Source organism: Apodemus sylvaticus, chromosome X (assembly GCF_947179515.1).
Source record: "Apodemus sylvaticus chromosome X, mApoSyl1.1, whole genome shotgun sequence".
NCBI lineage: Eukaryota > Metazoa > Chordata > Mammalia > Rodentia > Muridae > Apodemus > Apodemus sylvaticus.
In genome coordinates this window covers 110,710,310-110,854,488 of record NC_067495.1, presented here as the reverse complement: position 1 = coordinate 110,854,488, position 144,179 = coordinate 110,710,310, and positions in this window count along the sequence as shown.

Genomic DNA, 144,179 nt, shown 5'->3' with positions numbered 1-144,179 from the left:
AGGAAAAATCTAACAGGAAGAACTCTTAATTTTGAACATCTATGCCCCAAATACAAGGACACCTGAATTCGTTAAGGAAACCTTACTAAAGCTTAAAGCACACATTGCACTCCACACAATAATTGTGAAGGCTTAAGCACCCCACTCTTGTGAATGGACAGAACAGGGAAACACAAACTAAATGGAGTCACAGTGAAACTAACCGAAGTTTTGGACCAAATGGACTTAATAGATATCTATAGAACATTTTATCCTAAATCAAAAGGATATACCTTGTTCTCAGCACCTCATGGTACCTTATCCAAAACTGACCATATAATTGGTCACAAAACAGACTTCAACAGATATAAGACAATTGAACTAATTCCATGCCTTCTGTCAGATCACTATAGACTAAAGGTGGCCTTCAATAGCAACAAAAACAAAAAAAAAGCCCACATACATATCGAAGCTGAAAAATTCTCTACTCAAAGATACCTTGGTCAAGGAAGAAAGAAGGAAAGAAATCAAAGAATTTTTAGAATTTAATATTTATTAATTTTATTTATTTAATATTAATTATTTAATATTTATTATTTTTAGAACTTAGAATTTAATGAAAATGAAGGCACAACATACCCAATTTATGGGACACAATGAAAGCAGTGCTAAGAGGAAAACTCATAGCTCTGAATACCTACAGAAAGAAGCTGGAGAAAGCATGTACTAGCAGTTTAACAGCACACTTGAAAGCTTTAGAACAAAAATAAGCTAATACACCTAAGAGGAGTATAAGGCAGGAAATCATGAAACTCAGGGCTGAAATCAACCAAGTTGAAAGAAAAAGAACTAAACAAAGAATCAAGAAAAGCAGGAGCTGGTTCTTTGAGAAAATCAATAAGATCAATAAACCTTTAACCAATCTAACCAGAGGGCACAGAGTCAGTACGCAAAAATCAGAAATGAAAAGGGTGAGATAACAACAGAAACTGATGAAATCCAAAAAATTATCACATCCTACTACAAAAACCTATACTCAACAAAACTGGAAAATCTGGATGAAATGGACAATTTCCTAGACAGATACTAACTACCAAAATTTAATCAGGATCAGATAGGCTATCTAAATGATCCCATAACTCCTAAAGAAATAGAAGTGGTCATTGACAGTCTCCCAACCAAAAAAAGCACAGGAGCTTATGGTTTTAGAGAAGAATTCTATCAGTTCTTCAAAGGAGACCTAATACCAATACTCCTCAAACTATTCCACAAAATAAAAACAAAAGGAACATTACACTACTCATTCTATGAAGCTACAGTTTTGCTGATACCCAAACCACACAAAGATCCAACAAAAAAGAGAACCTTAGACCAATTTCCTTTATGAATATTGATTCAAAAATACTCAATGAAATTCTTGCCAACAGAATCCAAGAACACATCAAAATGATCATTCACCATGATCAAGTAGGCTTCATCCCAGGAATGCAGGGATGGTTCAATATAAGGAAATCCATCAATGTAATCTACTACATAAACAAACTCAGAGAAAATAACCACATGTTCAATTCATCAGATGCTGAAAAAGCATTTGACAAAATTTAGCATCCTTTCATGTTAAAGGTCTTGGAAAGTACAGGGATTCAAGACCCATACCTAAACATAATAAAAGCAATATACAACAAACCAGTAGTCAACATCAAATTATTGAAGAGAAATTGAAGCAGTCCCACTAAAATCAGGGACTAGACAAGGCTGCCCTCTCTCTCCATATTTATTCAATATAGTTCTTGAAGTCCTAGCTAGACCAATTAGACAACATAAGGAGGTCAAAGGGATACAAATTGGAAAGGAAGAAGTCAAACTATCACTATTTGCAGATGATATGATAGTATAATTAAGTGACCCAAAAAACTCCACCAGAGAACTCCTACAGCTGATAAACAACTTCAGCACAGTGGCTGGTTATAAAATCAACTCAAGCATATCAGTAGCCTTCCTATACTCCAAGGTTAAACAGGTTGAGAAAGAAATTAGGGAAATGATACCCTTCACAATGGTCACAAATAATATAAAGTATCTTGGTGTGGCTCTAACCAAACAAGTGAATGATATGTATGACAGGAAATTCAAGTCGTTGAAGAAAGAAATCCAAGAAGACCTCAGCAGATGGAAAAATAGTCCATGCTCTTGGATTGGCAGGATTAATATAGTAAAACTGGCCATCTTGCCAAAAGCAATCTACAGATTCAATCCAATCCCCATCAAAAATCCCAACTCAATTCTTCATAGAGTTAGAAAGAGCAATTCTCAAATTCATCTGGAATAACAAAAAACCCAGGATAGCTAAAACTATTCTCTATAGGAAAAGAACTTCTGGGGGAATCAGTATCCCAGACCTCAAGCAATACTACAGAATAATAGTGTTAAAAACTGCATGGTATTGGCACAGTGAAAGGCAAGTAGATCAGTGGAATAGAATTGACGATCCAGAAATGAACCCACCGAATTATGGTCACTTGATCTTTGACAAAGGAGCTACAACCATCCGGTGGAAAAAAAGATAGCCTTTTCAACAAATGGAGGTCAGCATGCAAAAGAATGCAAATTTTTGATCCATTTTAATCTCCTTGTACTAAGTTCAAGTCCAAGTGGTTCAAGAACCTCCACTAAAACAAGACACACTAAAACTAATAGAAAAGAAACTGAGGAAGACCCTTGAGGACATGGGTACAGGGGAAAATTTTCTCAACAGAACACCAATAGCTTATGCTCTAAGATCAGGAATTGACAAATGGGATCTCATTAAACTACAAAGATTCTGTAAGGCAGAGGACATTGTCAAAAGGATAAAACGGCAACCAACAAATTGGGAAAAATCTTTACCAACACTACATCCAACAGAGGGCTTATTTCCAAGATATACAAAGAACTCAAGAAGGAAGACTCCAGAGAACCAAATATCCCCCTTAAAAATGGGGTACAGAGCTAAACAGAGAATTCTCACCTGAGGAATATCAAATGGCTGAGAAGCACCTAAAGAAATGTTCACCATCCTTAGTCATCAGGGAAATGCAAATCAAAACAACCCTGAGATTTCACCTCACACTAGTCAGAATGGCTAAGATCAAAATGTCAGGAGAAAACAGGTGGTGGTGAGGATGTGGAGAAAGAGGAACACTCCACTGCTGGTGGGAATGCAAGCTGGTACAACCACTCTGGAAATCTGTCTGGTTGTTCCTCAGAAAACTGGGAATGATACTTCCAGAGGACCGGGCTATACCACTCCTGGGCACCCCAACAGGTAATAAGGATACATGCTCCACTATGTTCATAGCAGCCCTATTTATAATAGCCAGAAGTTGGAAAGAACCCAGATGTCCCTCAACAGAGGAATGGTTACAGAAAATATGGTATATTTACACAATGGAGTACTATTCAGCCATTAGAAACAATGAATTCATGAAATTCTTACACAAATGAATGGAACTGGAGAACATCATCCTAAGTGAGGTAACCCAGTCTCAAAAGAACACTCAAGGTATGCACTCACTGATAAACGGATATTACCCTAGAAACTTGGAATACCGAAGACACAATTCCCATATCAAATGATGGCTAAGAAGGAGGAAGGGGAGGCCCCTGGTCCTGGAAAGGCTCAGTGCAGCAGTGTAGGGGAATACCAGGACAGGGAAGTGGGAAGGGGTGGATTGGGGAACAGGGGGAGGGAAGAGGGCTTATGGGACTTTCCGGGAGTGGGGATCCAGGAAAGGGAAAATCACTTGAAATATAAATAAAGAATATATCTAGTAAAAAAAAAAAAAGGAATCTGTCAGGACCCTCCCCATCTATTCCCCAACCCACAGGCCCCTCACATACCACGTAAAATCTTTTTTACCCAGCTATTTCTACCCCTACACTCCAGGCTTAGACCAGGAAGCACATCCTCTACAGGAGCACACTTTTCTGTTAATGTGACTTTATTCCACTAATGTCCTTTGCAGGGTAAAAAGTTGGAGCATAATTCCTGGTTTGAAATTCCACCAAACCCCACCAATCACAGAGCCTGAAAACACACCAGTCCCTGTACTTGAAATCCCACCAACCCCCAGACCTTGAAACTCAGAGCTTAAAATCCTACCAATCTTCAACATGAAAAATTTACCCTGATAACCTCCTCCCTCAAGAATCCTCACCCCTCAGAACTGTAGCATTTCCATTGCAGAAACCTTTCCCACTAGAGCTGTTAACACATTACTTTCAAATACCAGGTCAAATCTGCCCATTTATCTTCCCTTCTGTTTCAACTTGCTCTGTCAGTATCAGAGTCGACATGCCAAGATCTTTTTGCAAAAATAGCAGCAATATGAAAGGACAAAGCAGTATCTTCCCTCCCACACCTACCAATCCTGTAGAAATGTTTACCAATGAAAATTTCTTACATAAATCCCAGGACATAGAATTTAAAAGAACAATCATTAACTTCATCAAAGAATTTATAGAGTATAATAAAGACATAATATACTTACTTTTGGTTCTTCAACTGGACAACTAAGAGAAAAAGTGTTGTTTCTTCCCAACATTTAGCTTTCCTATCTGTCTGTATAAGATTCTACTTGTGAGCCTCCAGAGAACTTACTTATAACTAGTTCAGTCTCATCTTTTTCTAAAGGTATATTATTTCATGGTGTAGGGTACAAAATGTTTCCTATGTAGCATACTGGCTGCTATTTCTATTGAATTAAAACCCAACACCCCCAGCATTTGAACACACACATGTATGGTCTGCATGCATGAACTTTTGTTTTGGATAATTGCTTCCAGGGCCTCTCAAGCTAGTCAATTACTCTACCAGAGGAGTTTTAAAAGTTATTTTAACCTTTATTTTTATTTTATGTGTATGGGTGTTTTTTCTGCTTGTATATCAATCTAAGGTGATGTCAAATTCCATGGAACTGGAGTAATAGATGATTGTGATTTGCCATGTGCCTGCTGAAAATCAAACTCAAGACCTTTAGAAGAACTCTTACCACTGAGCCATCACTCCCGCTCCCCAGTGGAGTTTTATTCAGCCACATAGAATGAAACTATGTCATTTGCTGGGGAATGGGTAGTGGAGATCATCTACTGAAAGAAATTAAGCAAGCTTCAGATAAATATCATGGGTTTTCTACTATTTGTGGATCATAGAATTTCGAGAAACATACAACTTTAGAGTGTGTGTGTGTGTGTGTGTGTGTGTGTGTGTGTGTGATATGAAAAAAACCAAGGGAATATAAAGAAACTGAGGGCACCAGAAAAAGAGAAGTATACCAGAGGGAATAGGGATTAATACCCTCAAAGTACATGATATGTATTTGTTGATGAAATTCTAAATACTATGAGTATATCCCAAAACAGTACACCAAAAAGTGATTAAGTCAGAAACCACAATAATACTGGCTTATGCCACTTATTTGTATTGGCTTACAGGAATTACCAGAATCCAATTCGGTGATGCATGGGTAACAAAAACTCAAAGCTCTTTGGATTAACACAGAATTAGCAGCTAAGCCATAGCTTTCCTGGATTTACAGCTATTGCAAACAAGAATGATACTTATTTTTCTGAATGCTTACTATACCAGAACCTTTTCCATAATATTTGCTTTCTGACTTTTAGTAAGTAGACTCTGGTATTATCTATCCTTCTAGAGATGAACAAAATATTTTAAAGTTTTATTTTTTTGTTTTATTTTTTATTTTATTTTATTTTTTTAGGATAAAAAGTTAAGAATTGGAGGAATGCAACCCTACTGGCCTGGTTTGTGAGATTTTGAAGCTTGGATTTTTCATTACAAATGATAAAAGCCATAGAAAGTCATAAGAGTTTGAAGAATTTACAATGAGCCATGTTTGTGTCTTTCAAAGTATAACATTCAGTTCGAAAACTAAAAGGAATTTTTACAAAGGTTACTGAATAAACAGTGGAGCCCGTGCTAATCCAAGATAACTTTATACTTTATGGCACTTTCTCTCCTTTTGAACTTTTAAGAACTAAGTATCTGTCAGCCTCATCTGCAATGGCTGCAGTATTGTAGCAGTGGGTGTAAGTGGGTATAGGTGCATAAGCCTGTCATAACTAATGAAGAACTAATAAGGGGGGAACAAGATGGCTCAGCTTGTCAAGTGCAGGTTGGATCTCTGGGGCCCACATGATGGAAAGACAAAACTAATTTCTGCAACTTGTCCTTAGATTTTAATATGCCATTTCTGATGGGTACATACACAGGTATGCTAAATATACCAATGAACATTTAGCATTTAAAAATATTTACTAATGAATTTTCTCACACAGAAAAAATTAGGTGTCTTATTTAACATCTTTTTAATTTTTTTATTTGTCCTGTGTATTGAACTCATGGCTTTATGCATACTAGGCAAATCATTTAACATATTATAACAAATTTTTGATGTGCAATTTTAGAACTCAAAATAATAAAAAGTAATGATGTGACTACTTTATGTCCCTATTACACAAGTAGGTTTATCTTGTTGACAGGTCACTAATATAGCTTGCAGGGTTCTTTTTTAGGTGAGAATGATTACACTTATTTGTTTGTTTTCCTTAGCTTTCATGGTACCCCCTAGAGTAGGGGTGGAGCTTGTAGTTGAGCACAAGCTTGATTTCTCTTTGTTCGATCATATCAGTGTGTTGTGTCTTTGGCAATTGTCATTGACAGGTTGTGGATGGTAACCAATAGCATTGACAACAGTCTAATGTTTGGGGGATATCCATCGAACCTTTAGTCAAATGTTCAAAAAAATGTAATCTATTCTCCACTCTAGAAGTTTTATTTGGTAGCATGTGTTGTCTATTCCTCGTATCCTGTGTCTAATGTCTTCTGTAGGAGTTGTACTGTTGGACAGAAATTACTTAGATTTATTTCATTTTATTCATTTTTTATTTTTATGTTTTGTTTACTTAAATTTGTTTTTATTACATAATATATTTCTTTCTTCCTTGTTAGTGATTGGTAGTTTTACTGGGTTGGCCTATGGATTTCCAGAGCTTGTAGACCAACTTTCCAAGCCATTCTGGTTTTCAGACTCCCCATTAAAAAATCAGGTGTTACTATAATTGGTCTAAATTTATATGTGATTTGGACTTTTTCCCTTGCATCTTTTATATGCTATCTCTGTTCTTCACTTAGTGTTTTGGTTGTTTTGTGTCACAAGTAGTTTCTTTTCTAGTCCAATCTATTTAGTGTTCTGTATCCTGATAGACATTTCTTTCTTTAGATTTGGAAAAGTTTTTTTTAATGATTTTTGTTTTGTTTTGTTTTGTTTTAATTTTATTCGACATATTTTTTTATTTACATTTCAAATGATTTCCCCTTTTCTGGTTCCTCACTCCCCGAAAGTCACATAAGCCCCCTTCCCTCCCTCTGTTCTCCCACCCATCCCTTCCCACTTCCCTGTTCTGGTTTTGTCATTTACTGCTATACTGGGTCTTTCCAGAACTAGGGGTCACTCCTCCCTTCTTCTTGTAACTCATTTGAAGTGTGTATTATGTTTTGCATATTCCAGTTTTCCAAGCTAATATCCACTTATTAGTGAGTGCATACCATGATTGATCTTTTGAGACTGGGTTACCTCACTTAGTATGATGTTCTCCAGCTAAATCCATTTGCCTAAGAATTTCATGAATTCATTGTTTCTAATGGCTGAATAGTACTCCATTGTGTAGATATACCACATTTTTTGCATCCATTCTTCTGTTGAGGGATACCTGTGTTCTCTCAAGCTTCTGGCTATTATTAATAGGGCTGCTATGAACATAGTGGAACATATATCCTTATTCCATGCTGGGGAATCCTCTGGGTATATGCCCAGGAGTAGTATAGCAGGATCTTTCAGAAGTGACATGCCCAGTTTTCTGAGGGACTGCCAGACTGATTTCCAGAGTGGTTGTACTAATTTGCAACCCCACCAGCAGTGGAGGAGTGTTCATCTTTCTCCACATCCTCACCAACATCTGCTGTCTACTGAGTTTTTAATCTTAGCCATTCTGACTGGTATAAGGTGAAATCTCAGGGTTGTTTTGATTTGCATTTCCCTGATGACTAGTGAAGTTGAGCATTTTTTAAGATGTTTCTCCGCCATCTGAAGTTCTTCAGGTGAGAATTCTTTGTTTAACTCTGTACCCCATTTTTAATAGGGTTATTTGGTTTTCTGGGGTCTAACTTCTTGAGTTCTTTGTATATATTGGATATTAGCCCTCTATCTGATGTAGGGTTGGTGAAGATCTTTTTCCAATTTGTTGATTGCCGATTTGTCCTTTTGATGGTGTCCTTTGCTTTACAGAAACTTTGTAATTTTATGAGGTCCCATTTGTCAATACTTGATCTTAGAGCATAAGCTATTGGTGTTTTGTTCAGGAACTTTCCCCCTGTACCGATATCCTCAAGGGTCTTCCCCAATTTTTCTATTAGCTTCAAAGTGTCTGGCTTTATATGGAGGTCCTTGATCCATTTGGAGTTGAGCTTAGTATGAGGAGACAAGGATGGATCAATTCGCATTCTTCTGCATGCTGACCTCCAGTTGAACCAGCACCATTTGTTGAAAAGGCTATCTTTTTTTCCATTGGATGTTTTCAGCCCCTTTGTCCAGGATCAAGTGGCCATAGGTGTGTGGGTTCATTTCTGGATCTTTAATCCTGTTCCATTGATCTGCCTGCCTGTCACTGTACCAATACCATGCAGTTTTTAACACTATTGCTCGGTAATATTGCTTGAGGTCGGGGATACTGATTCCCCCAGAATTTCTTTTGTTGTTCAGAATAGTTTTAGCTATCCTGGGTTTTTTGTTATTCCAGATGAATTTGAGAATTGCTCATTCTAACTCTATGAGGAATTGAGTTGGGATTTTGATGGGTATTGCATTGAATCTCTATATTGCTTTTGGCAAAATGGCCATTTTAACTATATTAATCCTGCCGATCCATGAGCATGGGAGGTTTTTCCATTTTTTGAGGTCTTCCTCTATTTCCTTCTTCAGAGTCTTGAAGTTCTTGTCATATAGATCTTTCACATGTTTGGTAAGAGTCACCCCAAGGTACTTTATACTGTTTGTGGCTATTGTGAAGGGTGTCATTTCCCTAATTTCTTTATCAGCCTGCTTATCCTTTGAGTATAGGACACTTAGCCAGACTGACCAAAGAGCAAAGAGAAAGTATCCAAATTAACAAAATTAGAAATGAAAAGGGGGATATAACAACAGAAACTGAGGAAATTAAAAAAATCATCAGATCCTACTACAAAAGCCTATACTCAACACAACTGGAGAATCTGGAGGAAATGGACAATTTCCTAGTCAGATACCAAATACCAAAATTAAATTAGGACCAAATAGATCATCGAAACAGTCCCATAACCCCTAAAGAAATAGAAGGGGTCAAAGAAAGTCTTCCACCCAAAAAAAGCCCAGGACCAGATGGCTTCAGTGCAGAATTCTATCAGACCTTTAAAGAGGACCTAACACCAATACTCTTCAAACTATTCCACAAAATAGAAACAGAAGGAACACTACCCAATTCCTTCTATGAAGCCACAATTATGCTGATACCAAAACCACACAAAGATCCAACAAAGAAAGAGAACTTCAGAGCAATTTCCCTTATGAACATCGATGTAAAAATACTCAATAATATTCTTGCCAACTGAATCCAAGAACACATAAAAATGATCATCCACCATGATCAAATAGGCTTTATTCCAGGGATGCAGGGTTGGTTCAATATATGGAAATCCATCAATGTAATCCACTACATAAACAAACTCAAAGAAAAAAACCACATAGTCATTTCATTGGATGCTGAAAAAGCATTTGACAAATTTCAGCATGCTTTCATGCTTAAAGTCTTGGAAAGAACAGGAATTCAAGGCTCATACCTAAACATAATAAAAGCAATATACAGCAAACTGGTAGCCAACATCAAACTAAATGGAGAGAAACTTGAAGCAATCAGGGACTAGACAGGGCTACCCCTTTTCTCCTTATCTTTTCAATATTGTACTTGAGGTACTAGCTAGAGCAATTAGACAACATAAGGAGGTCAAAGGGATACAAATTGGAAAGGAAGAAATCAAGCTATCATTATTTGCAGATGATATGATAGTCTACCTAAGTGACCCAAAAAACTCCACTAGAGAACTCCTACAGCTGATAAACAACTTCAGCAAAGTGGCAGGTTATAAAATCAACTCAAGCAAATTAGTAGCCTTCCTATACTCAAAGGATAAGCAGGCTGATTTTTGTTTTTTTTTTTTTTTTTTTTTTTAAAAAAAGTTCTGTACTCTTACCTAGGTCTTCTCTCCTTCCTCTGAACCTAGTATCCATAATTTTGGTCTTTTTGTTGTGTCTCAGATTTCCTCGATATTTTATGCCAGGGTGCTTAATGATTTAACATTTTCATTCAACTTAGACATCTATTTCTTCAATCTTGTCTTCAAGACCTTAATTCTCTCTTACATTCTATTCACAAGGTAGTGAGGCATTCCTCTGCACTTTTTGTTTGACTTCTTGAATTTTTCATTTTGGGTTTTGTAAGTTTTGCTCTTCTTTACTGATTCTATTTCTTTGTTAAAAAATCTATTTTCCTATCTGGAATAATTTAATTGTCTGTTTTAACTGTCCTTTTTTATTTATTCATTCATTCATTCAGTTATTCCTTTATTTATTTATTTATTTAAAATAGGCAAGGTCTCTTTGTTATGTAGCTTTATAGACCAGACTGACCTTGAATTCCCAGAGATTTACCTGGCTCTACTCCTCCACCCCCAAAGCTGGGATTAAAGGCATGTGCTCCCACATCCAGCTGTGTTCATGGTTTTCACTGAAGCATTTACTAAGGTCTTTTTTACATTTATAATAGCTATTTTTAAACCACTTACCTCTGTCTCTCAAGTGCTGGGATTAAAGGCATGCACCACCACTGCCCTGATGATAGGAACCATTTTATGATGTACCTATTGCCTAATTATAATAGTTCTATTGAAAACTGGCTATACAGATTATTTGTCTGATTTTTAATTTAGCCGTTTGTCTAAATTTTTGAAAAGTTAAATTGTTCTAATAAGTGCATAAAGAATTAGAGATCACGGCATTTTCAAAGTATATTCCAGCATGTTGTCCTCTCCTCCACATCTCTATACTCTTGCTTCCCATCCTTATTGCAATCTGTCAATGCAGTCTCTTTTCTTCTTTCCTATCATATATATCATATTGTTTATTCCAGTTGTTGATCTGCATGTATTTTGTTATACTTTCTTGGTCTCCTTTCTATCTTTTTTAGTATTTATACAGCACACACACACACACACACACACACACACACACACACACACACACACTACTGGCTAGGATCTGTATATAAGAGAAGAATCTGAGTCTGGCCTACCTTACATAATGTACTTTCCAGAACCAACTATTTTTGTACAAGTTTCCTTTGTTTTATTCTTTTCTATACATGAATAAAATCATGATTTGTACATATACATTTCATTAGTCATTTACCTATTGATGGACATCTAGGCTGATTCCATGGCCATAGCATGATGAACTGAACAGCAATAATCATGGATGTGAAAGTACATTTGTATTAAATATACCCAGGATTGGAATTTCTACATCAGATGGTAGGTCTGTTTTTAAATTTATTTTTTGAGAAATTTCCATACTGATTTTTATACTGGTGATACTTCCAGCAGAAGTGAATGAAGATTTCTTTTCCTTACACCTTTTTCAACATTCATTGTCTGTCTGATGTTTTCTTTTTCTTTTTCTTTTTTTTCTTTTTCTTTTTCTATATTTCTTCTTTTTTTTCTTTTTTACCCTCCTCCTCCACCCTCCCCCCCCCCCCCCCCCCCGCCCGAGACAGGGTTTCTCTGTGTAGCTCTTGCTGTCCTGGAAGTTTGTCTGTAGGCCAGGCTGGACTCACACAGAGATCCACTTGCTATTGCTTCCCAAGTTCGTGGATTAAAGGTGTGTGCATTATTATCATCTGGCTCTATCAAATATTTCAAGTATGAAATCTCTCAATTAAGGATCATTTAACTTTTTTTTCTATTTTTATCTCTTTTATGATGTTCTCTCTCTCTCTAGATGTTCTCTTATCTTATTGTTCTATGAAGGCAGAGTGCTATTCTGAACCAGGGAGCTAGTGGCCATTCTTGTCACATTCCCCAAATTAGAGGAAATGGTATCAGTTCTCCCTGCCTGCATTGTTCATTTCATTTAATTTTTAAGCTCTAAAATTTGTTTCATTTTAAAATTTTAATTAAGAGATGATTCAGTAAACAAAAGCTCTTACCACCATACCTGAAGATATATATTTTATGCACACATAAGAGAGAACCAGTTCATGAAACTTGGTCTCTGACCTACATGAAACATGTAACATGTCACCATCCACAGGTAGACACAAAAAACATGAATAAAAATCAGTGTAATCTGTTAAATTTCTTTGAAAGTGTCCAGAGTTATTTGTTGTTTCTTGAATAATTTGAATTTAATTATAAGTCATTTTATATTTTCTATACAAACATTTGTATATATTAACTTATTTATGAATAATTGTTTGTACCCTCTTTTGTCCATTAATTCCCAAAAGTCTTGATGTTTGTAGACTTAGATTTTTTTTAAAAACCTACTTTTAATAAAGGTTCTTAAATGCTTTAACCTCCCTTCTAGCCTTCCACTCACTAGAGTTAATGGAAAGGAAAGATTAGTAGAACAAAAAAGAACATGGACCTGTTTAGGATTAGTTCTTTGGAGGGAATCTAATCTGCATTGTCAGGATATCAGCAGTTCAGTTCATATGAATCAGTAGCAGTGGCTCAATCCATTTGCAAACAAAACACCATTCCTTTTCACCACTGGCAGGTTGATCCAGAAGAAACCATGAGGCTCTGCCAATCAGCCAGAGTCAGTGAAAGAGGCAAGAAGCCATCAGCACAACACCAGAAGTTCTTTGGTGGGGTTCTCACTATGAAGTGACTATAAATGATGACCAGCAAAGAATGGTAATGTAAACCAATACCATAAAGTATTGTCAGTGAAGACCAGAGTCATCAAAGCCCAACACGGATGAGCAAAGAATGGTAAAGCATACTGATATCACACAGCATCACCCATGGTCTGTTGAATCCAAAGTATTTATATACTTCAGAAAGTATTTATATACTTTTCAAACATCACATGTTCTCTGAAGCACTCAGTCTAGCAAAATATCACATGTCCTTTTCCAGCCTGCTTCCAGAGAAACATCAAGTATTTCTTCTCAGCCAAATATCCCCCCACATTTCTTTTTCAGCAAAAAACATCTGCTCATAAGACAGTTTCCAGAAAATATCCCATGACACAACTCAGTCTCTAAAGAAACCAGAATTTCCATTTCAGATGTTTCTTGGAAGATGATGTCTATGTGTTGAACAATTGGCAACTTATTCTAGTTTTCAAAATCTAGTCTTATTTTTGTCATTCTAAAAAGTGTACTGATACTCTCCAGGCCCATCATCATAGATATACTCTAATCCATTTTTTTCAGTAGGTGTTTTGCCATTTCTTTACCAGTATATTGTCCCATGTCTGAAATAAGGATGCTGTTTAGGATAGTCTAGGGGAAACATCTAAAATGGTTAGTCCATCTCTGTAAGCTTCTACCTGGGACTAGTACAGGTTAAGAAAACTTATCTACTTCCACTCCCACAGAATTCTACCTGCACAAGGCTACCCAATGGAAGGATTTGGTCTTAGGCTTTTGTGCAGCAATTTATATCATTTCTCTCTTCTTTGTAAAGTTAATGATGACTAGAAGACTGTGGTACAGAGGTTTTTTTTTTTATTCGATATAATTATTTATTTACATTTCAAATGATTTCCCCTTTTCTAGCCCCCCACTCCCTGAAAGTCCCATAAGCCCCTTTCTCTTCCCCTATCCTCCCACCTACCCCTTCCCACTTCCCCGTTCTGGTTTTGCCAAATACTGCTTCACTGAGTCTTTCCAGAACAAGGGGCCACTCCTCCTTTCTTCTTGTACCTCATTTGATGTGTGGGTTATGTTTTGGATATTCCAGTTTTCTAGGTTAATATCCACTTATTAGTGAGTGCATACCATGATTCACCTTTTGAGTCTGGGATACCTCACTTAGTATGATATTCTCTAGCTCCATCAATTTGCCTAAGAATTTCATGAATTCATTGTTTCTAATGGATGAATAGTACTCCATTGTGTAGATATACCATATTTTTTGCATCCACTCTTCTGTTGAGGGATACCTGGGTTCTTTCCAGCATCTGGCAATTATAAATAGGGCTGCTATGAACATAGTACAGCATGTATCCTTATTACATGGTGGGGAATCCTCTGGGTATATGACCAGGAGTGATATAGCAGGATCTTCTGGAAGTGAGGTGCCCAGTTTTCGGAAGAAGCGCCAAACTGATTTCCAGAGTGGTTGTACCAATTTGCAACCCACAAGACAGACCTCAACAAATATAAGAAGATCGAACTAATCCCATGCCTCCTATAAGATCACTATGGAGTAAAAGTGGTCTTCAATAGCAACAAAAACAACAGAAAACCCACATACACGTGGAAAATGAACAATATTCTACTCAATGATACCTTGGTCAAGGAAGAAATAAGGAAAGAAATTAAAGACTTTTTAGAACACAATGAAAATGAAGACACAACATACCCAAATCTATGGGACACAATGAAAGCAGTGCTAAGAAGAAAACTCATAGCCCTGAGTGCCGCCAAAAAGAAAATGGAGAGAGCATACATTACCAGCTTAATGACACACCTGAAAGCCCTGGAATAAAAAGAAGCTATTTCACCCAGGAGGAGTAGAAGGCAGGAAATCATCAAACTCAGGGCCGAAATCAATCAAGTAGAAACAAATAGAACCATACAAAGAACCAGGAGCTGGTTCTTTGAGAAAATCAACAAGATAGATAAACCCTTAGCCAGACTGACCAAAGGGCATAGAGAAAGTATCCAAATTAACAAACTTAGAAATGAAAAGGGAGATATAACAACGGAAACTGAGGAAATCCAAAAAATCATCAGATCCTACTACAAGAGCCTGTACTCAACACAACTGGAGAATCTGGAGGAAATGGACAATTTCCTTGACAGATACCAAATACCAAAATTAAATCAGGACCAACTAGACCATCTAAACAGTCCCATAACGCCTAAAGAATAGAAGGAGTCATAGAAAGTCTTCCAACCAAAAAAAGCACAGGACCAGATGGTTTCAATGCAGAATTCTATCAGACCTTCAAAGAAGAGTTAACACCAATACTCTTTGAACTATTCCACAAAATTTCCCTTATGAACATCGATGCAAAAATATTCAATAAAATTCTTGCCAACCGAATCCAAGAACACATCAAAACGATCATCCACCATGATCAAGTAGGCTTTATCCTGGGAATGCAGGGTTGGTTCAATATACAGAAATCCATCAATGCAATTCACGACATAAGCAAACTCAAAGAAAAAAACCACATGGTCATTTCATTGGATGCTGAAAAGGCATTTGACAAAATTCAGCATTCTTTCATGCTTAAAGTCTTGTAGAGAACAGGAATTCAAGGCCCATACCTAAACATAGTAAAAGCAATATACAGCAAACCGGTAGCCAGCATCAAACTAAATGGAGAGAAACTTGAAGCAATCCCACTAAAATCAGGGACTAGACAGGGCTGCCCCCTTTCTCATCTTTTCAATATTGTACTTGAGGTACTAGCTTGGGCAATTCGACAACATAAGGAGGTCAAAGGGATACAAATTGGAAAGGAAGAAGTCAAACTATCATTATTTGCCGATGACATGATAGTCTACCTAAGTGACCCAAAAAACTCCACTAGAGAACTCCTACAGCTTATAAACAACTTCAGCAAAGTAGCAGCTTATAAAATCAACTCAAGCAAATCAGTGGCCTTCCTATACTCAAAGGATAAGCAGGCTGAGAAAGAAATTAGGGAAATGACCCCCTTCACAATAGCCACAAACAGTATAAAGTACCTTGGGGTGACTCTTACCAAACATGTGAAAGATCTGTATGACAAGAACTTCAAGACTCTGAAGAAGGAAATGGAAGAAGACCTCAAAAAATGGGAAAACCTCCCATGCTCATGGATCAGTAGAATCAATATAGTTAAAATGGCCATTTTGCCAAAAGCAATATACAGATTCAATGCAATACCCATCAAAATCCCAACTCAATTCTTCACAGAGTTAGAAAGAGCAATTATCAAATTCAGCTGGAACAACAAAAAACCCAGGATAGCTAAAACTATTCTCAGCAACAAAAGAAAGTCTGGGGGAATCAGTATCCCTGACCTCAAGCAATACTACAGAGCAATAGTGTTAAAAACTGCATGGTATTGGTACAGTGACAGGCAGGAGGATCAATGGAACAGGATTGAAGATCCAGAAATGAACCCACACACCTATGGCCACTTGATCCTCGACAAAGAGACTGAAAACATCCAATGGAAAAAAGATAGCCTTTTCAACAAATGGTGCTGGTTCAACTGGAGGTCAGCATGCAGAAGAATGCGAATTGATCCAACCTTGTCTCCTTGTACTAAGCTCAAATCCAAATGGATCAAGGACCTCCACATAAAGCCAGACACTCTGAAGCTAATAGAAAAGAAACTGGGGAAGACCCTTGAGGACATCGGTACAGGGAGAAAGTTTCTGAACAGAACACCAATAGCGTATGCTCTAAGAGCAAGAATTGACAAATGGGACCTGATAAAATTACAAAGTTTCTCTAAGGCAAAGGACACCATCAAGAAGACAAATCGGCAACCAACAAATTGGGAAAAGATCTTCACCAATCCTACATCAGATAGAGGGCTAATATCCAATATATATAAAGAACTCAAGAAGTTAGACTCCAGAAAACCAAACAACCCTATTAAAAATGGGGTACAGAGTTAAACAAAGAATTCTCACCTGAAGAACTTCGGATGGCAGAGAAGCATCTTAAAAAATGCTCAACTCCATTAGTCATTAGGGAAATGCAAATCAAAACAACTCTGAGATTTCACCTTACACCAATCAGAATGGCTAAGATTAAAAATTCAGGAGACAGAAGGTGTTGGAGAGGGTGTGGAGAAAGAGTTTTTTTTCCATATTTTTATTTTCTATATTCTTTGTTTACATTTCAAATGATTTCCCCTTTCCTGGATCCCCCCTCCCCATATGTCCCATAAACCTTCTTCTCTCCATCCATTCTCCAATCACATCCCTTCTTTTTTCCCCCTCTCTTTATATTCCCCTCCAATGCTAGATCAATCCTTTCCAGGATCAGGACCTTCTCCATACTTCTTCATGGGACTCATTTGTTATGCGATTTGTGCCTTGGGTATTCAGGGTTTCTGTGCTAATTAATATCCACTTATCAGAGATTTCATTCCATGTGTATTCTTTTGTGACTGCGTTACCTCACTTAGGATGATATTTTCCAGATCAAACCATTTGCCTAAAAATTTTGTGAATTCATTGTTTCTAATTGCTGAGTAGTGTTCCATTGTGTAAATATACCACATTTTCTGTATCCATTCCTCCTTTGAGGGGCATCTGGGTTCTTTACAGCTTCTGGCTATTATAAATAAGGCTGCTATGAACATAATGGAGCATGTGTTTTTATTGCATGCCTGGGAATCCTTTGGGTATATGCCCAGGAGAGGTATAGCAGGGTCCTCCGGAAGTGTCATGTCCAGTTTTCTGAGGAATCGCCAGACTGATTTCCAAAGTGGTTGTATCATCTTACAGCCCCGCCAGCAGTGGAGGAGTGTTCCTCTTTCTCCACATCCTTTCCAACCCCTGGTACAGAGTTTTATGACTACTGATTACACAGTTATAGCTGTACTTGGAGATCCATTACTCAATGAGACTAGCAGAGCCCTGTGATAACACCAAAATCAACATTACTATAGCTTGATTATTGTTCTCTTCTACTTATAGGCCATGGCTACTGCAGCCAGTAAGAAATGTTGGTTTAAAAATTCAGCCCATTGAGTTGGTTTGTCTTGACCTAGCATTAGGATGGGTTTAAGACTTTTTCTCAGGTACTAATTAAGGGAACAAAGGTTGTTGGATTCTGTCCTTACACACGATCTATCTGCATTAGGCTTTCAAATAGTGTGAAAACACCATAGCCAAAAGCAACTAGGGGAGGAAAGTGATTGTTTCTGCTTCTCTGTCCTGATCATAGTTCATTATTATGGGACGTTTGGGCAAGAACTGTTGCAGAAGTCATGGAAGAATGTTGGTTACTAGCTTTCTCCTCATGGCTTTCTTAGCCTGATTTCTTAGAGTTCCGAGGAGTGTCACTGCACATACTGTTCCAGATCCTCCCACATAAAGTGTCAATCATGAAAATGCATCACATACTTGGCTACAGGCAAATCTGGTGGAACATATTTTCAATTGAGGTTTTGTCTTCCAAAATGACTCTAGCTTCTATCAAATACTCACAAAACTAGCAAGCACATGACCCCACTGTGAAATATTTGGCTCTATATTTCAAAGCCCTAAACTGTACCTCATTCCCACTTCTGTTTAGAGTAACTCCAAGTTGTGTAGGCTGAGGTTTGAGGGTAAGATGGGCCATGCAGTCACGTGGCCACCAATATAGCAATCATACCTAGAGACTACAGATTGCCAAGACTAGCACAGTACAGGTAGAAGAGAATGGCACCTGTTGCTATAGCCTTCTTGCTGTTTATAATATTCTTATTTATGGCTTGAGTCATCTGTAACCAGTCAAATATAATACTGGATGGAACATCAATCAATCCGCAAGGGCCTTCAGAACGCCAGCTAGTACACTGTGAAATGCAGGCTGTGTTTTGAGGTACTAGCATAGAAAGGGCATATATCATGATTTCCCAATGCTGGGATTTCTTTTTCAGGTGAAATCCTGGATATATTCCCCCAGGGTATACATTCTTTCTTCAGTTCCATGTGTGATGTTCCATGAAAGGCAAATTCCTCACCTGCAATGCAAATGCAGCATCAAAGATTCTGTTTATAGTGATTTGAAGGAAGGGGCCATGTAGTTCTACACAGTAATGGATTTCACTGGCGCATGAATAGTACAAGTCTAAGGTCTAGCCTAATCCTCTCTTCCTTCCACTTTACATGATGTTTTCTCTACCTTGTGCTGCTTAGAATTAGTGATGGTTTAGCATAGGCCTAAATTCCTAATTACTTTAATCTCTGACTGTTTTTCATTCTCTGTCTCTGTCTTTCTTTCTCGCTGTATCTCTCTGTCCCTGTCTCTCTGCCTCTCTGCCTCTCTGCGTCTCTGCCTCTCTGAATTTCTGTCTATCTCTGTCTGTCTGTCTCTGTCTGTGACTCTCTCTCTCTCTCTCTCTCTCTCTCTCTCTCTCTCTCTCTCTCATTTAGGCCAAAGTTTTTCCTGACTACTTTTAATCCCTTCTCTCATATATATTTTAAAAGTAGACATTTCCTGCCTGACTTCTTTAGCTCCTATGAAGATCCTTGTGTGGAATTATAGCTAACCAAACTGATGATGTTTTTGAGAAGAGTCAATGAAGAATTAGAATGTTTTGCTTCTCTGCCATTTTGCTCTTTTTGTTCCATAAATAAATAAAGAAAGAAAGAAAATGTGAAATATGTCCAGTTAACTATTTTTTCATTTGAAAGGAGATATAGAAACTTTCTATGGTCATATCGAAGTTATTATCAATATCCTTTCTGTTACATTCTTGAAATTTCTAAAATACAGTTTGAATATGTTTAGTGATGGGTCTCAAGGTTAAGTAGTGTTTTCAGTTTATGTATTTGATTTTAGTATTAGAAATGTCTTTTTTGATGGAATGGAATTCTTTAGCATTTCAATTCATTAATTTAGATCTCACATTCAGAGGAAATGAGCTGTTATTACAACAATTTTCACCATTTGATCCATGGACTCCTAATTTTGGAGATCTTTAAGATTGGATAGTCATTTCTAATTGGCTAGATGTCCCTGATTTGTGTATGTTTCTTTTAATATTATGTTAAAAGTAACTGCTAGATAAATACATTGGTAGTGGTGTAAAGTAAGGTGAACAGTATAATCAAATGAGAACTTTCTATTACATTAGTACTTATCAAACTTAGCTACATGTCAGAATCCTGAATATATTATCACAATATATTTTACTGTATACAATCTCAAATATAATAGATCAGAATCATGGCAGGAAAGGGGTTGAGAATTTGTTTTGAGATGAAGAAACAGAAAATGGGAGTGCATTCAAGTGGAAAGTTAATCTCAGGCCTCGGGAGCAAAACACTTCCAAAGCATGTCTGTTGGCCCATATCTACATGATATTCCTTACGCTGTTCTCAAAATATTTTCTCTACAGGGATCCACAAATATCATCTTAAATAATGTAGGAAGAAGTTCATATGCAGTAATGGTCATGGCTTTTTTGGGGGGAGAGGGTAGAAATCACTTTGATACTATTAGGAGGGGTTTTTAACTTGTAGAACTGTGAATCTAAGGAGTCCAAGTCAGCCTAGACCCCAGAGAGAGATAAATTGGGTTTGTTTTAAATTAAGAAGCATTTGCTTAGTGATAATTGCAGCTGATGTGATTTTCAAAGTATTAGATGATGGGGTTTCCCCCACAAAGCTCTCTCATGTCTCTCACTTGTTCCTTGGAATTCTGTTTTAAAACCCAATGTATTTGAAGCCCATAATTGTTGTTAAATTATTTTGCAAATATCTAGTATAGGTTGATAGATAGTATGTAAATCATAGTATATTTTCTTTGAGAGAATGTCTCTTATTATGCACTCTGTGTTTCATAAAGTTGTTCAGGGAAATTGCAAGACATAAGGGATCAGTTCTGCTTACTAGTCAATGTTGTGGAAAGACCAATGTTTCTTACTCACATTAAGGTTAAAACAAATTAGCATCCAGCCCACAGTTATTTGAGAGATGACTGAGTGAACAAGTAAGGATGAGGGTTGAAAAATTCTATGTGGGGCAGGGGACAAAATTATGAGGCAGCAACTGATCATCATCCTACCAAGTTCTCTTCCCATGGCCAGGCAAACAGGCTTATGAACTGAGTGTATGGGACTAAAATAAAGTGCTTCATACAAGCAATGATATAGAATCAGCATTATGTTTCATGAATTCTAGCAGAGGATGACAAATGAAGTGAAATGAGAAAGACTATATAATACAAGGTATAATGGGGATTTGAAGGAGTTGTTTTTGCTGAGAAGGCCAAAGGTCTCATAAGAACTAGACTTGACGAGCAAGAAGAAAATAAACATACAGAGGGCAGAGGGTAAATGAAGGGCGTGCTGGATTACTGTGTAAAAGATTAGATGGAAAACAGAGGAGAGCCCATTTCAAAAGATGTATTTTTTTCCAATGGAGTTTGATGTTGTAAATAAAAGAAATAGAAGTAGGACATAATTACTACAATCACATTTTTGTAGTGGGTTTGGGGTTGGTGGTGATTTATAGAGTGTGTTTTATTCCTGAGATCATTAGAACATTAATAAGTATATTTGAGCATTAAAATGACCCTGGCCCATTAACAGAAAGTAGGGTGAAATGAGTTGTAGGGAGATATTGTAGAATCAGAAAGATTAGAACTACAATGTCAGAAATGTCTGGAGAAGAGACAGGCAGAAAATATGCTGTTCTGACCTTAGTGCTCTGAATAGAAAATTCTTTACCTTGGCTTACGAACTGTCATCTTCTGGTCAATTTTTTTCTGGTATAACTTTTGCTCACTCATTAATTTCTCTGGTGTGACCTTTATATCAGTACATTAAGTAGGGGCATAGAACTTATAGTCTGCCACACAAAATGCCATGTATTATAACCAGAGGATTTCAAAGCTATCTTCTCTTCCCACATTTTCACTCTTGCATGTTATGAGGTTGACAATCACTAAGGTGGTTGGTCCAAGAGTAGTGGTGTTTACAATGACAATCACTAAGGTAGCTCAATGTCTGACAGGGAACTTTAAAGTAGAAGTTAAAAACTTGTTAAAGAAAGTTTTATACCTTCCTTATCCCCCTAGAGTATGGAACTAGCTCCATCACAATTGTATTTCTGCTCTATCAAACTGAAAAAAAAATGTGTCACAATTTGCTGAAAACTAAAGCTTGTTAGTAGTTTATGTTTAAAGACCATAGAGACTTCTAGCCTTATAAATTGATTTGTGTACCACTTATAGGTTTGAAAAATTATTTATTTATTTGTCTTATAAATTTAAAAAAAATTTCAAACTTTTTTGAGAAAATGATTTTTCCTAGGCAAAGCATCCTTTATGTTGTTTTTGAAGTAATGGAGCTAAAATAAACTTTGGGAAGCTTGTGGTACAAAACAACTGTATTTTAAATATAATCAAAACCCTGTTTGTTTCCAAAGCATAAAAACTTCCCATCCTTTGGATTGATCCACGTGTGTCACTGCTGTTTATTTTTCTTTTATAAATAACTATTTTAACATTTTATGAAACATACCTATGAGCATATTTCTTAATTAGTTTTTCATTTTGATGCAGTGAAACTAACTTATCTCAAGGCAGAATATGGGTTTAACTTTCTAGCTTGTGCCTATTGTAGAATAAAATAGTTGGAAAGTATTAAGGGTCTCCCCACTCACCTGAAGGGACAGTTCAAAGCAAAATCACCAGTCATTGGCCACAAATAAGAGTACCTTTCTTGTGGGAAGGCAGAACACTATAGACACACGGGAAGATGGCTTGTTCTGTTAGCCAAGAGATTCTAAATTAAGTACATAAAAAAAAGTCTTTTTTCCCAAATACTACCCTACAGTTAAATAAATCCTCTAGCTTTTGAGAAATGATTAAATACAAGATCATGACAGGAAATATTCATTTACTATGTTAAAATGACTTCTTGCTCTAGAGAGGGAGGCAGTTCTTAAATAAAATAAAAAATACAATGATAAGTTGTAAGTACACCCAATGATTCATCTGACAGAGATTTAAAGTGTCTCTCTACATTCATCAGAGATAAAGCTTCCTACAACTGGTCAAGGTACAAAGAGTAAGAGATGTCATAAAGGTCAACTGTAAATGGCTCAGGGACGATTACAGAAGAGAGGGAAGAAACAGCCTGAGAACAAGAGGTGGTTGTAGACTATGAGAACACAGTGAATTTCATGCACAACATGGCAGCTGCCCAAACCACAATCATTGTAAAAACACACCCAAGACCTGAAAAAGCTCAAGCAAGACCAAATCCCAACAGAGAGGGAAGGTGGGTACAAGATCCCACTCCTAACCAAAGAGCTGTTTGAAAGTGATAGCTCCTGGAAGAGTTTAAGTCAGTATAAGTCAACTATACTTTAGTGGAAGGCCACACATCCAATAATATATAAGAAACACAAAATGGACTCAACTGATGTAAAGCATAAACATAAAATAGGATGGAAAGCATCCTGTGAACATTAGGCTCACCCAATTTTCAAGGTTTTATAAAGAGATGATACTAAAAAGTGCAAGATTCTACAAGGATGGAAGTCTCAGCCATCCATAGGTGCCATGGGACATAGGGTGATGCTGACATTTGGGGGAAGAATTTATCTCCTAGCTAGAACATAGATCAAATTCCATGATCACTTACACATCAATTAAACCAACAACTGGGGTGGCATTTCAGGACTAGCTGAACCAATATTTAAGTAGATGGCAGAGGAACAAATTTAGTTTTGGATGAAGAAGTGAATATTCAGGAACATGTACACATCTCCCTTTGATTCATGAGGAAAAAGGACAAATGGCATTTAGTCAAGGCCAAATGGCATTTAGTAAATGCCAAGCTCCATCTTTGAGATGGCTAACAGTATGTTGCCAAGTGGAACTTTGATAATAAAATATAAGAACTCTAAAACTGTCTAAAATTCAGAAATCAATGCTATACATAGTATATTTTCCTGAAAATTCTTGTTTTTTTTTTCACTACAATTTTTTAAAAATTTCTAACCTCACTTTTTTCCTTTCATTCGTTACCTATTTATTTGTCTTATAAAATTCTTCTTTATGAATTTTTATCTTAGTAGTTTCTTGTCTGTTTTCTCAGTTCCCAAATTTATTGTTTGTTCTAGCTTATGTTAATATTTATTAATATGCCCATAACATCTATAGAATAGAGTAAAAAAAATCCCATCTATCTCATTCTATAAACTTGGGAATTAGTTAATATTAGTGGTACATTTTTCCTTATGGAAATAATAACTGTGATTTTTTAAAATTTTTTCTTCTTCTAGGAATTCCAAAGATTTATTGACTTTGAAGTTTAAACACTGTAGTTTTAAAATATTAGTAGTCTGAGATGAGATGAGCATGTTTTCTTTAAGTATGCAATTTCAAAGCATTATATCATGTGGTTCTTTATTCTTTGATCTATGGTTTTATTTGATTTCATTTTGTCTTTTAGAATATATCATAATTAAGGTCAAATCTAAGCGTGATTTATAACACATATACCCAATTATTAACTATGAGGGACATTTCTTGTCTACTGACAAGAATTAGCTCTGTGTTGACAATGATAGATAATTTTCTAAGTTGATTATACCAAGATATTTACTGTTTGTTCCTAAAGTAATATTGTTCAACTATAATATCTAGAACTACACAGAAGGAACATTAAGACAATTCATATGATAGAAATACAGGATTTTGTTGAGTACTTTGGAAAAATAGTTCTTTTATGAACATGTATCACCACTGTATTAAAAACAATAATGTCAAAAGAATGCCACTCTAAGCAACCCTAGTCTTTGTGAAATATACAGAATGTAATGTAGAAGAGAGGAATAATTTATTACAGAATAAAGTGGACATCTTTAAGTGATGACAGCTGGCAATGGTTCATTGTTCTGATCTACATGTTTAGATAGGCTTTGTATTATTTTCTAAAATCTTTGTTCCACTGAGTGGGAGAGCCATTTAGATAAACTGGTTAAAGGGAAAACAACAATATGTATTCGTTCTTTACCTTGTCTAGCCTCTTGTGAAATAGTAATCATTTGATCCTGGTACTACAAAAAGCCTTGTCTTACTCAGGCCAGAGATCCAGTTTTTTGTCCATAAAGTCATATAACTGGTACAGGAAGCATGGGCCAGCAGTTAAGATCACTGGATACTCTTGCAGAAGAGTAAGGTTTAGTTCCCAGCACCTACATGGCAGCTCACAATCATCTGTTAACTCTAGTTATAGGGGATCCAATGCCTTCTTCCAGACTCCTCAGAAACTAGGCATGTACATGATATACAGACATCCAGGCAACACAACCATACCTGAAAAATTAAAAACATAACTAAAAAGTAATATAATGGAGAGAAATGAATTTAGGAAAAATGAATATAATGCTTTACCTTCAGGAAATGATGTATCTTAAGGAGATTCAACGAAACCCTACTACCTCCAATTTTGTTTCTTTTGTGTAAGCCATAACTATAATTTTTGCGTGGTATTTCAAATGTGTGGAGGGGCATTTGCAACAGTTCTCTTTTCCTTTATCTATTGATGATTTTCACTTATTAAATGAATGCTATCAGGCACGTAGAAAACAGACTGTGATTGAAGGTCCATCCAGGAGCTAAGTTGTTACTGTTAGAGAGTCAAGAGTCCTATGGTAGCATCCATGGATGGGTGAGAGAGCTGAGTTGGACTTCAGGTGGATTGTAGATTCTTTACGCGGTGTTCAATTGTTCACTACTGCCGAGTCCCCAGGCTCCTGGAGCTAGTGAACCAGCTGTAAAGTGTGTGCTTTGGAGTCCCAGGGAACAAAGCAATGCACTAACTTTTACAGTATTTCCCCAGGGGGTAGGTGCAGTAGAATGTTTGATGTACCTAAGGAATACATGGCTCCAAAGCACCGAGAATCTTGGGAGAAACTTTTGTTGACATTTCTCTACAATATTGCTTCAGTGTATTAGGGACCACTGCTTCAGGGAAGGGATTATGTTTTGTAATCTTACAAAAAATAAGCATTGTACAAAGCCTGTTAGCTTTAGAAAGGGGTACAACCTTATTTCTTTATGCTGTGGAATCTGTCCTCTAGCCTTTTAAAGGGACAGTTGGATAATCTAACATTAACTAGGTACCTAAGAACAACGTCAATGTTGCTTTGGTTGGCTTGGTTAATAATAAACATGAAGACATGCCTTTCAATTATAGTAGGTATAGTTAGTGAGAAAAGATGCTCTAAACATTTTGTCACATGTTTCAATATCTGATTCTGGAAAGACCATTTTTTCTCTCTTTTATCCCTTCTAATTTTGTAAAAATATAAATGCACAGACAAACCATATCCTTTCATTAGGAGATAAACATGAATGAATGTTTTGGTTTCAGTTATCTATTAGCAAGATCGATAGCTTTTTCCATTTGAAATACTGGGCTTGACATTTAATATATGCCATTTAACCTTTTACTCTGCCAAGACTTGTTTCATAAATCAAGGACATTGGGTAAATAATTTTAAATATTTACTGCTCCTAACAAATATAAACATAAATATTTTTATGCATGCCTATATAAAATATATCATACACTTCCTTTGGGATATAGATGTGTATCTTTACATAAATATAGATGCATAATATCCACATTCACACATAGAAATAAAATGTATTCATATTCAGTTAGATACAGATATAGCTAAACTAGAAGTATGATATAGGTTAGGGGAATGGGAAAAAGGGAGGCAGAGAGAAAAAGACGAAAGGAAGATTAAAATTCATTTTAGGTCATTTGCAAGTGAAAGAACAATTGATAAGCTTTTCTTGGTCAAAGCCTTAATCCATTTTATAGATTTACATTTATAGTTATAACTGAATTGAAGGCATTTCATTTGCATTTTCATAGCCCTTTCTAGGATAAGAAGTAATATGCATAGGAACTTAGTCCTGGCTACCAGTTATGTAGAAATGATTGCTACAAGAATACAACTAGGTCAGTTTCTCATTTAGCTCATGGCACCTTTTATATACTAAACTCACAAATTTACCTAAATGTTATATACCATGTTCATTCATGTTTTAAGCTTCTGGCTAGAAATTAGAGTGGTTAAATTCTTGTTTTCTTTTTAAAGGTGTCTAATATAGTGAGTGGAACAAACAGGTACCCAGCAAATATTTCCTTAAAAATAGCAAAGAAACCATAGGCAATGGAGAGCTGTAAGATAACATTTTAATTTTGAACAAACCAGTTGTCCTTGAGATATAGCACCTGAATTCCATATACATTTCAATATACTGCAAAAAGGTGAAAACATACCCTCATTAATTATAAAGTTTTATGTTGCTAACCACTTAGTTCCTATGGTTACATCTCTGTGAAATTATAAAATAGGCACTTCAAGGGTTTGGGAACAAGAACAAATTGGCTGTTAGAGAATTCATGAATGCTAATAACTCATTTACTTATAATGCTTATAATTAATTGGTTTAAAATCATCTACTGCAATCTTAAAATGAATAGGATATTTAAAGGTCACCATTGCTCTCAGCTCTCATTTAAATCTCTAATCAAACAAAAAAATACATTGCAGATATCAATTAAAGCTTTTAAAATTATTCTCTAGCAAAACTTGGCCCCAAAATAGTAAGCGATCTACCCATTTGTTTCTTGTTAAATGTTGTGATCTATAATCTGTGATTAAGTTATCATAAAACCCTAATTTCTAAGGTTTTGGATCAGCAACACTATGCTTATCATTTATGAAATGCAACAAAGTAGAATGAATCATGTGCCCACCAAGATAATTTCTTGTTATATGTTCAACAATGAATCTTCACATTTCTACCTTAACTGGAAGTGCCAACTGATATCATGTGCTAAATCATGTTTAACACTAAAGATATGAAATACAATTATAAAGATCATTTATTAATGGCAAAATGGCTTCAAACAATACATCTCAACAAAACAATACAGTGCATCTATACAGAATGAAAACAGAAATAAATGGCTTTTCTTGAAATATTTTATTGAAAGATGATATGAGCTTTCATCATGGTATATATGATTTAAATGTAAATATTTTTAAAAGTTAAATATATGACTTATTAATTTTTGGAATTTAACATGTAATATTTTTTAGATTCTTGTTAGCTGCAGGAAACCTTAGAACGTAAAACCTCTTGTAATTTTTCATTAGAAGTGTGTTGACAGGTGCATTCCAGGTATCGAAAGGAAGCATTTGTGATTTTATAATTGTAAATATTTAAATAATTGTTGATTCATTACAGAAATTTTCAATATGTATTAATTCCAGTGTTATTATATAAATAGGACTCCTTGACTGAGTAACTGGAAAATTTTATCTATTTCTGCTTAGCTGTGGAAACTATATTAAAAGATCCTCTATGAATACCTCACATGCATATAAACACACACACACAGAGGAATGCACACACACAAACACACATGCATATACATGCACAGAAACTCACAAGAATTTAAAGATGCAACTTTAAGGTTACTCAGAGGTCTGAGGAGATAGGCCTGAGTTTCATCCATGGAACTCAACTAAAATAGCTACATGTAGTAATATCAGCATTCTATTATTATTATTGTTATTATTATTATTAATAATTTTATTCATTTACATTTCAAATGATAGCCCCCTTCCCGGTTAACCATCCAGAACCCCCTATATCCCATCCTCCCTTTACCCCCTCCCTTTTGCCTCTTTGAGAGTGTTCCTCCACCCATTCACCCACTTCTGCCTCACACCCTCTAGCATTGCTTGATGCTGGGTCATCAAGCCTCGCTCCCCTCCCATTGATGCCAGATAAGGCCATCCTCTGCTACATATGTAGCTGGAGTCCTGACTCCCTTCATGTGTATCCTTTGGTTGGTGGTTTAGTGCCTGGGAGCCGGTCCAGTTAGTCGATATGGTTCTTCCTATGGGGTTGCAATACCCTCAGTTCCTTCAGTGCTTCCGTTAGCTCTTCCATTGAAGTCCCAGGCCTCATTATCATGGTTGGCTGTGAGTATCCACATCTGTGTTGGTTGGGTGCTGGTAGAACCTCTCATGGAATAACCATATCAGCCTCCTGTCAGCAAGTGCTTCTCAGTGTGTGGGGTTAATCCTAGCAGCCTTACAGAGAGATCAGATGTGGAGGCAAACTCTAAGTCAGGTGTCCTAGAGTATACAGTACAGAAGAAGCAACAAAAGTGATTCTACCTTAAGTTGGAAGGCAAGAATCAACTCCCTAAAGTTATCCTCACACTGTACACACAGAAAATATAGCACAAGTGCACTCATGCACACTAATCAACAAATTAGTACTACCTTATAAATTAGACTTAGTTAGAGATTAATAACTAATAAAATCATCATAAAACATGTAAAATGTAGGTTATATAAATGTGATCATTTCAAAACTATCACATTGCACTATACCTACATATGGGATGTTGTAGATGATGTTGTGCCTAAACGATGGAATGGAAGTAAAGTGAATGATGTAGGCATTATGATGCAGCCTTAGACAGTTTCAGTGAGGGTTACTTCAACATAGATTATACTGTTGATAGTACAAGAACAACCTTTAAGTGAATGAAATTCAGGTACTTCACACAGTAGAAATCCACTTGGGCTGGAGAGATGGCTCAGTGGTTAAGAGCACTGACTGCTCTTCTGAAGGTCCTGAGTTCAAATCCCAGCAACCACATGGTGGTTCCCTACCATCTGTAATGAGATCTGACCCTCTTCTGGTGTGTCTGAAGACAGCTACAGTAAACTTAGATATAATAATAAATAAATACGTAGGCCAGAGCCAGCGGGCCTACTGGAGTGAGCAGAGGCCCAAATTCAAATTCCCAGAAACCACATGATGTCTCACAACCATCAGTACAAGTACAGTGTACTTATATACATAAAATAAATAAATAAATCTTTAAAAAATGAAATCCACTGGATAATTCATAACACAGGTGTTATGGAAAAGGATGGCATAAAATTTTATTATGCTTCTCAGAACAAAGTAAATTTAAAATATAAAATTTATGAATTATTCATTTCTTGAATTTTCCACTTAACATTTTTGAATTATAATTTATCACAGGCAATGGAAACTGTGGAAATTAATTCCAAAAATAAAAGGAGAGTTTCATAGTGTTTTTTAAAAGTTATATATCTTTCTATTTTTTTCTGTAATTCTGTACAAATGCAGAAAAAAATATATCTACATATTCAACTATGGCCTTAATACGAAAAGAAACTGCTTACCAAAACATCATAAGCCTATTTAAATGTAATATGCATATCAAAAATTTGTAAATAGCCTAAGTCAAAGTGACTGTGTCTTTTCCAAAATTGATTGCTATGTTTCCTATCTCACATGTTTCTTATAGAACACAATTTTGACCTTTCTGTCTTAGTGCACTGGAGTCAGAGTTGTCTCAAATTGGGGTGGGCTGTGAGTATTGTAAAATTTATGTGATTTAATTTATAAGAAGTGACACATTGGACATAAAGTATTTGGGGATATCTGTTTAGAATTCTAAGCTAGAATGCAAGCATAAAACTGTCAACTGTCTTAAAACTAAACCAAAAATTCCATGTGAAGGAACCAGCTGGAACGTCCATGAGAGTATTCGTAGTGAATGCATAGCTGTGTTAATGCTCCTGGAATTCTGGTTCCAGTCACTTTCCAAACATAATCACATAGGAGACTCTGAACAAAACCTACTCTGGTGATCCCTTCTTGACATTTACAATCCACAGACTCTATGGTAAATAGAGATATGAGAGTCGTTGTTCTAAACCATTAGGTTTTCGTGTGATTTCTTTTAATGCAAGAGCTGGTACATTGGGTTCCCATCCATAATCTTTAATAATGCTACCAGTACTTTCTGGATCACAGGAAACTAAACACAGCTTTTTGGTATTTTGATTTTAAATTAGAGGAAAAATAAGGAGAAGCAGAGAACCAAATATGTCAGAACTTTAGGATTTGTAATAGGCAAGTTGTGTACTTGTTCCAGGAACATAATTACTAAGCCATTTGGAGCATATGGCTTTACTTTATTTCTTGAGTTGTTTAAAATTAGTACCAGACATTTTGGCACGTGTTAATTTACCATTTACTGCTTAGTAATGTAAAGTGTTGTGGCTTCTCAGGGCAAGTCCTATTTCTATAATTAAAAAGCACCCTTAATATTTGCGAACAATCAGGTTTCCTTAAAATTCATTTTCCAGGGGCCGGAGACATGAATCCATACTTAAGAGAACTTGTTATTCTTCCAGAGGATTGAGGTTCATTTCCCAGAACCCAGGTTTAGCTCCCAGCATGGACATCAGGCAGCTTATGACTTCTTGTAACTCCAGTTCCAGGGGTTCTGAAGCCCTCTTCTGTCTTCTTCATAAATTCACATACATGATGTATACTGTACATATATATATTCAGGCACATACATGTGCACATAAAATATAATAAATAAATGTTTCTATGGTGTATTGAATGAGAATGACTCTCATAGACAAGTTCATTATATTTGTGTTTACAGTGTGTTCAGGAAAGATTAGGAGGTGTGGCCTTGTCGGAGGAGGTGTGTCACTGGTGATGGACTTTGATGTTTTAAAAGCCCCACACCATTTAAAAGCCCCAGCCCAGTCTAATTTTCTCTTTGTCCAGGGATCATGATGTGGACTGTTAGCTACTGATCTTGAGTCATGCCTGATGGCCTGCTGCCATACTCCCTGTCATGTTGATTGTAGACTATCCTTCAGAAACTGTATGTCCCCAGTTAGAAGCTTTCTCTGTACATTGCCTTGTTCATAGTGTTTTATTGTGGTTATGGAACAGTAACTAAGATTGAACAAAGTTTGTACTGCAAACAACAGCAGGACAGTGTTGTTGCTTTGAGTGATATGGAAGACTTTGGAATTTTGGACTAGAAAAGTAGTTGAAGTAATGACCGATCCTAATAAGAGCACAAAAAACAGTAGTTATCCTCATGTTTCAGAGTGGAAGAATTTTAGCAAGTGGCCTACATACCATCCATTTTTAAATTAGATATTCTCTTCATTTACATATCACTATATACATTTCTTGGGATATTTTGGCATAAAAAAGTGGCTGCTTTCTGTCCTTGTGCAAAAACTCTACTTGAGTCTAAATTGAAGAATTTGAACTAATGTCTTTAGCAGAATTGAACTAATGCCTTTAGCAGAGTTGATTTCAAGGCAGTCTAGCACTGACTATGTCATGTGGTTACTAGTGATCACTAATAATGAAATAAAAGGTAGTGTAAGATCTCACTCAGCTAATCCTGCAAACTATAAAAGGAATAAAGTATGGGATCTCCTCTGCCTAAAAACCTTCAAAAAGTCAAGCTTACACAAATATAAGTCACTCAGAGGGTCAGGTTTTAGACCAACCAAGCAACAGAAGGTGTCAGCTTCAGCCATGTGGCTATGCCTTTAGAGTCAAAAGGGATTTGGGAAAGTGCTTATGGAATCTTCCCCCATGGTTAATCAGAGCTGTTGAGCCCAAGCTAGTGCCAGAGATGTCTGTTCATGGAGGCTAAGAAAGGCCATTCTGTGAAGCTGAAGGTGAAGCCTGGACTGAATTGAAGGCACTAAGTCTTTTGAGATGCAGAGCCATGGTATACTTGCCAAGGAGAGCTGAAGACAGTGTAAGGAACCAGCTCAGGAGAGAAAAGTATGTTTCAGTCTACAAGGCTGACATAAAGAGTCATCTAATATGCCTTTGCCATCATGCATAGAGACACCGAATTTGAAAATTGCCCTGCTGAGTTTTAGTCTTGTTCAGGTCCAGAATTTCCTCACTATGTTCCCTTTTGATGCTAATAAATATTCTGTACTATTGGCTGTTTGAAGCAGGTAATTTCCTTTTTTATTTTACAGGGGCTTATCAGTAAGAAATTGTTTTGAGTCTCAGAACAGATTTTGAACTTTAGGCTTTTAAACAATGTTGAGACTGAAAGAATCTGGGGACTTTTGAAGATGGACTAATTCATTTTGCATTATATGGATGAAAACCTAAGGGGATGAAGAGCGTGGAATGTGGTGGTTTTAATGAGAATGAGTCTCATAGACTCATGTGTTTTGTATGTTGGGTTCCTAGTTAATGGGACTGTTTGGGAAGGACTATGATGAGTTATGGCTGTGTTGTTTTACATGGTGCCTTATCCTAGGAAGTGTGTCAGAATGTTGGGCTTTTAGGTTCCCTGCTGCAATTTGTACATTATATATGATTCCTCAGTTACTTCTCCAGTACCATGCCTGCCTACCTGCCACTACACTCCCTGGCATGATGGACTCTTCTTCTGAAACAAGCCCCTAATTAAATTCTTTCTTTATAAGTTTCTTTGGTCATGATGTTTCATCATGGCAACGGAACAAAAACTAAGAGTCTGCGGTAAAATTCTGCCCTCCAATTGCAAAGGTCATTGGCTCTGATCTTAGATAAATTATTTAATTGTTCTGTCCCTTTGTTTCCACAACTGTGTGATGACAATTCTTAATTGTCAGCTTGACTATGTCTGGAATTAAATGAAAAACCAAAACGATAGAGCACACCTGTGAGGGACATTTGCTTAATTTGAAATAGGTAGATTTACTTCTAATCTGGATCCTTGCGGTTCAAAGACAGGCAGATCTTCAGGCAGGAAGAAACACTATAATCTGGGTCAGACCTCCTACTGGAAGCCTATGTGAAAACAAGGAAGAAGGATACTTTTGCTCTTTTCCTGCTTGCCCTTGCCTTGCTATCAAGGCAATTCTTTTACTGGCATTAGAGCCTACTTCTTCAGGATTCCAGTATAGACTGAGAACCAGCTGAGACCTCCAGCCTTGTAGACACAGCAGTGACTGGATTCTTGGATTTTCTGTTCATAGCCAGCCACAGTTGGATTAGCTGAACTACAGCTATAAATCACTCTTAATCTGAATTAAGAATTATTTGTAATTAAATTATAAATAAGCATAAATTATACATTTATAACTAAGTTCCCTTTATAAACTGGATGGATAATAATATAGCTCTTATGCAGATAATGTGGTTGTGAGAATTGTGGGTATTAAATACCTAGCATAGCATGTAGGGAAGGTAGTTGCTGAGAGGATGATTGTACTATCTCTCCAAGAAACCCACCTTAGTGACAAAGACAGGCACGATTTAAGAGTCAAAGGATGGAAAACAAATTTCCAAGCAAATGGTCCCAAGAAACAAGCTACAGTGGCCATTCTTATATCAGATAAAATTGATTTTCAACCAAAAGTTGTCAAAAAAGATAAGGAAGGAAGGACACTTCTTACTGGTCAAAGGAAAAGGCTACCAAGATGAACTCTCAATTCTGAACATCTATGCTCTAAATGCAAGGACACCCACATTCACAAAAGAGACTTTACTAAAACTCGAAGCACACATTGCACCCCACACAATAATAGTGGGAGACTTCAACACCCCAGTGTCAAAAATGGACAAGTCATGGAACCAGAAACTTAACAGAAATATAGTGAAACTAACTGAAGTTATGGACCAACTGGAGATAACAGATATTTATAGAACATTCCACCCTAAAGCAAAAGGATATACCTTCTTCTCAGCACCTCATGGTACCTCCTCCAAAATTGACCATATAATTGGTCACAAAACAGGCCTCAACAGATATAGAAATATTGAAATTATTCCATGTATCTTATCTGATCACCACAGCCCAAGGCTGGTCTTAAACTCAAACAAAAGCAATGGAAAACACATATAAACATCTTCTCAATGATAGCTTGGTCAAGGAAGAAATAAAGAAAGAAATTAAAGACTTTTTAGAATTCAATGAAAATGAAGAAACATCATACCAACATTTATGGGACACAGTGAAAGCAGTGCTAAGAGGAAAACTCATAGCTCTGAGTGCCTCCAAAAAGAGAATGGAGAGAGCTTACACTAACAGCTTGACAGTGCACTTGAAGGCTCTAGAACAAAAGGAAACAAATACCCCCAAGAGGAGTAGACAGCAGGAAATAATCAAACTTAGAGCCAAAATCAAGCAAACAGAAACAAAAAGACCTATACAAAGAATCAACAAAACAAGGAGCTGGTTCTTTGAAAAATCAACAAGATAGATAAACCCTTAGCCAGACTAACCAGGGGGCATGGAGACAGTATCCAAATTAATAAAATCAGAAATGAAAAGGGAGACATAACAACAGAAACTGTGGAAATTCAAAAAAATTATCAGATCCTACTATAATAGTTTATACTCAACAAAGTTTGGAAACCTGGATGAAATGGATAACTTTCTAGATACATACCAGGTGCCAATGTTAAAACAGGATCAGATAAACCATCTAAATAGTCCCATAAGCCCTGCGGAAATAGAGGCAGCCATTAATAGTCTCCCTTCAAAAAAAAAAAAAAGCCCAGGACCAGATGGGTTTAGCAGGGAATTCTATCAGATCTTCAAAGAAAAGTTAATACCGATACTCTTCAAACTTTTTCATGAAATAGAAACTCAAGGAACACTACCCAACTCATTCTATGAAGCCACAATCACGTTTATACCTAAACCAAAGACCAAATAAGGAAGGAGAACTTCAGACCAATCTCCCTCATGAACATTGATGCAAAAATACTGAACAAAATCCTGGCCAACCGAATCCAAGAATGCATCAGAACTATAATTCACCACGATCAGGTAGGCTTCATCCCAGGAATGCAGGGATGGTTTAATATATGGAAATCCGTCAATATAATTCAATACATAAACAAACTAAAGGAAAAAACAACCCACATGGTCATTTCGTTAGATGCTGAAAAGGCTTTTGACAAAATTCAGCATCCCTTCATGATAAAAGTCTTGGAGAGATTAGGAATCCAAGGCCCATACCTAAACATAGTAAAAGCAATATACTGCAAACCAGTAGCCAACATTAAACTAAATGGAGAGAAACTTTAGGCAGTCTCACTAAAATCGGGGACCAGACAAGGCTGCCCACTCTCTCACTATCTATTCAATATAGTACTTGAAGTCCTAGCCAGAGCAATCAGGTAGCAAAAAGAGGTAAAAGGTATACAAATTGGAAAGGAAGAAGTCAAACTATCACTATTTGCAGATGATATGATAGTATTCTTAAGTGACCCCAAGACTTCCACCAGAGAACTCGTAAAGCTGATAAACAACTTCAGCAAAGTGGCTGGATATAAAATTAGAATCTCATTATCAAGGCGCGATGAGATCACAAACCTTTGACAAGATGTACATGGGTATATCAAAACTTAGAGTTAAAAGCAGGCTTGAGACAAAGATGGTTCTCCTGAGTTTTTTTTTTTTTTTTAATTTGTTTCATGGCCTCAAAAAAGGACCCAGCATTTTTGCTAGAGTAATAAAGAAATTGGCTGTGGGTTTATTTCTTGAATATATGAAATTACAACTTCATGATTATATACCTTCTTGTGAAAACTCATAGGCCAACTTCACTGAAACTCTTTCTGCCTAGGTGTTTCTAGATTGTGTCATCTTTGACAAAACTAAACACAACACCATCACTTGTCAAATCAGCATACAAAGACATTACTTTAAAGCCATAACTTTCTACCCTTTTTCCCAACAAAGACTCTTGTTTAGCTCAAAAATACAGTCCACGTTTAAAAGTCACCATTTTTAATTCCAATGCTTTTTCTTAAAAAAGACAGACTTTAAGCTGTGAACTCCTAAAATGAGAAACAAGTCACCAGCTCCCATCATATAATAACACAGGGTAAGCATTCTTATTCCAAAAGGGATATATTGAGGCATTAAAATGATTAATTAAACCAAAGCAAACCCTCCATCCAGTAGGGTGAATACCCAGTCCTACAGGTCCCTGTACAACATCTGTTGCTCTTGAGAAAATTGGTTCCAAAATGCTTCAGTTGCCCCAGTCCTCCAGCTCCAGCAAGCCCATATTCCCTAATAAGCTAATTTCATTCCACGTGCACAGCTGTCCTTGGTGTATGTGCTGCAGTCCATGAATCTCCAACAGCAAATTAAGTTGAACTTTCACAGCTACAAGCAATTGCCTTTCAGGGACTCCATGTAGGGATTCTGATCCTACCACAGTGCCAGCTTCCTCTGCTCTCCATGACCCCTTCAATCTTGGATCTTTATTTTCAAAATCAATGCCAATGGAAAGTACTGCCAAGTTCTGTTGCGTGATGAAGATTGAGCTTGCTCCCCTTGAACCACACATGAATCAACTTCATTGTGCTGAGCCTACGGGAAAAGTTTCCTATTGTCTCTGTGGAGAGTGCCAAATTTCTCATTAAGAGCACTTGTTTCTGTGATCTCAACTTCATAACTTTATTTATTTATTTATTTATTTATTTATTTATCTATTTTACTTACTCACTTTACATCCTGCTCACTGTCCCCTTCTGGTCAGCCCCTCCCACAGTCCTTCCCCTAATTCCCCTTCCTTTTCTCCTCTGAGTGGGTGGAGTGTCCCCTGTGTATCCCCCTACCCTAGCACATCATGTTTCTGTGAGGCTATGCACATTCTCTCCCACTGAGGCAAAAGAAAGCAGCCCAGCTAGAAGAACATTTGCCACGTAGAGGAAACAGCTTTTGCGACAGCCACTGCTCCAGTTATTTGGAACCCACATGAAGACCAAGCTGCACATCTGCTACATATGTGTGGGGAGGCCTAGGTCCAGTCTGTCTATGAACTTTGATTGGTGATTCAGACTCTGAGAACCCCAAGGGTCCTGGCTCGTTGACACTGTTTGTCTTTCTGTGGAGTTTTTATCCCCTTCAGAGCCTTGCAATCCTTCCTCATATTCTTCCATAAAAGTCCCTAAGCTCTATCCACTGGGTGTTTGTATCTGTCTGAGTCAGTTCTTAGTGGAGCCTCTCAGAGGACAGCCATGCTAGATTCCTGTCTGCAAGCATAACAGAGTATCATTAATAGTGTCAGGGATTTCTCATGACATGAGCAAAATCAAGCCTCATACATGCCCAAAGTATCAGACCACCAGCCCCTAGCCCATTTCCCAATACAGGAAGTCTTCTTTCCCTACTGCTATGCTATGCACCAGGTCACCACTACCTACTTTACTCTTAGCATTCATACATTTCAAGCTACCACAAATATGGCCCAATAAGATATGCCCATACCACATGATGATCTTGCCAGCCCAAAGTTCCCAACTCTTCCATATCTTTACAAAAGAGTTCCAAAGACCTGAATGGGACATGATTGTATTTATCATAGCAAAGGCCTACTTCTTGCTTATGTCTTGGCATCCTTTCTTTATACTTTGATAAAAATACACTTAAAAAAGCAACTTAAGGAAGAAAGGGTTTGTCTTTGAAGTCTATTATTTCGTGGAAATAAAGGAACCGTGAACTAGTCACATTATATCCACAGTCAAGTGCAGAGAACAATACATTTATTCTTGTGTGTTAGTACTCAGCTTTCTGTTTTCACTCACATATAATCCAGGTTCCATTGCAGGGTACGGAGGACACACAGGGTCCAGGTCTTCGAATTTTAATGAACAATTTTGATAATCCTCAATATATATGTCGATAACCAAACATAATCTTTACAATTCCTCATTGATTCTTCTTCCCTAAGTGATTTTTGATTTTGTCAAATAGAATTAAACCCTAAGAAGCGATGACAAAAAGAAGTTGAGAACAATTTTGCCCTTATAATGATATCCTAGAAAACATTTTTTAAAGATGAGAATTCTTGAATCCAAGTCCAAGAATTGTAAATATTAATAGATTTTCTATAAAATCCAGAAAACACTAAGCATGGTTGTATATGCCTTTAGCCGCAGCACTCCAGACTCAGAGACAGGCAGATCTACATGAATTCAAGGCGAGCCTGGTCTATAAAGTGAATTTCAGTATACCCAGGGCTACATGGAGAAACCCTGTCTCAATGTGCACCCACCTCTGGAAAAGAAAAAAAAAACCTATAAAACTTCATTTGCAATAAATGTCTCAAAATAATTTTGGTGCTTGTGATTCTTGGATCAATGACCTCTATAGATAAGTATATTAATGTAAGTGATTTTCTACATAGTACATTGAAATCCTCTGGGCAATTGATTCAGATCTTCCATTGAATATCTTGTTCATTACGTATTGCACTCACTCTCAGTGCTAGCTTAGATAAAAATCTTGGCATGATAATATCAATTTCATAATTTCAGTTTTCTTTGGCATTGAATAAATTTTTATTGTGAAATGTCATTTTCAGAAAAATGGACGGAACAGGAACTTATCATGGTAAACAAAATAACCCATACCCAGAAAAAGGAACATTATTTTTTTCTCCCACATGGATCATATATTCTTTAAAAAATTATTTAGTGTTTTGAAGGTTTTGCCTGCACATATATAAGTGCGCCCCCATGTATGCCTGGTGCTGGAGGAGTGCAAAAGAGGATGTCAGTTCACCTGGAGTTTGAGTCACAGATAGTTATGAACTGCCATGTGGGTATTGGAAATCAAACCCAGGTTTGTTAGAAAAACAACTAATGCTATTAACTACGGAGCCATTTCTCCCTATTGGTGTGTGTGTGTGTGTGTGTGTGTGTGTGTGTACACATGTGTTTGGGAGAAGGAGGGTCATGAAACTAGGAGAGGGACTATAAGAGCAGTACATAAGATCTTAAAGGAAAATAAAAGAGGGTGACAGAGTACATGTGACAGAAGTGAGGTGTTTGAGGTGTGTAATGAGATGTTGGGAGTGGGAGAAGGGAAATTGAGAAGGAGCATATGGAATGTGATAAAGCAACCTATTATCTTGTACACTAATTTTAAATAACAAACTATACACATTTATTTATTTTAAATAAGTGTGTTTTGTGTGCTCATGCATGTGTTTGTGCATGTGTCTGAGGGTGGACAAGTATGTGTTATAGCATATATATGAAGTTGAGAAAAGAATGTACAGGAGTCTCCTCTTATACAGTTTGAGTCCAGAGACTTACACTTAGCTTTTAGGCTTACATGCCAAGAATCATCACCTGCGGAACTATCTCACTGTATGAGAACAATTCAATTCCTTTTAATGCAAAGCACATGCATGTAACCTCTTTATCAATTTTTTTTTCTCAAAGTGTCTCCTGTATCAGAAATCCCCACTTAGGGGTTACTTAAAACATGCACATCCTCAGTCTCTGTGTACGGAGATGCTGATTAAGTATCTTTGCTGTAGAGCTCAATTTTCACAGGTAAAATGTCCCTTTGATGATTATGATCCATGTGGGCTACTGTCTATATTTAGAATTGTTTACTCTATCCCCTGGTATATCTCCAGTAATGCCACACTCCAAATTCTTCAGTTATTCATTTTACACTTATATTTAAAAATCTTATTCCTGAAGACTTGATCCCCCACCCTCTAATTCTCTAGTATTACCCCTTCTGTTCTAACTACACATTATCTATTCTGTACCCTAAACATGTCTTCTCTTCCTGGGTAAACAAATGAAACATCAAATCAGGGTATATTCATCATCTTGCATCACAGCTATTTAGGAGATCTTTCTCTTTAAAATATAGAATTGAAGGCCTTTGTCAAAAAACAGGACCTTAAAATCTGCTGTAGAGACCTAGGGATCTGCTGTTCCAAATTTATGCTCTGAAACCATGACCAAGGACTAACACTTGAAAATAAATATTATAGAGAATAGGTATGTGGTAGTGAGATGGAATTAGATTCAAATCCCAGTTAATCACTTATTAGCCACCCTGGGGCTTTAAACAAAGCTCATATCAATGCCTTCATTGAATCTAACACCTTGATTTTGTTCTTTGTTGTCAAAGATAGTGCTATGTTTTCTGCATTCACTCTTCTAATTTGATCAGAGAAAGCATCCTGGATCAGTTCTGTATTAGTTACTTTACTATCACTGGAATAAAACACCAATATCAATGCTTCTTATAGAAGAGAAAATTTATTTAGATTGGAATGGTTCCAGAGGGATAAGAGTCTGTCAGGTCAGGGAGACATGGTGGCAAGTGGCAGGCATGCAGGGAGGAGCTAGAATCCGAGAGCTCATATTTTTATACTCTCCATATTTTATTCCGCACCCCACCAATCCCTGTCCACCCTCTGACTGTTCCACATCCGATACCTCTTCCCCTCCCCCTGTCTCCACATGGATGTCCCTACCCCACACCCCACCTGACCTCTAAACACCCTGGGGCCTCCAGTCTCTTGAGGGTTGAGAGCTCATATCCTGAAGCACAATTACACAGCAGAGTAACCTCTCGAAACCTCAAATTGTATAAGAGAAGTTTGTATAAGAGGAGTAAACTCTCAAAAGCTGCTCCAATATGAATACTGGTTTTGAAGTATGGTTGCATTACCACCACCTGAAATTTATCCGCAATGCAGAGTTTAAGGTTCTACTCCAGACTTACTTAGCCACTAGCTTTAGGGATGGGCCATAGGAATTTGTGTTTTAGTAAGCTTTTCAAATGATTCTTCTATATCCTGACCTTTGAAGATCATTGTTCAAGGGGTCAAGATCATGAGATCCAGGACTGATTATAACTGGATTCAAATGATAGATAGCAAATGATGCTCTTGTTGTTCAAATCCAGTTCTCTGTTCTTACTTCCTTTATACAGTTTTCATCCTATTAAGCATGCATAACAATGGATGAGAAGAATATGGATCATGGAACTGATACAATTTAGTAATTAAATTCTAGAATGAGCTAGAGGATACCACCAACTGAAACAAGGACAATAATAAGCAACATGGAATGTTCAAATGTCAGGAGTGTGCGTGTATGTGTGTGTGTGTGTGTGAGTATGTGTGTGTGTGTGTGTGTGTGTGTGTGTCAGGGGGTTGTAGAGTCAAGCAAAAAGTCAGTCATTCCAAAAATGTCCAATAATGCATTACTTCTCTTTTAGAAATAATGGTGTGAATTTTAAGAAACTAATGAAGCAATTTATTTAGTTTGGCCCATCTATGGAATGGCAGAGATGGATTCATACTCAGATTTAGGGAGGATACTGTTATTTTTTTATTCTCTATTCCACATCATGATAAACCATAAGTAGAAATAGATTTGACTAGAATGTGCAAGGCAAGAAGTGGTATTTTTATACAGTGAAAAGAAAACCAAACAAACAAACAAACAAACAAGCAAAGCCATAAAACCCAATGAACTGGATTGGTCTTCTGAGGGCTTGAGGAACATTGTAGAGGTAGGTATGTGAGAAGAAGCAAGTTCTAGGGAAGAGGGGCCATAGCAAAGACCTGAATGAAAAGGTTAATCACACCAGGAATCTCAAGTCATATATTATGAACATTGGTTTAACTTATACAAGGTTTCTCATGGTCACAAAGATTGTTTGGATTGGGCAGCTGCATAAATGATACACTGCAAGTTTAAGATTATGGAAATTATGCATTCTGAATATTATACAAAGAAGAGTCTTTCTTGTTATCCAGAAAAGGTTAAAGGGAGAGTATACAATGTCATATAATTGTTTGCAATTTGGGATTTGAAACATAGGGAGGAAGGGGCACATATGAGATGCCTACATTTTGACAGATCTTGGTATTATTGAGGATTAGTGTTGATGATTAAATATGAAACTTATTTTGGAAGATAATGTATAGAAGACTTAGTACTCCTGCAACAAGATATCCAGCTCTGTGTTCTGGAATGAGACTGGATCATGAAGACTCTGATCTTATCAGTGTAGTGTTCCCTTGATGTAATCTTAATTTTGATGTATTTGTAGATGATGGAAATCTTAGAAGGTGGAGCTTCCCTCTAGAAAGGACAGTTTCCAGGACATATGTCACTGGAAGGATCCTGTAAGGATCCTAGAAAGCTTCCAGGACATATGTCACTGGAAGGATCCTGTAAGGATCCTAGAAAGCTTCCAGGACATATGTCGCTGGAAGGATCCTGTAAGGATATATTTTGCTCAGAGCCAACCTCTTCCCCCACTGTTTTCACGGAATGAGCCTTAAAGCAGTGTAGACAGCCATCAATAGAGTAATGCCTCAAACTGTGAGGCAAATAAATCTTTTCTCCTAAGTTGTTTTCCACATATACTTTATAACCCAGACTGTCCTTGAACTTGTGAACATCTTACATTAATATCCTGAATGTAAGCCCTAGAATTATCGGCTTATAACACCACACCTGGTACAATTATTTCCTGAGATACTTGCTAACTCACAATTTCATGTGTGCTATTACATCATGTGATTTTTTTTTCAAACATGCGTGCCGTGTCACTGAACATTTCAAGATTAACTCTGCATCTTTGGCAATCTGACACATACAGATGTAATCATAAATTAGGAAAATAAAGTATATAATTAACATGAGCCTCTGCACCTGTACACATCATCACCTTCAGCACCCATACTTGCAAACTGGCATTCCTTGTACAGACTTTCTGCAAGAAAGTTACCTCCTTTCTTATGAGTTCCTAAAAATTGTGATGTCACTTATCTGCAGTGATGAACTGGAATTCAGTGGTAGGCAATAGACAAAGGAACAGTGATGTCTGTGGTGATGGGTGAGACACAAGCATCGCTCCCTAGGTAAGAAACTCACATCTGTGTACTAGCCACAAAGAATGCATGGTACAATTTCATGCTTCAGTGCACTGACAGAATAACAACATGTCACAAACCTTCAAAATCACTTGGGAGTAATTGGAACTGAATTTCAAACCTGTGAATACTTAGTAAAGGTTGGGTATCCATTAGCCCTTATGTCACTTGGTTTAAATCTATTGGTCTAAGCCCCTACCTACACAAGGACTCATAATTGAATATTAATTGAAGCCACTCTGTTTGCATGATCAAAGGTGTTTATAAACGGGTGCCTGTCCTGTGATCATGGCAATTTTGCCCAGCTTTTTATTTATTTACTTTTTTAGATTTGTTGTATTGTATCTATGAAAGTCCTCTGTTGGTGATTTTGCTTCCCAGTCTATATTTGTAAAATTCAAAAACATTTTTGGTTGCCAGAACTTGGGGATTTATGTTAGGGGTACCAAGTGGTTTCCTGTTGGGGATATTGTTACTTATCCTACATTGTATAAGACAGTTTCCTACAAGAAATTCCCTAGCCTTGAGTGTCAGTAATGTCAAGGTTGAGTAGTTTTGTCCTATGTAAGAGGAATTATTTAACTATCGAAAGGCTCCTTTAATTTTTCACACTGTTACTGGTTTTCTGATTCAGCTACACTAGGACTTACGATGCTCAGATAGCTGGTTAAATTCTCATGAGTGTATGTGTGTGTTTCCACAAGGGTATGTCTGGACTACACTGACATTTGAGTTGGCCAGCTAAATAATGTACAGTATTTACCATATACAGTGTGGATGGGAGTCATCAAATCTGTTCAGGCCTTCAATTGAGAAGCTGGAGTGGGGGGTTAAATAAACTCTGCCTAATAGCTCTCAATGGGACATTGACCTTCTGCTCACTCTGCTTCTCATGCTTTCACATCCTGACTGTAATCTGTCTACTTGGTGGTCTCTTAATTCTTTGTAATGTGTCATTAGTTGTACTCTGTTTAGGAAGGGGACATCACTGACTCTAAGCATGCGTTAATGTCTTTATTTTATTTTTTATTTATTTTCTATATTCTTTGTTTACATTCTAAAAGCTTTCCCCTTTCCCAGTCCCCCCCCCATATGTCCCATAAGTCCTCTTCTCTCCATCTATTCTCCTATCTTTCCCCCTCCCTTTTCTCTGTCCTGGTACTCCCCTACAAAGCTGGATCAAGCCTTTCCAGGATTAGGGCCCTCTTCTTCCTTCTTCATGGGAAACATTTGATATGCTAAATGTATCTTCAGTGTTCAGAGCTTCAGGGCTAATTAATATCCACTTATCAATGATTGCATTCCATGTGTATTCTTTTGTGATTGCATTATCTCACTTAGGATGATATTTTCCATGCTCTACTATGTTCGTAGCAGCCTTATTTATAATAGCCATAAGCTGGAAAGAACCCAGATATCCCTCAATGGAGGAATGGATACAGAAAATGTGGTATATATACACAATGGAATACTACTCAGTAATTAAAAACAATGAATTCGTTAATGTCTTACAATAAATCTCTTCACATATAGGTTATGTATGCTTTTTCTGTGCATACTTCATGTTGTTTTACACACACACACATTTACTTTTCTGTTTTGCAATAATATCTAGTAATCTTTTTAGAATCAGTACATATTGATCTACCTTATGCTTTAAATATTAGCTTAGGTTTCCATTATGCATGTGGCTTTTACTTCACTACACTTCCCATAGTTATATGTGTCTCATCTGCTCCTGACTGCTGCTGGCCAGTGGACTTTCCCATGGAGAAAGCAGTGGGCACTGGGATCATGGGGAAAATAACAACTGTTTAGCTAAGGGTTATACACAGATCATCAGCACTTGAATCTTTTCCTCCTAAACTCACCCCACGACAACCCCACACCCAAAGCATTTTCCCTTTGTTTTTCCACAAAAGACTCCAGGCTATAAGGTTTTTTTCTTTGTTCCTGAAGAATGTCTTTGATATTCACCTCAATATGATTTCATTTGGATTAATGCATTTGAGGGGGAGAAAGGGAGGGAGGAACTCAGTGGGATTTGCCACACACACACACACACACACACACACTCACCTGACTATTCACCTTTTCTATCTATGCTACATAGGAAACACTGATGGTTCCTTTTAGATGTAATTTAAATGATAATCAGGCTTTTAGAAATATAAACATAAAGGAACTTAGAAAATTCAAAACAACAAGCAAAATAACAGGAAGCTGAGTAGAGGTACCTGGCTGTGCCAGCAGACAGTAAAATAACATGTGTTTGAAGGACCCCAGGCTCAGAGGGACTTATTTGAATTGCTAACTGTATTATTCCTTATTCCCATCTTTTCCACTGTTATTGGTATGTGTTTATTGCATCAAGAAAAAGGCAGCATGAGTTACTGGTTAACAGTACCTACCTACCCTACACAGCATCTTTTACATTTGCATGTATGCGGAAGATCAGAAAACACGATTGCCTCTCAGTTATTTTAAGCAAAAATATTGTGGAGTATGACTTACTTATGTGATCATTTGAGAAAGAAATGGCTTGATACAGCTTTGATAGCCTGGGTTTGGCAAAGAGGGAGAGGGAAGCAGCGAGGGAGGGAGGGGGGGAGAGAGAGAGAGAGAGAGAGAGAGAGAGAGAGAGAGAGAGAGAGAGAGAGAGAGAGAGAACTTGGCTAATCATTCTTTGTGGATAAAGAAAAAGGACTGAGGAGTGCAGGGTCAGAAAATAAAATCTGGGTCCAGTCTAATAGGGAGCTGAGTCAAGCCAGTAAAGAGCTGGAATAATGAGGCCTGAAGATGATTCAAATAAACTATCCATTTCCAGTGTGAGTATCCAGGAAACAAGAGTAACAAGAAAGTGCCACTGGTAAGAAGTAAAATTACAGAAATGAATAGTAGCCAAACTGCCTAATATGAGGCTGGAAGAAATTTATGCTAGGGTCTGATTAAAGGACATTGAGTTATTGGTCAATGCTCATGTGTATAGAACTATTTTGAGATTCTTGTACAGAGAGATGGGATACCACCTCTTTCAGCAAGGAAGCACCATTTATTAGTACCAGTACCAGCTCAGATGATTAAGGCCCAAAGACTGAATGAGCCCCAAGCATAATAGGTATAATAGGTATAATATCCCTATGTATCATCTGTTAATTTTCCTATTGTTCTGAGAGGATCCTTACCACTATACTGTGCCCAGTCTTCTAGGTCGCAGGCCACCAAAAAGCAGAATTAGGATGGTCCCCTACCCAAGGTTATCAGCATGTACTTTTATAGTGATACAATGGTATGGAAGTCATATGTATTCTCTAGAAGCCAAACTTATTTTGTATTTCAATCTTTTCCTGGGCTATTGATATGCAGTATAAGCCTGTCTTTTGATGTTGGACATTTGTAGCAAGCTGAAATTCCTAGTCAGAACTCTGATTAGGCAGAGAAGCAACCAACACTTTACAGTAGACTGTGTTGCTAAGCCTTGAAGTTTGAAGAGTTAGATGCTTTAATGTACTTTTGACTTAATATTTTCAGGATATAAGGGATTTTCAGAAGGCAACCATGTAATTGGTGCATGATCACTTGTACTTTATATTCTTCAAAGGTGTGCACTAACTACTTCAAAGGGTGGGCAGCCAACATGGTAGGAAAATGGAGTCAATTATATTTGTAACAGGCTGAGAGGAGTGTTGTGGTCCTTGATTATGAGCGGTGCCTGTCTTGGGTGAGAAGGTGGGTACATGTAGTTAGTGTAACAATAGTTACACTTTTTATTATTATGCTGTGAGGAATCACACAGGGTTCACATTCTAAATTCATAACAATGGCCCTAATCCTATCCACCACAATACTGCTCATCTGTGTAATGAATCTTAGCTTAAAGTCAGGTTCAGTCTCTAACTGTAATCTCTGATTTGAGGGTCAGGATCTTGGGGAGACTCTCCAACCACAGGGTCAATCAAAGTGATGTCTCTCCAGATGTGTAGAACAGAGCATTGCTCTTATTCTCTGCTTATATACTTTCTAGTGGGTGTCAGGGCGTTCTAGTACTGTCTGGTTATCTTGAGGTGTGTCACCGAGTTCTGATTATCAGGCACAGCCTTGGGTGTAGTGAGGTTCCTGACTAAGCTATTTTTGCATGTCTAAAATGTTTCTCTTTACTAATGTTTCTCATTGCAGCCAATAACTAGATGATGTGAAGTGTAAGAACCTTAACAGAACTGGGAGTACATTGAAAAGGCCCTTCTGTAACAGGGCCTTGAGAAATGACAATAGTCTAACGATATACTGTATCCAGAAATCAGACTGTTGAAACAATAGAAACTCCCAAATGGGCACTTCCTCAAGAATCTCATGCTGAGAAAGGATAAGACCCCCAAGCAGTGGGGAAACTTGCCTGCAGCAAAGAGATTTCTTGTAGTTCTAACACCTTATCAGGCCACCTTACAGGATGTTACTAAGCCCAGACATTGATAGGTCAAGGGAGGTTGGGGCAACCCCTTAATTGGGACTGGCTAAATGCATATCCTTGGCTTTCTACTTAAACTTTAATCTTACTCCATCTACCCAGAAAAACTGACTTGGGGACAAGGGAGCTGTCCCTGGATATCTTTATCCCTCTCTTCAATACGGCCACTAAAGGAGATTTTGTAAATCTCCTTTCTCTGCTTTCCACTATTAATTTGAGCCTTTTGATTGCCATATAGAAGAAGATGGAGGACTGAATGTGGGTTGAAGCACAGGTTTCTCATGTAAGGGAACACTTCCGTTTCCTAAAGATATGGATTAACATGGAAATACCAGGATACTTCTTTTCCAGGAATCTCTTCATTACAATGCCATGTATATTTGTTTAATTTTGGAAATTGATTTTATTCCACTGTGGGTAATTCAGAGTGTACTTACAATAGTGGTTTCTAAGTTTCAGTTTTTTATAGTTTTTAATCATGTAGAATCTTGTACAAGGCTATATTCTATAAACTCATGTTAGAATATTTTAAATTCAAATTCCAAGTATTTACCTACTTAGGATCTAATAAATGCGTGAATGGAGTTATAATGAATAGAAATCTTAGAAATAGGGTGTTCTGGAAGATGATTTTATTATTATATTCGGCTTCAGTATCTAATTTATTTTTCCATAAGATTTTGTTTTCAAAGTGTTCAGATATTTCCAATTTACAAAGATAAATTGAAAACAGAAGTAGTGTTTTGGACCAATAAACTTGCAATCTCAGAGAACACTTCAATTAAATACAGATGGTAGGAGTAGAGGAGTAGCTTTCAATCAAGGTCTGTACCAGAAGCTAATTGACCTGACAGATTAACACTCTAGTAGCTTCCAATGTATTGCTACATTATTACAACTTGAAAGAATCTTAAAAAAAATGATTATTTTGTAATTCAAGTTGAAAGACTTCAGAGTTACTCTATCCCTTTTCGAATATTAGAGGTCTTTGAAATCCAGCTGTAAAGACCATGACCTAGTGCAAGATATGCTCTGGGAAAAGTATTATGAAGATATTAGTCAAGACAAATTGGATTTGATAAGTTCCAAAAAGAAAACAAAAAAGGACATAAAATCAGATGGGTAGGGAAGTGGGGTGGGTCTTGGAGGAGCTGAGAGGGGTGATTGCTTAACATTTTCAAAAAGCTAATTAAATGAGAAAAATATAGCTGGAGTCCTACAAAAACTATGTAAGAGAATGTTATTCTGGTTCAAGCCTGAGTTCACATAAGAAAATTATGTGACCTGTGAGGTCACAGATGATAAAAACCAGGAAGCACCAGCTGTTTATCAGTATCTGAGTCAGAGTGAAGAGAGGTGGTCCAATATAGTAAGCCTTTGGACAAAGAACAAGAAAAGCAAGAAAAAGACTGCTTTTCAAAAGAAACTTGATATGCCAGGGTAGGGGGTTACCTAGGGATGGTTTCTGCCCTCTCAGAGGAGAAGAAGAGAGGGGAATGGGGAAAGCAACTGTGTGAGGGTGTGTGGCAGCAATTAGGATGGAAAGTGAATAAATAAATAATTGATTAATGGAAAAATCATTAACATGGCACCCTTTCCACATTTAGCTCACCGTACAATATCTAGCATATAGTAAACACTAAATAACTATTGAATGGAAGAAAAGTACTGTGAAAGGTGCTGAAGAGGCTATAGTAACACTGCAGAATCTGGGAATATTGCTGTTTTAAGTGTTAGGATTCTGTCTAAGTTCCACCCCACAATTACCTGGCAACAGCCAGTTATGCCCCCCTCTCCACAGTTGCCTGGCAACAGCCAGGTAGGCCTGGCCTACAAAAGAGAGTGCTAGGCCCCTCCTTTTCTTATCTCTTATTCTTCTTGCCTCTCTTTATCTCTCTTACTCCTCTTGCCCTTCTTGGGCTCTCCTTCCCTCCCCCTCTCTCCATGTGGTCATGTCTGGCCTCCACTTCTCTACTTTCTCCCTCTCTCTGCCTTTCTCTGCCTCCACTACCCCATTAATTCCCTTCCCATGCCCTGAATAAACTCTACTCTATACCATGTCTGTGTGTGTCTGGTCCCTCATGGGGGAAGGGATGCCTGGGCATGGGCCCGCTTGGGCACCCCCTTCCCCTACACCACCATCTACAACATTCTCTAAAACCTCTTTATCTTTTTATGATCACAACATTGGTATTGAAACCATAACATTAAGATGGCATAAGGATATTGTCTCAGTATACTCTGGCTGGTCTAACAAGGTACTATAAACTGGATAGTTTATTTTTTAAAAGGAACACTTTTTCTTAATTATGCTACGAGCTGGAAAGTTCAATATCAGGGATCTAGTAGAATTGGTGTTTAGTGGCTATATACATGCTGCTTCATAAATGGCTCCTTTTCCCTGTCTCCTCGTATGAAAGACTTTTTCTTGGGCCTCTTTTATAAGGACACTGTTCTGAGGGCACTAATCTTGTTTAAAAGGACTAGTACAGGGACTAGAGAGCTGGTTCAGAGGTAAAGTACACTAACTGCTCTTCCAGAGGATCCAGTTTCACTTTCCAACCCCTATAATGGTTAACTCATAACCTGTAATGCTAGTTCCAGGGAGTCCAAGGCCCTTCTCTCCTCTCTGAGGACTCATGAAAACAACATGTTGCATATACATACATGTACACATACACACATGCATACATGTAAAATTAAGATTTATTAAGAGAGTGCTAGTATAGTTTCATGACAATCACTTTCTTCTGAAGACTCTTCCCAACCATTCTCCCTCAAACTCCCACCAAAGGTGTTAGAATTCAGCACATTTTTCAACAAGGCATTGCCCAGAAAGCCCTTTTCTCCAACCTCCTATCCTATGTAGTACTCAAAGCCTTTCCTAGTATATTTCCAGTGGATTGAGATTCCTTCCTTTTCTGTTCATGGAGTCAGTCAGTCTCAGGCTGAAGTAACTTTTCAATTCTATGATGAGCTGAGAATACCCAGGCAAGCAGGCATCAAGGGCCAACTAGGGAAGACAGGGCCCTAGTGGTCCTAGCTTTTTTGTGATTTTTTGAGTTCTGAGCACACCTCATACTAAAAATGGACCACAAGGAGTTTTTTTCTTGAACTGACTGCTAATGTCACAGGCATGGGCCACTATTGCTGACTTAGAATGTCAGTTGTCCCATAACATAAAGGTTAACACCATATCAGATAGCATGTATATAGTAGATGACAACTAACACACATTCAGATAATTAAGCTCTTTATCTTTTTTAATCCATTGCTTATACATGTTTATGTCCAGCCTCCTAACTCGCCTTCATCAGTCTGTCACACTTTATAATAAGCATTCTTAAAGTAAATGTTATTCAGTATGTAGTTCTGGATAATACTGAGTCAATTAGCAAATACCTCCAACTGGTCATTTCTAAGTCTGGATCTCCTTGAAAAAAAAAGAACATGTTTTCTTCTGGTCTCCTTTGCCTGATATCAGCTCTAGCTTAAACCACTTATAATATTGGCTTCTCCCTCTCATGTATACCTTTATTTTAGATAGTTGTGCATGATATCCACATAGAGTCCTTAATGAGATTGAACTGAAACATCTTTTTAAAAACTTATGCTATAATAGCTTTTTTTCCTTTCTTTTCTTCTGCTGTTTCTTATTTTCCTAGACATACTATGATGTAGCTAAACTGTAATAATAGGTCACATTCGCTCTAGTATTTACTCTATGCCAAACACTGAGTTAAGTGAATTATATGTTTTACATATTGACAATAAAATATACCCAATGAAGTAGGTACTAAATTTTCCCCTTTTTATTGTGAAGAAAAATGAAGTCTATTCAAGAATAATTAACTTGCCCAAGGTCATACAGCTTATTAGTGTGAAAACAAATCCAATTCCAAACCTTAGTTTCCTAATTACAAAAGAGCTTGTTGGAGGGAAGTAGAATCTTAACAAGAAGTCATTATTTGAAATTTTGGCTTGAATCCAGTTCACACATGTCCCTGTGCAATTAAGTCTAGAAAAGTCATTCTTTTTTTTTCTACTTCTTATAAAGGTAAGAATTGATGAGAATATTATGATCTTTAATCAACTTAGAGCATCAAATGTGGTTTTCTTGATCCATTTTGGAGATTGTAATAAAATACCTTATATTAGATAATTTATAAATAGTATTTTGTCATTTTATAAATAGTATTTTATTAAATGAGAATGGCTTCATATGTTTGAATATTTGGTCCCCAGTAGTAGTGGAACTGTTTGGGATGGGCCTTGTTGGAGTAAGTGTGGATGTGGAGTAAGTAGGCCTTGTAGTTTCTAAAGCATGTGCCAGGTGAAGTCTCTTTCTTTCTGCCTGCTTCCTGCTGCCAGGAAGTAGGTTCTAGTGTCTTGCCGGCCCGCCTACCACTAAACTTCATCCATCTTGATAGTCATAGACTAACCCTTGGAAACTGTAAGCAAGCCCTCAGTTAAGTGCTTCCTTTCAAAAGATGCCTTGGTCATGGTGTCTCTTGACAGCACTGTAACAGTACCTATGATACATATAGTTATTGCTCATAATCCTAGGGGATAAAATCCAACAGACTCCGTGTTTGGCAACATCTTATTCTGTATTTCTTTCTTTTCTTTTCTTTTTTCTTTTATTTATATTTATATTTATTTATTTATTTTTTGTAGACAGGGTTTCTCTGTATAGCTTTGGCTGTCCTGGAACTCACTCTGTAGACCAGGTTGGCCTCGAACTCAGAAATCCACCTGCCTTTGCCTCCCAAGTGCTGAGATTAAAGGCGTGTGCCACCACTGCTCAGCTTTTATTCTGTATTTTAAACAATGAATTTTCTAATTTGGCTCTCAAACAATAAAAGGGAGAAGATGATCACTTGGTCTTCTTATTTATTTATTTATTTATTTATTAAATAGGGGTTTTACCACATGACTCTGTCTATCTTGATATTTTATAGACCATGATGAACTGGAACTCCAGAGATCTGCCTTCCTCTGCCTCGCAAGTAGTGGGCTTAAAGACATGCAGTATAATACCTGATTACTTGGGCTTCTTTGTTGAGTAAAAAAATCCTATTCATGAGGTATCTGCTCTCTTGCTTAATCAACTTTCAAATCATTCTCTCTATTTTATAGTATTATTTCAACACATGTTTTTTAACCATCCCACACATTAAAAAAAATAACAATGATTTTACATATTATATATATATATATATATATATATATATATATATATATATATGACTTCGAGAAAATAGATGTGGCTGAGAGTTACATACTGTATCTGTCATGGTTCTCTTAAGGAGCAGAATTGATAGTGTGTGTGTGTGTGTGTTAAAAGGTTTATTAATAGGGTTGTTTGGTTTTCTGGAGTCTAACTTCTTAAGTTCTTTATATATATTGGATATTAGCCCTCTATCTGATGTAGGATTGGTGAAGATGTTTTCCCAATTTGTTGGTTTGTCCTTTTGATGGTGTCCTTTGCCGTACAGAAACTTTGTAATTTTATGAGGTCCCATTTGTCAATTCTTGATCTTAGAGCATACGCTATTGGTGTTCTGTTCAGAAATTTTCTCCCTGTACCAATGTCCTCAAGGGTCTTCCCCAGTTTCTTTTCTATTAGCTTCAGAGTGTCTGGCTTTATGTGGAGGTCCTTGATCCATTTGGATTTGAGCTTAGTACAAGGTGATAAAGATGGATCAATTCGCATTCTTCTGCATGCTGACCTCCAGTTGAACCAGCACCATTTGTTGAAAAGGCTATCTTTTTTCCATTGGATGTTTTCAGCCCCTTTGTCGAGGATCAAGTGGCCATAGATGTGTGGGTTCATTTCTGGATCTTCAATCCTGTTCCATTGATCTGCCTGCCTGTCACCGTACCAATACCATTCAGTTTTTTAACACTATTGCTCTGTAGTATTGCTTGAGGTCAGGGATACTGATTCCCCCAGAATTTCTTTTGTTGCTGAGAATAGTTTTAGCTATCCTGGGTTTTTTGTTATTCCAGATGAATTTGTTAATTGCTTTTTCTAACTCTGTGAAGAATTGAGTTGGGATTTTGATGGGTATTGCATTGAATCTGTATATTGCTTTTGGCAAAATGGCCATTTTAACTATATTGATTCTGGCGATCCATGAGCATGGGAGGTTTTCCCATTTTTTGAGGTCTTCTTCCATTTCCTTCTTCAGAGTCTTGAAGTTCTTGTCGTAAAGATCTTTCACATGTTTGGTAAGAGTCACCCCAAGATACTTTATACTGTTTGTGGCTATTGTGAAGGGGGTCATTTCCCTAATTTCTTTCTCAGCCTGCTTATCCTCTGAGTATAGGAAGGCCACTGATTTGCTTGAGTTGATTTTATAACCTGCCACTTTGCTGAAGTTGTTTATCAGCTGTAGGAGTTCTCTAGTGGAGTTTATTGGGTCACTTAGGTAGACTATCATGTCATCTGCAAATAATGATAGTTTGACTTCTTCCTTTCCAATTTGTATCCCTTTGACCTCCTTATGTTGTCGAATTCCCCGTGCTAGTACCTCAAGTACAATATTGAAAAGATAAGGAGAGAGGGGGCAGCCCTGTCTAGTCCCTGATTTTAGTGGGATTGCTTCAAGTTTCTCTCCATTTAGTTTGATGCTGGCTACCGGTTTGCTGTATGTTGCTTTTACTATGTTTAGGTATGGGCCTTGAATTCCCGTTCTTTCCAAGACTTTAAGCATGAAAGGATGCTGAATTTTGTCAAATGCTTTTTCAGCATCCAATGGGGTACAGAGTTAAACAGGGAATTCTCACCTGAAGAACTTCGGATGGCGGAGAAGCATCTTAAAAAATGCTCAACTTCATTAGTCATTAGGGAAATGCAAATCAAAACAACCCTGAGATTTCACCTTATACCAGTCAGAATGGCTAAGATTAAAAATTCAGGAGACAGCAGGTGTTGGAGAGGATGTGGAGAAAGAGGAACACTCCTCCACTGCTGGTGGGGTTGCAAATTGGTACAACCACTCTGGAAATCAGTCTGGCGGTTCCTCTGAAAACTGGGCACCTCACTTCCAGAAGATCCTGCTATACCACTCCTGGGCATATACCCAGAGGATTCCCCACCATGTAATAAGGATACATGCTCTACTATGTTCATGGCAGCTCTGTTTATAATTGCCAGATGCTGGAAAGAACCCAGGTATCCCTCAACAGAAGAGTGGATGCAAAAAATGTGGTATATCTACACAATGGAGTACTATTCAGCCATTAGAAACAATGAATTCATGAAATTCTTAGGCAAATGGATGGAGCTAGAAAACATCATCCTAAGTGAGGTAACCCAGACACAAAAGGTGACTCATGGTATGCACTCACTAATAAGTGGATATTAACCTAGAAAACTGGAATACCCCAAACATAATCCATACATCAAATGAGGTACAAGAAGAAAGGAGAAGTGGCCCCTTGTTCTAGAAAGACTCAGTGAAGAAGTATAGGGCAAAACCAGAACGGGGAAGTGGGAAGGGGTGGGTGGGAAGACAGGGGGAGAAAAGGGGGCTTATGGGACTTTCGGGGAGTGGGGGGCTAGAAAAGGGGAAATCATTTGAAATGTAAATAAAAAGTATATCAAATAAAAAAAAGACAAAAAAAAAGGTTTATTAAGTTAGCTTACAGTATTATTCTAGGTAATCTAACAATAGCTGTCTTATGATGGAACGGCCAAGAATCCAATAGTTGTTCAGTCCAAAAGGCTGTATGTCTCAGCAGTTTCAACCTGGAGCTGAAGTTTTAGAGGATTCTTTTGAATCTTGAAGAAGTTGTTTCTAATTTCAGCGATGGTATGCTGCAGCAACAGAATAGGTAAACATACCAGGAAGTGTGAGAACAATCATTAAAAAAAAGCAAATATTTCTTCCTTCCATGTCCTTTTGGATAGGCTGCCAAGAGATGGTGTCACCCAAATTTTGGGTAGGTCCTCCTGATGTAAATAATCTGATGAAGAAAATGTGCGAAAATACACAGCCTCTTGGATTTTAGGTGGTTCTAGATGCTGAGAACTTGACAATCAAGACTTAACCTATGATGTGTTGGTTGTAGGTCACCCATATTCCTAGTCCATGACTATTAAATGTATATAAGACATTTGTCATGCCATTGTGAGAATTCTGTAGGATTCTGGAACAAAATCCTCAGTGAACCCTGCTCTTTTCCTTCTACTGTTCCTGATTCAACTTATTGGAGCAAAGTTATGTAACCAAGATCTCTTTCTTTCTTCTGTCCAAGGAATTCTCTCATGAGTTACATATGTTGCACAGGTTGGTATCTCTGCTCACCTCCACATCTTCTTTGCATGTATGGAATGCTTCATACTAAGAACTAGCACCTGGGTGTATTCTTCCCTTTTTCAAACACATAAATGAGAGTCACCTGTCTTATTGCTTAGCTCTTTGGAATTTCATATTTCTATGTGAACATGGTGCCTGCTTAGGACATTTGCCAATTATGTCTTGAGTCAACATTGAGAAACTCAGACCTTAGGTGATAGTAATATAATTATGATGACATGCTGGAAGATTATTAGAAGACAATATTTATATATGTATAAATAATTTTATATAAATAATACAAGATATACAATGAATAAAAGTTTAGGTCCAGACCTATGTGGGCAAGTGATTACTGGCACAGATTCTGTCCAAACTGACTGAGGATATGGCATTCAACATACATTCCTTCCTATACATCTCACAAGCTTATGGCAATTACTACTTTACATAAGAGGTTTTTGATAACTTCATAAATGAGTACTATATATTATTTTCATCCTCTCGCTCCCTTTCCCAACTTGCTGTCTCCCTTCCAAATTTATGGTGTCCACTATTTGTCTTTCTTTTCTTTCTTAAGTTAGGGTCTCATTATATAGCCCTGACTGGTCTGGTTGTAAAGTGGGTTGCTTTCCAGTTCATGGAGATCTGCTTGCCTCTGCCTCCTGTGATAAAAGGCATTCCCCATTATACTTGACACAGGTCACTAGTTTTAATAAGGTTAAAATTCCTTTTGTACAGAGGAAGAAATAATAATTAATACCTGTTAAACAGACCTTAAAACTCTGCACTTGGCAGGTAGAAATAAAGTATATTATTCCACACATGTTTTATATAAACTATAATTGCATAGGGACGATTATCAGAACTGTCTCTAATTTTTATTACATTAATGGAGACAAATAGTAGCTTGCTTAGAATTACATGATAAGTAGTAGATGTGGGCTTGAATTAAGATAGGTTCTCTTTCTCTACTCCAGGCCCTCTTTCTCTTCTCTGTGAAACTGCATCTCAGAAACATGGGTAGTGACATATACTCTAAAAGCATCTTTGTTGTACTTGCTATAATAAAATTACCATAGCGGCACGCCTTTAATCCCAGCACTTGGGAGGCAGAGGCAGGCGGATTTCTGAGTTCTAGGCCGGCCTGGTCTACAGAGTGAGTTCCAGGACAGCCAGGGCTATACAGAGAAACCCTGTCTCAGAAAAACAATAACAACAACAAAAAATTACCACAGATGTAGAAGCTTCTAAATGAGAGAGATTCATTTTTAACAGTTCTGGAGACCTCTGTGGTCAAGTTCAGCAAATACGTTGCTTGGTGAGGGCCCACTTCTGATGCATAAAGAGCTAACTTCCTCTGTCCTCACCCCATGGGAGAAAGGGTGAAACTTCCATGTAACCTACTTCATAAGGTCACCAAGTCCTTTCATGTCTATAACACAGGGAGAGGAAAATGATATAGGTTTGGTTTTGATACCATGCCCTCTCACAATAAGCCACTTACATTTCTTTTAGAGGAGTTCAAGGTCCAGATACTAGGGACATAATCCTAAGGACTGGACAGTAGGTAAAATGTCATAATAAACTACCAGGAAATATTCTGAAAGAGCTAAGGTTAAAAGAGCAATGTCACAGACTCCCAAAGAAATGTCACTTTAACTGTCGTGTCAACATTTCCTAGAGAACCGTTGATCCCTTGAAATACTGGTGTTACATGTCTTGCTTTTTATAGACTTCATTTACTATCTACAACAACCCAATTTTGCAGGACTTCCTTTTCTCTTAGACCTTTTAGGAGTTGGAATTAAATTCCTTGGAGAGGGCAACTACTTTGTCTAAGGTCACAAGCACTGAAACCTGGATTTAAATGCAGTCTGATTTTAGAGCCTGGGTATTTAAATGTTACAGGTAATCTAGGAAATCTGGAGTCCAATGGCTGATGCAAATCAAAGGTCAGAGCAGCAAGTCAGCAATTCTGAACAAAGCACCTCCAAGACCAATTTACGCAGACACAGCAGGATCACCTACACAAAAGGCCAAGGTCAGAAAAGCCTCAAAGAATGAAGGGCCAGGAAAAGTCAGGGTGAATTGAAAAGACCTTCGAAAATGAGCACAGGAGACATCTTAAATTTTATATTAATGCTATCCAAACCAGAGCATTGTCACATGTATTCCATGTTAGAAACATGTATAAACATGCTTGTGTCTTTCTGTAATGTCAGACTCTACCAAATGAAAAAGGAAAAAAAAATAACCCCCAAAAGGTACTGCAGTTTTGCTGGTAGCAGTTCACAGTTAGCTGGTAGTCAATCACTCTAGCTGATAGCAAGCACACAGAGTCTAAAATCTTTATCAGGCCACAGAAGAGTCCAATGAGGCCTGAGAGGCAGTGGAGCTGAGAAACAAGGTACTTAAGCCACTGGAAGTGAGACTCAGGGCAGGTTGATCTCAATGCAGATCTCTCTGTATGCCCTCAATTAGCACAAAGTCAGTGTACATGGGATGGTTTTGCTCCTGTTGGGATAGGTTTGAGCTGAGTTTCAGTTTGAAGTTCAATTGCAGAGGCAAGATGAGAGACTAGTAGGGATAGGCTTTAGAGTGAAAGGGTTAACTCAGAAACTATAAAAGGTCAGAGGCTAAATTACATTTCTCAGACTAGAGGGAGGACTCTACAGCTAGGAAAAGCCCAGAGTCCATTGGCCACCTACCTCATCCCCTACAGACCAATTAGTTTAAAGGTAACACTGTTCTGCCAATCACGTTGTGCCTAATGGTGGCTGCCCTGAGAACTCTATAAAAGGCCCACACAGCCAGGTGCACTTGGTCGTTCTGTCTCCATGTGGAGGGTGGTCCCACCATGTTGGATATTAAATAAAAATCCACTTGCTTTTTGCATCAATTCCTGTCTCCACGTGGTACATTCAGGCGGGTCTCTCTGGTAAGTTAAGAGTCCCCTGGGTCTTACATTAGAGAGGTAGATGGATAGAAGGTGCAGAGACATCAAATTGATTAGGCTATATCAACAAAAGAGAACAACTTGATCTGAACCCTTTGAAATAGTTAGGGCTTCTTCTGCCTACCAGTCTTTAAACATACAGAGATACATAGATACAACAGACACAAATAGACAGACAGACAGACAGACAGACACACACACACACACACACACTTACACACACTTACACACACACACTCAGACTGGGCAATCATATGTCAGGACACTGAGGGGGGGGCTAGGTGAAGGAGCTATGCATTTTTCTTTGGGTGTTTTATAATTTTACAGATCTGCTTTACCTGATTGTAATTTTGTCCATGTCTTCCTATAGTCCTGATTTACATTCATAAACTACTTCTAGGAATAAGTCTTTTATCATTCTGTTTCATATATGTCAGATACATGGTGCCCTTCATGTGTCTACCAAGGGGCAGAGTTATCCACCATGTTTAAAATGGAGACAAAAGCCACTTGTAACATGAAGACTCTATGGGTTGGCAAGCAACAAGCCATCTTTAAAAAAAGAAATCAGGGATTTGCACTTAGGCAGGAAGGGCGTATGGATTTCTTCAGTCAGCACAAGGTGACAATAGTGAAGTAGGGATATCTGAATGAAGCAGCACCATTAGAAAAGATTGTTAACAGAATCAGTTACTAGCCAGAGACCATTTAGAAGAAGATAAAGTCAACGACTGCTAGGGATGCATAAAACATACCAGACATTGCTTCTACATTTGTCCTAAGTCCTTTTTTGAACATTTTTGGTAAGAATTTATTCAGCTCCTGTTTAAATGCCAATTCCTTGAGTAACCTGTTAGATTTTTTTAGTCCACTTTTATGCTACAAAGTTTATTCTATTGAAAATTATTGAATTGTATAAATGGGCAAATTATATGAATTATCAACTTTTGATAAATAGATGGGAATTATCCATAAAATTGTATTTAAAAAGTTCACTCCTTTAATTCTGCTAAAATCTCTTTGTACTTTCATTTTGGCCTGAGAGTTTTTCTTTCAGACCACAATTCAGTCTGTTCATTTATCCAAGTGACAGCTCCCTTTGAGGAGTGTTTGGAGAGGGCTCAAGAGATTTGGAAGAGTAGGTCCAGACTGAGTCTTTGCATGGAGAAACTGTTCTGATTCCTTCTACTATGGAAAGTTGCTGTTTTTAAGCTATGGCTTCTCTAAGAGGACACTGTATTTTGTGTTTGTGGTTCTCTGAATTTGTCTTATGAAGCTTCCAAAATAGCCTCAGAATAGTTCATTTCCACCAGTCCATTCCCACAGTATGCTCAATTGTACTTGGACCTTCTTTCTTCTGGCCTTGAGATCCTGGCTCCATTCAGTGAAGAATAAAAGTAAAAAAACGAAGCAGCTAGATCTCTTCTGTTTCTCTCCCTCTCTCTCTGTCTGTCTCTCTGTCTCTCTGTCTCTCTCTCTCTCTCTCTCTCTCTCTCTCTCTCTCTCTCTCTCTCTCTCTTTCTCCCAATTATTATATACGTGCCCAAATGAAGACCTGTACAAAACCTGGCAAGTTACGTTAGACATTTAATATTCACTAGCAAATGAAATTAGATAAGTTTTGTCTTAGTTTGTGACATTAATACCTGAGATAGTAAGATAAAATACAGCTTAATGATAGTGCAAAAAGTTATCTGTTCACCATGTAGCAGTGGGGGAGGGTGAAAGGGAGACAGATGGGGATTGTACCAGACAGAAAGAGGAATGTATTATGTCTGGAAAAATCATCCAAGCTATATAGCTTCTTGGCCTCTGTGTGTTACTAAAGGAAGGAAAATTGGAAACAATAACAATTCTAGATGGAAAGTAGCTTTTGCAAATCAAAATGAAGAAGATTTACAAGATGTAAAATAAATTGCTTATGGAATTTTCCTACCAAAGATTTTAAAAATTATTGAGAAGAGCTATATTAAGTTATTGCCATAGTGTAGATTTAAAAATGCAAGAAAGGGACAGTTAGGCTTTAATTTCAACTTAAAGAAATAGAGAGACAGGATAATATTTAACCTTGGCTTGAAACAATTTCTTCTGGATTCTTTTCTTTTCCTTTTCATGCATGTATGTGGAGGGAGAACTTTGTATGGCAAAGATCCAAATCTCCAATGGTGCTAGTGCATCCTTCACAGAACTGAGGAGAGAAAGAGGGACAGGGTGTATGGTCTAGACAGACTGAATTTGGAAAAATAAAGGAGAACTTAAGAAGACTAAAAAGTAATAGTGAGTTCTTCAAATAGGCTAAAAATGTTATTGTGTCTTATAAGAATGCATTTCAGCTCTGCTCCTGTGCAAGCAAGATTTTTAATGAAGAAAGAAGGGCTATGAGGTAGTATTGGAATGACCCAAAGAGCACTGGGGGAGCACACTAACACACATTAATGCATGCATATACACTAGAAGGCTTATAACTTAATTTCAAGAGTAATTTAGGTCAACTATAGAATCCTATAAGTGTCTCAAACCCCAATGGGGAGTTGGTTACTTGCTGGGTCCTGCGTGGCCTTGTAAGGGGTGGAATGGCATGGTTCCTGCCCTGGGACAGGGCCAACAGGCGTGAACCTCCATGGACATCTATGGCTGCTGTGGACATAAGACTAGTCTGTACAATACTATACATATTTTTACATTCCTCCTTCAAAGATTATCCTCCCAGATAATGTTAATGACTCCATGATAATCAGAGGAAGCAGGAGTTCAAGATGCAAAGGTATGGCTAATGTCTCAGCAAAATGGTAAGCTCTGGGACCTTTAGGAGAGCCCTTGAGGCTGTGGAAAAGAACCGTAAAAACATCAGTTCAAAAATATGCAATTTGTCAACTCTGCAAAATATAAGGATGCAATGTGAATTCTATGAGGGGCTTCATGAATCTAAACGAACTTAAGCAGCGATGCTGTGAGCTAACTTGTCAGAAAGATATTAAGGAAGGAGATAAAAAGATTTAGGGAGTGTTGATCACAAGAGATCCCACCCAGGTAAGTTTTTTGTTTATACTTACTAAGGCAGACAGATTCCTGAGTTCTGATTCAACCTGGGATTGAGCTAGTTTAGGCCTGGGTATGGTAGAAATGGTAATTTTACAGTGGGATTCCACCCTGCTAGCTTATGACCTGTGCTTATGTGTGCGGGCAGGGGGAATCTCTGAATTCTTTTTATTTTATTTGATATATTTTTATTTACATTTCAAATGATTTCCCCTTTCCTGGCTCCCCACTCCCCGAAAGTCCCATAAGCCCCCTTCCCTCCCCCTGTTCCTCCATCCACCCCTTCCCACTTCCCTGTCCTGGTATTGCCCTACACTGCTGCACTGAGCCTTTCCAGAACCAGGGACTACTCCTCCGTTCTTCTTGGACATCATTTGATGTGTGGATTATGTCTTGGGTATTCTAAGTTTCTAGGCTAATATCTACTTATAAGTGAGTGCATACCATGATTGATCTTTTGAGACTGGGTTACCTCACTTAGTATGATGTTCTCCAGTTCTATCCATTTGTCTAAGAATTTCATGAATTCATTGTTTCTAGTGGCTGCTAAGGTTAAAAACTCAGGAGACTGGAGGTGTTGGCGAGGATGTGATGAAAGAGGAACACTCCTCCACTGCTGGTGGGAATGCAAATTGGTACAACCACTCTGGAAATCAGTCTGGTGGCTCCTCAGAACCGGAAGTGGGCACGTCAATTCTGGAGGACCCTGCTATACCACTCCTGGGCATATACCCAGAGGATTCCCCAGCATGCAATAAGGATACATGTTCCACTATGTTCATAGCAGCCCTATTTTTTTTTTAATTTTAACTTTTTTTTCTTTTTTCTTTCTTTTTTTTTATTCGATATAATTTATTTACATTTCAAATGATTTCCCCTTTTCTAGCCCCCCACTCCCCGAAAGTCCCTTAAGTCCCCTTCTCTTTCCCTGTCCTCCCACCCACCCCTTCCCACTTCCCTGTTCTGGTTTTGCCGAATACTGTTTCACTGAGTCTCTCCAGAACCAGGGGCCAGTCCTCCTTTCTCCTTGTACCTCATTTGATGTGTGGATTATGTTTTGGGTATTCCAGTTTTCTAGGTTAATAACCACTTATTAGTGAGTGCATACCATGATTCACCTTTTGAGTCTGGGTTACCTCACTTAGTATGATGTTCTCTAGCTCCATCCATTTGCCTAAGAATTTCATGAATTCATTGTTTCTAATGGCTGAATAGTACTCCATTGTGTAGATATACCACATTTTTTGTATCCACTCTTCTGTTGAGGGATACCTGGGTTCTTTCCAGCATCTGGCAATTATAAATAGGGCTGCTATGAACATAGTAGAGCATGTACTGATGACTCTGGGCAGGTCACTCTTGGGCCAGAAATTTGAACAGAAGCGATGGGCTTACCTTTGCTCACCGGTGTGTCAGCACTCCTGGGAGACCAGGTCTCTCCAGAAGGTATTTGGTATAGAGGGTCATGGCACGGGATCAGCTCCAGGCACATACTCCTACCTAGTTCTTTAGGAATTCCATGGGACCACACAATTAATGAAAGGTAACTCTCTCAATCCTAACAGTTGCCTGTTGCCAACTAGGTATATCTACCTTTCCTCTTCCATGCTGGGAATTTGTTGGATTTGAGCTTGTACTTGTTATGTATATTATCTTCGAATCACTGTGAGTTTATATGTTCAGCTAACTACAACAAATCAGTGTTCCTGGGCTGTACCCATATAACCCTAGAAATGTTTTTGGTGGATGTTTCTGGTTGGGCCCATACAAGATGATATAAAGGTCAGATAAATAACCTCAATTTTTGTACCAATGAAGAGACCACCTAAAGTTGCTTTCTTGCTTAAATTAAGCGTAGTATCTGCTGGGCAGTGATGGTGTATGCCTGTAATCCCAGCACTCTGGTAGGCAGAGGCAGAGGCAGAGGCAGAGGCAGGTGGATTTCTGAGTTTGAGGCCAGCCTGGTCTACAGAGTGAGTTCCAGCAAAGCCAGGGCTAAACAGAAAAACCCTGTCTTGAAAAAAAAAACCAAAATCCAAAACAACAACAACAAAAACAACAAAAAATTAAGGGTAGTATCTTATTAGTAATGCCGTTGCCTCTTTTCTCCAGGGCTTTAGGATATGCATTGTTCTCCATATCACTGTTGAAACTTCCAGGAAGCCCACAGGAGCCTCAGAAAACACTTAGAATGAAACATGACACTCATCTTAATTAGACTCAAATATTAACATAGGGGCCTAAGATGATGACGTGGCAAGCATAAAGCATACATGTTCAAAATCAGGGCCATATTAACAGCATACAATACTGCTGAGCTGCAAATCCCTCAGGTTCATTATGTATCCGATTTTTTTAAGGTTTATTTTTAAATTATTCATTTTGTGTAATATGAGTGTTTTGACTGTGTGTGTGTGTGTGTGTGTGTGTGTGTGTGTGTGTGTGCTCACACACAGTTGCACATGTTTACACTGTGTTTGACTGGTGCCCAAGGAGGAAAGAAGAGGATAACAAATCCCACTGGAACTAAAATTGTGAGCTGTCATGTGGATGCTGAGAATCTAATCCAGGTACTCTAGAAGAGTTCACTTAACCACCTGCAATCTCTCTGGCCCTATGCATCTGATTTGGAATTAACTTTTGGTCATTGTATGTTCAGAAACCTTTTCCTAAACAATGATGAATCATGCTTTTAATCATAGCAAGTGAGAGAAAGAGGCATGAGGATTTCTGGACGATCCAGGACAATGTGGACTATAGAGTGAGACTCTGACTCTCAACACACACACACAAACACACATACACACACACACACACACACACACACATGAGAGACAGAGACAGAGACAGAGAGAGGGTGGGAGAGAGAGAGAGAGAGAGAGAGAGAGAGAGAGAGAGAGAGAGAGAGAGAGAGAAACTACTCTCCACAATCCAAGAAAAAACAGCCACCACCAAAAGCCCTTTTACTGTTGTCTATCTTTTGCAACCCCGACAGTCAATGTAATCTCAAGTGTAGCTACAACCCATAGTTTTGCAAACTGCTGTAAGGTGGTGTAGTAAGAAGTTCCTCACAAGTTAGTATACCATGTTCTTGGATTCCACAGCCTTCAAATATAAAGTAAATTTTGTATCTTCATAGTTTTTAGTTTCTAGCCAATACCCTGTTATGGTGATAGAAAATTAAAAAAAAATCTTCTTTAAGTTCTCTACCATTATCCCTCCAGTGTTACACGTTATATAGCAAGGGAGAGTGAGATAACATAGGCACTCAACCTTAAAGGTCTTTTGTTATAAACATTGGCTGCTTCTGTTTTGTTGTTGTTGTTGTTGTTGTTGCTGCTGCTGTTATTGTTACTATCATCTTGATTGTTCTCTGTTTCATAAGACTATCCCTCACTTATGGTAGAAATGCACAATCAATACTTACAATAAGTTGCTCAAGAGATATTTTCCTTCCATGAGCTCAGCAGCCATACAGAAAGCCCATTTTGCCATGAATATTTGCATATGTGAATTTAATTACTATACATTTATGTTAAAAGCAGGCAATACAAATATATGCATACCCTGAGACTCAGAGACATGTTGCTTTTGATAATTATAAAAATCAACATCTTAAGGTTATTAATATATTCCCTTCAGCAGGGAAATGCAAAAGAACTTCTAATATAACTGGGCTCCAAAGGGTCACAGAGGAGAAATTAATCATGTAAGGAAGAAAATCTTGATTAGGAAAAAAAGAATAATAGCAGAAACTACAAGTGGTGACCTAATCATGTTTTATTTTTTCTGCTTCCCTATTCCTAGCTTCCAACGAAGACTAGATATAGTAGAAGGGGAAAGCCTAAGAGCTAACTATAAATCTCTGGCAAAACTAAATGTGACAATCAAAGTTAGACTGAGTATTAGTTAATAGCTGAGTTTGGTATTGCAGCCATGGTCATTCAATTGTATCAATATCTCTGAAAACGGAGCTTAGGATTGCTTTCCTATGCAGAATTAGGGTGAGACTTTAATTGCTTGAAGACTAAGGGAAATTTTGAATGTATGGAAAGCTATATGACTGATGTAGTCACATGAATGTGGTGATATACCCTTATAAATGAGTTTTTTATTCTAAGCCCAAGCTGAACTCAGGTGGAAAGGCCTTCTCTGTCATTTGCTGTAGTGATGAACTCAGTGAATATCCTGCTGTTAACTGGCCCAGCTCTTTAACTCTTGAATGTAGATTGTACATCTAGAGAGATTAAGAATAGTTTTAACCTAACCTGCCTGGGAAGAAAATGGAGGGCACTGGATGGTTTGAAGACACAGTCTGAGCTCTTTCTTCCAGGACCCATGACGAGAAGATCTGTGTTTATCCTTGTTCTCCAAAACAAACATTGTAAGATTTTTTTTTTTTTTTGGCTAATATGTCTTCTTCCAAGTATGATGCATAGCAGCAAAATGAAAGCATTCAGAAAGCATTATGTGGCTAACTTTTACTGAAAATATTGCTATTAATGTAAACACACTCATCTCAGAATAATAGAACAAAGGCTGCTTCCCAACTTACCATTCTTAAAAGAAGGAATGGGTTTTTGAAAGTGATTGCATGTGCGAAAACAATTTGTACTAAGTTTGCCTCACAATTGGACTTCTGACAGGTTTCAACTCTGTCTGAAACACCAGAGAAATTTCTCTTTTGTCCCTCAAAGGGGAAGTGGCTAAATTGATTTCAGTTATCTGTCTGGAAAACTGTCTCTATGGATACATAAAACAACTTTATAAAGCAATAAAGATGAGGCCCTAGGCCACATCTACAGTCTATAATTACACTGCACACAAATTCATTAGCAATAAAAATGCATAGTTTCTTTTTGGAAATGTTCTGGCTGAATTGCAGGTGTTTACCATTATTTCTAAATAAAAATCTCTGAATAGATTGTGACAACTGTTAGACAGGTGCTATTTAAATAAGTAAATAAATAATAAAACACTGGAGGAATTTTGATTACTTTCTTTTCAGGTAGCTAGAATAATAATTCTGAAAGCCAGTCCTCCCTAGCAGCCTGTGCTTTGGCAAGTTGAGTGACAGCTTTGTAGAGGAGCCAGTGGACCTGCTTAAAGTATCATTGCTCCACGAGTTATATGGAAGACAGAAAAAGCATAAAGATTAGATGTGCCACTCGTAAGTTGCCTATTTCCATCTAGGAGGTAATGAGTACTTTGGAAGAAATTCATAGTTGAGCACTCTATAGGAACAGAGAATAATAAGTTATAAAGTGATATGTAATTTAAAAAGAGGGAGAAGTTATTTATGTAAACTGGAATGTTCTGATTTCACAGCTGGACTCTAGATTTCTTTTAAAGGTATTTTGGTCTGTATGTCATTGTGTGGTGATTTATGGGGTGCTGAGGATTAGGACTGCCTACTTTGTCTTCCTGTTCTTTCATAGAGTTTTATTGTTTTTTTTTCTTTTTTTTTTTCTGTTTTTAATACAGGGTTCTGCTATTAGTGAAGGTTTGCATATAATTCAAAATCTTCCTGCTCCAGACTACAAATGTTGGGATAAGAGGAGAGTGTGCCTCCCTTCCTCCTGACTCCATCAATTCTTTACATGGGTTGAGCTAAATGAGTATATGCGGAAGAGTTAGTACAATGCCTATCTGGTACAGAGTATGAACTGTGTAACATTAAAAGTGATTGACAACACAGACAGAGAACACAAGGGATCTCCAGTTATGTGTTCATTTGGGAGGATATATTCTGAGTTTGCTCCTGCCACCCTGTAAGTGTCTTACACAGACATAGATGAAGAAACATTAAGGGGAAGAATAGTATGTTTCAAGAATTAAATAAATGGCAAAGAGCATGAGGTTTATCAGGGTCTGCACTACTAAGAATTGTCATTAGGTCCTACTTCCTAAATTCCTTGCATTTGCTTTATAGTTGAGTTTATACTGCCAAGTACTGCATTTATTTTATTATTACTTAATATTTTTGTTAAAAATGTTTGTCTACATATGAATATGTATGTGCATACATGTGCAGGGGTGTGGGTGCCTTCAGGAAGTGTTCAATGCCCTAGAACATTTGTGATCTATATCATGTGGGTGCTGGGAAACAAACTGTGGCCTTATGCAAAAGCAGCAAGCATTCCTAACCTTAAAGATGAATATTACAGTTAAAAATGAACTCCAAATTCTAGTTTTCCACATTATTCTCATTTTTCCAATAAATTCTTGCAATACCAACAAATCTCTACATTACTTATAAGAAACTATTCTTTTAATTTGGCATGATATGCAGATGCTATTTCTAGTCTGAGGCTATATACAGTTACATTAATAATTATCCAAGTTGTTGAATGCTTATTTTATATTTGGCTGTTGAAGCATCATTAATTATCTTGGTTTTATTTAATACTTGGTACCATGTGAAGAGTAATCATTATTAAAAGTTTTTTGAAGAGTAGGAAACTGAAATTAATGAGGTTCAATATTTTTGCATGATCATATGGCCAGGAGAATATGACATGGTTTCTTTTTTCTTTTTTTGAAAATATTTAGGATACTAAAATATTTACAAACAGCATTGAAAGGGAGAGAACTTACAAATGCAATTGCGTGGCTGCATTAGATGAGGTCTGAAAGGCAAATTCCTAATCACCTTCAGGGTTTTTAGGGTGGCTATTATAAAGATCCATTATCTAGTTGATTTGCTTAATGATTCTATCAAGAAAAAATAGGCCAATGTTCAAAGTAATAATAGAGCGAAAGTGACATGACCTGTGGTCAAAGCATTATAATAAATGGTACAGATTAATGCTAAGATTAAAAACTCAGGAGATAGCACCTGTTGGTGAGGATGTGGAGAAAGAGGAACACTCCTCCACTGCTGGTGAGGTTGCAAATTGGTACAACCACTCTGGAAATCAGTCTGGTGGTTCCTCAGAAAACTGGGCACCTCACTTCCAGAAGATCCTGCTATAACACTCCTGGGCATATACCCAGAGGATTCCCCAGCATGTAATAAGGATACATGCTCCACTAGCCCTATTTATAATAGCCAGAAGCTTGAAAGAACCCAGGTATCCCTCAACAGAAGAATGGATGCAAAAAATGTGGTATATATATACAATGGAGTACTATTCAGTCATTAGAAACAATGAATTTATGAAATTCTTAGGCAAATGGATGGAGCTGGAGAACATCATACTAAGTGAGGTAACCCATTCTCAAAAGATCAATCATGTTATGCACTCACTAATAAGTGGATAATAACCTAGAAAACTGGAATACCCAAAACATAATCCACACATCAAATGAGGTACAAGAAGAACGGAGGAGTGGCCCCTTGTTCTGGAAAGACCCAGTGTAGCAGTATAGGGCAAAACCAGAACAGAGATGTGGGAAGGGGTGTGTGGGAGAACAGGGGAAGGAAAGGGGGCTTATGGGACTTTCGGGGAGTGGGAGGCCAGAAAAGGGGATATCAGTTGAAATGTAAATCAAAAATGTATCAAATAAAAAAAACATGCCAAAAATCAGACCTATGTCCCCAGCCTCAGTACCAGATTTTTTTACTGTGTGACAGGGAAATTACTATTTTCAATTTGTTATTTTAAACAGCGTGTTCTCTTTCCAAACGGTATGTTTTTCAAAAATGGAAACAGAGTAAATATTTTTTTATATTGAACAGTTACCTTTCTCTGCTGACTTGCTTCTGCATTTGTTTGCCAGTGGCACAGTTCTCTTTTATGATGGTGAACTCTATCATTTATTTAATGACAAGTAGAAACTCATTGTTGGAGGAGATAAAGAAGTTGATTCACTTATTGCTAATATGATGGCTAATATGATGTTCCCCCTGTGAGAGCTAGCATTCACTACTTAAATTAATAATGCATCTGAAGAATGGTATCCATCTGGACTGGAGAGAAGGCTCAGCAGTTAAGAAAAGAGTTAAGAAGAACTTACTGTTCTTCCAAAGGTCCTGAGTTCAATTCCTAGCAACTACATGGTGGCTCACAACCATCTGTAATGGGATCCAATGCTCTCTTCTGGTGTGTCTACAGTATACTCATATACATAAAATAAATATTGAAAATACTGTATCCATTGATTTTCATACAATAGGCCTTCTAATTCAACAACTTGCACAAATATTTAATGAAGATTTCAGAGTGCTTCTGAATAACAATTTAGGAACTCTTCAAATGCTTGGATTCCACATGTCCATCTTTTCACGTTTATTACACTTTAATGTTTCTTTCAAAGTGTGAAAGATCTTATCTTTATAGTTTAGAAAGGATTAACATCTACTGAACACACTATAATGAACACTGAACTTAAACATTAATCAATCTGAATTCCCAGATAGTTACCATTGTGTTATCTGCTTAAATACAAAACACTTTGGGAATTTGTTCCACAGATGCATTGCTCCACTGATATGGGCATGGTTGTTATCCTTGATTTTCAGATTTGCATTACTTATAAAATGTTTTAAAAGTGTATTGATAATTAGAATAAATAATAGTCTTTCAAAAATATTCAGATTTGAGCCTAAGATCATGAAACTTTGAATTGAAGTTTTTTTTAAATAGATGCATTCTTTATTTACATTTCAAATGTTGTCCCCTTTCCTAATCTCCCTCCCCCCAGGAAATTCCCCTAACCCATCCCCTCTCCATTTGCTCACCAATCCACCCACTCCCGCCTCACTGTCCTGGCATTCCCCTATACTGAAGCATCTAGCCTTCTCAAAACCAAGGGGCCTCTCCTCCCTTTGATGTCCAACAAGGCCACCATCTGCAGGATATGCATCTGGAACCATGGGTCCCTCCATGTGTACTCTTTGGTTTATGTCTTAGTCCTTGGGAGCTCTGGGTGTATAAGGTGGTTCATATTGTTGTTCCTCCTATGGTGCTGCAAAACCCTTCAGCTCCTTGGGTCCTTTCTCTAGCTCCTCCATTGGGGACCCTGTGCTCCATTCAATAGTTGGCTAAGAGTGTCCCCTCTGTATTTGTCATCCACTGGTAGAGTCTTCCAGGTGACAGCTATATCAGGTTCCTGTCAGTAAGCACTTGTTGGCATCCATAATAGTGTCTGGGTTTTGTAAATGTACATGGGATAGATCCCTAGGTGGGGCAGTCTCTGGATGGTCTTTTCCTCAGGCTCTGCTCCACACTTTGTCTCTGTATCTCCTTCTGTGGGAATTTTGTTCCCTTTCTAAGAAGGATCAGAATATCCATACTTTGTTCTTCCTTCTTGAGCTTTATTTCATCTGTGAAGTTTATCTTGTGTATTCCAAGCTTCTGGGTTGATATCTACTTCTCAGTGAGTGTATACCATGTGTGTTCTTTTGTGTTTGGGTTACCTCCCTCTGGATGGTATTTTCCAGTGCCACACATTTGCCCAAGAATTTCATGAATTCATTGTTTTTAATAACTCAGTAGATTCCATTGTGTAAATGTACCACATATTCACGATGAGAGACATCTTTTTTTCCAGCTTCTGGCTATTATAAATAAGGCTGCTATGAACATAGTGGAGCATGTGTCCTTATTACATGCTGGAGAATCCTCTGAATATAAGCCCAGGAGTTGTATAGCAGGCTTCTCCTTAGTATTATGCCCAATTTTCTGAGGAACTCCCAAACTAATTTCCAGAGTGGAAACAAGTACGAGCTTACAATCCCACCAGCAGTGGAGGAGTGTTCCTCCTTCTCCACATCTTCACCAGCACCTGCTGTCTCCTGAGTTTTTGATCTTAGCCATTCTGATTGGTGTGAGGAAAAATCTCAGGGTTGTTTTGATTTGCATTTTCCTGATGACTAAAGATGTTGAACATTTCTTTAGGTGCTTCTCAGCCATTCAATATTCCTCAGTTGAAAATTCTCTGTTTAATTCTGTACCCCATTTTTAAATAGGGTTATTTGGTTCTCTGGAGTCTAACTTCTTGAGTTCTTTGTATATATTGGATATTAGCCTTCTGTCGGATATAGGGTTGGTAAAGATCTTTATCCAGAGTTTTGGTTGCCATTTTGTCCTATTGTTAGTGTCCTTTACCTTACAGAAACTTTGTAATTTTATGAGGTCCCATCTGTCAATTCTTGATCTTAGAGCATAAGCTATTTGTGTTCTGTACAAGAAATTTTCCCCTGTGTCCGTGTGTCTTAGTCAGGGTTTCTATTCCTGTACAAACATCATGACCAAGAAGCAAGCTGGGGAGGAAAGGGTTTATCAGCTTATACTTCTGCATTATTGTTCATCACAAAAGGAAGTCAGGACTGGAACTCAACCAGGGTTGGAAGCAGGAGCTGATGCAAAGGCCATGGAGAGATGTTCCTTACTGGCTTGCTTCCCCTGGCTTGCTCAGCCTGCTGTCTTATACAACCCAAGAATACCAGCCCAGAGATGGTACCACCCACAAGGGGCCCTCCCCCCTTGATCACTAATTGAGAAAATTCCCCACAGCTGGATCTCATGGAGGCCTTTCCCTAACTGAAGCTCCTTCCTCTGTGATAACTCCAGCCTGTGTCAAGTTGGCACACAAAACCAGCCAGTGCAATTGACCCCTTTTCAACTTGACACACAAACATATCACTATTAAGCTTCAACCCTTACTTTCTAATTCATCCCCAAGATCAAAATTACTTTAAAAGTCCCACAGTCTTTACATATTAAAAGTTTAATCACTTTAAAATATCCAATATCTTTTAAAATTGAAAGTCTTTTAAAAATTCAAAGTCTCTTAACTGTAGGCTCCACTAAAATACCTTCTTTCAAGAGGGAAACATATCAGGGCACAGTCACAACCAAAAGCAAAACTCAAACTCCAATGGTTCAATGTCTGGCATCCAACTCACAATCTTCCAGGCTCCTCCAAGGGCTTGGGTCATTTCTCCAGCTCTGCCCTTTGTAGTACACAACTTGTCTTCTAGGCTCCAGCTGCCTGTACTCCACTGCTGCTGCTGTTCTTGGTGGTCATCACATGGTACTGGCATCTCCAAATCGCTGCTATCTTCCACTGTAACTAGACATCACCAATAGCCTCTCATAGGCTCTCTTCATGGTGACAAGCCTCTGCTCCTATGCATAACCCCTTCAAGTCCTGGGCCATCAATTTCAACTGAGGCTGCACCTTCACCAATGGCCTTCTGTGGCCTCTCACTGTGCCAAGAGCCTCAGCTGCTCTTCATGACCCCTTCATGCCTTCAAAACCAGAACCATCTGGGTGACTCTTACACAGTACCACGACCAGCCACAGCACAAAATACAACTGTGGCTATCTCTGGAACACAGACTCTGTGCTCTCAGAAAACACTTCCTGGAAGATTTCACCTCAGTGATGCTGGTTTCTTCTTAATCACCACTAATTTCTCAACTCCAGATAACCAGCATCAATATTCCCAGTAACTCAAAGATTCAATTTAGTGGTTCTGGTATCTTTTTAATCACAGCTAATTCTTCAGCCCCAGGTAACCAAAACCACAGAATCATCACAATCCAAACATGGCCCTGATAAGAGTCTTTAATCTTCCCTCTGAAATTTCACAAGTCAGGCCTCTATCTTCTGCAGTGTTCTCAACATTATCTTCCAAGCTCCTAAAGAACATTCCACAGAACTCTTAACACCTGAATGGATCATCTAGCCCAAAGTTCCAAAGTCCTTCCACAGTCCTCCCCAAAACATGGTCAGTTTGGCAGAGGAATACCCCACTCCTGCTACCAATTTGTCTTAGTCAGAGTTTCTGTTCCTGCACAAACATCATGACCAAGAAGCAAGTTGGGGAGGAAAGGGTTTATTCAGCTTACACCTCTGCATTGTTGTTCATCACAAAAGGAAGTCAGGACTGGAACTCAACCAGGGTTGGAAGCAGGAGCTGATAGCAGAGGCCATGGAGGGATGTTCCTTACTGGCTTGCTTCCTCTAGCTTGCTCAGCCTGCTCTCTTATAGAACCCAAGTATACCAGCACAGAGATGGTACCACCCACAAGGACTCCCCACCTTGATCACTAATTGAGAAAATGCTCCACAGCTGGATCTCATGGAGGCACTTCCCCAACTCAAGCTCCTTTCTCTGTGATAACTCCAGGCTGCTGACACACAAAACCAGCCAGTACACCATGTACTCAAGGTTCTTCCCCTCTTTCTTTTCTATTAGTTTTAGAGTATGTGGTTTTATGTGGAGGTACTTGATCCACTTGGACTTGAACTTTGTACAATGAGATAAGAATGGAATAATTTGCATTCTTCTGCATGCTAGCCTCTAGTTGAATGAGCACCATTTGTTGAAAAGGCTATCTATCTTTTTTCCACTGGATGGTTTTAGCACCTTTGTCAAAGATCAAGTTACCATAGGTGTGTGGGTTCATTTCTTCAATTCTATTCCACTGATCTACTTGTCTTTCACTGTACCAACACAATGCAGTTTTTAACACCATGGCTCTTTAGTATTGCTTGAGGTCCAGGATATTGATTCCCCCAGAAGTTCTTTTACTGTGGACAATGGTTTTAGCTATCCTGGGTTTTTTGTTATTCCAGATGAATTTGAGAATTGCTCTTTCTAACTCTATGAAGAACTGAGTTGGAATTTTGATGGGGACTGCATTGAATCTGTAAATTGCTTTCGGCAGGATGGCCATATTTACTATATTAACCCTGCCAGTCCACTAGCATGGCAAATCTTTCTATCTTCTTAAAGCTTTGATTTCTTTCTTCAGAGACTTGAAGTTCTTGTCATATAGAGCTTTCATTTTTTTGTTTAGAGTCATACCAAGACACTTTATATTGGTTGTGACTATTGTAAAAGGTGTGTTTCTCTAATTTTTTTCTCAGCCCATTCATACTTGAGTATAGGAATGCTACTGATTTGTTTGAGTCAATTTTATATCTGGCCACTTTGCTGAAGTTTATCTGCTGTAGGAGTTCTCTGGTGGAATTTCTGCAGTCACTTAAGCATACTATTAAATCATCTGAAAATAGTGACAGTTTGACTTCTTCCTTTCCAATTTGTATCCATTTGACCTCCTTTTGTTGTCTAATTGCTCTAGCTAGAACTTCAAGTACTATATTGAATGCATATGGAGAAAGAGGGCAGCCTTGTCTAGTGCCTGATTTTAGTGTGATTGCTTCAAGTTTCTCTCCATTTAGTTTGATGTTGGCTACTGGTTTGCTGTATACTGCTTTAACTATGTTTAGGTATGGGTCTTGAATTCCTGTTCTTTCCAAGACTTTGAGCATGAAAGGATGCTGAATTTTGTCAAATGCTTTTTCAGCATCTAATGAAATGACAATGTGGTTTTTTTCTTTGAGTTTGTTTATGTAGTGGATTACATTGATGGATTTCCATATATTGAAACATCCCTGCATCCCTAGGATGAAGTCTACTTGATCATAACGGATGATCATTTTGAAGCGTTCTTGGATTTGTTTTGTGAGAATTTTATTGAGTACTTTTGCATCGATATTCATAAGGGAAATTGGTCTAAAGTTCTCTTTCTTTGTTGGATCTTTTTGTGGTTTTGGTGTCAGCGTAATTGTGGCTTCATAGAATAAATTGGGTAGAGTTATGTTTGTTTCTATTTTGTGAAATAGTTTGAAGAGTATTGTTGTTAGCTCTTCTTTGAAGGTCTGATAGAATTCTGCTCTAAAACCATCTGGTCCTGTGCTTTTGTTCATTTGGAGACTTTCAATGACTGCTTCTATTTCTTTAGGCGTAATTGGACAGCTTAGATGGTCTGTCTGATCCTAATTTAACTTTTTTTCTTTTTTTAATTGAATTTATTCTTCATTTACATTTCAAAGATTATGCCCCATCCCAGTTTTCCCCCTCCCCCCAAACCCCCAACCCATCCTCCCATACCCTGCTTCCAAGGATATGCTCATCCATCCAATCCACTCCGAGGACCCCCCTTGATTTCCACACATTGGGGCCTCTATTGTATTTGTATTTGGTATCTGTCTAGAAAATTTTCCATTTCATACAGATTCTCCAGTTGTGTTGAGTATAGGCTTTTGTAGTAGAATATGATGATTTTTTAAATTTCCTCAGTTTCTGTTGTTATATCTCTGTTTTTATTTCTGATTTTGTTAATTTAGATGAAGTCCTCTGTCAACATCATGAGATATGATTTTAAATCCAGATCTTGGTTTTCTGGTGTGTTGGGGTATCCAGGACTTGCTGTTGTGGGAGAACTTGGTTCAGGTGGTGCCATGTTGCCTTGATTTCTGTTGGTAATGTTCTTGTCTTTTGCCATCTGGTTATCCCTGGTGTTAGCTCATCTTGCTGTCTCTTACTGTGACTTATCTGTCCTGTAAGTGTCTGTATCTATGATCCTCAGAAACCTATTCTCTCTGAGAGGAATTTAGCTGTGATACATCCATCATCAGCTCAGGTGTACAGACAGAAACCAGAAGGATCCTGTCCCCAGCTGATCCTTGGTTCCTCTGTCCTGCTGGCTCTGGTCAGGTCCCTCTTGGGTCAGGAATTTGAAGAGAGCTGGTGGTCTTACTTGTAGCCACTCCTGGCAGGTCAGCTCTCTTGTGGTGGTATTTGTGTATGTAGCTCTATGGCCCAGGATCAGCTCTGGATGAGGATGGAAATCCGAAGCCTCCTGTACCAGGCTGCTCCTGGGCTCTTGTGTCCTCAAGGTTTCAGACTTGAAAACCAAATTTTCAGTTTAAACTAGGTAACTGAGCAGTGTGTCAGATAATGTACTACAGCTCTCTTATTTACCATGGTTTATTTGGACAATGGCACATTTATCATTATGCTCTATAAATATGTTACCCCAAAGCTCACTAAAATGAACTAGTAAGGTTACCTTATTAATTTGACTTTGATTTTAACAGGCCAGACTTCATATTTATATTTAGCATTTTATTGAAGAAGATTGCTATTTCATTTAATACTTCTAATTTCATATATGGATATAGTTTTTTCTTATCATATGCATCTTGAACTATCCATTTCAACTTCTCTTAGAACCATCCCAATGTGTCACTTTCCAAACATAATGCTCTTTCTTTAAAGAAAGCCCTAAGCATATAGGTGTGGGAGCAACCTCTGAATCATGGGCAACTTCCCAGGGGCTATATTCACCCCAAAATCTTGTTTTTCCTCTGAAATTCATTGCACAGCCCTGTCACCACTGCTTCCCATGCTGAAATGTTGACTGGCTTGATTTTGGTGTAGATCTTGTGCAGGCAACCATAATTGCTTTGAGTTTGTGAGAGCAATAGACATTTTGTGTATAGAAGACAACATTTTACATTAGTTCCCCTTGGCATCTCGCTTCTACAAACTTTCTGCAATCTGAACATTATATTTTTGTCCTGTTTCATTTTGAAGAATTAAATACTAAGTTAATGTGTTTTCATCATACAACATCAAGAATTTTTTTTGTAAATGCGTTTGCTTTTTTGACATACAGAGAAAAAGCTAAAAATCATAGGTTATCTCATGAGATTAACTTATGCAGATTTAGATTTTTTTCCAGCTTCATGGTACATGCTTTTCCTATAGACAATTTATCTATAATGCCATTTTTATTAAATATGCACTACAACACCAGGTACTGTGTAACATTCCTGAGGTTCCAATTGATTTTACTGAAATGCTTGATATAGTTGAAATATTGTTACCTTTCTCATAGGTTAATGAGATTTTTCTTTTAGTGCATGAATAAACATATTTAATTGATCATTATATTTGATAGAACTAGATCAGGAGCACTTAGTGACTGTAAAATGTAAAATAGAAGTACAAAAGCATAGATAAGGTGGTTGCTGAAAGTGTAGTTATAGATGAAGTCAGAAGACTGTTGGCATTATGGACTGTGCATTTTCCATGGGAAAATACATTTTGAGTAACAGCAATGGCAAAATTATCACCATGGAGAATCTTTATCATACTGCCTGAAAATAAAGTACAGAAACTTCAACTTCCATCCTCCCCACCCCCATCGCCATGGCTCCTGTTGGTGTGACTGACCTTGTCCTTTACTGATGCAAATCAAAACTTTAAGAAAGTGTTAATGAATTTCATCACAGCTGTGAAAATGCTCCTGTGGGGGAAGTGCACAGTACCACTTGATAAGTAAGGTTTGGAACATGAAAAAAATAGTGAAATATAAAGGTATGACATATTTTTCACAAAACCAAGCAAGCCACAAATCTAACATTATTTCAATGTTTATAGGAAAGTTTAGAAATTATGTTTGCATGACATGAGAAAGCATTTATTTTAGACTGGTAAGGGAACTAAAAATGATGTGTTTCAGAGACATTCACAGATAAAATGGATTAAATGACTTTATTTATTTGTTTAAACTTGTGCTATCTACCTTTTATTGAGGAAGATTCCAAATAATTTATTGTGTATAGATAAAGAAATATATTTGTCCATTGTTTACCTATCTAAATAGCATATAGTTTATCGTCAGGCCTAATCTCAACATTCCCTGTGATGGCATTTATGATAGATATTTGAGGAAACATCTGAGGCTCAGAGAATTTATTTAAGCCTCAAGCAAGATAATTGAGGAAGGTCGTCTTAAGAATAAATTTATTGTATACATTTGGGATTTACAATGAGACATAATGGGATACAAAGAGTAAAATTATTTCTAGACTAAAGCAAATTAATATATATATGTATATATACTATCTCACATTGTCAAATTATATTTTGTGTCTGGCAAGATTTGCTAAGTTCTAATTATTCTCTAATATATTTCAGTAGTTTTGTCAACTAGAGTCTTCATGTTTTCATGCTATTTTGTTTCCTTTGGACCTTACTATCTTATTAATACTATAGAACTGGTTCTATTATCACCTTTTCATTCACAATGCATTTTAACATAGTCACCCTTCAGGTACCTTATTCTGTCTCTGCCCTATACCAAGCACTTGCTGATTCCCTTCATTCTCTAATTCCTCTTATTTTCTCTTTCATATATATATATATGTATATATATATACATATATATATATGTTTTTTATTCGATATATTTTTATTTACATTTCAAATGATTTCCCCTTTTCTAGCTCCCCACTCCCCGAAAGTCCCATAAGACCCCTTCTCTCCCCCTGTCCTCCCACCCACCCCTTCCCACTTCCTCGTTCTGGTTTTGCCGAATACTGTTTCACTGGGTCTTTCCAGAACAAGGGGCCACTCCTCCTTTCTTCTTGTTCCTCATTTGATGTGTGGATTATGTTTTGGGTATTCCAGTTTTCTAGGTTAATATCCACTTATTAGTGAGTGCATACCATGATTCACCTTTTGAGTCTGGGTTACCTCACTTAGTATGATGTTATCTAGCTCCATCCATTTGCCTAAGAATTTCATGAATTCATTGTTTCTAATGGCTGAATAGTACTCCATTGTGTAGATATACCACATTTTTTGCATCCACTCTTCTGTTGAGGGATACCTGGGTTCTTTCCAGCATCTGGCAATTATAAATAGGACTGCTATGAACATAGTAGAGCATGTATCCTTATTACATGGTGGGGAATCCTCTGGGTATATGCCCAGGAGTGGTATAGCAGGATCTTCTGGAAGTGAGGTGCCCAGTTTTCGGAGGAACCGCCAGACTGATTTCCAGAGTGGTTGTACCAATTTGCAACCCCACCAGCAGTGGAGGAGTGTTCTTCTTTCTCCACACCCTCTCCAACACCTGCAACATCAACAGGATTGAAGATCCAGAAATGAACCCACACACCTATGGCCACTTGATCCTCGACAAAGAGGCTGAAAACATCCAATGGAAAAAAGATAGCCTCTTCAACAAATTGTGCTAGTTCAACTGGAGGTCAGCATGCAGAAGAATGCGAATTGATCCATCCTTGTCTCCTTGTACTAAGCTCAAATCCAAATGGATCAAGGACCTCCACATAAAGCCAGACACTCTGAAGCTAATAGAAAAGAAACTGGGGAAGACCCTTGAGGACATCGGTACAGGGAGAAAGTTTCTGAACAGAACACCAATAGCGTATGCTCTAAGAGCAAGAATTGACAAATGGGACCTCATAAAATTACAAAGTTTCTGTAAGGCAAAGGACACCATCAAGAGGACAAATCGGCAACCAACAAATTGGGAAAAGATCTTCACCAATCCTACATCAGATAGAGGGCTAATATCGAATATATATAAAGAACTCAAGAAGTTAGACTCCAGAAAACCAAACAACCCTATTAAAAATGGGGTACAGAGTTAAACAAAGAATTCTCACCTGAAGAACTTTGGATGGAAGAGAAGCATCTTAAAAAAATGCTCAACTTCATTAGTCATTAGGGAAATGCAAATCAAAACAACCCTGAGATTTCACCTTACACCAGTCAGAATGGCTAAGATATATATGTTTTTTGAGACAGGGTTCCTTTGTGTAACCCTGGCTGTCCTGGAACTCACTTGGTAGAGCAGGCTGGCCTCAAACTCAGATTAAAGCTGTATGCCACCACTGCCAAGCTCAAATTATATTTTAAGATTTGTTTATTTTGTATGTGTATTGGTGTTTTACTACAAGTATGTGTACCAAATGAGGGCAGAGCTTGTGAAAGTCAGAAGAGGACCTTGTTTTCTCCAGAAAACAAGGAGTTAGTTGAGTTATTACAATTGGATGAAAGCCATCCTATAGGTGTTCGTAATCACTGAACCATCACTCTAGCATGCTCCCTCCATTTTCATGTTTCTTTTTCCCCTGCGACTTTAATAGGGCTGCATAGAAAAGCTTGGATAAATTACTAGGACTTAATCATTGAAGAAAATATGTCTTTATCCTCTAGCAACCTTTACTCCTAAATCCTAAGCAAAGGGCAGTGCTTCATGAGTCCCTCCCACTTATATACCCAATAATTACCTATAAATCTTCAGGAAGGAGAGCGGCACCTCCTGATCCCCTTTCCCCATTAGCAGATCATGCCTAATCTTGCACAGATGTTCTTTAGGTAATCAGATCTGCCCTGCTCTAATGATAGCATTCCACAGCACTTTACTTCATCTGCTTCTTATCTTCTACCCTTCTTCTGCAATGGTCTTAAACCTTGAAAGAATTGATAATGATGCCCCTCTTTAGGACTGTGTATTCAATAGTAATTCTCAGTAATTTGACCAGATATAAGCTTCTGCAATAATGGCCACCCATTTCAAATAGAAGTTTCTCTAACCAAAGCAGACAGCATCAATGTATATTTTTAGAAGTCAGTTTGACAGACACATTATTTTTACTTTATGATATCAGTAGTATCTTACCCACTAGAACCTATGCCTTTACCAGCAGTTCTATTTTGCTTTCTTTTGCTGTGATAAAATGTCATGATCAAAAACAATGTGAGGAGAAAAAGGTTTAGTTGGTTCACATGTCCCAATCACTGTCTGCTATGAAAACAAGTCAGGGCAGGGACTGGAGGAATCTGGAGGCAGGAACTAAAGTAGAAGAAGCCACTGAGAAGTTTTGATGACAGGCTTGCTCTCTCTCTCTCTCTCTCTCTCTCTCTCTCTCTCTCTCTCTTTCTTTCCTTTTCTTTTTTTTTCCCCTTTGGATTTGTTTTTTTTCAAGACAGGGTTTCTCTGTGTAGCCCTGGCTGTCCTGGAACTTACTCTGTAGACCAGGCTGGCCTCGAACTCAGAAATCTGCCTGCCTCTGCCCCCCCACCCCACCCCCAGAGTGCTGGAATTACAGGTGTGAGCCACCACCGCCTGTCTTCTTTATGATTTTCTATGCATGCTTTCTTATACTATCCAGTACTACTTGTACAGGGATGATACCATCCACAGTGGGCTGTGCTACTTACATCAATGATTAATCAAAAAATGCCACATAGTCTTGCCCATAAGCCAATCTGTTGGAGTTCTTTTCTCAGTTGAGGTTCCCTCTTCCCAGAGTACCCTAGCAATTGTCAATCTGACAAAACAAATAAAAATAAATACCCTCAAACCCAAATACAAAAACAAACAGGCAAGCAGGCAAATGAAAACAAAACAGTAAACAAAATAAAAAACACAACCAACTACCAAACCAGCTATAAACTTTTCACTAAAGAAGGAGAGAAGAATGTAAGAAGCAGATGAAGTAAAGTGCTGTGGAATGCTATCATTAGAGCAGGGCAGATCTGATTACCTACAGAACACCTATGCAAGATTAGGCATGATTAGTTTATAGTACCAAGTGTGAATTCCTCTTCTGTGTAACAGGCCTCAAATCCGGTAAAGTATTGGTTACATCATGTAGTGAATTGGTATTAGTAGTAACATGTGGTGTGTCAGTCAGGGTCCAGAAGTGAGTGGAAATAGTGATGTGCAGTGTTCCCTTAGTGGAATACATAGGTGGTACCTTCTGAGTCTGTGAGGGCTGGCCATCAGGGAGGAAGATTCTACCTCAGATCCATGTTGGTTTCTCTATTGTGGTCAAAGCATGTGGGGCAGGGCCTCCAGCTGTAGAATTTTACCATCTACTTCTCAAGGGCAACTAACATCAGAGAAAATATTTTTTCTTTTAGTTTGGGGTTAGCTCTATAGCTGTCCTTAATAAGGAGCTAGCCAACCCTGTCACTTTTTCTTTTCTTAAACCTATTTTTTCTCAAAGCTGCTTTACACATTCAAGCAGGCTACTTTAGTGCAAAGTTGTTAGAATTTTTATTTTTTTATTTAGTTTACAAAGTAGTAGGTTTCCTTAAGAACTTTAATACCTTTCTTAAGATTTCCTTAAGATCTTTTGGTTGACTGGCTCCTCCCTTGAAGCTTCTTTCTCCCTCTCTCCTTGCTGCATTTCTTTTTTTCTTTTCTTTTTCTTTTTTTTTTCAGTTTTCATTTTTTTATTCGATATATTTTTTATTTACATTTCAAATGATTTCCCCTTTTCTAGCCCCCCACTCCCCGAAAGTCCCGTAAGACCCCTTCCTTCCCCCTGTTTTCCCACCCAACCCTTCCCACTTCCCTGTTCTGGTTTTGCCCTATACTGCTTCACTGAGTCTTTCCAGAACAAGGGACCGCTCCTCCTTTCTTCTTGTACCTCATTTGATGTGTGGATTATGTTTTGGGTATTCCAGTTTTCTAGGTTAATATCCACTTATTAGTGAGTGCATACCATGATTCACCTTTTGAGTCTGGGTGATTTCCTAAAGATCTTTTGGTTGACTGGCTCCTCCCTTGAAGTTTCTTTCTCCCTCTCTCCTTGCTGCATTTCTAGTTCCCTAGTTTTATATACACTCATACTGTTATAAATAAATATATTTGAAAATTAGACTCTAAGACTTACATATGAGAGAATATATGGGATTTATCTTTCTGCTCATGGCTTACCTAACTTATATGATATTTTAAAATTCTAACTATTTCCCTAAAAAATCATGATTTTCATCTTTCTTTATGGTTGAATAAATTCTATTGTATGTATGTAGCAATTTTTTATTCAGACATTAGTTTATTTTATTTTCTACCAATTGTAAGTTGAACAACTATAAAGATGGATGAGCAACAGCTCTAAATGAGACTTCCATATCAACACCCCCATAAGGCTCATAAATTACCTAAATTACTTGTTTATCTTCAGGTGTTCTATTTTATTCTCTGTGGCTATTACTCTGAAGGATATACTTATACTGTTCCTATATACAACTGTTGTCACAGATAGTGGATAAAGCATATCCGTAGATTACACATGATCTTAGAATTCTGATTTTTTTATACTGTATGTAATTTTATCTGTTACTCGTGTCATTAATGGAAATATGTCAAATGAAGGAAGTCAGTGAATTTCTGTGCAGGCTATGTAATTTAGGGAAACATAAGAACAATATATGGCAAGGTGGTATTTTGATTAGATTTTAGAGACAGTATCAGAATAGTCCAAAATATGCATGAGCTTTCATAGAAATATGGAATGGAAAGTTTAATAAATAGACTATCTTAGTCAATTCTGAAAACAAAACAAAACAAGATCAATGATTTTAATTTCTTACTTAGCAAAACTACATGGCACCTGTGTTGTCATAAATGAAGTCTTGACAAGGCTGAGGTTTGTTTAGAAGAAAATGGAAATATTGATGTAAAGAGGCAAAGAAGACATTAAGAAAAAAAAACCTACAGGCAGCGCGGTACTTTAAATAGCCATAGCAAAAGAAATTGTGTTTTCTTTGATTATTAGAAATACCACAGGGAGTGTAGAGATAATTAGATGGTGATGTTTAAAATATTCTGCCCTCCCTGCTTCTATGGCTATAGTGATTTGTCTGTGTATCCTGACTTCCAGGAACCACTCAATTCCTTTCATTAACATATTTGGTCCTACAAACCACTTAACCTTGAGGTGCTCATTTGCTTCAGTTGTCACCATGATTGTGTATTTCAATTTCCTTCTTATTTGGCTTGATTATCTTTCCCAGGCAATCAATAAAAATAAAATGAGTGCAGTTGCATGTAAATGGATTGGCCTAAAAGCAACATTCTGGTGTTCAGATGAAAACTAGTCCTCAGTGCTCAGGCTCTTGCTTGTGGCCACTCAACCATTTGGAACTACAGGAGCCATGCAAGTCTTCCCTTCACTTTGCAATACTAATCCTATCCTCAAAGTACTTGCAAAAGTTTGTAATAGCCACAAAACAATCACAGTCTCTCACATTGTTTGTGTTTCTATTAGCTATCTCTTACAAATAAAAGGTTATGACATGTGGTCCTTAGAGCGTTTACTTAGAATTTGCAGATCAAATATAAATTAATGAATTCTAAAACCTAGTAGCACACAATATCAACAGTCAGGGAGTAGGTTTTTTGTTGTTGTTGTTTTGTCTAACATTTCCCATTGTGATTTTTTTTAATTTATTGATATATTTATTTACATTCCAAATGATTTCCCCTTTTCTGTGATTTTTTTTTTATCCCCAAGGTTCTAAATTGGAAACCATTCTAAGTCAAGCTCTGCCACACATAGTTATCAGATATCAAATTAATATTATAAATTTAGAGATTAAGAGCTGAGAAACCAAAACAAGCCATATCTTATTTGGCTTTTTGAAAAAAGTCTTTATCATATCACCCAGGCTGGCCTCAAATTCTTGTGCTTCTTGCCTCAGCTTCCCAAAGGAGTGCTGGGATTATAGACATGCCCAGCATAGGAAGGTTTCTTTATGAACAATTATTCTAAACTATACTATGAAGTACAGTAGTTTCCTGCACTTACCTTGAAACTAATTACATTTTCTGAAAACATTCACAGGCTGGACTACTCCCTCTTGAAATTCTATTTGTTATTCTGATTATTTCAGTATCATATTCAGACCACTAAAAAACAGAGAAACCTAAAGTTATAGCAACTGATTTTGGGTGGGTGGCAACAGACTGGCAATGTGTATTATTAATTGGAGCTAGCCAGATCCCAAATGTTAACATATCCTTTCAGAAAATGTGTGTTTTTGCAGGTTTACTTTTCACTGTCTTTGGAAAATCATAAGCTTTATCTCCTATAACTTCTGCTGGGGCCTTGACCCTGGTAGGGTCACTTGGTGCTCCTAGAGGAATCTCCCTGTGGAAGAAGTTGTGTGAGGTTGTTCCTTTTGGGAAACATAAGTGCCAATTGATATTTCCTTAGTGTTGTTAGGGTTAAGTCCTCCATCTCACGTCCACCAAGACCCCTCAGGGGGCTATTTTAATGCTGTATTAATCAGCCCAATCAATCAGTTTTTCAATATTTTTACTAAAAGACATAACGTTAGGACTCTGAAGTAAAGCTGTCCATTTTCTTTTTTGTTTCTTTATTTTCTTTCTGTGACAACATGAGGGAGAGATAGCTCTTCATTAGCAAAATGGTTTTGACAGCTTGGTCTCTGCCAATAGATGTAAATCAGCAGATCTATTATAAATCTCATCTATTCCTTGATTTATCTGGTTATATTGCTTAACACGAAGGGATCTCACTGGAAAGATTATTTTGCAGTGATATGAGATTGGTTTCTTTTTATTATGTCAGCCTGAGATGCAAGTCACCAATTCCAAAGACCAAACATCTTTTCCTTGGTAAATCTTGTGGTGACCTTGGCATGACTTTTCTCCATTTGGAAGCAATGATACCCTGGCCTATTTATCTTTCCAATGGTGTCATTGCTCCAAGGAAATGAAGCATTATGCAAATCTATGCCCATCCCACTGACATCACACATTTCAGTACCTGCCCAGAGAAAAGGAATGCTGCATTCATGCTCGCCTCTGCTTTGTGGATGGAGCCTCTCAGGAGTTGTGTTGCCATTACCCATTTTGCTCTCTAGCCTGTATAATCCTAAGAGACAGTTTTCTCTTCAGGGTAATTATGATGGCAATGACTAATCCAGCCTTTTACATTAACATCTCACATCATCATGGACCATTAGAGCATTGGCAGTATCAGAAATCTTGGAAGGGGTCGAGATTACCTTGTATTCTTCCCCTGAAATACTTAGGATATTTATCTTTCTTCTCCTTTTTATTTTGGAAAGCAAAGCTTCACTCCAGGAAAATAGAGTAAATCCTTAAATAAATAATATCCCCAATCCTTTCCTATTTCAAATGGTTAAATGCTTGTAAAGTGTTAATGCCTATGTGGAAACTCAATTTCTGGGAGAGTTTTATATAGTTCTGTTGTGCCAAGATGAGAAACATTAATACATTCTAGAATACTACTTTTCAAGCTTTCATAATTAGTTAAATACTCCAAAGCAATGCTAAGCTATAAGAACAGCAGATACTTGACAAGTGAGAGGTCATTATTTGTGTTTCAAAAGTAGTCTTCACTTGACTAAATAATTACACCAAGTTTCTGAACTGCACAGTGTACCTACGCATTTATTTACAGATGAGTAAAACTATTTGACAGACTGGTGGGCAGAAAAATTGAAAAGTGCAAGTGTTAGAAACCATATTTATTGAAGAATAAAATATGTAACATGGAAAGGAGTTATAGCTGATTCCTAGTTCAAAAAGTATACTCACTGAAACACAGGTTCATGTGTAGCATTGATTTTTTAAAAATGTTTTTGTAACTTTTTTGTAGCTTTGATTTTTAAAATTTATTTGTGTATGTCTACCTCTGTGAGTCTATGTCACATGTGTTCAGATGCCCCTGGAGGATAAATAAGAGAGTTGGATTGCCTGGAGCTGGAGTTCCAGGGGCTTATGAGTTGCTTGATATGGGTACTGGGAATTGAACTCAGCTTCTCTGGGAGTTCCTGACCACTGAGTTATTTCTCCACCACATTGTTAGTTTATTTTCTATAGTTGTGATAAAACATCATGGTCAACTCAACCTATAGATGAAATAATTTATTTGGGATTTTGGTTCCCGAAGGTGAGAGTACATGGTCATGGGAGAGTATAGTACGAGCAGCATGCACAGCAGAAGGAGAAGAGAGCTGAAAGATCACATTGTGAACTGCAGACATGAAGCAGAGAGAACAAACTCTAAGGAAATTAAGGGCTTCAGCTCTCAAAGACTGCCACCAGTGAAATAGTTCTTCCACTTAGTTCCTTCTTACCCTCCCACAAAGCAGTGCCATTAACCTGGGAACAAGTGTTCAAATATAGGAATTTATGGGAGGGCATTCCAACCACCACAAGACTCCTAGATATAGATTCTGAGAAACTGTTCTAGGTATTACATGTTCAACTTCCAATTGCTAATATTCAGCGTGCCATTTCTACATCTATAAGTTAGGACACTGATAACAGTATCTTTATGAAATGATTGAATTTTTATAAACTGACTATTTGTATGAACCTATATAATGGTGGCAGTTTAAGAAGTAGCAGACATTATCATCACTATCATCACCTTTAAGTACAGCTAATCTCTTCCTATTCTCAGATTCTTTAACCATAATTTCAGTACTTAATATGTACAGTGTAGACCTTTTACTTCATTATTATTATTATTATTTCCTAAAACACATTCTAATGTCTATTTCCACAGAACTGTCATTGTATTAGGTATTTAAAAGTTAAAGTAATTGGAGAATATGCATAGGGTATATGTAGATATATGTAGATACCATCTAGATAAAGAGCTGAGACATCTGCAGATGGAGGGGATTTTGAGCCAGTTCCCTGAAGATTCTGAAGGAAACACATTGCCTCATCTTCACAATACCAATAAAGTTGGATATCCTCAAACCTGAACCTGCATCAGAATTATCTGCAGGGTTGGCTAAAACACAGCTTATGGAGCCAAACAATGAGTTTATGATTACTGTGTGAGGCAAACCCAAGACTGCATTTCAGTCCATTCTCAGATACAGTTGGGAACTACTAGTCTAGGAAGCAACTTTGAGAATCATTGCTTTAAGATACTTAAGAAAATCTTTCCTGTAGCTCCTATGAATGGAAGAAATCTGTAAGTGGTACATTGGGAGTTATGAAATAAAATGTAAGATTATAAAGCATATTATTTTTTCTCATAACAGTATAAGAAGTTCTTATAGTAAAGCTTTGGCTTTTTGGGACAACTACACACAAGTGGCATATACCATACACACACACACACACACACACACACACACACACACACACACACACACACACACACAAGTAGGCTGGCTGAAATACATTACAAAAAGCACACTTTTAAAATAGGTCCATGAATCTGATCTAGGTAAAAGTTCAAAATAACAGAAACTCTGAATGTTATGTGAAAAAATATATATGGTGGTCAAAGATCCTTTTAACATTAATTTAGAGATAACCACCCTTGGGTGTCTGTCTTTTCCTTTTCTCCTGTTAGGGAAGAAAAAATTGGAATGGAAGAATCTGGCAGAGTCCTTCAGGTACACCATCCACAAAGGCTGTAACAAGAGTGACATTTGAAGTACTTCGGTCTAGTGGCTGAAACTCCGAAGGCTCTCTGTGGTCAAACTATTATGAAATGTTAGATCTACTCTGAAGTGATAGATCGACTCTGGCTGCTATTTTAATATATGATAAGAATCTAGAACAAATTGAAAAGAAATTGCCACCCAAAAGACTGGAGATAACAGCAGGGTTACATAAAGCTGTGATTGATAGTGTTTAAGATGCAAATGAAAGAGAACCTGGTGTGACTTAGAGTTAATAAAATTTCATCTAGTGTTCAGGGAACACATTCATCTCTATATTCCAAAAGATTCCCACATTTTGGATAGTAAAATAATGATCCAATAATAAAAATGTTAATTTATGTATTAAAAGCATAACTCTGTTGTACTAAATGCAAGCAAAATAATTAAAAAAGAAACATCTGTGCATGTGTGTGTATAGGTTTTGTTAAATTGCAGTTACAACACCGTAGCCCTTACTAGTGTTCCTGATACTCTGCTATATATTGTAACAAGTACTTATTAATCAGAATGCAATGACTTATATGTTTAACATGCCCTCAGCCTTGTTGGCAGAATTTACTTTCCTACAACTGAAGTCTATTAAGCTATAGGTGCTTGATGGCCATGGTAGCCCATGCCTGTAATATCAGCAGAGGAGAACACAGCTGGATGATTTGACCCAGGTCAACATAGCACCGATGCAAGCACAGAGGCCTTAGGTTAAATGATAAAACAATTGGGGTGGTACACATAATTTTTTCAGAGGTCAGGATGTGATGATATACATCAGTTTTGTCCGTGTAATATTACAGGGAAGCCAGTCAGATCCAACTTCGTTTCAGTAGATTCTGGGAATCCTCTCTCTCTCTCTCTCTCTCTCTCTCTCTCTCTCTCTCTCTCTCTCATCCTCTCCCATCCCCTTTCATACTGAAGGCATGAGATTGGGCAGTATCTAGGATGCTACCCCAGAAAATAAAATAAATGTTTTATGAAAAAGGAAATTGCATCTTAGTGAACTTCAGGGAAGACATATTTGATTTGAGATTTGAATTATAGTATGTATTATTAGATAACAACAGTATAAAGAAAAGAGAAAATGGTTTTGCAATGTTCTAGGTCCTCCTGAACACAGGGGAAGAGGTTGAATTCAGCATGTGATGTTGTAGGGAGTGACTATTGATTTGGACTTCATATCAGTTTTTTATAGTAACCCTCTTGAATTGTGCAAAGAAAAATCTAAGTTGATGAAGTTTGGGGGGAGATTAGATTCATGGGAGTCTGTCCCCAATATTTATTTCTGCCTGAATGCACCCAGGCAATTGCTGTACCAAGGATAATAACATTTATGAGATGTAAGTTTTGCTGGTTTGTTGAACTTTCTATGTGCCAGCCATTGCTGGATAGAATTTTCTTTTTCTTTTTTTTTTTCTTTTTCTTTTTTTGGTGATTGTTCCTTCACTGGATGGCTCTACAATACTTTAACAAATTCCATATCCTATCCTCCTATACTCTGGAATATATATATATATATATATATATATATATATATATATATATATATATATATATTTGCCATCTGTAACCATACTGTTGCCCAAAGTACCACAAACAGAGATATAACTTATTGACTGCTTCTATATACCATGCCTTATGGTACACTTAAGTACCTCAGTGCATATTTGGTGGGTAGAGGAAATTCTGGTTGTTGGTCTTCTCTTGCAACTCATTGGAGACAGAAACTTTTGTTGTTTTGCCAGTGTATATGTCAAGCTAGCAGGCCTGAGAGCTTATTGCTATTATCTTGTGTCTTCCTCTTCTCCTACTTTAGGACCAATGAGATTATAGGTCTATGCTACAATACCTGGATTTAACAGGGTTCTAGGGATTCAAACTCAGGTTCTCACAGTTGTGCAGCAAGCTCTTTAACTGTTGCATCCTCACCAAGACCTTGTCTCATAAGTGTGAGATTTTTCAGAGCTAAGCTGTTTAGTTTTGTTTTGTTTTCTGGCTGGGCAAGACAAGGAGTTTGTGATTGCCAAGCTATGAGAGCCACCTGATCAATGTATACTTCAGGTAAAACAGAAAGGATGCTGCATTGACCTTCTTCTGGGCCCAGAACTATCCTCAGTGCCAAAGCAATCTTTTTAGTTTCTACTCTCTGTTATACAGCTGCCAGGATGGCTGCTAATTAGTCACTGCTACCTTGATGTAGCTTAGTTTCATGTATACGTCCTGGAAACATTTCCTGTTTCACAAGTGTATAGTCAAGAGGGGCTAGAGAGATGGTTTGTTAGTGAGGAACACTAGCTGCTTTTCAGAGGGTCTGGGTTTAATCACAGGACCCATGTGGTGGCTCATAATAGTCAGTAACTCCAGTTCCAGGGGACTGGAAATCCTTTTCTGCCCTCTGTGGGCTCATGGCACACATGTGGTATACAGAATGCATGCAAGGAAAATGTTCATGTACAATAATACAACCAAACAAATAATATAAATAGATAAATAAATTAATAAAGTTATCAATAGAGGTTGGAAAAGTCTGCCAGGAATTGAGAGTAAGTTTGGTCACAAGCATACACATCAAGTCACACACAACCATTGTGAGTATTCTAGTGATGACGACTGCATTAGTACTGAGTGTTCTGATAGAGGCTTGTAATCCTAGTATTGAAAAGTGGAAGCTAAACAACTATGAGTTTAAGGCCAATGTGAAGTACATACTGACAGAGTTCACAATCAGATGAGTTTGTAGAGTGAGAATCTATTTTTATAATGCTATACTAATATCCAGGTATCTTAGCTTTTGTTAGTAACCCAATCACCTGGGAAGGTGAGGCAGGAGGATTGCAGTGAGTCCACGGTCAGCTTGGCTTACACAAGAGTTTGAGGTACTTAGAACCACAGTTCAAAAACCTCATCTCAAGACAGCAATCATGAAGACAAGAAAAAAAATCCCTAGAAAATAGTGGAAATAGTAGGCAAAAGTTTAAGTAGTACAATATTCAAATGCCTTCAAAATCTCTACCCATAAAAATAAAGGGAAAGTGTCCTGACAGTTTAGAAACCTGGTAGATGTTTGTTTTTCCAGGTAAGCAAGTTAATATGACATATTGTACCTATAATTGCCTGGGATTCAGAAATTCATAATTTTAATCTCATAATGGGAACACAGCAGACAAGAGAGATGAGTTTTTGTCTGGCCATAACTTGAGAAAATACCTATCCTGGACTTTCCAAATGTATTAAAGTCATAAAAGTCAAAGTACCAAGTAACCATCAGAGAATACAAAAGGTCACAAAGACTCAAGGAAATGTGAGACCTTGATTCTGATCTTAATTCAGAAAAAGGAATTAATGGAAAATGTAACTTAAAGAAAGTCTACAGTCAGTAACATAGTATCCACATTGATTTCTTTATTTTCATAGATATGCCTTGATTATGGAAGATGGCAACTCTAGGGAAAGAGAGGTGAAAGAAAGATGTACACAAATTCTCAGTGTGATATTTAATATATTCTCCCTTAAATGTTGACGAGGAACACTTTAGACATGCCCCCCCCCCCCAAAAAAAAAAAACAGGAAAACAGTGTCCAGTGTCCTAAGACCAGGAAATCATATTTACATACTCAATCAAAAAGAAGAAAACCCACATGAAGTCCTAGTTTAGCAATGATTTTCAGCATCTCCTTTGATAATCTCATTTTTGTAAACTGATGGAGTATTTGTGCTTTATTTCCTCAAGAAGTAGCTGCAGAAAATATCATTGCGTATGGGGACTGTGAAATGTACATAAAACACTTTCTTGTTCTAAAGATTACATCAATTATTTTATTGATGCTTCATTGTTTGCTGTATTGAAAAATATTTTCAAACACATATAATCCTAGTATCCAGAGATTATTGATAATCTATTCATTATATATATATATATCCAGACATATTTATATATATACTCAGATTCACATACCACCATTTATCTGTCACATCACAAATACTCGATAAATATTTTATGAGCATTCAAATGAGGCTATCCATATCTTTGAAATTTCTATTTTACATCATAGAAAAGTATATAGCAGTCTCCAGTGTCAGAGAAATATGGATTTAAGGATCTTTCTCTCTCCTTACTTCTATATCTTCTTACTTTTCCTTTGTTCTTTTAATGTTCCTTTCTTATCACTCCTTGCTTCCCTGCACCCTTCTACTCTCCCTCAAATACTTATTTAGCAGAGATGTCATTGAATTAGGTTCTGTGCTAAGTTCTGATGACAAGGTCTCAAGGGGAAAATCAACCTGTGGTTTTAGTCTTCCAATTAAGTCTAAAAGAATAAACGATCATAAGAAACAAAAACACACAAAAGGCAAACTTGTAGCTGTACTAAATTCTATGATGCATAACAGGGATCAGATATAAATTTTGTAAAGCAATGATGCTTGAACTCATACATGACTCATGAATTACACTTAATCAAGTGGAAAGAGAAGCCAAAAGAATTAGCTTTTGTGACACTCATGGCATAGGGACCACATCAGTACAACTAGAGTGTAAGATATGAGATAGAGAGATGTAAAAGTTTAAAATGCTTTTTTTGTCATTATATGGCCTTTGTAGTTCTTCTTTCTTAAACTTACTAAGGATTAATAATCAAATAAAGAACATTTTTGGAGAGCTGAGGACCCTCCAAAAACATTGCTGCCCTTTCTGTAACTCCAATTGTATGTATTCTGTAACTCCAATTGTATGCATTCTGATACCCTCTTCTGGCTTCATCAAGAGCCTACATGCACATATAGACAAGTAGGCACACACCTATACATAAATTAAAAAACAATCAAATAGAGTATTTTGGTAGTGGAATCATATGATCAGTTTTACATGGTTGCAAGGTTACCCCAGTTACATAACTGAACTATTAGAGATAAGCAAATGATAGCTCCTGGAACTGAACTTTCTCTGTTCCCATCCCAGTTCTGTAGCCAACTAGTTTTGTATAATTGACTAAGCTACTTCATGTTGTTGTGCATCCATTGCTCCATTGAAAGCAGGGACAGCCATTTCTGTTCTCTAGAATCATTATGGAAATGAATCAGATCCTATTTGTGAAGCAGGATTGCCTTGCCACCTTCTTTAGTTGCTACACACCACATCTTGTTTTTGTTTGTGAGACAATATTGTCTTTCACTGAACCTTCAGTTCATTAGTTAGGATAAGCTGACCAAAAAGCTCCAGGGGTCCTCTTATCTTGGTGCCTTCAGGGCTAAAATCACAGACTCTCCTTTAATATGAGGACAGTATATCCAAACACAGGTATTCATCTTTGTGCAATATGTCTTCTACTGACTGAGGCATCTCCCAAAGATGAAAATATTTTCCATTAATAGATTTATGTTTATAATATTAGGATACCAGTGCTGGCTAGTTTTAAGTCAGCTTGACACAAGTTATAGTCATCTGAGAGGAGAACATCTCAACTCAAAAACTGCCCCCATAAGATTTGGCTGTCAGTAAGTCTGTGAAGCATTTTCTTATTTAGTAGCAGGGTCTATTCCATTGTGGGTGGTCCCATCCCTAGGCTGGTGGTCCTGGGTTCTATACAAAAGCACTCTCAGTAAACGATGAAGAGCAAGTCAGTAAGCAGTACCCATCTATGCATCAGCTCCTACCTCCAGGTTCCTGCTCTGTATGAGTTCTTGTTCTGACTTCCTTTAGTACTCTGATAAGTTTAAGCCAAATAAACCCTTTCCTCCTCAACTTGCTTTTGGTCTTGGTGTTTCCTCACAGTAATAGAGATAGTAACCAGGACTGTGAGCTATTTAAGGTTTCTATTTCTCGGTATATCAATTTTGGAATATTAATTGCTTATTTAATTATGTATACATTAAAGATTTTGGCACAAAAAATTAAAGAATTATCTTTGGGGTATCATATCTTGAGAAATGAAATCATTTTCATGTGTAGTCATGATCCCTTTTAAACCTAGAATCTTCATATTTCTCTCTTATTTATTATTGGCAGAACTTTGTCTGTTTTGAATTTTGTACACACATATTAAACATAATCAAGTACTAATAATTAGTCTTTTTAATAGACCAATGTTTGCTTGAACTGATGTTTTTAGTTGTCTTTTACATTCCACTCTTCATTTGCTTTTCAAATGTCCTTTTCCTTCAAATTTTATTTGCATTTATCTCACTTTATGCTTTAATTTGTTAAAATATATATATTGGATAAATCTTCAAAGTTCCTGCAGGTATAAAATAAGTATAAATTTATTTTACTACCACTTCACCTGAAGTAAATTGTTTTGAGTATTGCAATAATTTCCATTTCCTTTCCATCCTAAGACATTCTTCAAAATAAGTACTGATATTTAAACAAAAACTGGATTTAGGACTTCATTTTATTTTTAGTATTTTTTTATTCTGAAGAATCTATTTGGTAGGACATCTTTGAATTACCTTTTTCTGACTAATTATTAGTACTTGATTATGTTTAATGTGTGTATACAAAATTCTAAAAGAACAGTGTCCAAAAGAGTTAACATTGTCTATTTGAAAGGATTTAGAATCACGTTGATGAGAAGCCTCTCTACATAGCTATGAGAATTATCTTGATTAAGTTAACTGAGGTAAGAAGGTGCTAGGGATAGCACCATTTCATGGACTGGCAAAAACAAAAGGGAGAAAGGAGAGGAAAGAAGAGGAAGAAAACTCACTCTCAGCTTCTGGACTGTGGTTACAGTGTGACCAGCTGCCTCAAGCCACGGCCAGGATGACTTCTCCATCTTGATAGACTGTACCCTATAACTGTGTGTAACTAATCTTTTTTTTAAAATCCTATTTTTAATGATGGTTCTTAAATGTTTTAACCTCCCTTTATACCGACAATCCACCCGAGGTAGTGGAAAAGAAAGGATATGGGGAAATGGACCTCTTTAGGAAGGTTCTTTGGAGCAATTCCTATCTCTGTTGTCTGGAAATTGGCAGATCAGTTCAAGAGTCAGCTTGATCCACTCGAAAACACTCGGTGGATACCTCAGCAGTGCAGTTTGGTAGAGTAGGGTTAGCAAACATGAATCAGCAGTGGTGGCACTTCCTAGACAGCCAGGCCTTGGTATCAGCACCAGTTAGCAGCAAGGACATGGAAAGATGCCAGGATTAGTTCTTGGCTGTGCTTCTCTCGGCAAAGTCAAGATCAGGGAAGACATGAGACCAACAAGCATTGAACAGCTAGCTCTATAAGCAAGCCTAGCTCAGCCTCCATCACTGTCCATCTAGTCCTTTTTTCTACTCCCTTTAACATACATCAAATGTTCCTCACCACAATAGTTTGTCTCAGCATACACTCTGCCAGTCAGCCGAAGTCCTAAGAATCAGCAACAAACTGCAGCATAGCATCAGAAGATTTTTGGTGCATTTTTCTCTATGGAGTCTCAACCAATGCAGCTCAACTATGCAGTGTAAGCCAGACCACCACACTGGTATTATTAGCAAAACATCCTTCACTACATGTCCTTTCACTTGCTTTAGTGTCTGCCTCAGTCTTCCACCTGTGTCTATTTCAGTTAAATGTTCCTTCAACAGTTTGCCTCAGCAAAACCCTATCCAACTGACTTTAAGTTTGCATTTCAATTATAAGTCAGTATCAACACTTTACTTTTTATTCCTGAAACTGTCTATAAGACAGAAAAAGTAAATAATATACCATGTACCCCTTTAAAATAGATAATGCCCATCTTATTAACATGTTATACATCTATGAAGATTGAAATGTGTGTGGTCTCTCTCCATTCTTTAGATGAAAATAGAAAATTGATCTGATGAATTCTGCCTTAATGATTTTTTTTGTCTAATGATGGATTTCTTGATTGGTTTTATTAATTTTGTTTGTTCTCTTTTGAAAATTTAAAATAATATCTTAAGCTTTTTGCTTAATATAAATTTTTCAAAACAGATTTTACTTTTGATATTTAAAGTGCAATATGTTATGGGGTACACAGATAATAAAATGCTTAATATAGTAGTCACCTGAAGTAAAAAGATTGAATATGTTATTATTAATTAAAATTCCCATATACATTAGATTTCTTATATTTATTAATCTGTAATGATTTTGCATTCTCCTACTATTAACCATTTTGTATCCTTTTAAAATATTTTTATACCTGTAGCTTCATATGTATATTCAGATATATGGTTTCCTGTTGTCAAATGCAAATAGTTACCTAATTTTTAAATTTTATGTGTATGTTTGTTTGTGTACTACATATGTATGGTAGCCAAAAGAAAAAATGTGGATTCCCTGCAACTAGCTTTATAGATGATTGAGCGACACCAGAAGAGTTCTGTGAACTGAACTTGAGTCCAAAAACAGACTGGATCATCTATCTGGTCCCAATATGCCAATATCATTGGTGTGTCTACTTACATCTTTTTCATGTACTTTTATTTGCTGTATTTTTCCTATTTTTACTTTTTTCTTGCTTTGTTGTGAACTTAGGCTAATATTTTTTTAGCTGTTTACTACTGCCAAATTTGTAATTTTTACTTCTAGACTTGAAATTTTGTATTTTCCACCTCATTCAATGAATTCTAGAGTTAATTAGTTTTTATTTATGAAAATTGTCAGGAGCCATAATGGGACAAGCTAATATATTAGCAGGTGATCATCCTGAAAAGGCCTTCTTCAGATTACTATATAATCTGTGACAGGTGAGCACTCATTAAGCACGGCTGTGAGGGACTAATTTTAGGAAAGATTCCTGCTATTAATATGCTTTTCCTGTTATTATTAAACATATATAATAATCAATCAATAATAGCACACCCCTTTGGAGCAGATCTCTGAAGATCCACGAAGATGTATTGTCTTATAGTGATGCTATGCAGACAAATAGATGACTTAAGTTTTAATGATGATCCTATAAGAATTTCTAAAATTATATCTATAATTATTAAACTCTTTTATAACTGGACTGCTATTAGGTTCTTTTCCGATAGTCAAAAGTGCAATGAGAACGCTGCCAGTCTCCCAAGTGTCACTAGTTAATTGCTCTTAGATGGCAACCAGACTTTCTCCTACTCAGAGCCCATTCCAAGACGTTGTAAAACAATTAACCAAAGGTCAGAAAAAGGGAACTAGGATTTATTACAGGGGCTAGGACAGAAGATAAAATATTGACTGGGTTTTTCTATACAAAGCTTCACTTATAATTTAGTTATGGATTGGACATTTTGTGTGAACTTGTGATGAACTTTGTAACATGTGATCATGTATTCTGAAAGATGCTTAAGGGCTGAAGACAAGGAAAAGTGTCAGAACTGAGGAACAGAGATGTGAAAAACTGAACTGAGAGAGGAACAGAGGAACTGAGAAGTTTTCAGTCAGAAGAGAAGATCAGAAGGAGAATGCACAGTGTAATAAATTAGAAACTATAGGTAACATAAGAAAGCTAGTACAAGGAGATACCGATGGATCAATTCGCATTCTTCTGCATGCTGACCTCCAGTTGAACCAGCACCATTTGTTGAAAAGGCTATCTTTTTTCCATTGGATGTTTTCAGCTCCTTTGTCAAAGATCAAGTGGCCATAGGTGTGTGGGTTCACTTCTGGGTCTTCAATCCTATTCCATTGATCCGCCTGCCTGTCACTGTACCAATACCATGCAGTTTTTAACACTATTGCTCTGTAGTATTGCTTGAGGTCAGGGATACCGATTCCCCCAGATTTTCTTTTGTTGTTGAGAATAGTTTTAGCTATCCTGGGTTTTTTGTTGTTCCAGATGAATTTGATAATTGCTCTTTCTAGCTCTATGAAGAACTGAGTTAGGATTTTGATGGGTATTGCATTGAATCTGTACATCGCTTTTGACAAAATGGCCTTTTTAACTATATTAATCCTGCTGACCCATGAGCATGGGAGATTTTTTCATTTTTTGAGGTCTTCCATTTCCTTCTTCACCTACACATAAAGCCAGACACTCTGAAGCTAATAGAAAAGAAACTGGGGAAGACTCTTGAGGACATCAGTACAGGGAGAAAGTTCCTGAACAGAACACCAATAGCATATGCTCTAAGAGCAAGAATTGACAAATGGGACCTCATAAAATTACAAAGTTCTACAAGACAAAGTACACCATCAAAAGGACAAATAGGCAACCAACAAATTGGGAAAAGATCTTCACCAACCCTACATCAGATAGAGGGCTAATATCCAATATATATAAAGAACTCAAGAAGTTAGACACAAGAAAACCAAACAACTCTATTAAAAAATGGGGTACAGAGTTAAACAAAGAATTCTCACCTGAAGAATTTCGGATGGAGGAGAAGCATCTTAAAAAATGCTCAACTTCATTAGTCATTAGGGAAATGCAAATCAAAACAACCCTGAGATTTCACCTTACACCAGTCAGAATGGCTAAGATTAAAAACTCAGGAGACAGCAGGTGTTGGAGAGGGTGTGGAGAAAGAACACTCCTCCACTGCTGGTGGGGTTGCAAATTGGTACAACCACTCTGGAAATCAGTCTGGCGGTTCCTCTGAAAACTGGGCACCTCACTTCCAGAAGATCCTGCTATACCACTCCTGGGCATATACCCAGAGGATTCCCCACCATGTAATAAGGATACATGCTCTACTATGTTCATGGCAGCTCTGTTTATAATTGCCAGATGCTGGAAAGAACCCAGGTATCCCTCAACAGAAGAGTGGATGCAAAAAATGTGGTATATCTACACAATGGAATACTCTTCAGCCATTAGAAACAATGAATTCATGAAATTCTTAGACAAATGGATGGAGCTAGAGAACATCATACTAAGTGAGGTAACCCAGACTCAAAAGGTGAACCATGGTATTCACTCACTAATAAGTGGTTATTAACCTAGAAAACTGGAATACCCAAAACATAATCCACACATCAAATGAGGTACAAGAAGAAAGGAGGAGTGGCCCCTTGTTCTGGAAAGACTCAGTGAAGCAGTATTTGGCAAAACCAGAACAGGGAAGTGGGAAGGGGTGGGTGGGAGGACAGGGGGGAGAGAAGGGGGCTTACGAGACTTTTGGGGAGTGGGGGGCTAGAAAAGGGGAAATCATTTGAAATGTAAATAAAAATATATCGAATAAAAAAATAATTACTGAAAAAAATGTTCAACTTCATTAGTCATTAGGGAACTGCAAATCAAAATAACCCTGAGATTTCACCTTACACCTGGCTAAGATTAAAAACTCAGAAGACAGCAGGTGTTGGCGAGGATGTGGAGAAAGAGGAACACTCCTCCACTGCTGGTGGGGTTGCAAATTGGTGCAATCACTCTGTAAATCAGTCTGATGGTTCCTCAGAAAACTGGGCACGTCACTTCTGAAGGATTCTGCTATACCACTCCTGGGCATATACCCAGAGGATTCCCCAGCATGTAATAAGGACACATGCTCCACTATGTTCATAGCAGCCCTATTTATAATAGCTAGAAGCTGGAATGAACCCAGGTTTCCCTCAACAGAAGAATGGATGCAAAAAATGTGGTATATATACACGATGGAGTATTATTCAGCCATTAGAAACAATGAATTCATGAAATTCTTAGACAAATGGATGGAGCTGGAGAACATCATACTAAGTGAGGTAACCCAGTCTCAAAAGATCAATCATGGTATGCACTCACTAATAAGTGGATATTAACCTAGAAAACTGGAATACCCAAAACATAATCCACACATCAAATGAGGTACAAGAAGAACGGAGGAGTGGCCCCTGGTTCTGGAAAGACTCAGTGTAGCAGTATAGGGCAAAACCAGAACAGGGAAGTGGGAAGGGGTGGATGGGAGAACACGGGGAAGGAAGGAGGCTTATGTGACTTTCAGGGAGTGGGGGGCCAGAAAAGAGGAAATCATTTGAAATGTAAATAAAAAAATATATCGAATAATAAAAAAAAAGAAAGCTAAGAGAGGAATGTGCGGAACGCAGAGGGAAAGAGGAAAAAAGAAAATGCTGCAGAGAACAGAAGGAGCAGGCAGGCTTCGCCTTACCATGGGACAGAACAGATCCCATGGAAAGGAGAAGTCAGGCTTAGTCTTATTCAAATAAACTAAGCTTTTTTCTTATAAACATGAGTTTAACTCATTTAGCATTAAAAGGGTGGAAGCTTTTTCTTTTTCAATGCAATAAAGATTGGAGCTCATTTTTCATCCACAATGAGTGAGTTCTTTCTGCACCAGTGCTGGTGCTTGGTCTTTTGCTCCATATGCATATGTACATATGCATGCGTGTGTAAGCATGAAATTGTGAGAATGCTGGGCCCAACTCAATTTGTGTGGAAATGTGGAAATGAGAACTCTGCATGCATGAATCTGTGTATATACTTATGTGAAATTATGCATATTCACTTATGTAAAAGTTTTTCTTTCTGTGAGTTTTATTCTCATCTCTTGATTCAATAGAAGTTTATTGCTCCAAACTTCCCCCTAGCCTAACAAGCAAGAGGCATCTGGACAATAGGGAAAAGGCTCTTGCAATTAATTCTTTACTTAATCTCCTGCTGTTTTAGGATGAGGTGCTAAGTGCCTGAGACTGCAGTCTCTGGCCTCAGAAGAACACAGAAGGCAGGTCAGCTATAATAGCATAGTAACTTAGACTTAGATGAGTAAACTTTTCTTATACAGCAGCCCTAAATATCTCATAAGACAAAGTCCTACCCCAGAGTTTTCTCAGACCAAGACTTACCCCCCCCCCCCCCCGACCCCGATGCTCTTACCCTCTCCTCTGCCTCAAGAAAAACTGACAAGATAGAAGAAACTCTAAATAGATTGGACCTTCTTTGGTTACTATCTATATTTCTCCCAGCTAGGGCTGGCTCATGCCAGAATATCACAAGGAGTAAATGCCTTCAAAATTTTTATTTTGTCTTCTTATGCTTTATTTTATACATTTTATTTGATCTCATGTTATCCTATCCCCAATAAACAATAAATAAAATATTCAGGCAGAAATATTTCAAGATACATACACATACTGAATAGATTTTTGTTCTCTACTTTGCTTTATATCGTTGCCTATGCCTCTGTATTTAGTTCCCTTATATAATACAACTCTCATGTATTTTAATAGCTAAGGCCTATTAATGCCATTTACATTTAGTTATTAAATAATAATTTCTACACAGACAGTTACATTCTCTCATACCTGTGAATTACTTTTCCTCTGCCATCTGCCATCTGGGCTACTATAAATAATGATTCTTAATTTATTCTCTTGGAAATAATGTATCTTTTCTTTTCCAATACAGCTAATCTCTTTGTTATTATACACTGGCACTTCACTGTTTGTATATACACATTTTTATAGGTCTTAGGTTGTCATCTCTTTAAATTTACTCACCCTTTCCATATCACTATACATACGGAATGCTCTTTAGTTTTCTGAATGTTAGCTCTAAATAGATTGGACCTTCTTTGGTTACTATCTATATTTCTTGATTGCAGCATCATGTCTTGGTGATTGTCTTCTGCCTCCTGTGCCCACCTCTTCAGCTGTCTCCAGTGTGCTGCTTTATAAATTGCATCACATTTATACTTTTCATAAAAGATCTTTACTAGTTCAATAACATATCTGCATTTCAGTGATATCTACCCTCTTCCCCAATCTTCTCCTCCTCTTCCTCCTACTTACCTCCTATACCCTCACTCCTCTATCCAACTTTGAGTTCCTCCCTCCTACCCTGGCTCCTACTGAGTCTCATTTGTGTTGCCCACATACTACTGTTGGCAGTGGAGCTTGCTCTGGATTGCAGTGGACTTACCAGGGTTTATAGTTCTAAAGAAAATTGACTCTTCATCTCCTAGTTACTATAACATTCTAATGACTCCTCAGCTAGGTACAAGATTTTCAGTTCATTTCCCTCCTTCCATTCTGGGATGTTTTGTTTCGCTGGAGCTTGTGCAGATCTTGTTCCTGCTGTTGCAGTTGCTGGGTGTTCATATGTGTATCCACCCTGTTGTATCTGAAAAACAAAATTTCCATGAAGTTATCTACAACCTGTGGTTCTTACCTTCTTCTTGTCCTCTCTTTCTGAAGATCCCTTCATCTTAGAAATAGGGCTGTGCTATCTATTTTGCATTTTGGAGTGAGCTCTCCAATATCTAATATTCTCTTCATGTTGACATTTTTTATTTGTCAGTTGCCTCCAATATGGTGTTGTATAAATTGTCTTGTCATTGATTCTAAAGTTAATTTATTTCTATTAATGGAAAATATAATGTATAAAGGCCTTTAAAATATTTCAACACTGCATTATTTTATGTATGTGTGGGGGTGAGTCTATCTATGTGCTACACAAATTTACAGATGCGAGAAGACCCAGTGTAGGTCACTACTTCCCATGGAACTCAACTTATAGGTAGTTGTAAGCCATCTAATTGGTGCTTGTGACTCTGACCAAGGCCCTTGGGGGCTTGGGTAAGAAGTTGCAGAGTCAATGACACAGACTCTGGTAACCAGGCAAGTGGCAAAAGCAGACTTGTTTATTACAAGATTTAGGCAAACTTTTATACCCCCTCCCAGCATATAATTGGATCTCAAATAGCCAGATGTGGCATTGTCTCTTTCTCATTGGCTGGCTCCAAGGCCCGATCCAGATTCAGCCGTCTCTAGCCATGCTGGCAGATATAAGGTTGGCTCAGGGAGAAAGTATACACAGAGCTTCCTCTAGTATTGTGGCTGGGTCTGATTAGTTAAATTCCTTCTACACTTAAAGAGGGAGCTAGGAACTGAATTTTTGCCCTTTGTAAGAGTCATAAACCCTCATAACCACTGAAATATCTCTGCCACTTACTTTAGTCCTAACAATTTACACTTGTTTATTATATTTCTTATTCTCAATATTCTCTTTGGTCAACTGTTCAAATGGCATTTTTCTTGTGTGACTCTTTTAATTTTGCTTATATTTTTGTCTTTCTGTGTCTTTAAAATGTGAAAATTTTTATATTGTATATTTCATTAAATTTTGCTCATTTTGTTTGGATTTTTTGGTATAATCAATAAAATAGATAAAATGTATCTGTGTATTAATGATTTGTGTGTACTTTTTCTTTAGTATTATAAACCTGGAAATAATTGACACTGCTTTTCTTGTTTTTTTTTCAGCACTAACAATTATAAAAGGAAATGTTTTTATCCTAAATCATATCCTAAGGTGAAGGATAAATATTATATGGTGTCTGTTTGCTAGACTCCACTTAATTGAAAAAAAAAATCCCTTTAAGTATTTCTGGTGGTTTGAATAAAACTAGGCTCTATATGCTCATATTTTTGAGGGCATGGTCCCCACTTAGTAGAACTGTTTAGGAAGGATTTAAACATGTGGCCTTGTTGGAGCTAAATTCGGTGTGTATTCTTTAGAATTATTCAGTGCCACCCTCCTCCACAAAGAAACAATGAAAATATAAATATTAATATTCTTACTAGGAGTCACATATATTCCCTAAATTACACATTCAAAAGGACAGCATGGGGCTGATGATATGGCTCACTAAGAGCCAGATGATCTGAATTCAATCTCTGGGAACCTCATAGTAAAATGTATCTCCACAGAGGAAGTATGGTGCACATGTGTTCCTCCCACTCACAAAGTAAGATAGAGAGATGCCCTGGTGGTACTTAAGACCATTTACCTTGGAGAGTACCTGGGTTTGATTTCGGCACCTACCTGACAACTCTCAACCTATGCCTTCTTCTGACCTTCAACATTAGGTATGGATCTAGTACATATATAATACATGTAAACAAAATATTCATAATAAAAAATAGAATAAATCTATATGAGGATGATCCTTGATAGTTGAAGACGTTGAATGAACACTGCCTCATAGAGTTACATTATTTTATTTATTTTTATTCAATAACTATGGATCTTAAATTTTATGCACTTAAATTTCTATTAATATATTGAAAAGACAAAAAAGTAATCTCCTCATTTAAAATGCCAGAATTAGTAAAGCATAGCATCCCAAATAAGATTGACATGGAATCTTGAATTACTTGAAAATTTTATCCAAAACATTAAAATATTGGAATAATTCCAACTAGAATGAAACAAATGTGTGGGCTATTTTTTTCCTGCACAGTAGCACTCACATTCACGTAACTTAGGAAATCTGAAACTACTATATTATTTTCTATCTGGTACTTTTAGGAAATTTAAGACAACGCTGAGTTTAGCCATTGATGTAGTCCTTTATCTACAGAATAATTTTTGGGTATTTGTTTTAAATTAGAGAGCCACATTGGTGTGGTTTTGAGTATAATAATCCATAAGTGGATTTCTAGTTATCTGATGAACTAAATTTTCTGAGGGACATATAGTAATGATAAACAAATCAAAATGTGATTTAGAGCTGTAACCCATTAGAGGGGAGCAGCTTGAAACATGCCTTTTGATAGTCTTTTTTTTTTATTTTATCTAATCTGATAAAATAAACCTTGCAATAAACCATCCCACACCTGTGTTTTGAGATAGGGTTTCTCTGTGTAGCCCCGACTGTCTTGAACTCACTCTGTAGACTGTCTTGAACTCAGACATCCACCTGCCTTTCCTCCCAAGTGCTGGGTTAAAGGCATATGCTATCACTACCCAGCATGTTAGTACATGTTTAAAGATTTATTTTTATTTAGTTGTATATGTGTACACACACATATATGTATGTATGTATACACACACACACACACACACACACACACACACACACACACACACATATATATACCAAGATGCTGTGGAGACCACAAGAGATTGCTGTATGCCTTGCAGTTACAGGGTGTTTTGAATAAATTGCTTTGGTTGCTGGGAACTGAATGTAGGTCCTCTGCAGAACTAGCAAATATTTTTATTCACTGAGCTACATTTCCGGCTCCATGCATTTTTAAGAGAACAGATTAAATCAATGCAAATAGCTAACTTTAATACACTGTTTAGTATGCTTCTGTGACTTGACATGGGACCAATTAATTCCATACTTACAATTCTAGAATACTATTAGTACCATCCGTATTTTAAGACAGAATGACTGATGTACACGGGTTAAGTGTCTAACTCCAGTTGCCTAGTAAGGTAACAAGCAGATACACATAGGCTCTAAAGCTATCTTAGGACAAGATACCTTTAAATCCATTTGGGCAAAGGCAATATATAGTTATATAAGAGTCCCTTATAGTGTCATACACACCTGAAAGCCAGTGTTGAGAGATAAAAGCAACCACAGAAAATAAGCGTACATCTAGGCACTGGTTTTATGCATGTTAACCTCCTAAAAAGCTTATTAATGCAAATACAAGAATGTCTATAATTTCAGGAGCATTTGCTAAAGTGTTTCTGATACTTTCAAAGATAAGTGATTAGTATGTGTCTGGTTCTTGACATTACTTAAACCTCATAACTATCATATAACATTAATAAGGCACTGACTTGTTTTAAAGACAAGGATATTAAACACCCAACTTTTAAGCCAGCATTTATATATTTATGTACCGTATTGCTGCTTATATTCAATTACTTAAGAGCTACCTCCTTAGGATTTCTGTAATTAAAGTGCTCTGTTCAGGTTTATTTCTTTGTTTTTTGAGATAAGGTCCAGGCGGTTCTCTTACAATATGTCTGAGGTTTGCCTTGAACTCCTAATCTCTATACTCAGTTTCTTAAGTGTTGTGACTAAGACACACACACTTCTATGTATGGCTAATTCTCACTAGTTTTGATTAGCTTTACTTTTGTGGGTACATATGGAAGCAAGAAGACAACCTTTGGTGTCTTTCCTTTGGCCTGGAACTCACCAATGAGGCTAGGTTTGCTCTTTAGCAGGTCCTAGGATTGTCTACCCAGGATTGGTCTGCATTTTATATAGGGGGCAGGGATCCTCCTGCTTGCTTATCAAGGACTTTATATACTGAGCCACCTCCTGGATTCAGCTTTACCTTTATGAGTTACCCATAACAGGCTTCAAGTTTAATAACTGCTAGTGTCTGAAAAAATTAAGGAGCCGAGGCCCATACAATTTTAGCATCTGTTCATTCATTATGACAGCAGAGACAATGTACTCTAGATCATCCTTCATTTCTTGATTGTCTCATTTACTCTATACAAATCCTCACTTCACACCCACATCTCTTCTTAGACTGTGGTACACATGTCTCATGCTCATACACTGTACATGCTCATATTTGTGCATATGTAAGTAGAAGCCAGAAGTTGAAATCAATTGTTGCCCTTGGTCTTTCTTCACTTTTTTTTTGAGACAGGGTTTCTTCATTAAACTTCCTGATTTCTAGACTTGAGTCACAGGCATCTATCTGTCTCAACCTTGAAATACTGGGGTTATAAATGCATGGAGCTGTACCAAGTATTTAGGTGGGCACCATGTCTCTGATTTCCAGTCCTCATGCATTCATGACTCTGTTCTTTTAGCCTGTGTACATTATGTACAAAGAAGCTTTATCACTGTTGTATGATAACTGCATTAAGCCACTGATGTAACCTCAATCTGATAAAAATCTACCTTTTCCTTTGTCTTTCCAGATTGGCCACGCTAGGGTTGAAATTCTTCTTCAATCTCTAAATTTTACAAAACTCTGCTATCTGATTTCCTGAAAATCAAGTAAACATGCACTAAGATTTTTAAAGCAGTTGGTATTTCACCAAGGTCATTACTCTTCATTCTAATCTGATTAATAAATCATTTGATTCTTTAGCAAATGATTTGGTGCTTTTCAACATCTATGCTCCATCTGCTCATGGCCATTGAAATATACTTTTGATGGTTGATTATAGTTCGCTATATAATCTAGCTAAATGCATATGATTTGAATAAAAATTGGCCCCATTAGGAATAGCACTTTTAGGAGGTCTGGCCTTATTAGAGTAGGTGTGATGTTATGCTGTTGGAGAAAGTGTGTATCAGTTTACTTCATGTCTACAGATCAAATGTCAAACTCTCAGCTCCTTGTGCAGCAAGCACCATGTCCGCCTGCAGGTCTCCATGATATCCAATATAATGAAAATGAACTAACCCAAATTAAATATTTTCCTTTATGAGAGTTGCCATTGTCATGGGGTCTCTTCACAGAAATAAAATCCTAAGGCACTAATATAAGCATAATATAATATATTACCAAAGTTTTGAATAAATTCAAACTGTTAATAATTTGCCACAACCAGTATACCTATTAAGAAAAATGAGAAGTTCCATCCAAGCAGCACTTTAAGTTGGAAATAAACATTGGAAGACATTTTTCTATCTCCTATTATTTTCTTTTAAGAGTTCTGCAGTTGGAATATAGGAACAAATGACGTTCTGGTTTGTAAGGGGAAGGATTCCATTGAACAATAGATAGACATTTGATGGAAAAATCAATTGCCCTCCCCTATTCTTTTCTCTCCAGTGAGGGTGAAATATGTTATACCCTTGGATTTGAACATTCTGTGAGCTAGCTGCTTCTATTATCTGCAGGGACAGCAAACGTAACAACATGGATGGGGACAGAATGGTTTTCCTCTTTGTAATTCATCAACGTCTAGTACTAATGGGGCTGAAGCTGGACTGTCCATTGTGAGCTGCTGTCTCTTGATGAATTTGATGAATGTAGGTTTAGCTTTTCATGTTAGAATTTGAATCACAGCTTAATTTAATATCTTTGCTTTCTGTGGCATGTTTTAAATCAATTTTCAAAGCTTTACTTTGTGACCTGTGAAAGAGAAAAATAGATACTTGTATTATGTGATTATTTTAAGGAATAAATTGATAATAATGTACCATAAACTCTTACATCAGGAAAGTTATCAACAAATATTTTGTTTGTTTGTTTGTTTGGTTGGTTGGTTGGTTTTGGGGATTGATTTGTAGCTCCTGATATCCCGGAAAAAAATTAAAAAAAACAAGCCAAACTGTGCCTAGTACTAAAACCTTTTTTTTTTTAAATGTGGCCTTATTCTGTTGACCAGTCCGGCCTTTAACTCACGGACATCTGCTTGCCTCTGTCTCCCAAATGCTGGAATTAATGGCAAAATACCCATATTTTAAACTATATTTTATTAATTCTTTGAAAATTTTATGAAATTAATTTTGAACATATTTACCTGTCTCTCCAACTACTCCCTTAACCATCCTCTATCCTCTCTACATGTCCATCCTTTCCAATACAAGTTGGAGATTAATTTTGTCCTTCATCATAAAACCCATTTTGTGTTGCTCAAGTAGTTTTCAATGTGGAACCTTCCCTGCCATGTAATCAACCTACCAGGGGGCATATCCTTAAAGAGAAGGATTCAAACAGTCTTCTCCCTATCAGATACCAATAGCTCTTCAGCTACTGGTGGGCATTTGTGCCTACTTTCCTTCTTCTACACAGGAACTCTGTGCACTTTGTGCATTTCTTCTGCATGTTGCCACAGTCAATGTTAGTTTATATGTGTTCCCTCCCTATTGTGTCTGTTTTCTTGTTATCTACCACCCTTAGCTCTTACATGCTTTCTGCCTCCTTCTTTGTGAATATGAGCTATAAGGCTTGGTGGCTAGGAGTGTTGTGTATGTACCATTTAGGGCAGAACATTCTAAGAAATATTCATTTAATGCTAAATTTTACTATCCTATTAAATAAAATTTAAACATAATTTTCTTTGTTAGGTATAAAAAATGAGGAAGGAAATATTAAGCCCAGGGTACCGTTTCTCTTTCTTTACAGCATTTTCTCCCATAAAGAGATATGAAAGTAATTCAATCTCACACTTCCATTGCATGTTGAATGTGTACATGCTTGGCAGTGAAGGCATTTCCCATGATTTTTCTAGGACTTAGAATACGTGGGCCTATGTATATTCAAATATGATAACCAGAGTATTCAAATTTTAATGTTTAAATTAGCATAAAAGGAAAAGGCATTTTTGTGGCATTTTCATACTTAGTTTTCTTTGATTCTCCCCCTTATGCTTGTTATATTTACATATCTTCCCACTTCCCATTCTTGGATTCGTCTACTGTTAGTAATTCTTTCGATACTGTCTCATACATGTACCCACCTCTCCTCTGTGCATTGAAGTCTGTTTCTCTCTCTCATGGACCCCATTCCAGTTTCCTTCCTTCTACTTTCATTTATGTGAAAATGACAGGTATATAACAACCAGAAGCTATGGCTCAGAGATAAGAGGGAATGGCATGCACTTGTCTCTGTTAGACCAGGTTACCTGACTTTATATAATATTACTGTTTCATCTATTTTCTTGTAAATTTTACTTTCTTTATAGTTAATGAGAATTCCATTGTGTACATGTACATTATAGTTATTTATTCATTATTTGAAGGACATTTAGTCTGTTTCCATTCCCTAGTTATTGTGAGTAAAGCAAAAATTTATATGGATGAGAAAGTATCTGTGGAGAAGGCTGTTTAGTACTTTGAGTGTATGCCCAAGAGTTATGTACAGTCTAGCTATGTCATATGGATGTCATATTTTTTCTTAGTATCATGAAGTGGCTTTCCATCATCCTTAAGATAGAATTTGGCCCTTTAATGAGAATTCTAATGTGCTCTTTCTTTTTCCTGTCTGCTTGGATTCCCTCTCGGTCATGACTAGTTTGAGATCATTCTATTTCTCTGAGTGTGCCATATTGTTTAGATTTATGTCATCATTTTATGTGTACAAGCATTTTGCCTGCATATATGTATATTTACCACATGTGTGCATGGTGAAGGTCAGAAGAAGGCTTTGGCTCAGCTGGGACTGGACTTGCAAATAGTTATGAGCCACAATGTGATTACCTAGAATCAAAGCTCTGTCCTCTGCAAGATCACCAAGTGCACCTAGAGCTCTTCACTGCTTAATCAACTCTCTAGCCCAGCCATGTTTTGTCAATGTATACATTGTTATTGCTTCTTTAAATACTCGCTTCTGATTCTTGTCCAAATTAAATTATTTAAAATTAAACTTAAATAACTTCTAGAATACTACAGCCCTAGGTATACTCTGTGAAAGCATAATGAACAGCACATTTTCTGTAGTATCCTCTCAAACCTAATACAGAATGATTTCATCTTACAGATTCGTATATGGAAGCCCTGACTCCCAACTAACTGTATTTGAAGGCAAGGCTTTTGTGACATACTTGAGATCATCTAATGAGGCTGTAATCCATAGGGCTTGAATTCCTATGAGAAAAGGAAGAAAAGCCCACCCCTCTATGTTACTCACAGAGATGGAGGGATATCATATAAAAACACTACAAGAAAGCCACCATCTATAAGCTGAGGTAAGGGAGGAGCTTCACAAGCTGACTCTGCTGACATGGTAGAGGTATGGAAATATATATATATATATTGCTTTGTAAGCCAATTGGTCTGAGTTGTTTAAAGCAGACTGCTATAAACTTACAACATAATTTATTTAATGTCTGCATTCCTTGATTTCAACATCTGCCTGTTTTAATATTTAGTTTAGGACTTTACCAGAGCACTTGGCCCACATTAGGCTTTCATTGAGTGTTTATTCAGTAAATGAATGGTAGTAGTCCTTATTTTCCATTAAAAAATTGTGTGGCCATTACAGAAGTTGTCTCTTTTATTCAGAGTCATCATTAAGTACATCTAACAAAGACCAGGTCATTGCTTGATGTGAACATTTTTCTGATGCATGTAAAAGCAGAGTGCAAACCTCTTATAACCAGAAGTAAGCCCCAGTGATTTGAGTCCACCACCTTTTATTTTGCTGACACGGGCTGAACAAATGGAACAAAGACTGAGATTTTCATTATTGCTTGACATGATAATCATATAGGTTCCCAGAGAGTAAACCCTGTAGAAATATATTCTTAAATTTTCAGCTTTTTAGTACAAGGGTGAGTGAGATTGTCCCATAGGCATCCTTAACAAGCCAGGATTTATATTTAAATTTCAATTGTCTAGCTGGAGAATGAGCTTCTTATGACTTGATGCCTTCTCCTCTATTACTCCTGATTTGCATAAATCATATAATATTTTCTCTGAGAATCATTATGTGGGTGCTTGGTAATGATGCTGTTCTGTCCTCGTCTTTCTCATACTAGCTTTTGTCACATCCAGAATATAAATACACTGCCTCATTAAGACTAATGTTGTCTTCAACTTCTTCACAACTCTGTCTTTGAAATAAGGAGATGCAATCTGCAGCAGAGAGTAGAATGAAACAAATAAATCTGTGTGACCCACAGCATTTCATATGATTCAGTTTTAATGAGCATTTTTCTGAAACCTTCCAGACCTTTCTTGATAAAATTTTGAGACTGAAAAACACTTGTACTTTTACATGACTTGTCAGTTCTAGTGTACTCATATATTTTCATATATATCATTTACCAGCAATGCTGAAGCATTTTTACCAGCAATTTTCCTAAATGGTTTGCTTTCCTTTTCACCAATTTCGTGTAATGCATACTTATAAGATTAAAAAAAAAACACCAAAGGCCAATTCTCTATATAAAATATCCAAATCATTTATTTATTTATTTATTTTCTATATTCTCTGTTTACATTCTAAAAGCCTTCCCCTTTCCCAGTCCCCCCCCCCATATGTCCCATAAGTCCTCTTCTCTCCATCCATTCTCCTATCTTTTCCCCTCCCTTTTCTCTGTCCTGGTACTCCTCTACAGTGCTGGATCAAGCCTTTCCAGGATTAGGGCCCTCTTCTTCCTTCTTCATGGGAATCATTTGCTATGCTAATTGTATCTTCAATATTCAGAACTTCAGGGATAATTAATATCCACTTATCAATGATTACATTCCATGTGTATTGTTTTGTGATTGTGTTACCTCACTTAGGATGATATTTTCCAGTTCCATCCATTTGCCTAAAAAATTCACGAATTCATTGTTTTTAATTGCTGAATAGTACTCCATTGTGTATATATATGACATTTTCTGTATCCATTCTTCCATTGAGGGATATTTGGGTTCTTTCCAGCTTCTGGCTATTATAAATAAGGCTGCTATGCACATAGTGGAGCATGTGTCCTTATTGCATGCTGGGGAGTCGTCTGGGTATATGCCCAGGAGAGGTATAGCAGGGTCCTCTGGAAGTGTCATGTCCCGTTTTCTGAGGAACCTCCAGACTGATTTCCAAAGTGGTTATACCATCTTACAGCCCCACCAGAAGTGGAGGAGTGTTCCTCTTTCTCCACATCCTCACTAACACCTGCTGTCTCCTGAGTTTTTGACCTTAGCCATTCTGACTGGTGTAAGGTGAAATCTCAGGGTTGTTTTGATCTGCATTTCCCTAATGACTAATGATGTTGAACATTTCTTAAGGTGCTTCTCGGCCATCCCAATTTCTTCAGGTGAAAATTCTTTGTTTAGGTCTGTACCCCATTTTTAATAGGGTTATTTGGTTCCCTGGGGTCTAACTTCTTGAGGTCTTTGTATATACTGGATATTAGCCCTCAATCAGATGTAGGGTTGGTGAAGATCTTTCCCAATTTGCTGCCATTTTGTCCTTTTGATGGTCTCCTTTGCCTTACAGAAACTTTGTAATTTTATGAGATCCCATTTGGCAATTCTTGATCTTAGAGCATAAGCTATTGGTGTTCTGTTCAGGAACTTTTCCCCTGTGCCTATGTCCTCAAGAGTTATCCCCAGTTTCCTTTCCATTAGTTTCACTGTGTCTGGTTTTATGTAAGGTCCTTGACCCACTTGGAGGTGAGCTTAGTAGAAGGAGATAAGAATGGATCAATTCACATTCTCCTGCATGCTGACCTCCAGTTGAACCAGCACCATTTGTTGAAAAGGCTATCTTTTTTTCCACTGGAGGTTTTTGGCTCCTTTGTCGAAGATCAAGTGACCATAGGTGTGTGGATTCATTTCTGGGTCTTCTATTCAATTCCATTGGCCCACTTGCCTGTCCCTGTGCCAAAACCATGCAGTTTTTAACACTATTGCTCTGTAGTATTGCTTAAGGTCTGGGATACTGATTCCCCCAGTTCTTTTACTGTTGAGAATAGTTTTAGCTATCCTGGGTCTTTTGTTATTCCAGATAAATTTGAGAATTGCTTTTTCTACCTCTGTGAAGAACTGAGTTGGGATTTTGATGGGGATTGCGTTGAATATGTATATTGCTTTTGGCAAGATGGCCATTTTAACTATATTAATCCTGCCAATCCACGAGCATGGCAGATCTTTCCATTTTCTGAGGTCTTCTTCGATTTCCTTCTTCAGAGACCTGAAGTTCTTGTCATATAGGTCTTTCACTTCTTTGGTTAGATCACACCAAGATAGTTTATATTGTTTGTGGCTGTTGTGAAGGGTGTCATTTCCCTAACTTCTTTCTCAGTCTGCTTATCCTTTGAGTATAGGAAGGCAACTCATTTGCTTGAGTTGATTTTATAACCAGCCACGTTGCTGAAGTTGTTTATCAGCTGTAGGAGTTCTCTGGTGGAGGTTTTTGGGTCACTTAAGTATACTGTCATGTCATATGCAAATAGTGATAATTTGACTTCTTCCTTTCCAATTTGTATCCATTTGAATTCCCTATGTTGTCTAATTGCTCTAGCTAGAAGTTCAAGTACTATATTGAAAAGATGGAGAAGCAGCCTAGTCTAGTACCTGATTTTAGTGGGATTGCTTCAAGTTTCTCTCCATTTAGTTTGATGTTGGCTACCAGTTTGCTGTATAATGCTTTAATTATGTTTGGTTATGGGCCTTGAATTCCTGTTCTTTCCAAGACTTTTAGCATGAAAGGATGCTGAATTTTGTCAAATGCATTTTCAGCATCTAATGAAATGATCATATGCTTTTTTCTTTGAGTTTGTTTATGTAGTGGATTGCATTGATGGACTTCCTTATATTGAACCATCCCTGCATCTCTGGGATGAAGCTCACTTGATTATGGTGGATGATCATTTTGATGTGTTCTCAGATTCAGTTGGGAAGAATTTTATTTAGTATTTTGGCATCCATATTCATAAGGGAAATAGGCCTGAAGTTCTCTTTCTTTGTTGAATCTTTGTGTGGTTTTGTTATCAGACTAATTGTGACTTTGTAGAATGAGTTGGGTAGTTAGTGTTCCTTCTGTTTCTATTTTGTGGAATAGTTTGAAGAGTATTGGTGTTAACTCTTCTTGGAAGGTCTGAAAGAATTCTGTACTAAAACCATCTGGTCCTGTGCTTTTTTTTTGTTAGGAGACTTTGTATGACCCCCTTTATTTCTTTAGGGATTATGGGACTATTTAGATTATCTATTTGATCCTGATTTAATTTTGGTGTTTGGTATCTGTCTAGGAAACTGTCCATTTCCTCCAGATTCTTCAGTTGTGTTGAGTGTAGGCTTTTGTAGTAGGATCTGATGATTTTTTGAATTTCCTCAGTTTCTGTTGTTATATCTCCCTTTTCATTTCTAAGTTTGTTAATCTGGATACTGTCTCTGTGCCCATTGGTTAGTCTGGCTAAGGGTTTATCTATCTTGTTGATTTTCTCAAGGAACCAGCTCCTGGTTTTGTTGATTCTTTGTATGGTTCTCTTTTTTTCTACTTGATTGATTTCATCCCTGAGTTTGATGATTTCCTGCCTTCTACTCCTCCATGGTGAATTAGCTTCTTTTTGTTCTAGGGCTTTCAGGTGTGTCATTAAGCTGTCAGTAAATGCTCTCTCCATTTTCTTTTTGGAGGCAATCAGGGCTATGAGTTTTCCTCTTAGCGCTGCTTTCATTGTGTCCCATAGATTTGGGTATGTTGTGTCTTCCTTTTCATTAAATTCTAAAAAGTCTTTGATTTCTTTCTTTATTTCTTCCTTGACCAAAGTATCATTGAGTAGAGTATTATTCAGTTTCCATGTGTATGTGGGCTTTCTGTTGTTTTGGTTGCTCTAGAAGACCACTTTTACTCCATAGTGATCTGATAGGAGGCATGGGATTATTTTGATCTTCTTATATTTGTTGAGGTCTGTCTTGTGCTCAGTTATATGACTGATTTTAGAGAAGGTCTCATGAGGTGCTAAGAAAAAGGTATATTCTTTTGCTTTAGGGTGAAATGTTATATATATATGTTACACACACACACACACACACACACACACACACACATATATATATATATATATATATATATATATATATATATATATATATGTTAAATATAATTGGTCCAAACTTCAATTAGTTTCACTGTGTCCCTGTTTAGTTTCTGATCGGTCCATTGAGAAAAGTACAGTGTTGAAGTCACCCACAATAATTGTGTTAGGTGCAATGTGTGTTTTGAGCTTTAGTAAAGTTTTTTTTTTAATGAAGCTGCCTTTGCATTTGGAGCATAGATGTTCAAGATTGAGAGTTCTTCTTGTTGTGTTTTTCCTTTGACCAGCAAGAAGTGTCCCTCAGTGTCTCTTTTGGTGACTTTAGGTTGAAAGTCAATTTTATCTGATATTAGGATGGCTACTCCAGCTTGTTTTCTGAGACCATTGGCTTGTAAAATTGTCTTCCAGCCTTTTACTCTAAGGTAGTGTTTGTCTTTGACACTGAGGTGTGTTTCCTGTATGCAGAAAGATGTAGGATCCTTTTTACATATCCAGTCTGTTAGTCTATGTCTTTTTATTGGGGAATGGAATCCATTGATGTTATGAGATATTAAGGAATAGTGATTATTACTTCCTGTCATTTTTGATGTTATATTTTATATTTGATTGGTTATCTTGTCTTGGGTTTCATGAAAGAAGGTTAATATCTTGCATTTTTCCAGGGTGAAGTTTCCCTCCTTGTATTGGTGTTTTCCTCCTATTATCCTTTGTAGGGCTGCATTTGTGCTTAAATATTGGGTAAACTTGGTTTTGTCAGGGAATATCTTGGTTTCTCCATCTATGGTGATTGAGAGTTTTTCTGGGTATAGTAGTTTTGGCAGGCATTTGTGTTCTCTTAGAGTCTGCATGAGATCTGCACAGGATCTTCTGGCTTTCATAGTCTCTAGTGAGACTTTCCAAGTAACATATAAAGGTAGACTTATCAGAATCACACCAGACTTCTTACTGGAGGTATGGCTCATTAGTTCAGAATATTTGCTGCTCTTGCAGACAACCTAGGTTCAGTCCTCAGCACTTAAGGTCTCTCACAGTTCTCCAATTTCAGGACCAAATGAGATCCAGATGAGTACAAAGATAATTTACTTACAGTTATTCATATGCCATCAGATAGAATTTACAATGAACATATTTTCACTGTATCTGCTAATAAGGGATGAATCTTAATAATACATCTACTATTGAAAGACTACTAGAAAACTTTAGTTTATTTTACTTACTAGCATACATGTGAAGTACCGATCTAAAAGTATTTATTTTTGAAGTAATGTGTATCACTCATCTGAACATGGGAACACATTGGTGGTACTGATCATTTATATTATATTTATAGGTATTTATAGAGATCTGAATAGCCAGAATATTGACCTACTCTCTCCTATTGCATGTATGTCATCAACAACGAACAACACATGATAAAATGACCATTGTGAGCTTTGATCCTCTCCCAGAATCTTTGCCCATATTTTCTTCTGCCTTTGCTGACTCTAATCTCATGACTTTCAATTGTGTGCATTAAAATCTAAGAAGAAGAAAAAAAAAAGCCCGGGAGGTGGTGGTGTAGGCCTATAATCCCAGCACTCTGGGAGGCAGAGGCAGGCGGATCTCTGAGTTCAAGGCCAGTCTGGTCTACAATGAGTTCCTGGACAGCCAGGGCTATACAGAGAAACCCTTTCTAGGAAAAAAAACAAATCCAAAAAAAAATCTAAGAAAAATCTCCACTTTTCTCAATGAAACTGATAAACATAACAGTGAAAGTGATAAAAAATAAATAAAACAGACATTTCCTGTTCCCTGGGGTTATGAGCAGCCCTGGCCAAATTATACCTGATATCCAGTGTGATGATAATGAAGATGCTGCTCCAATGTGAAATCTAACACTGTTTAAAAGACAAAAGTAAAATGGCAATGAAATGTAAGAAACTTGACATTTCAAAAAATGCTAGTATTTTTAATAAATGTTTCGGTATCTTCTGAATAGACAGAATTACAGACTTATACTTGTCTCCTTAAATATATATTGGAAACAACATACCAGACTTTTATATTTACATTGGAGTTTTCTTTAAAATTGGAGAGGAGAAATATTTTTCCTTTCATATTGATTATTTGTGGTACAAATACATTTATGTCTGTCAACATTAATATTCCCATTCATTACAAATCCCCGGGTCTCTCATAGCTTGAAAAAGAGTATGCTATTAATGTAGTCCATGTTGATTTGGTTAAATATCTGAAATGGTGGACCGTTGAGCTATGAAACTTGGGGTACATCACTGTGTTAGATACAATATCTTTAAATTTTTATTTATCCATTCATTTACTCCATTTTTCCATTCCTTGAAAATAGATTCTTTCTCACATAAAATATCCTGGTGACTGTTTCCCCTCCCTCTACCTCCTCCTTGCAGTTACTTTACACTTGCACTCCCATATGGTTCCATTCCTTTTCTGACTCATTATATAACAAGCAATCTTCTAAGGCATACTAATAAACTAAACTGAATCTAGCTGAAATATAATATAATATGATATGATATAATATAATAAAATATAGTAAAATATATAATACATATTATGACATAGTATAAAAACTAAAACAGTGCAACAGGAGAAAGTAAGCAAACTGTAGAAACATGCACAAGAAACACATCAAAACAATCATCCACCATGATCAAGTAGGCTTTATCCCAGGGATGCAGGGATGGTTCATATAAGGAAATCCATCAATGCTATCCACTACATAAACAAACACAAAGAAAAAAAAACATATGATCATCTCATTAGATGCAGAAGAAGCATTTGACAAAATCCAGCATCCTTTCATGCTAAAAGTATTGGAAAGAACAGGAATTCAAAGCCCTTACCTAAACATCGTTAAAGCAATATACAGCAAACTGGTAGCCAACATCAAACTAAATGGAGAGAAACTTGAAGCAATCCCACTAAAATCAGGGACTAGACAAGGCTGTCCTCTCTCTCCATATCCTTTCAATATAGTACTTGAAGTTCTAGCTAGAGCAATTAGACAACATAAGGAGGTCAAGGGGATACAAATTAGAAAGGAAGAAGTCAAATTATCACTATTTGCAGATGACATGATAGTCTACTTAAATGACCCGAAAACCTCCACCAGCGAACTCCTACAGGTGATAAACAACTTCAGCAACGTGGCTGGTTATAAAATCAACTCAAGCAAATGAGTTGCTTTCCTATACTCAAAGGATAAGTAGGCTGAGAAAGAAGTTAGGGAAATGACACCCTTCAAAATAGCCACAAACAATATAAAGTATCTTGGTGTGACTCTAACCAAACAAGTGAAAGATCTATATGACAAGAACTTTAGGTCTCTGAAGAAGGAAATCGAAGAAGACCTCAGAAAATGGAAAAATCTGCCATGCTCGTGGATTGGCAGGATTAATATAGTTAAAATGGCCATCTTGCCAAAAGTGATCTACAGATTCAATGCAATCCCCATCAAAATCCCAGCTCAGTTCTTCACAGAGTTAGAAAAAGCAATTCTCAAATTCATCTGGAATAACAAGAAACCCAGGATAGCTAAAACTATTCTCAACAACAAAAGAAATTCTGGGGGAATCAGTATCCCTGACTTCAAGCAGTACTACAGAGCAATAGTGTTAAAAACTGCATGGTATTGGCACAGTGACAGACAAGTGGACCAATGGAATAGAATTGAAGATCCAGAAATGAATCCACACACCTATGGTCACTTGATCTTCGACAAAGGAGCCAAAAACATCCAGTGGAAAAAAGATAGCCTTTTCAACAAATGGTGCTGGATCAATTGGAGGTCAGCATGCAGAAGAATGTGAATTGATCCATTCTTATCTCCATGTACTAAACTTCACTCCAAGTGGATCAAAGAGCTCCATGTAAAACCAGACACACAGACACTAATAGAAAAGAAACCGGGGAAGACCCTTGAGGACATGGGCACAGGGGGAAAGTTCCTGAACAGATCACCAATAGCTTATGCTCCTTTCAGGGAGTAGGGGTCCAGAAAAGGGGAAATCATTTGAAATGTAAATAAATATATCAATAATTTAAAAAAAATAAAAAAATAAAAAAAAAAGAATTGACAAATGTGACCTCATAAAATTACAAAGTTTCTGTAAAGCAAAGGACATTGTTAAAAGGACAAAACGGCAACCATCAAATTGGGAAAGGATATTCACCAATCCCACATCTGATAGAGGGCTAATATCCAATATATACAAAGAACTGAAGAAGTTAGACCCCAGGGAACCAAATAACCCTATTAAAAAATGGGGTACATATCTAAACAAAGAATTTTCACCTGAAGAAATTCAAATGGCCCGGAGGCACCTTAAGAAGTGCTCAACATCATTACTCATTAGGGAAATGCAGATCAAAACAACCCTGAGATTTCACCTTACACCAGTCAGAATGGCTAAGGTCAAAAACTCCGGAGACAGCAGGTGTTGGCTAGGATATGGAGAAAGAGGAACACTCCTCCACTGCTGGTGGGGTTGTAAGATGATACAACCACTGTGGAAATCAGTCTGGAGGTTCCTCAGAAAACTGGACATGAGACTTCCAGAGGACCCTGCTATACCTCTCCTGGGCATATACCCAAAGGATTCCCCGGCATGCAATAAAGACACATGCTCCATTATGTTCATAGGAGCCTTATTTATAATAGCCAGAAGCTGGAAAGAACCCAGATGTCCCTCAAAGGAAGAATAAATACAGAAAATGTGGTATATTTACACAGTGGAATACTACTCAGCAATTAGAAACAATGAATTCACAAAATTTTTAGGAAAATGGTTTGATCTGGAAAATATCATCCTAAGTGAGGTAACCCAATCACAAAAGAATATACATGGAATGCAATCTCTGATAAGTGGATATTAATTAGCCCAGAAGCTCTGAATACCCAAGGCACAAATTGCATAACAAATGACTCCCATGAAGAAGTATGGAGAGGGACCTAATCCTGGAAAGGATTGATCTAGAATTGGAAGGGAATATAAGGACAGAGAAAAAGGAGGGAGTGATTGGAGAAGGGATGGAGAGAAGAAGTTTTATGGGACATATGGGGACGGGGGATCTGGGAAAGGGGGAAATCATTTGGAATGTAAACAAAGAATATAGAAAATAAAAATATTAAATAAAAAAATTGAAAAATATATAATGAACAAGCATTTCCTGTAAAAGGGAGAGATTTGTGGACATGATTTGTAAGAAGAATAAAAAAATCTTCAATACTGGATATACTCAAATTGAAAGACACCTGTGAAAGTATAACAGATGGAAAAATATTATATAGTGCAATTAACCTTTAAAAATAGTTCTAAGAATGACCTACAGTCTGGATGTGGGGGTGCATACCTTTAACCCCAGCACTTGGAAATCAGAGGCAGGCACATTTCTGTGAATTAAAGACCAGGCTGTTAACAAAGGCAGTTCCAGGACAGCAAAAGTGTTAAACACTGAGAAACCCTGTCTCAAAAACAAAACAAAACAACAGCAACAACTAAAGGTTTACAAACTCTTATTGGTTAAATGAAAGAAATAGAAAATGACAACTTAAGCAAAGAATATGCTTTATTTTTAATTTAAAAAAGTACTCAATATTTAAATGTGGGTATTTTTGCATGGGTAAATAAAAATATCTGCAGATCTTTGAGATAAGATGATTTCATAGAAGAAATTAATAAAATATAATGAGGATTTAAAAAGAAATCCGGTTCTCTTAATGAAACAATTATAGTACTATATCTCTATTATTTGTAAGGCCTTTGGTTGGTATTGTAAAACATTTTAATATGTTTGTCTACCCACTCCATCACCAATTTAAGGCAATGTACAATGAAGCAGGACTTGACCCATTTTGTTCATTAATATTTGTGTTTTGGATTGAAAATCTTTCTCTGCCTGCAGTGAATATTCATTTATTATTGTAGTTCACTGAATTTGAAAGATCAAGAGAGTAGTTACCCTAGAAACAAAGGTTATATATCTTAACACAACCTCATGTATCATAAATTTTCAAAATGTAGCAAATCTTAATTATTAAACAAACATTTGTTCAGTATCTACTACATAGTAAGGGATATTGGGGCATGGAGTTTATGCACTAGTGGACGAGGCAAAACCTATTTCCTCTCTCCAAACTCATTGTCTATATAAAATTACTACAAACAACACAACAAACCCAATCAAATATGTAAGATTTTATGTGAGACTATATTAGGCATAACTAAAGCTTTCATGGGTGACATGTAAGAGGAACCTGTCACTTTTCATGAGTGATACAGAAAGTTGAACTTGAAATTAGCATCCGCTTCTGGTAGACATTAAAACGTAAGGCAAGATCTTACACTGTCTTAGGGGCCTTTGGATCCTTCCAGAAAAAACATAAGGCAAAAGGAGTTAGGCTACCCATGGCAGAGTTTTGTTTAGGAGCAGTATTATCCATCCATTCAGGATATATTCCTTCCAACTTGTTTTTTTTCTCTTACCACATATTACAAAAGAAGTGATTTTAATTGTGGCTCTTCCATGTTGTCGTTTATTGAGAATTTCATGTAAGTATGCAATGAAATATGATCAGAACTACTTTCTGATCTAATTCAGTTCCCTGCCTATCTTTTACAAAATACCCAGTTAGTGCTGCACATGTGTGACTATCATCTAGAACATAGGAAACCTACAAGTGCTTGCATCGTCCCCAAAACAACCACCCTTTAGCTACTATTAAGTACCAATAGCTCCTTGGTAAAAAGAGAGGTCTGGAAATCCTCTAACAACTCTGTCAAAAATTTTTGCCAGCTTGGTCTTGGACAGGTAACCACAGCTGCTTCAATCCCATTGGTGTTATATTCATGATATGCATGTCTGTCTTCTAACTCTGTGTTAGCAACTGTTCTAGTCCCGTGAAGAGACATGACCAAGGTAACTATTGTAAGAAGAAGCATTTAACTGTGGCTTGCTTATAGTTTCAGAAGTTTAGTTTATTATCATCATGGTGGGGAACATGGCAGGATGCAGACAGGCATTGGAGTAATATCTGAATCTTTTTACTGATCTGCAGTCAGAAAGAAAACCTATGCCTAGCATGGGCTTTCTGAATCTTCAAAGCCCACTCCTCCACCCCCCACCCCCCCAGGACACATTTCCTCCATCAAGTCCACTCTACCTAATCCTTTTAAATCTATCAAAGAGTTCCACTTTCTGGTGACCGAGCCTTCTAATATCTGAACATATGGGGGCCATTCACATTCAAGCCACTACAAGCCCATACATTCTTTTCAGTTTCCAATATTCTCTAAGTTTGTAATATAGGTTTACTATTTAGGGCTGAGTACTCAAAGTCATTAATTTTATCATTTTAACCAATTATACATCTGTGCATTGACTCCTTCCTATTTCAAAAATAAGCTGCTTTAACCAAATAAGAGTAGCAAGATAGTACATGATTTCCCCAACCATGCTTTGGCTTTTAACCAGAGTTACAGTATCAATCATGAGATTTCCTTCTGTGGAGGAAGTCTCCAGTCCAATTAGAATAAGTTTAGTTACCTTGTAACTATCATGCTGAGAAGGCTAGGCTCATTCTTTAACAGCCTTCAAATTGGCAGTTAAGGAGAACAGACCTAAATCTGTTTCTAGGAACTGGGCAATTCCAGGCAAGTTCAGGCCTCAGTAGCTACCAGGCCACCTGGCCTGAGCCAAGGACAATGGGTCACCAGCAGTTTCCAGACTTCCTCAGCTAAGTCATCAGCAACCTTCCAGACCTCCTTAGCAAGCTGCCATCCCCCATACCCTAATAAAGGAATGTCCATAAAGATGGACCCAACAGATTAATGTAGAGGTCACGTACCCTGGAATTCCCTAATGTGCTTTAAATGAGGCCTGCAAGCTCACTTGTGTGTCTATTTTGGAATGGGGAGAGCTTAGCCTGCAGGACTTCTGCAGAATAAAATATTCATTGTGTTTACATACTATTTGAGTCTGGGGTATCATTCTTTGGGGAATTATGGACATTTAACATTTGGACGCTCATCCTGGGATTCACTAGAGACCCCCTCACCCAAATAGTGTAGTGTTTTTTTTTCCTACCCAATCTGTAAGTTAGGACACCTGGTTGTCTTCTGTCTTGTTTGTACCTGTGTTTCTGTTTTGGATTTAATCTGGAGGTTGAAAGGGACAAAGAGGACAAGTATTTTGTCACCAGGCTAAGGGCAATGAAGGACACTCCCAACCCCCCCAACCAGAAACAAGAAAACTTGCTAGTTCTCATCTGATCTCTGCACAGGCTGTGGGGCTGTTAGAGGAAGACTTTCTTAGATAGCTTTTTCATTTTTGTTTTCTTTTGCCCTCAATGTCTTTTTGTGTTTATCTGTGTGTGGTTGCCTATGTGTATTCTATTTGTGCCTTTTGTCCTCTCATACAAATTTTTCTTTGATTCCTAGGGTGGGGCAAATACAAATACTGGGCTTTATCCTGAACCATATTTAAGAACTTTTCACTGAACCACGGAAGACTAGTGTTTGTTGGTTCATCCCTGCAAACTAACCATCTTTTATAGGAATGAAAGAACCACCTATGGCCTAAAGAGGGGACTTTTCATCTCCCTGTCATTTACACAGTGAAGGTTCAGTTTATGAAGCCTTGGGCTACCCAGACCAAATGCTATAGACAGTATTGCTCCCGACCTTTCTTCCTCTAAATGTGGATCAGCTTAATTGACCTGCCTTGCTTCCCATTTCAGCTCTGTCCTGCCACCTTATGTTCCTGCTCCTGCCTCTGCTGCCACTATCCCTGCCAGGCCAGCTCAGGCAGAGGGAGGAGCATCCCCTGACACCCCTGACTCTCTTGACACCAATTGGAATCCACCTCACACTCTGGCCCATCCTGTCTAGAGGTCCAACTGTACTAAGGCTTTGCCTCTTCAGGCTCTGGGCTATGGGGCCCCTAGATGCTCAGGAGAGACACTTCATAACATATGTCATTTGCTAGTCATGATCTTTACAATTGGAGGTTGCAGAACTCCTCATGATGTGTTTATAAAAAGATAAAAGAGGTAAAGAATATGTTCTATGGCAATGTGGTGAGGTGTGGGGGAAGGGGGTGCCTCAGCATGCCCATGCCGAGGTACCCCTTCCCCCTGAGGGACCACACACACGATGGATGGTATAGCATAGAAAAGAGTTTATTTAGGGCATGAGGAGGGGAGTTAAGTGGGTAGTAGAGGCAGAGAAAGGCAGAGAGAAGGAGAGAGTAGAGAAGTAGAGGCCGGCCATGACCACGTAGAGAGAGGTGGGATGGGCCCAAGAAGGCAAGAGGCAAGAGAAAGAGACAAGAGAATAAGAGATAGAGTGGGGGGCAAGAAGTCCCTTTTATAATGGGCCAGGCCTGCCTGTTGCCAGGTAACTGTGGGGCAGAGCTTAGACTGAATTCTAACACCTCATTTTAAAAAGGACCATCAGCTCTCACAGGTTTTCTAGATTCAGTCATGCTCACTTACCTGCCCATCTGGGACAACTGTCAGCAACTGCTGCAGGTCCTCTTCTTAACAGAAGAGAGGATTGTGGGAGCTGCCCAGAAATTGGTTCTGTGAGCAAATGGGCTTCATACTTAGTCCAGGTGGTTATCAACATAGCCTTTCCTTTGACTTGCCCTGACTGGGATTTTAACACTGCTAAAGGTAAGGAGAGGCTCCAGGTCTGCCCCCAAATTCTGTTGGGTGGCTGCCATGAGGCTGCCAGACAGCCCACAAATTTATCTAAGGTAAGGCAAGTGATGAAGGAAAAGAATAAGAGTCCCAGGGAACATCTAGAAAGACATTTTGAAGCCTATAGGACCTGCACTGCTTTTGACCCAGAAGCCAGAGGGCACCAGTGAACTGTGAACAGGGATTTTGATAACCAAGCTGCCCCTGACATCCATTGGAAACTTCAGCCACTGAATGGTTTTACAACCTGCCTCTGGCACCCAAAAGCCTTTGAATGGTAAAACCTAGAGAGAGGCTTCAAGGGACAACTGACTTAGCTATGGCTGCCTCAAGGATTCAGGAACTTACCCACCACCTTTGAGGAGGCACTGCATGAGGACTTGGTGGGCCGACCTGCAAATAACTTCTTCAGTATTTATTGTGGACCCCCAACTTGGAGACTTGCCAGGAGACCATACAAGGCCTGCCACAGGAGCTGAGTCAACTTGGCTACTGAATTTGCTATGGCCCACTTCATCAACTTGAGGGGGGCTATTCAAGGGATTATTCAAGGGGTTATTCAAGGGGGGCTAGCTAATGCATGCAATGCCCTGGAAGCAAACCATCCTTAGCACCCCAGTTCCATCAACCCAAAGGCAAGTACAGGAATTTCTGGGGTCTACAAGGTTTTATAGACTTCGGGCTCAGGATGGCTGCCAAGGCTCAGTGAGATAGCCAAACTATTATATGAAGCTGCCAGGGCACTGATGTCAAAATGGAAATGACTTAAGACTCTAAGAAAAGCCTTATTGTAGGGGCTGGCTTTGGCCTTCCTGGACATTCACAAACCTTTCCAACTGTATGTGGATCAGAGAAATAGCAAAGAGGTTACTCACCCAAACTTATCTATTTACTGGCAAAAGTCTTAATTTCATCTTTCTCTAAGGCTAAATTGAGTTCTCTTATGTATATGTACCACATTTTTCTCATTTATTCACCTCTTGATGGACATCTAGGTTCATTCTATATTATAGTTTTGTGAATGAAGAAGCAATGACCATGGACAAGCAACTATATAGAGACTATAGAGTCCTTTCAGGAGTGCTATCACTGGGTCATTACTAGCTTTTTGAGCAGCTAGCATACTGATTACCTTAGTGGCTGCATCAATCTGTACCCCTACTGAGAATGAATAGAGGCTTTGATAACAGCCATTCTGATTTGGCTGACATAGAATCTCAAAAGAGTTTTAATTTTCACTTCTATGGTGGGTAATTATGTTAAACACATTTTAATGTTTGTTAGACAGTACTATTCCTTATTTTGGAAACTCTATTAGTTCTATATGCCATTTTTATACAGTTTCTTTCATTGGTGTTAAAGTGTTTTTTCAAAAAATATTTGTATAGTGTAGCTAATATTCTTCAATCAGGTTTATATCTGCCACACATTTTTCCCATTTCCTAAGCTATCTTGTCATTTGACTGGTGATTTCCTTTGATATATAGAAAGTTTTTAAGTTCAGGAAGTGCTGTTTGTCGGGTGTTGAAGACACCACAGGCTTTTTTATTACATGATATAGAGACATCAAGCTAGAACTACTCTGTTAGCTTCCTCCTTGCTGGTAATATCTCACAGTGCTTTCTGTTATGCAGGCTGTTGAGGAGACAAGGTATCAAAAGTCTTATGCCAAGCTGTTAACCAAGTTGTGTGCATTGGAACAATGGTGAGGCAGTTTTTTCAATAGCTTCAACAGGAGGGAATCCATACCTGATATTCTTAGTAGATCAAATTTCCATGGCTGAATCAGTCATAGGTTCTAGGTAGCAGGGATCTTAACTACTGTTGTTTACCTAATTTGACATGGTATACCAAACTGGCTCCTTAATGTTTGGAGAAATATTAAAAAAAGAACCAGCAGTTCCCACACTAAACCAGTCCTCAGCAGGTTACATGGCTACAGCAAGGTGTTCACATCTCAGCAGATTCTCTGGCCTGGAGCTCCCAAGATTCCTTGGCTTGCCATGCCAGCCCCATGAAAAGACTGCCCAGCTAGCTGTTAGCTGTCACAATTCCCAGTAACCCAGTAAAATCAAAACTCCAGTTGCTTATAATTAATCAGTCAGATTTATATATTAATAAATTCTCAATACACAAGATACCAACAATGAATTCAGGGCCAATTAATTGATAATGGTACAAGCTGCCCACGTAGAATAGACAAGTTACCCCAATTATTATATCCCTGGTAATATCTACCTGTGACTATTTAAAGCCATGCTGAATCTGAATCATCCTGTTTGCCATCCATCTTGGCTCCTTCCTCCCTTCCTGTGTATTGATTCTTATCTCTGCAATGCTTATCTCCGCCTCCCTTTTACCTGTCCAATCACAGGCTTCCTGCTGCACTAACAATTAAATTAATTGGACAGGGAAAATCCTACCACACCTTTATATATATGTGTGTGTGTGTGTGTGTGTGTGTGTGTGTGTGTGTGTATCCAGAGACTTAAGCATAAAAGTTTCTCTCAGTAGTGAAAGGCAGAAAAGACTTGTGGCTTCTCAAGGTGCTGATAATAACTAATCATTGGGTATTCAACTCTACAGAGGACATTTATACAACCCTTGAAAGTCCCAAGGAACACTGGAGCATAGAGAGTATAAGGGCTGGAAGACAGAGAAAAGTGCTGTGAAATGCCATCTTCAAAGCATGGCACTGCTCTTGCAAACATGATCTCACAGCACTTGCCTTTGCTTCTCTAAGACTAGTTCTGCCTCAAAACTCTCACTGTTTGACTATCACTGGTTGATGCATTCTGAGGAGCAATACCTGTTTTTGTTAGCTTTCTACCAAATGATGAGTACACTAGGTTCCAATTCTGTGGTAGAATTGGTTGAGATCAGTATGTAAAAACAAACAAACAAAAAAAAAACAAGACACAAATGTAGGCAAAGTGTTTGTGTGGAGGACAAGAGGTGTTAGGTTAGGTTTGTTGTTATACATTGTAATGTAAAATACTGGACCCCAAGGTCTGTTTGCCCCCAGGGACAAGGAGATACTCAAGTACAACATACACCAAATGATGTTATGTAAACTTGTTCCTTAATTTAAAAGTGTTCATTGAATAAAGATGCCTATAGCCTGTAGCAGGACAGAAGAGACGTAAACAGGACTTTGGTTTCCAGGCTTGGGGTCTGAGGCAAAATCATGAGGACTGACAGAAGTAGAGAGAGGAGAAGGCACCCTGAGATAGGTGCATCATGAGAACATGGTCATAAGTGCTGGCCAATTGGAGTAAGGGTTGCCTAGACAGAATGTGGCCAGTTATATCTTGGGGTTATTGACAGGGAAGTAGATAAAACAGCTTAAATGACTGATAGCTGCCCAGCTGTAGTGCTTTATTATAAATGCTTATTGTAAATATAAAGGTCTTGCATCTTTTATTTGGGAACTGAATGATCAAAGGTAGAGTAAAAACCCCCAATTAGTATTTACTACAACATACAGAGTCTGGGGTGGGAATATCGGTATTGCAATGGTAGGAGAGAGATAAGACAGGGTGAAGGATGAGAATGATCAGAATACATTATACGTGCATAAAAGTGTTAAATAAAATCATTAAAGTTTATTGAACAAAGTCAATAAAAAGAAAAATCTGAACCTCTGGAACAGCAGTCAGTGCTTTTAACTGCTGAGACATCTGGCCAGTGCCCTGCCCTCCCACACATACACCCAATATCAGAATCAAATTATGTTGTCACATATTACCAAGCAGTGGAAGAGCAGAGGAGATGCAAAAGTTAGATAGCAGGGATACATTTGAAAATACCTAATGTGGAGCTAGGAGCCTATATGTTATTATGATAGTGAGAACTGATAGCTATTTATATAACTCATTCTTTATTAGATAAATGTCCTCAGTTATCAATGCATATGTATTTTAAAATCTCATATTGCCCACAGTCAAATGTATCATTATTCGATTGAAATAAGTTATAAATGAATAAGTATACAAAATATTTCCATCAAGACCTATGCTAAAAAAATTGCTACCCCATAGTGTACTCAATTTGTGGTAAATGGAATAATTCAAGTTTGCAGGCATATTTGATCAGTTTTTGTCCTTATCATTGCTTCCAAGAGTACCACAATCTCTCTTATTCTTCCTATTTTAGACACACCATTCAACATCTTTATAATGTGATGATTCTTAGTCTATGCACATCTAAAAATTGCCATAATTTTGGACTGCTTATGAATGATAATTGAGTATAAATTTCTAAGTTCATAGCAACCATCCAAGATAACAATTTATTGTGGGTTTAAGCAACTGAAAGTTTAAAAAAATATCTCCTTTTTGCTATCTTTTAAGATAATCTTTTTATCTCATTGCTTTGCAGTATTATGCAGTGTGCTCAGGGATAGATCTATTTGTATTAAGCTTGCATGGCATTTGAAATGTACTTTAAGTCTTAAGAATTGATTTTAGTTATGGAAATTTTTTGACCATTATATCCTCAGTTATTACCTGATATTCTACCATACCATTCTCTAGGAATTTTTATTAGATACACATTGAATACTATTGAGCCCTAGTTCATGTTTCTTAATTTATCCTTCAGATATTTTTAAATCACTGTTCTTTAGTACTATGTCCTGGGTTAATTTTCCCAGAATTATCTTCCAATTCATTAATTCTTTAATCAACCCTGTCAAATCTGGAGCATCCTTTAATTTCAATGACTAATGAAAGGGCAAGCTCTATTTAAGTCCCAAGGCTGATGTCTGGATCATACAATACATCTTGCATGAGGCTCTTTTAATTCCTTTGTTCTACAACAGCTGGACTTCCAGCTGCTTTTCCATGACTCTAAATAGATAACCTATAAGTAGCTTCAGGCTCATTTTCCAGTTTAGGCTTTTCTTTTTATCCAGTTTGTCATCATCAGCACTGCCTGTATTATTATTATTATTATTATTATTATTATTATTTATCATGGATGCACCTTGTTGGTTTTTTCTATCTCTCTTTCTTAAATGCAGACAGACAATAACTTTGATCAGTGAAGTATTTGGAGTACCCATACTTAGTAGAGATTATTAACAAATAGCCGTGTTCAAGAATATAAATGGATGAATCCATATCAGTGCCTTGATGGAGCATGATTTTTCTGTTATACATTTAAGGTAAGAGTCTCAATGGTATTCCTTAAAGCACACCAGTTTAAGAACTATATCTTTCAAGGGTGGACAATGCGATGCCATTAGCATTGCTCTTACTCAAACTCAATGCGATACCATTTGAAATTTCAGAGTTCATGAGTTTTTCTGAACATTTTAGTAGACTTGCAGTTCTCCAGTTCCCATTAGTTCAACACCTATATATTTTCATTTATTTCATTCTTTCCTGTCCTAAACTGGAAAATAACATTCCATTTATTTCCATTCCATTTTTATACAAACAATCAAAGTTACAACATTTGTCATAATTTTCTGCAGAAAGTCCAAACGTTTATATTGAAGAAATTAAATTATTTTCCCATTAATTTTAAGGGTTTAAAAGAAGTTTCCAATCCCCATAAATAAACATAAGTAGAATCACTTGACCATGAGCAGATTGACGGTAATAGATTATTTCCTCTTGCATATTGGGACAAAATGGTTATTATTTTTCATAGTTTTGGCTCTATCCAAATTCATGTCCTTATTCCTAAGGACCTACAGATTGTTGTAATACTATCTTCTGGTATTATCAATATTTTATTTCTTTAATGATAATATTTACTATTGTCTAGATGGGCTCACAAATCACTTATGAACAAGATGTTAGCAGAACTGTGGTTGGGTGCATTTGTTGTTCTTGAATGCCACTGAGTAGAATTACTTATGGTACTTTTAGGTCTAGAAAGTCAGGGGAGAGCCTATTTAAAAGATGTAAGCATCTGTTAAATGTCTGATTTCACTGTGGAAATTTCCATGCAGCTGGTATTTGATAGATAAACTGGAACGAGGGCTGGGAATTAATAGAGGTAAAGAAAGATGACTGTTTTCTTAATATATAGACTATGTGAATATGGTAAGTGAAAAATCCTCTGGCTGTAACTGATTGTTTAATCAATACTAGAATGTAAACAAATGAAGCTAATTTCCTGTGGTAGTACTTTGGAAGGTATTGAATCTGAATAGTGATGAGTAACACTTCCATAATCATTGCTATCTGACAGGCAATCTAAGCTTCTTGCATAGAGCAACTAACTTAATGTCTATTGTAATCCTATGGATTCATTATTAGCAGTATCCCAATATCATATGAGCATACAGATTTCTTAGGCAACTTGACTCAGGTCACATAGTTAGTAAATGTTATATAATCTGCCTCTATCTTGTACATTGTTTTTTGTTTTTCTATTTTGTTTTGTTTTGCTGTTTTGAGGCAATGATCTCACTATTTCATCTCAGGGTGGACTTGAACTTGTGGTAAACTTTTTACCTCAGGCTGCCAAATGCTTGTATTATCGATGTGAGCCACTGTCCTCGAATTAGAACATGTATCCAGAATTGTTCCGGTCTAAAGGAAATGCGGGGGGGAGGGGAGAAATTATAACAGAAACCAAAGGAAAATCCATCCATAGACCACCCCACCATGCAATCCCACCAAAATCAGGGACTAGACAGGGCTGCAGGGCTGCCCCCTTTCTCCTTATCTTTTCAATATTGTACTTGAGGTATGAGCTCGGGCAATTAGACAACATAAGGAGGTCAAAGGGATACAAATTGGAAAGGAAGAAGTCAAATTATCATTATTTGCAGATGATATGATAGTCTACCTAAGTGACCCAAAAAACTCCTATCAGCTGTAGAGAACTCCTACAGCTGATAAACAACTTCAGCAAAGTGGCAGGTTATAAAATCAACTCAAGCAAATCAATAGCCTTCATATACTCAAAGGAAAGCAGGCTGAGAAAGAAATTAAGGAAATGACCCACTTCACAATAGCCACCAACAGTATAAAGTACCTTGGGGTGACTCTTACCAAACATGTGAAAGATCTGTATGATAAGAACTTCAAGACTATGAAGAAGGAAATGGAAGAAGACCTCAAAAAATGGAAAAACCTTCCATGCTCATGGATCGGCAGGATTAATATAGTTAAAATGGCCATTTTGCCAAAAGCAATATACCGATTTAATGCAATACCCATCAAAATCCCAACTCAATTCTTCATAGAGTTAGAAAGAGCAATTATCAAATTCATCTGGAACAACAAAAAACCCAGAATAGCTAAAACTATTCTCAACAACAAAAGAAATTCTGGAGGAATCAGTATCCCTGACTTCAAGCAATACTACAGAGCAATAGTATTAAAAACTGCATGGTATTGATACAGTGACAGGCAGGAGGATCAATGGAACAGGATTGAAGATCACACACACGTATGGCCACTTGATCCTCGACAAAGGGGCTGAAAACATCCAATGGAAAAAAGATAGCCTTTTCAACAAATGGTGCTGGTTCAACTGGAGGTCAGCATGTAGAAGAATGCAAATTGACCCATCCTTGTCTCCTTGTACTAAGCTCAACTCCAAATGGATCAAGGACCTCCACATAAAGCCAGACACTCTGAAGCTAATAGAAAAGAAACTGGGGAAGACCCTTGAGGACATCGGTACAGGGAGAAAGTTTATGAACAGAACACCAATAGCTTATGCTCTAAGATCAAAAATTGACAAATGGGGCCTCATAAAATTACAAAGTTTCTGTAAGGCAAAGGACACCATCAAAAGGACAAATCGGCAACCAACAAATTGGGAAAAGATCTTCACCAACCCTACATCAGATAGAGGGCTAATATCCAATATATATAAAGAACTCAAAAAGTTAGACTCCTGAAAACCACATAACCCTATTAAAAAATGGGGTACAGAGTTAAACAAAGAATTTTCACCTGAAGAATTTCGGATAAAGGAGAAGCATCTTAAAGAATGCTCAACTTCATTAGCCATCAGGGAAATGCAAATCAAAACAACCCTGAGATTTCACCTTACACTAGTCAGAATGGCTAAGATTAAAAACTCAGGAGACAGTAGATGTTGGTGAGGATGTGGAGAAAGACGAACATTCCTCCACTGCTGGTGGGGTTGCAAATTAGTACAACCACTCTGGAAATCAGTCTGGCAGTTCCTCTGAAAACTGGGCACCTCACTTCCAGAAGATCCTTCTATACCACTCCGGGGCATATGCCCAGAAGATTCTCCAGCATGTAATAAGGATGCATGCTCCACTATGTTCGTAGCAGCCCTATTTATAATAGCCAGAAGCTGGAAAGAACCCAGGTATCCCTCAACAGAAGAGTGGATGCAAAAAATGTGGTATATCTACACAATGGAGTACTATTCCGCCATTAGAAACAATGAATTCATGAAATTCTTAGACAAATGGATGGAGCTGGAGAACATCATACTAAGTGAGGTAACCCAGTCTCAAAAGATCAATCATGGTATGCACTCACTAATAAGTGGATATTAGCCTGGAAAACTGGAATACCCAAAACATAATCCACACATCAAATGAGGTACAAGAAGAAAGGAGGAGTGGCCCCTGGTTCTGGAAAGACTCAGTGTAGCAGTATAAGGCAAAACCAGAACAGGGAAGTGGGAAGGGGTGGGTAGGAGAACAGGGGGAGGGAAGGGATCTTATGTGACTTTCAGGGAGTGGGTACCAGAAAAGGGGAAATCATTTGAAATGTAAATAAAAATATATAGAATTAAAAAAAGGAAAAAAAGAAAAAAATCTTAAAGAAAGTTTGTCTAAAGATTAAAATGGGTATTTAATTCTATGAATGTTCCAACCAATGAATATTGAGTTATCTTCCCATTTGCTTGTGTCTGTGATTTCTCCCATTGATATTTAGATACTTTGCATCTTTGATTAAGTCTATTTCTCTCCATTTCCAGAGTTTGTAGTTTATAAATAAGATTGCAGTCCCAGTTTCTTTTACATGTTGTTTTTTTGTGAAAATAACAGAAATACTATTGGTTAATGTATTCTGGTATTCTAATCTATAGCTTTAATTAAATCATTTTCTGTTTCTAAAAGTGTTCTAGTAAAGTCATGAGTTGTGTTTAACTTCTGGCTATTTTGAGTTGAAAGGGCTTGTTTTATATTTTTATCTCAATGTTCTGAAGAAGATTTTCACCATTATGTTGAACAGAACTGGTGAGAAACATCATCCTTGTCTTGTCTTAGTGAATTCAACCAATTTTACCTATGTGGTTTGACTCTTTGAAAATTGTTTCTGTGCCTGAACTTTACTGGCATGCAAACATTCTGAATCTCTGCTTTATGTGGGTATTAAGTTGAGGGTAAATGGTTCCAATGCTTGAGCCATCCTTCCTAATGTATCACTTAAAAGAACAGAATGGATGCGATTATATTATGATCACAAGATAGAGAAAAATAATTTTTAAAAAATGAAATAGCAATTCTGAAAACTGAAGACAGACAAATAAAATTTCATGTGCTTATGCCCATTCTAACTTGATAGTCCTTTCAATAGTGTGTTCAATAATCTTATTTAAAACACTATGACTAACATCTACAAGAAGTGAATTACTTTGAAATGACTTGATCAAAACTTCAAATGAGCACTGACAGACAAGTGGGAAATTTATTTCTACTGTAAATATTGTGGCAGAATTAAGAAACATTTTCTTTCATAGGAACAGAAAAATACAATTTCATTTTCCACATTCAATATGAATCACTGCATAAGAGAGTATTCAAAAATACTGAGATAGGAATGTCTAAGTCATCAACTTCTAAGTTAAATGTATTCATTGGCAATGTCTGCAAAGGAAGAGGCTCATAAAGTGCATGTCAATAAAAGGCACACAGTGTGGGCATCTGATACACACACACCAACAAATTCTTCACAGATGATACACTTAATTCCAACAATTGGAAACTTGGTACATTAATTTGCAAGGCTTCTAGTTTGAAGTAATTTAGAATATTTGGTTTTGTTTGATTTAATGGAAATGACATGAATTATAAATCAAAATGTATATGCATTTGGTGATGAAAGACAAGGTTTCATTAGGATTAGACAAAAGGATTGTGAAAACATTTTAATCTGTTTCCTGACATATTTTTCTAAGTATATTGCGAATCACAAAATGCTGAGACCCTATCTTTATGCATGGCAGATACATATATCCTATATTCTTTCACATTCTAGTACTAAACTGAAGAGGTGATGGTATAAGAAAGAGGTGATATTCATTTCTTTTCTCAGTTAAAGGTAGCGATATTCTTATTTTATGCTTGGGTATAAATTCACAAATGATACCTAGGAAAGTCAACAAAACACATGCTTATTTACAAGTGTAGAAACTGAAAGACTGAAAATAAAATCTGCTCCATCCCAGCCCCCCTTTCATTCTTTGGCATCTCTTTTGATATGGTATTTATATCAAGGTTTCAGGGGGAAATGAAGATAACTCATAGTGTCAATTAAGTCACTGAAAAGCTGAAAAGTGGCAATTATTTGACGTAGTCAATGGTCTTCTGAAAAAAATTGTTTTTCACCATAAAACAATGAGACACTAGTATTTGGTAAAACAATGTTTCGTCATGTGCTTTGTTGATTGTTAATCTCTCAAGGATGAATGAACTTTCAACCACAATTGTAAATATCCAGGATAAAGCAAGAGTATGTCTACTCTGAATAGTTATGCCATCATTGGGGAAAATTTGTTAAATACATTAATTGAGCATTTAGAAAAGTACATAAAAACATCCATCTTTATTTAGTCCCTAGAACATCATATGGGACTTTAATTTCAAAGTAACATTCCATCTTTCACTTAGTTATCTTTCTTTTTTTTTTTTTAACTGTTTTTTTTATTCGATATAATTTATTTACATTTCAAATGATTTCCCCTTTTCTAGCCCCCCCCCCACTCCCCGAAAGTCCCGTAAGCCCCCTTCTCTTCCCCTGTCCTCCCTCCCACCCCTTCCCAGTTCCCCGTTCTGGTTTTGCCAAATACTGTTTCACTGAGTCTTTCCAGAACCAGGGACCACTCCTGCTTTCTTCTTGTATCTCATTTGATGTGTGGATTATGTTTTGGGTATTCCAGTTTTCTAGGTTAATAACCACTTATTAGTGAGTGCATACCATGATTCACCTTTTGAGTCTGGGTTACCTCACTTAGTATGATGTTCTCTAGCTCCATCCATTTGCCTAAGAATTTCATGAATTCATTGTTTCTAATGGCTGAATAGTACTCCATTGGTTACAGAGTTTCTGTAAGGCAAAGGACACCATCAAGAGGACAGATCGGCAACCAACAAATTGGGAAAAGATCTTCACCAATCCTACATCAGATAGAGGGCTAATATCCAATATATATAAAGAACTCAAGAAGTTAGACTCCAGAAAACCGAACAACCCTATTAAAAAATGGGGTACAGAGTTAAACAAAGAATTCTCACCTGAAGAACTTCGGATGGCGGAGAAGCATCTTAAAAAATGCTCAACTTCATTAGTCATTAGGGAAATGCAAATCAAAACAACCCTAAGATTTCATCTTACACCAGTCAGAATGGCTAAGATTAAAAATTCAGGAGACAGCAGGTGTTGGAGAGGGTGCTGAGAAAGAGGAACACTCCTCCACTGCTGGTGGGGTTGCAAATTGGTACAACCACTCTGGAAAGCAGTCTGGCGGTTCCTCCGAAAACTGGGCACCTCACTTCCAGAAGATCCTGCTATACCACTCCTGGGCATATACCCAGAGGATTCCCCACCATGTAATAAGGATACATGCTCTACTATGTTCATAGCAGCCCTATTTATAATTGCCAGATGCTGGAAAGAACCCAGGTATCCCTCAACAGAAGAGTGGATACAAAAAATGTGGTATATCTACACAATGGAGTTATCTTTCTTATATATATTGCCTGTGTAGTGTTTGTTATGGTGCCACTTGTAGATATGGACTTCCGCCACTCTAGAGGCAAGGCCTGTAGGTTCTTATTTTTCCTTTTCTTTTAGTACTGCAAAAGTTCCAGGATGACTAAGTCCTCCAGGTATGAGACAAAGGACAGGCAAATTTTGAGAGAAACACAATGTTTCCAAAGGAAAAAAAATCTGTTTGAAAAAGAAAACATGATTTCCCTGACCCCTCAGGGCTGAGAAAATAGTTTCAAATGAGCAACGATTAAGCATTAAAAAGGGTACCTTTCAATCAACTCTTGACATTTATATTCTATCACAATGTTTCTGATAACTCTTTGGAAGCTTATGAAAACAACAATAAAATCACTGAAATTACTCCGTGATTTATTCATAAGACATAGCCCAACTAGTGAATAGAAAACATTTTTTGTTGTTGTTGTTTAGTTACTAAGGAAGAGAAATTTAGCTGTCAGGAGCTCTGCTTTGAACGCAGAGCACATATTCATAGCACTATGGGCTTTATGGACATTTAAGCTATTTCTAGCCTTTTACAAATAGAAAGGATGTAGCAAGCAGCCTTGTATACACACCTTTGTTCTATTTTCTAAGCCGAGATGTAACATACAACGCTAAGGGAGAAATTGCTAGGTTAAAGGAAATGTACAATCAAAATATTAATGATGACAACTAAATTGATTTCCAAAGAGTTTATGTAGTATATACACTATACTACACTGGCCAGAAACTGTGAATATTTTTATCCACTTAAATCTGATAGGGGAAAATTGTACCTAGTTATTGATTAATTTTGTATTTCATGGCAAGTTAGTGAAGTTTATCCTTTATGAATTTCCATCAGTCCTAAAATTGTATCTTTTACAAAATTTTAGAGCTCTTACAAAGCAAAAAATAATTAAAATGAAAAATCTAATATAAAACCCTAAATGCTCATAAATTTATTCCTATCCTAGACTTAATCTAATATGGATCAACTGATTACACTCATGACAAAACTTCTAGTTTAAGGTTGAAATCTTTTCTCCCCATTTTCAGGGAGAGGATTGGACAGTCCTTTAGCTATTTTGCATTTGCACATGGGTTTTTTGATCACTTCTAATAGTCTTCTTTCAGCTGTCAGTGACGAAAAACAAGCAAGTGGAAAACTGTGTTAACAGAAACAATATCACCACTAGTCCTGTTACTGTAGCTGTCACATACTGAATCCTCTCTATATAGATTTTTATGTAATCTCCATAGCAGCATATTCTGTTTCTGAGGAAAGGGATCCATTAAAATTAAGAAACTTGCCTAAAGTCAAATCCTGAAGAAAAGTTCAATTGCTGTGTATATTTTTTATTAATTATTTTATTTATTTACATTTTGAATGTTGTCCCCCCTCCACAAATCCCCCACTCCATCACCTATCCCCTTTGCCTCTAAAAGTGTGCTCCCCCACCCACCCACAAACTCCCAGTTCACCCCTCTAGCATCCCCCTTGTCTGGGACATCAAACCTTAACAGGACCAAGTGCATTCCCTCGCACTGAGGCCAGACAGGGCAGTCCTCTGCTAAGTATGTAGCAGGAGCGACAGACCTCTTTGGTTCTTGGGAGTTCTGAGGGGTCCACTTAGTTGATACTGTTGTTCTTCTATGGGGTTGCAAACCCTTTCAGCTCCTTCTGTCCTTCCCCTAACTCTTCCATTGGGGTCCCTGGGCTAAGTCCGGTGGTTTGCTGTATCTGCTTCTGTCTTAGTCAGGTGCTGAGAGAGCCTGACTCTCAGAGGACTGCCATGCCAGGTTCCTGTCTGCAAGAACATCTGAGCATCAGAAATATTGTCAGGGTTTGGTGTTTGCCTGTGGGAAAGATTGCATGGTAATAGAAAAGAAACCGGGGAAGACCCCTGAGGACATTGGTACAGGGGGAAAGTTCCTGAACAGAACACCAATCGCATATGCTCTAAGATCAAGAATTGACAAATGGGACCTCATAAAATTACAAAGTTTCTGTAAGGCAAAGGACACCATCAAGAGGACAAATCGACAACCAATAAATTGGGAAAAGATCTTCACCAATCCTACATCAGATAGAGGGCTAATATCCAATATATATAAAGAACTCAAGAAGTTAGACTCCAGAAAACCACATAACCCTATTAAAAAATGGAGTACAGAGTTAAACAAAGAATTTTCACCTGAAGAATTTCGGATAAAGGAGAAGCATCTTAAAGAATGCTCAACTTCATTAGCCATCAGGGAAATGCAAATCAAAACAACCCTGAGATTTCACCTTACACTAGTCAGAATGGCTAAGATTAAAAACTCAGGAGACAGCAGATGTTGGTGAGGATGTGGAGAAAGACGAACATTCCTCCACTGCTGGTGGGGTTGCAAATTAGTACAACCACTCTGGAAATCAGTCTGGCGGTTCCTCTGAAAACTGAGCACCTCACTTCCAGAAGATCCTTCTATACCACTCCGGGGCATATACCCAGAAGATTCTCTAGCATGTAATAAGGATGCATGCTCCACTATGTTCATAGCAGCCCTATTTATAATTGCCAGATGCTGGAAAGAACCCAGGTATCCCTCAACAGAAGAGTGGATGCAAAAAATGTGGCATATCTACACAATGGAATACTATTCAGCCATTAGAAACAATGAATTCATGAAATTCTTAGGCAAATGGATGGAGCTAGAGAACATCATACTAAGTGATGTAACCCAGACTCAAAAGATGAATCATGGTATGCACTCACTAATAAGTGGATATTAACCTAGAAAACTGGAATACCCAAAACATAATCCACACATCAAATGAGGTACAAGCAGAACGGAGGAGTGGCCCCTTGTTCTGGAAAGACTCAGTGAAGCAATATCGGGCAAAACCAGAACAGGGAAGTGGGAAGGGTTGGGTGGGAAAACAGGGGAAGGGAAAGGGACTGGTGGGACTTTCGGGGAGTCGGGGTCTAGAAAAGGGGAAATCATTTGAAATGTAAATAAAAAATATATCGAATAAAAAATAAAAAAAAACAAAAACAAAGAAAAAAAGTATCTACCTGCAAGCAGTTTCCATTTGGTGCTTTCTAGATAGAGGCTGTGCATCTTTAGCATCTGTACAACCCATCAGCTGGGACACTGAATGTCTCTTATGTAAAGAAGACTTAAGTAGATGCATTGTGCTGCTTAGACATATTTATTTCATAAAGAGATTCACAGTATTCATAATGGTCTCTTTTATAAGGATAAAATTATATCTATATCCCCAAGATCACAACTTATTTTCATTATTTATTTCTCAATAACCCTTTCCACACCATATTCATCATATCTTTCTCACGTTGTGTTTCCTGGACTTTTGCCTTGGCCAGTGAAAATGCTCAGGAGACTACTGACATTCCCAATGGGTCATCTAAGCACAAAAGCTAGTCTTTACATAGCAAGACAATATCCATACATATCCCAATGAGCAAGGTCAAAGATTCTTATCAAAAAAAAATGGCGACACACACTGGGCTGGGCAAACAACCTCCTGGCCGGGTTGGCAAACCAATGCCCCCCCCCCCAACAGCCCAGGGCCTGGGTGTAGGCCAATGCCCATTGGGCTTAGATCCCCACAATGTTGGCCTCAGGTTATATTTGTGTCCCTCAGTCTGTCTGATTTCTCTTTCGCCTGAGATCCAAGATTGCGGAGAGTCTCTGGTAACTGACCGGTGGGAGGCAGCGTTCTGATGTAGATTCTGTGGGGTGAAAGGTGCTGTAAATCTGCCACCTCTTGCAACTAGCCAGCAAAGGTCAGTGGTAGTGGGTGCAAGGCCCGCCTGGACCCTGTCACTTTGGTTCCACTGCTGATGGCCCTTCCGCTGGACCAGCTGCTACTGCTGCTCCCGCTGCAGCTGCGTCCCCTTCTTTAAGATTTATCATGAGCTAGCCTGTGCGTGCTGGGAAATGCAGTTGGGAAGAAGAATCTCCAGTGTTCTTATCTGCTGATCCATTCCTTCAGCCCTTCTTTATCCCAGTTTCAATGACAGAAAGAAAAAACACTAACCACAAAAGAATCTAAATACTTAAAATAATAATTAACAAATTAAATCATTCTGGACGTTTCACTACCAGATTTTAAAACATATGACAAAGCTATTGTAAGCAAATTGTCATGATTCTGGAATAAAACCAATGGCACAGAACAATGGAACTAAATATCAATCTCAGAAGCAAATCCTTATTTTTATGGCCAATTTATTTTATATAGTGGGGAACAGAGAGCACAGAATGAGGAATGACAGTCTCTGCAGTAAATGGTATTGGAAAAACTGAATGTAAACATGTAGATGAATCAGTTAGGCTCTTACAACATGTAAAAAACAAGAAAGAATAAAAAAGGATTAGGATCACTTGTAATATCTGGAACTTTAAAAATATGCCAAAATGCTCTATGAACTTACATGTAAAATTAAAAAAAAAAATAGCTAAAAAGAAGACTCAAAGAAACGACCTAAGCTCATTAAATAGTACTAGATTGATCAGTTAAGGCCATATATGTATATATTTCATAAATCACATTGTTAGATTGTAGTTATCAAATCGTCAATTTAATATTGTCTCATATTAAAGAATATAGTTTAACTCACTTGAAAGTGTCAATATTGAGTCGTATATTTTAAAATGAATTTTATGAGTTTATTTTTTATTATATCAGCCCTCCCTCACTGAACTCTAAACGAATGTACTTCCACCCATCCAAATTTGTCTCCTTTCCCCACATCAAGGCTGATTTGAGTTCACCAAATATACCTGGATATATGTAGTGCCTTCAACTTGTGTGTATATGTATGTGGGGTATCTACTTATCAGGGCCTAATCTGTTAAAGAAACTACCCTTCTTTCCTATTTAATATAAATTTCAAATAGCTCCTCAATTAGGGGTGGAACTTTATGTCTACCCTACACCCATTTATGGTAGTATTTGTTGTTCTTTGGGATTGTATGGGTTTTTTACATACTGTTACTCCCACTGTGGGTTCATGGATGCTGTAGTCTTTCTGCCTACATTTTCACAATGATCTACAAGGCAGTTGTGGCATTATTGTTGCTGTTGCTTAGAGTTGTTACAGAATTTTTTTGTTCATAGTCCCCTCACTTCTCTTCCCCTCCTGTGTTTTCCCCTCCCCTCCCCTCTCCTGTCCTTCACATACACTTCCTACATCTCTATTCTCTGCACACTCAGCTTCGATGTAGAAAAGTTGTTTGGCCCATGGAGGCCAAGAAAAGCCACAAAGAGCACACCGAACATTAGACCTCACACAAGAGCAAGAGATTTATTGCTGGGAGGTGGGCAAAGGTCATCTCTCATTGGTGACAAGAAGAGGAGGGAATTAGAGAGAGAGAGAGAGAGAGGAGAAAGGCTGTAATGGGGGTGCTTACCCATTATGCTGCATCATGTATATACTATTAAACCAATTACTAATCAGTCAGCATTATACTCATAGAGCAATGTGATTTTCTTTTTTACATTTCCAAATCTATATTTTTCTTTCAAAATACATTTCTTTTATACAATGTATTCTGATTATGGCTGCCTCAACTAATCCCAGATCCTTTTCACCTTCTCACGTACCCCACCACCACACACCACATTGTTTCCTTCCTTCTCTCTCTCTCTCTCTCTCTCTCTCTCTCTCTCTCTCTCTCTCTCTCTCTCTCTCTTTCTCTCTCTCTCTTAGGCATCTACAAAAACAAGTAAACCTAAACAGAATAAAACAAACAAATGAGCAGAAAAACAAAGAGGCAAAGAAAAAGAAACATAGATCTGGGGACACACATATTGGCACACACAGAAATCCCCTAAAAACACAAAACCAGAAAACAAAATATATGAGCAAAAAAACTAGGATAAAGTATATAAAATATTTTAATTGAGGAATAAAACCATTCAAATTGTACATGTAATATTTTGTTTAGAGACATGGTTTCATTATGTAGCTTTGGCTAGCCTTGAGCTCCCTTTGTATCCCAGGTCGGTCTCAAATTCTTTATCATCTTGTTTCAGTGCTTTGAATAGTAGTAGGGTTGATTATAGGTATGCCCCACCATTTATACCTTGGATATGATACATATTAATGAGACTACATAGTGTTTCTTTCTCTCTTTTTTTTAAAAGATTTATTCATTTATTATATACAAGTACACTGTAGCTATCTTCAGACACACCAGAAGAGGGTGTCAGATCTTATTACAGATGGGTGTGAGC